The following is a 124,595-nucleotide window of genomic DNA, read 5'->3' as shown; positions in this document are numbered from 1 at the left end:
AACTACAGGATGTATTTTCTGAGCTGTTTCTCTGGAATCGGCCTTCTCCCATGGGGAAATCAAGATAGCCTTAGTTGCCTGGCCCGTGTGGCTCGGTTGGTTGGGCGTCCTCCTGTGCACCAAGAGGTCACTGATTCAATTGCTGGTCAGGACTCACACCCTGGTTGCGTTGTGGGTTGGATCCCCATAGGGCAGTGGTTCTCAACCTTGGCTGCACATTAGAATCACCTGGGAATCTTTTTAAAATCCTGATTTCTGGGCCTCGTTCAAGGTTGAGAACCACTGCCATAGGGAGTTTGCTGGCGGGGGGAGGGCGGGTGCAGCTAATCAAAGTTTCTCCCTCTCCCTTCCTCTCTCTGTAAAATCAATAAAAACATATTAAACATTTTTTAAAAAATCTTTATTGTTGAGAGTATTACAGGTGCCCCCCCTTTTTTGCCCCACTACCCCTTCACCCCATTCCTGCCCCGCCCCAGGCCTTCACCACCCTACTGTCTGTGTTCATAGATAAAATATTTGATTAATCTCTTCCCATCCCCCAACCCCCTTCCCTCTGAGATTCACCAGTCTGTTCCATGCATCCATGCCTCTGATTCTATTTTATTCACCAGTATATTTTGTTCTTTAGATTTCTTGTTCACTTATTTTGATTTTTGGATTCAATTGTTCATAGATATGTATTTGTTGCCATTTTGTTCATAGTTTTTCTCCTCCTCTCCTCCTCCTCCTCCTCCTCCTCCACCTCCTCCTCCTCCTCCCTCTTCAGCTTTTTATTGTTTGTGAAGCTCTTTATCTGACCTTCAATTCTAAATGACAGCTTTGGTTGTAGGCCCTTGCTATTCAACACTTTGAATATTTCTTGCCAATCCCTTCTGGCCTGTGGAGTTTCTGTTGCAAAATCAGCTGACAGTCATATGGGAGCTCCCTTGTAGGTAACTAACTGCTTTTTTTCTTGCTGCTTTTAAGATTCTCTCTTCACCTTAGTATTTTCATTATGATGTGTCTTGGTGTGGTCCTCTTTGGGTTCCTCTTGTATGGGGCTCTGTGTGCTTCCTGGACTTGTAAGTCTATTTCTTTCACCAGGTAGGGGAAGTTTTCTGTCAATATTTCTTCAAATAGATTTTTAATATCTTGCTCTCTTCTGGCACTCCCATAATGCAAAGGTTGGTGTACGTTCCCAAAGGCTCCTTACACAATCTTCATATTTTTTAATTCTTTTTTCTTTTTGCTCTTCTGATTGGGTGTTTTTTGCTTCCTCGTATTTCAAATCATTGATGTGATTCTCAGAATTCTCTACTGTTGAATCCCCATATATTATTCTTTATTTCAGTCAGTGTATGCTTAATTTCTGACTGGTCCTTTTCCATTTTTTTGGCATTCTCACTAAGATTCTTGAAAGTCTCACTGCGTTCCTTGGAGGTCTCAAGAAGATTCTTGAGTAACCTTATAACTGTGGTTTTGAACTCTATATCCAGTAGTTTGCTTTCTTCCATTTCTTTTATTTGTGACATGTTTCTTTGTCTCTGCATTTTGGCTGCTTCCCTGTGTTTGTTTCTATGTATTGGGTAGAGCTGCTATGTCTCCTTGAGTTAATAGAGTGGCCTTGTGTAGTAGGTGTCCTGTAGGGCCCAGTGCCTTAGCCTCCCCAGTCACCTGAGCTGGGCACTCTAGGTATGTCCCTGTGTGGGCTATGTGCACAGTCTCGTTGTAGTTGAGACTTGATTGCTGTTGGCATTACTGGGAGGAATTGAGCTCCAGGCCAATTGGTTGTGGGAACCAGCTGCGACTACAGTGGGAGAGCTGCTGTGTAGTAGACACCCCTATGGAGCAGGACTTGCTTTAGTGGGGTTTTGGTGCTCACTGAGTCTGACTTTGGAATGTATTGCTTGTGGATGTATAGAGTTGTAATCTGCTATTGGACTGAAGCTATCCACCAGGCACACTTGTTCTAGAGCCTCCAGGGAGGTGCAGTCAGCCACTGCCTGGGGCTACCCAGCAGGAGCAGCAGAGGGATTTGCAGATGTCTGCTATTTGCTATTTGTATTGGGCTTGGAGGTGCCCAGGTGAGGCCCAGATGTGAAGCAAGGCAGCTGGTGCTAGTGCTGGATCATGGGCCTTTTATTGATAGGTTCAGGCCATGCTGTCACCAAATGGAGCTTGTTTGAGAGGTTTTAGTAAAGTCTGAAACCTGAGCATGGACAGGCCATTCATATGGAAAAGCTGTTGCAAACAGCTTGGGTGGGGCTGCAAATTCGACGAGGTGGGGTCAGGGAATCCCCAGGGGGTAAAAAAGTGTGCTCCAGGATGATGGGGACTCAGATATGGCTGCCAGTCAGCCCAGCACAGGAACAATGACCCCTGGGAGCACCCCCATCTGGGAAAAAGCCACCCCCAAGTTCCTGCCCTGATGCCAGACAATCCAGTTCCTCCCCATATGTATCTAGGTTCCCTAAAGCCACTCGGTACTGGGAATCCAAGTAAGTTCGTGTGCTGGTCCTTTAAATGGAAGCTCCCTGTCACTCAGCCACAATCCATGCTGTTTTTTATAGTCCGTAGTTGCAACTCTGGAACCTCGGGCTGGGGGTCTGTTGTGGGGCTGGGACCCCTTGCTCCTCACGGGCAGCCTCCACAGAGACTCTCTCTCTCCCGATTAAAAAAAAAACAACCCGCACGTGGGGTCGAACCAGCCTGTTCTCACCTCCACTCCTTCTATCAGTTTCAGTGTACTTCTTTACTCTTTTTAGTTGTAGGACCTTCATTCAGCCAGCTTTCAGGCAGTTCTGAATGATGATGGTTCTGTATTTTGATTATAATTTTAATGTGGTTCTGGGAGGTGGCGAGTACTGGCACGTACCTACGCTGCCATCTTGGTTCTCTCAAACTTTTATTTTTTTTAAGATAGCCTTAGTCCGGTTCAAATCCGGGTACCCCCTCCAAAGGAAAAAAAATAAAATAAAGATAGCCTTAGTCTAGTCCAAGCATGTCAAACTCGCAGTCCACGGGCCGCATGCAGCCCACAACGAATATTTTTGCAGCCCAGCCAATATAACGGTATGTAAGAAAATTTTAATAAAAATTTTGTAACTTAATTTTTACAATACCCTATTATACATAATTATTAGTAACAAACCACAACATTCGCTAATGACTGATTACTATAATCGTGTTGCATTCATTTCCCTTACGTGCAGGCGCACCGTTTCTCTCCACTAATACCAGCAGTGAATATTTTAGCAGCCGATTGCCATGCCATTGGTCTTGTACTGACTTGTTTGGTGTGTGCAACAGGAAATATTTCGCTTTTGGAGAACAAGAAAAATAGGTTTATTTGCATTACACTTATGAATTTGTGCAGTTATACAGTGTCTGGTAAGTTAATGTTCAAGAAAAAATATTAATTTTTATTAAAGTGTTCTATTATTTTGTTAACGATGACTCATTTATTTCAGCTCTTTGTATTCAGCATGTCTCTATCGAAATAAACCTACGTTTCTATGAAAATTGAAGCTTTTGTTTTTTTGTGGCCCAAGAAACTTAAACCTTGTCTATTTGGCCCGTGTTAGCCTTGAGTTTGACATGCATGGTCTACTCTAGTCCATGGTCATAGTCTGCCTCCTGACCAGGGCAGTCTGACAAATGCGTACCCTGGTTATATATACTTTGAACATTTATGTACCCGCATTTACCGAGTGCCTGCAATAAACAATGTGCAATGCCCCACACTCCCCCAAAATATTGTTACTCTGGTTCATTGAGCCCAGGAAAATATATCCTAGGGAACTAATCAACAGGGGAAAAAAAGTTATGCCTAAAGATGTTTGTTGCATGCATTTTGTCATCTATTCACCTAATAAATACTGATTGAAGTAGTTTGCTAGGTGCTAGGAATACAGAGAAGACTTAGGATCTTTTTTTCCCCTCAGAAAGCTTCTAGTTTATAATAGCCCAAACCAAAACCCATCCAATACCCTGTGCTAGATCACCTCTGTGAGATACATCCTTGAATGAGACACTTACAGACTTATTTTGAAACTCCTACAATTTTCAAAAGACTGTAGGAAGACGGGGAAAATGTTGGGTAGAAGTCAAAACAACGTTGTCTGTCTACTGTGATTACAATTATATGAAAATATGCATTCAGATAGCCAAGGCCTGGAAAAGAATATCTTCTTTCACTCACCATCCCCTTTACCCGTCAGATGTGAACTCACTTGTTAAAATGGGAATATGAATGATTGTATTTTCATTTTCAATTCTTTTCTCAATGTTACAATCGAAAAGGGCCAGAAATAAAGGAGGTGCAGATCGAATTTTATAGGTCAAAGGAAGAGAAAGCTCTGCTGAGTGAGAACCAAGGAGAGACTTCATGGGAGAAGTGGCGATTGAATTTCAGTCGGAGGAGGAAGCGGCCAGGCTCCGGACGTGAGGACAGGCGAGGAGAGGCTGTCTTTGGGGAACTGCAGGGAGATAGGGTGGGAAGGAAAGGGGACCTTCGTTCTGAGTAAGAACTGCAGACTATATTTGTAGAGACACTCAAGCTTTTCAAGAGGAGAATTAAGTCAAAGCAGAGCTGAAAGAAGCTGACTGACCACAGGTGGGCAGAAGCCAGAGCAGCTGCAGGCAGGAAGGCCTGTGAGGAGAGCATTTGTGGAAGCCATGAGCACAACCTGGGAACCTGGTGCACACAAGTCCAAGATTTCGGTCCAGGTGGTTATGGAGATAGTGGCACTAATAACAGAAGTAGAGCCGGGAGGCTGAGGAGCTGGTGCAGAGCAGGAGAGAAATTGTAAACACGTGGAGTTTGAGCTGCCACTGGGACATCCAGATGGAGAAAACAACAGGTAGTTGGAAATGTAAGTCTGAGTCTTAGTAAGGGATCCCCCTTATGGCAAAACAATTTGAACGTATCCCTCTCGCTGAGTGCTCTTCCCCCAGCTGTCTGTGACAGCTCAGATAGCACCTCCTCAGGCCCTTTCTTGTCACTCTAATATAGCACCGCTGTCACTCACCATCCCCCTTACCCCACTCAGCTCTTGTTCATTGCACATGCCTGAGCTTTTACTTATCTGCTTCCCCCACCAGCATCTCCTATCCCCTTTAAAGATGGGACTCTGTTGGAAGAACTGAACATTAAAGGGTAACTATGCCCTGGCCGGTGCAGGTCAGTGGTTAGAGTATCCACCCACACACTGAAGGGTCTCCGGTCCAACTCCTGGTCCAGGGCAAGTACCTGGGTTGCAGATTCGATCCCTTCCCCATCAGGGCCCATGTGGGAAGCAACCAATAGATGTGTCTCTCCCACATGGATGTTTCTCTCTCCTTCTCTCTGTCTCTCCTCCTCCTCCTCCCTCTCTTCCACTCTAAAAAAATAATGGAAAAAAATATCCTCAGGTCAGGATTAAAATAAAAAAATTAAAGGGCAACTATGTGCCAATACACTCTTATGTAAATTTCTATTGTGAAAGAACAGATAGAATGTGTTTTTCTGACTGCTTCAGATCTTAGTCTGAAGGTTTAAAATGTCTCTGCCATACGACTCAGAAGAAAGGAGACGCACCCACTGTTTCTGAAGGCTCCTGGATGGTGGCAGACACTCCCAGGCACATCCCCGTGGCCAGCACTTAGTCGCTTGGACACATCTAGCTGCAAAGGGTTCTGGGAAAGCAGTTTTTGTTCACAATGGCCACGGCCCGCTTATTATCCTAGCACAGCCTGCCTTCCCCAGGAGAACAGCAAAGCGTGCCCATCTGACACCTCTTGCCTGCCTGCTCCCTGTGACACATTCATCTGTCCTCACCGCTGCCCCTGCTGTGCAGCACCCCACCCCCAGCTTCCTGCTCCAACCTCCACCAAGACAACTGTCCATGTGCCTGTCCCCACCCCATCCAGTGCTGTCCTGGTGAGCATGGCACCTGGAGGCAGGCCATGTGTCCTCCACACCACCCCCTAACCCCCATGGAAAAGGAGAGGGTGGATATTAGCCGTCTGTCACCACAGGAGATGTCTGGCTCCAAGGAGAATAACTGCAATGCATCTGGGACCACCATCCCCTGGAACAGTTTAACTCCCACCAAGCATTGTCTTCATTGGCTCGCCCTCTCCCCCTTCCCCAGGCACTGAAAATGAGGAAACATTCAACTTCTGTCTTCCAGGTGCCAACACCCTATAGAACAAAACATCGCAGACACGTCCACGCCGCTTCTCCTCGGCCGGCATTCCAAGCACCTTTAGCCAGCACCAGCTGCAGAACTGCGGGGCTCAGTACACAATGAAAATGCGGGCCCCTTGCTCAGTCATTTACAGACGCCACAGCAGAGCGTTACACTTCTGAGTGGAGGGTCCTGCGTGACTGTCCAGGTGGCAGGCCTGGGAGGCCACTTCCGTTTAGCCTAGTAGAACAAAGGAGCTATTTCTATTGTGAAATACCACGAACAGGCGGTGTTTGCTTTGCAGACCAGCTTTCAGGCGAGTTGTTATTTTTCCTGTCACAGCTTAGAAAGCTTAGGAGTGGTCTCGGGCACCCAGCAGCTGGATCGTCTCATGTTACAGAAGCCCAGAGGGGCCTGGGAGTGCCCAGCATCCTGCTCGGCCACCAGGGCCCTGGCTGCACTGCAGGAGGTGGTCTGCCCTCGGGCTGGCTCTGAGGTGCCAGGGCAGGGTATCTTTGACGCTCCCAGGACGTACTTGGGCTGGTCCCTTCTTCCAGCCTCTGGCCAAAGCAGAGACACAACCAGGAGCCAGGTTTTGGCTTTTGACTCCCTTTAGGGGAGATGCCACCATTCACAGAAAGGCCGAATGGTGGCCCCAAAAGGGAGTGCTTGGCCACTGCGCTCTGCTACTCCTCTCCGTGGACCTCCAGGCTGGGGGTGTGGAGGACACACACCTGCCTCCAGGTGCCAAGCTCACCTGGACAGCACTGGATGGGGTGGCGGGGAGGGGGGGGGGGGGGGGGGACTGGGAGAGGAGAGACAGACACATGGAGAGTTGTCCTGGTGGGGGTTGGAGCAGGAAGCTGGGGGTGGGGTGCTGCACAGCAGGGGCAGCAGTGAGAACAGATGAATGTGTCACAGGGAGCAGGCAGGCGAGGTGTCAGATGGGCACGCTTCGCTGTTCTCCTGGGGAAGGCAGGCTGTGTGAGATGTGAGGCGAAGGAGAGGGGAGTGATTAGCAAGCAGTGAGTGAGTCATGCATCCGGTCCCCTAGGCGGCCGCGTGCACCATGGGCTCTCCTGGGTGCAGGACCTGGTGCCAGGCTGTGCAGCTGGCATTGGAAAGGTGCCAGATTATCTGTGGGGGGCTCAGGAGCTGGGGGCTGGGGATCTAATGGCCACCTGTTCCTGGCTTGAATCCCAAGGCATCTCTGCCTCTGGGGGGATACCATGGGGGCAGTCCTGACTTAGCAGGCCTGATGCCTCCCTAGCCCCCGCCCTCCAGCCCTTACCCTCCCAGTCCCCCTCCTCCTTTCCCCCACCACACACTGAAGAATTAGAGTTTCTAAAGAGCTTCGAGCTGTGCCCTTCACTCCCTCGTCTCCCTCCCCGACCTGGTAGCCCTTAGCTAGAGGACAAAACCGGAGCCCCAGTGGGAGCAGAAGCCCAGGCAGTGCCCGTAGGGCATGCCCCGCACCCAAGGGAGGAAAGGGCACCTCCGTCCAACTTGCCCAGGTGCTCTCAGCCTCCACAGCTTCTGTTCTGGCCTCTCCATGACGCCCAGGCTGCTGACCACATCCTTCTGGTGACTTGGGGAGTTGTGGGCAAAAGACACCAACTGTTTTCATCCCCTATTGTAGGCTCAAGATCTGGGAGTAGCTCACTAAGCCGCCAAGCCCCCATCCTGCAGGCTCCTGGTCCCCAGTCCTCCTCCCCCTTGCCCCAGGGAACCTTGATGGACACCTCTCGCAGAGCTCTCTGGGTCTTAGAGAAGCATCAGAGGGGCCTGAGGGGTGGATGGCCGTGGGCAGGGGCTATAGCTGGGGTGAGAGGAAGCCTGTCGCCGGAGGGACTGTTTAACAGTCATGGCGAACCTAGGACACGCGTGTCAGAGGTGACACGCGAACTCATTTTTTTGGTTGATTTTTCTTTGTTAAATGGCATTTAAATATATAAAATAAATATCAAAAATATAAGTCTTTGTTTTGCTAGGGTTGCAAATATCAAAAAGTTTCTGTATGTGACACGGCACCAGAGTTAAGTTAGGGTTTTTCAAAATGCTGACACGCCGAGCTCAAAAGGTTCGCCATCACTGGTTTAGAAAGTGGAGGACTTCCAGGAGGAGCTTGTGTTTCTAAACTCTGCCCTCCACGAGGGCTGCTGCTGAGCTGTGTCTGTGCTGGGCAGGGAGAGGGAGGAAGGCCCCTGTGGCTATTCAAGCACCAGCTCCCCCGGCTGTTCCAAGCTTCTGTCTGGATCCAGGTTACTGGGTGCCACATCCAGATGTTAGCCTGTCCACAGCTGTGCCAATGGCTCCCAAGGATGAGGGGGGTTTTCACACCCCGCTAGTGGTCACTTATGTTTGCCCCTCTCCTGCCAGAAGCTGCTCTGCCCATCAGAGGAGGGCATGGGGGGCACCAACAAGCTGGAGGAAGCTGGAGGCCCCTCTGCTCGGCCAGCCCTGGGAGAGGAAAGGGCCAGGCCAGCCCCGCCCGGCCTCCATCCTGCCCACCTGCTCGGGGCCTCGGGAGAAGGGATCTGGCTGCAACACTTCAGTCTCATTTCCGTCCTTCCTCCTCCATCTGCGAATTTATTGAACACAATGTGCTCGGGGCCTCGCTGCTTCCACCTTTGGCTAATCACTTTCCTCCCCTGTATCTGTTTTCTCCGTCTGCAAAATGAGATCGATAAATCTCATTGCCGAGGTGAGAGGCTGTTTCGCAGCAGAGCTGCTGAAGGAACAATAGCCCGGGGCCTTCACCCGCCTGCGCAGCGAGGCCAGAGTGAGGCGATGACGCACGTCGTCCCCAACGACAGCAGCGGGCAATGGGCCATCGTCCTCACCTGCTCGCTGCCTCAGTGCCTCGCAGCGCACTTGCCTGCCTGCATCACAGATTCCAGCCGGAACCCGGCCCAGGACAGGGTGTGTGCGTGCGTGCATGTGTGTGTGCGCGTGCGGTGTGGTATGGAGGAGTGTGCGGTGTGGGGGGAGGCGTTGGGCATGGAGGGTGCTGCCTGTGGACGAGGCTTACACAGTGGAAAATCCCCGCCTTAACGTCCCCTTCCTGAGGTTTCTGGGGAAGGGCCTTGGTTTGAGCTCCTGAAAGAGTGACCCCCACGGTGCGGCCGCAGCAGCTCTTCCAACAGAACCATCCTGGGCCTTGTTTAAGAGGACGCTCTGTGCTCACCCCGGTTGCCTGAGGCAGGACCTACGTGTGGACGGGGCCTCATAAGGTGTCCTTCTCAACAAGGTCCTCTCAGCCCCCGTGTGCAGCTGGGTGCTCTGTACACTCAAGTCAGAGCCGCTGCTCCGCCGGGTGGGTGCACACCCACCCCCACCTGCAGGGAGCACTGTGGCTTCCCTCAGCACCCCCTGCCCCCCGCAGGTGCTGGGAGGCCTGGCCCATCCTGAGCTTCATAGCAAACAGCTCCCCGGGTTGCAGTTGTCCCCTGCACACTAGTGTCCTTGAACTTTCACCGTCCCCTCTGCTTCCCGCCTCTGCCCCATCTCCCGAAGCCTCGAGTTGATGCGTCGGAAATGTGCCCCGCCGGCTGGCTCCGTGCTCAGGTCATGTTGTGTAGATTTGTGTTTCCTGGCCGTCTGAGAATATCCTGTTTCTTTTGTTTCCTTTTCACTCCCCAGGGTCGAATGTGGGGTTCTGGACACAGCTGGTGCTAAACTGCCTGCGAAATGAAAAGGTGACAACTAGGAGTGAGGCTCTGAGAGGCTCCATGGGTGGTGCCGGAGGGGTGGCGGCCCCTGGCTACAAAGCCCACACCCCGCTGCCTCCTGAGCACCCACACCTGGCGCAGGTGGCTGCCTGGCCCGCCTGCCCTCCCGCACCCCCTTCACTAGACGAGGCTGAGGCAGCTCTGGCAGCCCCGGAGCAGGTGTGGGTGCAGCACAGGCAGGGCAGCAGGTGGCCATCCTGGGTCCGCTTGGCTGAGCGCTGGGTAGGCTGGGGCGGGCGCTTCCTGCCCAGCAGAACCGGAGCCTCCAGGCCCGCTGCTGTCCAGCTGCTCCAAGCTCCTCTGCAAGGAACAGGTCCTGGCCCTGCACCCCAGGACCTGGGGGACTGCCCCCTCCACCCCGCTGGAGCAGGAGGATTTGGGGGCCTTCAGGGTCAAATGTCTTAACAGGCCTCTTAGCTTCCCTACCCTCCAAGCTGGGTCCAGTTTTAACTGAAGCCATGAAGCACCGAGTCCCACAGAAGCCATTGCGAGAGTCTCTGGAAACAGTGACTGACTACACGCCCTGCGGTGAAGAGGGTGAGAGTGACTCAAGGGTCGCCAAGGCCTCTGGTCAGCGAGTCCAGGGTGCCCAGCGGGGCGGCTCCATCTCTGTTCCGGGTCCTCTCTCAATCCTGATCTCATTAAGAGGAAACCAAAAGGACTATATTATCTGGCCTCCATCTGGCCTCTTGAACTTTAAGGACTTTACTCAGTAGGATGTTAAAGAAGAAAATAACTACAGTAACTAGACAGCTGCCAGCTGGTCCTCCCGGCGGCCTTGCCAGATGCACGGGGAGTGGACATGCCACCCGGGCTTGACTCCCCCCACCCCGGGGGACAGCAAGCGAACACACCTTTGTAGGACCCAAGTTGACAACAAAATTTACTTCCCAAATTAATAAAAGTGGTGCCCCCAAACTGTTTATATCTAAGACATCTGCTTCCTGCATCCCACTGCCCCCCCAACCAGCCCACCTCTGCTCCCTATTCTGGGTCCACAATCCCAACATGGAATTTGAGAGCTCCCAGTGAAGAAAGGTGGAAAATCTAAAAGCAGGAAGTAAATTCCAGTGGTTGAAAAGTTGTGGAATTCTTCCTCCAAGGCCAAGTGCTCTCCCTGGAGCCCTCTGATCTCACGATCTCACGGGGAGAACCTAAACCTGAGTCTGTGAAGGAAAGAGGGAGGGAGGCAGACCACCCAGGGGGCCTTCCCAGGGGGAGCAGAGAAGAGAGTTGGTGGTTCATGTTGGCCTTAGAGTTTGCCAGGAGCATAAGTTCCTAGACCTGAAGGCCTCCCTGAGATTCCCTCACACCCTCCTCCGGCGAAAATGACTACCCCTGCTCGTCTGCCGTGCCCCACCTCAGACTCCTTTTCCGCAGCCCACGGAAGCCCGTAGAAGCTTCTTCCACAGCTGTGGAAACTCCACCTGTGCTGGTCACGCACCCAGAGGTCATCGGCATCTTGGCCATTGTGCCCTTTCTGAAGGAATTGGCCGTCAGCCTCCCAGGAAGCACCCCAGAGAGAGACCCGCACAAAGTCAGCAAGGGCCCGAGGGGAGAAGAGGTCTGGTGGGTGGTGCGGCTCCAGCTCCGTTGCTGGGACCAGAGCTGCTCCCAGGCTGTTGAATGTAGCATCAATGGCCCAGGGAGCAGCGAACCGGACACCTACCAATGTCCTGGCACTTTCCAGGTCACCTCGACTTTCTTCTTGTGCCTGATCCTCACAACCTTTCCAGGCCGAATTCTCATATTTTATTTAGTTAGTTTGTTCGGTGAATCCTCGCCTGAGGGCATTTTCCCATTGATTTTTAGAGAGTGAAAGGGAGGGAAGGGGAGAAGGAGGGAGGGAAGGGGAGAAGGAGGGAGGGAAGGGGAGAAGGAGGGAGGGAAGGGGAGAAGGAGGGAGGGAAGGGGAGACGGAGGGAGGGAAGCGGAGAAGGAGGGAAGGGGAGAGACAGAGAGACGTTGATGTGAGAGAGTCGCATCAATTGGTTGCCTCTGCCATGTGTCCTTAGACCGGGACTGGGGATCAACCCTGCAACCCAGGCACATGCCCTTGACAGGAATCGGACCCTAAACCCTTCACGGGCCGATTCTCTAACCTCTGTGCACACCGGCCAGGGCTGGCTTTTCTAATTTTAGAGAGAAGGCAGGCACGGCCCAGAGGCCACATTCTAACAAGAATTGCTGGGCCCCAAAGCCATGTATTGTTTAAAGCTCAGGTAACCAAGACACCTGGTCAGCTGGGGCCAGGTGCACAGGCACTGGAGCCCCCTCCACCCGCCGGCTTGCTCTCTAGGGGCAGGCTCTCCCCAAGTGGAGGAGGCCACAGGCCCCCACAGCTCCAGCTCAGAGCCTACCCAGCCAGCAACCCCAGGAGGAAAACGCTGAATCTTTTTCATTCTTTGCAAGAAAGTATTGAGAATACTCTTTCACCTACTGTGGAGAGCGGCTACAGTGTCTGGACAGGTTCAAGCCTCGGACCAATGAGCTGTAGTTGTAAGCTTGACCTTATGGTCCGAACCTGTGGTCCCACGTGGCTAAGTGATATGGGCTGTGGGAGATGCAACAAGTAAACAAAGTTTGATCAGGTGCATGTAACTGAGTAGATTTGAAACCCACGAGAACGTTGTAAACATCTTGACCACACCCTTACTTTGCCCGGTGGAATCTGGCTATAAAATAAAGACTGGGCTTGCGGGCCGTGGTGCTGTCTCTCCATCAGAGGAGCATCTCACCCAGCCCCAGCTTTATTCTCTTGCCTTTTCTAAATCCTTCACTGCCCCCACCCCCGCCTCAGGTTCACCCATGGCCGTGCTGGCTCGGCATACCTACCACCTAGCTTTGTCATATCTTTTCATTCTGTCCTGAGCCTGTGTGTGTGTTGTTGTTTTTTTAATTTTTTAAAGAGTAATATAAAAATGGGTAAGCTGTGGTACATCTGAACAATGGAATGTTATTTGGTGCTAAAAAGAAATAAACAGCCCTAACCAGTTTGGCTCAGTGCATAGAGCATCGGCCTGTGGACTCAAGGGTCCCAGGTTCGATTCCGGTCAAGAGCATACCTTGGTTGTGGGCACATCCCCTGTAGGGGGTGTGCAGGAGGCAGCTGATTGATGTTTCTCTCTCATCAATGTTTCTAACTCTCTATCCCTCTCCCTTCCTCTCTGTAAAAAATCAATAAAATATATTTTTTTAAAAAAAGAAATGAACTATGAAGCTGTGAAAGGACATGGAGGAACTTTAAATGCATATCATCACTAAGTGAAAGAAGCCAATCCGAAAAGGCGACATATTATATGATCTCAACTCAACGACTTTCTGGAAAAGGCCAAACTATGGAGACAGTAAAAAAAAAAAAATCAGTTGTTGCCAGGGTTGGAGGGAGGGGAGAAGAATAGGGAGGAAGTTTAGGGCAGTGGGAAGTCCGTATGATACTATAATGGTGGATACACGTCCCTATACATTTGTCCAAGCCCACAGAGTGTGCACCACCAAGAGTGGGCCCTAATGTGAGCCATGGACTCTGGGTGCGAATGCTGTCAGCGTAGGCTCCTCAGTTGTAACAAATGGACCCTCTGGCGCCTGATGTTGACAGTTGGGAAGGCTGTCCCTGTGTGCAGGGGGCACATGGGAAATCTCTGCACCTTCCACTCAATTTTTTTAGGAACCTAAAACTGCTCTAAAAACATTAGTCTTTTAAAAAAACAAAAAATACGGAAACATTAAAAACAATGACACCCAAGTCTCCACAATGCCTAGGTTGGCCATAAGGAAGTACCACAAACCAGGTGGCTTCAACAGAAATTTATTGTCACTGGGCCCTGGAGGCTAGAAGTCCGAGATCAAGATGTCAGCAGAGCTGGCTCCTTCCGAGGGCTCTGAGGGAGAACCTGTCCCTTCCTCTCCCCCAGCTCTGGTGGTCGGCTGGCAGGCTTTGGTGTTCCTCGGCTTGTAGAACCACCGCCCCAATCTCTGCCTTCCTGTTCGCGGGCAGTTCTGGGTGGGTGATCAAAGTTCCCCGTTTTAAAAGAACAACAGTGATACTGGATTAGGAACCAACCACCGTGATAACCTCATTTTAATTGGACTGCCTCCCTAAAGGCCCTGTCTCGGAATAAGGGCGCATTCTGAGGAACTGGGAGTGAGTGCTGCAGCAGGTCTCTTTTTGCAGGGGACACGGAGCTCCCACCGAGGACACAGCTTTGCCCCGACATGTGGCGGCTGATTGAGTGCCCTGTTGCTCTGGACCCTTCAGACTGTTTATAGCCCTGGCCCAGTTGCTTTTATTCCATCTCGGAGCTCTCACAAGTAATTTCACAAGTGGGCTGCAGCTCACACCTGGCTCTCATCAGAGCGGCCTGTCAACACGCAGTGTGGCTAGACACATTTTCCAGGTGTGGCAGGACAAGTCAACACGTGGCAGGTCAGCCTTTGTTCGGCAGGGGCCCAGGGGCCTCCACCAATCACATCCAGAGTCTGAGAGACGTGGGCACTCCCAGAGCCCCCCCCCCACCCCCCAACGTATTATTGTGCCGCAGAACCCACGCCAGACATTCCACGGGGCAACTCCAATGTGAATTCTCTCGAGATCTATTACCCAAAACATACTGTCTGACAACAGTCATTTTTATACCTTTTAGAGCCCTTTTTGCATTGCTGACTCCAAGAAAGCTAATTAATTATTTTAGACACCGCTATTAAATTGACGCAGTGATTAATCTGATAATCCTTTTTATGAAATTACCTCTGAAATGCTAACTTTCCATCTTTTGAAGCTCAGTGTGTAAATTACTATGAAGATTACATTGTACCAGCTTTTGGCTCTGCAAATCTTAATGGCAGTTTTTTGCCAAAAGCAATAAAAGCTGTCCTGAATTTATCAGGTCAATCAGGAAAGAGGCAGGCAGGCAGGAAATTGAAGGTGACTCACGCTGCAAGTGGGAGTTCTGACTGACTGACGGATTGCTAGAACCTGCTGTTGCTGATTAGCTACAGGGACCTGACGCCAATGAGAGGAACAGTGGAGCTTCATGAAGCCGGGGGTCACGCGGAGCCCCTTCTGTAGGTGTCAAGGCTCCCTCCCCACCCCCATCCTCACATCTCCTCCCAATGCACCAACTGAGTGTCTTGGTGGCAGAGACCTCCGTGTGAGTCGCCCATCCTGAGAAATCCCCCAAGTCCTCAGCATGGGGTAGGGGCAGGAGCATACAGTGGCTATTGCCCTCCAACCCTGCTGTACCCCGTGGGCAGGCTCTTGGACCTCAGGGTGACTTCGGTCACTGCAACCATGCTATCAGCGCTGTGGCAGAGAAGGCATCTCACATAGAGCCTGCTGGGGCTATCCGACCTGGTATAAACAGCAGCATCCATCTTCATTTTTTGTTTAAGCTACTTTTTTTTCTTGTTTTTGAATCTTCATCAGAGGATTTTTTTAAAAAATTGATTTATAAAGAGAGTGGAAGGGAGGGAGGGTAGGGGGGAGAGAGAAAGAGAGAAACACTGATCTGAGAGAGACACATCGATTAGTTGCCTCCTGCACCCTCTGGACCAGGACTGGGGATCAACCTACAACCCAGATACCCACCCTTACCCAGGAATTGAACCCAAGACGAACCCGAGACCCTTTAGTGCACAGGCCAACACTCTAACCACTGAGCAACATGGTCGGGGCAGGCTCTTCTTTCTAATAGTAAGTCCTGTGTGCATCTCATGTGTGCCCTGCCAGGAGAGTGTTAGATCACCCTGACAGTCTCTTCTAAGGCTGCAGTACATCTTTCACTTGTTTTGAGACTAGATAATAAAAACAAAACCCACTGAACCTGCGGCCTCATTTATTCACCCACCCATCCCTGCATCCCTCCCTGCATCCATCCATCCATCCCTGCATCCATCCATCCATCCTTGTATCCATCCATCCTTGTATCCATCCATCCGTGTATCCATCCATCCAATCAGCAATGTATACTGAGCACCTACTCTGTGCAAGGCTCTGGGGAAAACAGACAAAACAACAACATGGCAGAGACAATGCTTGCCCTCCTGGCACCTTCATTCTAACAAAGGAAGTGAGACAGTAAACAAGATAAATACTGAGATGGTGTTCCATTCTTTAGGAAGAGGATCTGCGAGTATTGGGGGAAGGTGTTGTATACAATTTATGCAGAGGGATCAGAGAAGGCCAGGCTGACTCACCTCATCCTCGCCCTGGCACTGTCTCATTGAAAAGATGACATTTGGATTAAAGGAGGGAGGGATTGAGCCATGTGGCCCTGACGCGGGAGCATGTCTGACTGATGAAGGATCAGCAAAGAGGCGCTGTGATTGGAACAGTGAGCCCAGGGGCAGGGGCAGGAGTTAAGGTCTGAGACGGTCGGAATCCATGGGCCATGACGCGGCATATCTGGGTGTTTTGCAAGGGAAACGTGGGTCTGTCTGCTCTGCTCTTGTCCCCCCCTGGCGCTCCCTCCCACCCCTCGGTTCTGTCCTGAAGGGGTCTCCCAGGCGGACCGCAGTGTGAGGGCCCATGCCGAGGGCGTGGGCTGGAGAGCACGTGGGTGTGCGTCTCCTGGGCCCTGAGCCCCTGCCAGGATTCTGTTTGGCCTGGGAAACCCCTCCACGTTCTTTGTTTTGCTGGGGCAGGAGCTTACCACCTACATCCTGCCTCTGTCCTAGGTTTCCTCCCGTCCCTGCGCACACGGGAGAGCGGAACAGCTAGGGGAGGCTCCTGGCCCATTGGTGGTGGAGCAGATGTGCGCCTTGCACCCCGAAGAGGTTTCTGATGGCCTCACTTTGCTCCTGAGAGAAGACCCCCAAGTGCGACAGGGCTCCCTCCGCGGCTGGAGAGCGCACGGTCCTCTGCTGGGGCGAGGGGGGGCCCCTCAGAGACACACACCCCTGATCCTGTGCAGAAGTGACTGTTCCCATCACACGCACCCTCCAGCCAGGAGGCCACAGGGAGGGGCCGGCCTTCCAGGGGCCTTAGGGGGAGTGGAAGGCCCGGGAGGCCTGTGAGGGGCACAGAGAAGAGGCAGCGGGGACCCCCCGGCTCGCCCGCTGCTGGGGACCAGCGTGGGCCTCCGGTTCCGACAAAACCTGCTTTGGACCCTGCGGCCCCAGGTCCCACCTCCGTGGCTGCCCCTGCGCTGAGCTGCCCGCAGGAGGACTGGGGGCAGTTTTCTGCTCCCCGAGTGTGAGGACTGAGCCCCTAGAGCGTGTCTGTGCACCCCCAGCCTTCCTGCTCGTCTGCCTTCCACTGGGGGGCCGGCCCCCCTCCCCTGCACACCCACCCCCGGCCCACCCCGCCGGGCCTGTGCAGGGGCCTCCCTCCCCCTTGTTTTCCTCGGGAGCCTGTTCTCCCCGTCACTCTGACATCCGAGAGCACCTCGGCTGCCCTCTGCGTTGCCATGGAAACGGAGCATTCTTTCCCTTCTCCCTGTTTACCTTGGTCAGGGACTGCGGCAAAACCCAGCCTGTCGGGAGGAGGGGGGCGGCGGGCGGGGGAGGGGAGGGAGGAGGGGGAGCAGCCGCTCCAAACCAGATCATTCCGGTCTAGAGCGCCTCTCCGCCGAGCGGGGTGGGCTGGGAGGCCCGGGGCCGCTTTAGTCTGGAGGCGGCTCTGCCCACCCCACCCCTCCCCCTCCCCCTCGCCCACCGGCCGGCCTCCCCCGCCGCGCTGGGCGGGAGCCAGGCCTTTGTGGCGCAGCCCCCGGCCGCTGGGCCTCCGCTCGGAGCTGGGCAGTGGCTCGCTCCCCGGGGCCCTGCAAGGGGGGGGGGGGGGTGATGGAGCTGAAACCCGCCCGCGCTGGCCCTGCACCACGCGGGTCCTGCCCGAGGGGCGCTTTGCACCCCCCCCGCCCCCGGCTCCCCGCTCCCCGAGCTCCCAGGACACAAGCCAGACTCTGCCCGCTCCCCGGGCCTCCTCCCCGCCTGCCACATGGCTCCCTCCCGCCCCAGGACACCGGGCTTCTGGAAGGCTCTGGTCCTGACGTAGGAACAGCCCCTCTCATGCGCTTTCTAGCTCCTCGTGCACGTTTCCCGGGCCCGCGGCGAGGCGCCCCTGGTTTGTGTCACGCAGCCTCCTTGCATCAGCCCCCGGTGGCCTCCCTGTGAGCTGGCGGCCCGCACCCCATCCCATGGAAGCCCCCGAGGGCAGCCTTCGGGGTGCTCAGTAACCGGCCCGGAGGGTGGGCGGCTTCCCGGGCTCCCCAGCCGCCCCCCACCCTTCCCGCCGGAGCTCGGGAACCTGGCCGCGCGGCCGCCCCCTCCTGGCGGAGTCCGATGGGCCCTGCTTCCCGCCGGGGGAGGCCGAGGAGCCCGCACCCGGCCGCCTCGCTGCGCAGGTAGACACCCACTGGGGCGCCCAGCCCCGTGTGCGGCGGGGCCGGGGAGGCAGCGAGGGCTGCGGGCGGCGGGGGTCTCGCTCCCGCAGGGAAGGCGGCGCTGGGACACCCCTTAGTCTTCGCGCCCCGAGCCCCAGCGCCACCCTCCTCCCCACCCCACCGCCGTCCGACTGGGGGGCCAGGGGGGAGGGGGAATTCGATTCTCCAGACACCCTTCGAGGTCTTCTCGTTCAGGACTGGCTGTCACCCGCCCAGAGGGTGACATTTCTTAAAAGGAAACCTCTCGGGTTTGCAGGCAGGGTCCCCCTTTCCTGAGCTCTGCGAATCTGGCCAACCCCCTTGGCAAACCACTTGTCTTGTCCTACCAACCTGTGAGATGGGCTAAGACCTCCAGGCTGACATTCCAACACCGGGTTGCTGAGGAGACAATGAACCGTGAAAATGCTTGGCTGCCATGCGGGAGGCGGAGGCTGGGCTCTGCGATCATGGTGAGACCAGGCAGGGCTGCAGTTCACCCCCATGCCCTGGGGCACCCCTCGCACATGCCCCCTGAGCGACCTCCAGGGCCTCTTACTTTCCAGGGAGTCTGGGCGGCGCAGGGGGAGCAAGAGGCAGATGTTGCCACCCTGAACCATGACCCGACCTCGGCTGTGTCAGTGCACACGCCACCTTTTCCTCTAGGCTGAGGCTTAGGGAGGAAACCGAGACCCCAGATGCCTGATGCATTTCTTTGTGGTTGGCAGAGCAAATAAGTTTGGTCCTTTAATGTGGTACCAGCGGCCCGATGCACGAAATTCGTGCAAGGGCTCAGCCCCACCTGCCAAGGTAGCTGCCTCAGCCCTGGCAACCCCGGCTTCGTCTGGAAGGATGTCCAGTCTAATTAGCATATTACGCTTTTATTATTATAGATGGAGGGGATTTTGAAAACACCCTTCGCAGTCATGGGGACAGCCACCTCAGCTCCAATAGCAAGACAGCTTTAGGTGGGAGGTTCAAGAAAGATTTGCCCAGCTGACGTGCGTGGCTCAGTGGTTGAGCGTCCACTTATGAACCAGGAGGTCATGGTGTTGGATTCCTGGTCGGAGCACATGCCCGGGTTGCGGGCACAATCCCCAGTGTGGAGCATGCAGGAGGCAGCCAATCAATGATTCTCTCTCATCGATGTTTCTGTCTCTCCTCTCCCTTCCTCTCTGAAATCAATAAAAATAAAGGATGAACTGACCAGTCTGTCCCCTCTAAGGTGACAGACTGAGCAACAGCTGCTTTCTCTTCTTTTCACAGCTGCCATGTGCAATACTGCTCTAAAGCTCCTGGCCTGGTGGGAGATCCGGAAATAAGTGGCCAGCCTCCCACCTGCCTGCCCTTGTCCGCAGCCCTGGTGTGGGCCAGGTGGTTGCTGCCCTTCCTGAGCAGGGCTTGGCATCTTCCTTCCTGCGGGAGCTGCCGAGGTCTTCCTGTGCAGCTGACTGCTGCAGAGGAGCTGGCACACACTTTGTATATGAGAATCTGAGAGAAGTATTTCACTTCTGCATTTGCAGCTTCCGGGCCAGACCCCCAAGGCCTGTGCAGGATGGATGGATTTGCTGGGTCTGCTTTGTATGTCACTCAGAAACCCTCTACCTCCTCTCTGTGTTTATGGAGTAAAAGACCGTCTGCCCTGGAATAACGTTCTTGCTTGATTTTATGAATGGATGGAATAATGAGGAATAGACTCTGGGTGACAGGATGAAACCACACTTAAACCTGGAGAGACTGTGTATTTTTTTAAAAGTCCCTCCCTCCCTGCACTTTTTTCCTAATACTAGCTTCCAAGATTGGCTTTTAAATCAAAGAATCCCCCAAACCAGTCAGGCTTCAACTGAATGAATTAAGAAATTAAAAATACTAATGCTCCAGCCTCACCCTTTGAAACACCCAATCATTTACAATCTGACCCAGATTTACAGTATCCTGAGGAACTAAATTGGAAGAGCTATGAGGGGTTCTGCTTTATAAAGGGGAGAGAGGGGGAAAAAACAAAAATAAGAACATACTTTAAAAAATAAACAGAAGTCCCTGCAGCCCTTCCCTCCCTACCCATCTCATTACTGTTTCCTCTTTGGGCTGCTTTATGGATACTGTCCTTTACATCTCTAATATGCTTTACTGGTTATTGCTTTGATTAGAGACACTCCATATACATATTGCTTTCCTGCTATGGAAGATGAGGACTTAGCTAACTTACATAATTCTACCTCCCCTGCCTCACCCTCTTATATTTAACTTCTTAACTGTAATTTGAAGTAAATATTTCACCTGTATTTCTTGTTCCATCAACTATGAGAATAATAATAAATGCCTAATAATGTTTACTACATGCCAGGCAGCTCTTTACACATACCTGCTCATTTAAGCCACATAATAATGTCAAGAGACAGGTTACTATTATGGCCCCATTTTAGGGAAAAGAAAAGTAAGGCCATCTTACTATTATTTTAGTGGTTCTCTGTGCCGCACCAGCACGGCCAAGGGTGACCCTGAGAGGGGGCGGTGACGGATTTAGAAAAGACAGACAAGAGAATGAAAGCTGGGTCTGGGTGGGACGCTGTCCTCTCTGATGGAGAGCCTCTCTGCTGGAGAGCTAGTGACAGCGCCACGGACTACAATGCCGTGTCTTTATTTTATAGCCAGATTCCACGAGGCAAAGTAAGGGCGTGGTCAAGATGTTTACAACATTCTCGTGGGTTTCAATCCTACTCTATTACATGCACCTGAACTCTATCAAGCCCACATCACTCAGGCACGTGGGGCCACGTGTTCAAACCATAGGTTCAAGCTCACAACTACAGCTGTTGGCTATAATTGTGCTGGGAGGGCCCTGCCCTCCAAGCTGGGACTTGCACGTGGCAATGAGAGGACTGTGCCCTCTTATCGGTCCAAGGCTTGAACCTGTCTGAACACTGTAGCCGCCCTCCACAGTTCTCCAAGAGGGAGAGGAGGTCAACGCAGGGGGCCAGTCCGCCATCTTTACAGAGTTTTAGCAGAACAAGGACTGGGAAGCATTCATTCTGGCCTTTACTCTAGTTCCCTGCTGGATAACTAAGAATGGCAGTGATGCCCTGGCCCAAGCACCAACAAGGTGGTGGGTTTGGTTCCTGGTCAGGGCACATACCCAGGTTTCGGGTTCGATCCCCAGTCAGGGCGTGTGTGGGAGGCAACTGATCAATGTTTCTCTCTCTCAAAAATCAATAAAAAATTTTAAAAATTAAACCAAAAAAAAGAATGACAGTGACAAGGTAGCAAGGTCTCTATCAGTCATCTCAGCCGGCACCAGGCAGTTACTCAGCTGTGGGGCTTGGATTCCCATATACCACAAACCAGCTAAATAGAAATCAACTAGGAGTTTGTTCAAATTTCACCTACTAACCCAGAATCTTTGGGATTTTGGCCCAGGAATCTGTGTTTTTAACAAGCTTGCCTCATGGTTTGGAAACCAGTGGGTCACAGGTGGGCCAGCAGCTGGGCTGGTTCCATTGCAACTCCAGTGCCAGCACCATCCCTCGGAGCCTGCACTACTGCGGCACTCACAGGACGGCCTGGCTTCTACAGTAGACCTTCCCCTGCAGTAGGACCCGTGATCTTAATCCCAAGATCAAGGTGAAGAGCTAACCCGGTCCAATCTTAGTGTTCACGTCTGACGCTCACCGTTATGCTCCAAGCCTTTGGTCATAATCACAGGACGTTAGATCTGAAAGGGACGCTACTCCGGGCATAAGGGAGTGGGGAACAGCACTGTGGGAGAAGGGATCCTCTTAGAGCAGTGGTTCTCAACCTTCCTAGTGCCGCGACGCTTTAATACAGTTCCTCATGTTGTGGTGACCCCCAACCATAAAATTATTTGCATTGCTACTTCATAACTGTAATTTTGCTACTGTAAACAATCTGTAATTATATATGTGTTTTCCGATGGTCTTAGGCGACCCCTGTGAAAGGGTCGTTCGACCCCCAAAGGGGTGGCGACCCACAAGTTGAGAACCGCTGCCTTAGAGGGTGAAGTGACGCGAAGCACAGGTTTGCAGAGGGAAACGTGTGGAAGAGCAAAGCCAGAAGTAGGAACTGGTTTCATCCCCAAAGGACCCCCATGAAGGGCTCAACTCCTCCTGGGGCTTTTTCCCTTGAATCATAAAGACGGTCGTGACTCTGTATATACAAGTTCACAATTTCCCCTTTCAATTCTCTGTGGCTCCTCCAATCATTCAGAAAAGTGTTGATGTGCCCTGACCGGTTTGGCTCAGTGGATAGAGAGTCGGACCGTGGACTGATAGGTCCCGGGTTCGATTCCTAGTCAGGGCACCAAAAAAAAAAAAAAAAAAAAGGAAGGAAGAAAAGTGTTGATTCGTCCATACAAACTTGTCTAGTGGCAGTCTGCGGAACATACGGGTGGGGAGTAAAAGGGAGTGGGACCTGCCCCACAGTCACACCCTTGCCGACGTCCTGAAGGGACTAGTGACTATTGTTGCCCAGGAGTTCCAGATGCGAAGCAGGGAGCAGCAGCCCCCAGTGAGGGGGTGGAAGGTGGATGACCCACAGAAATTAAGAGAGAAAAGTGGACCCTGGTGGGGTGATAAAGTAGGTGGTGGTGGTGACTGATGCTTAGGTTCCATAGGTGAGCTCACATACCCACAAATTACCATCAGACAATCAAGGTAGCCTTGAACCAAATAGATTTGGATGATTTATTGATCATATTATTTTTAGAAAACCAACAGCAAAACACTGACAAGGTACATAAATACAGATTGGACATTTTAGGGTAAATTCACTATATTTCCTACCTGTTTGTAGGAAACCGGGTAAGGTGGAAAAGCTGTCCTGCTCATACGGCATGCACACCAGACTGCAAAAGGACTTCCACACTATTTGACGGGACTGTGGCAATAGCTTTATAATAAGGCGAGCATCGCGTGGCCTAAGCATACCCTGTACGAAGAGCCACGCCCAGGCTCACCCTCAGAGGTTGCGTGTGGGAGAGGTTTCCCTTTCTTGCCGAGGTTCTTCCAGAAAATCCTCATTGGCAGGTGCCTTTACAGGGAGATGCTGGCGCTGTCCCTGCTCAGACTCTGTACAAGAAAGTGGCTCTAGAGAAGGTCAGTGTGTTTCTGATGCTCCTTTGTATTCTACATGTGCAACTAGTACAACAGCAATGACTAAGCTTGGTGAGACTGCCTCTGACTCACCCTGTACACTAAGCAGGGCCCTTAAGAAACTTCTAAAAAGTGGGGGGGGGAAATTAAAAACATGAAAATTATACTAAAAAGATGGCACCACTTTTGAAGCACAACTCAGAACTTCTTTTTATAACATCAGACAAGACAGGAGGTTGCTTTCCACCGAACCTAACAACCTTAGAAGGACACACCATTGCTGGGCATGATCTGGTGGCGATGAACGGAATGCAGAGGTTACAGACCTCGACTGAGTCTACCTCAGGCCTGGCCAACGCTCCGAGAGTCAGTCCTCAGTTATTTTGGGAACCAAAGCTATTTAAGCTAACGGTGACAGTTTTTGGAGCTTATGATCACGAGACCATAAACCCTCGCCCATCTTGAAGCTCAATGCCAGAACAATGAAGAATAAGGAAAATGGCATTTTGTGCTACATCAGAGTGCTGTCAGGTAGGCAATTCAGTCACCTGTGCCTCGTTCTAGATGTCTGTAAGACCACCGAAAGACGGGGGGTTTTACAGAAGACAACATAGTCTCCGAAGATAATTCAACCTTTCCTACATGCTTAGCAATATGGCTGGAAAGGAAAAACCAAGACTCCTGCATGAATAGTGGGAAAGCAAGTACATGTCAAAAGCTCAAGAAGTGTGTTGACATGATGGGCTTTCTCCTCCTCACACACTGCGTAGTCTTCCCATAGGTGCTGAGAGTTCTATGATGGTTAGACGACAGATGGTCTAGAACTCAGGGCAGGAAACGATGCTAAAGCTAAACTCAGGATTACCACCAGTGGGTCCTCATGTCAGCAGACTGCCCAAGCTGACCAGGCTGCTTTTATATCTGCTGGTTTCCAAACCCGACCAGGATTCTTCCTTTTCCATTTCTAACCACTCACAGCTCCACCCGTTGAAGAAAAGGTGCTTATGGGGAAAGGGGTAGGAAGGAAAAACTCTATATGAATCAAGTGTGATAGAAAAGTTGAAACACTGATTACCTATGGATTTCAATGATCTGTGCTTTACTCTTGCTACTCTGGGTAACCAAAGGTCACTGTTAATATACCTTTGCTTAGAAATGTTAATGTTTATTATACATCTAAATCTAGCTATGTCATAGACATGAATAGTTTAGAGGGAAGTTTCACATCATGTCACTAGGACCATGAAAAAAGAAGGTTCTGCCAGTGGAAAGGGTTTCAGTTTGGCCCCTGAAGAATAGCTAACATTTCAATCTAGTCTATATTGTGTTATAGATTTTTCCAGGATGTGGAAAACACTATTAAATTAAGAAAGCATGATTTTCTTTACTTAAAGTCTGACATTCACAGATAAATTAGTATATACATGGGAGAACTGGTAGTATTAAATATTGGGTTTTAATTCTCCACGTAGGAAACTCTCACAGATAGACTTCCTTGTTCCTGGGCAAAGAAATGTAGGCAGATATGCAAACACGAGAGAGTACAAAGATGACTGGGGGAAGTCTCAACACTAACAAACCCAAGGACTGGAGTAACAAAACACTGACTTGAAAATCCAGCTCTACCAAGAGTTGGCTTAAGCCAGCCGATCCCAACTCAAATTCTGGTTACAGTTTGACTCCAAAGTGATGAGCTGGCTTCCCCAAGGAAGTTGGCTACCTGCCTTATAGTCATATCCTACATATAATCTGTACATATCCATATGTGTTTCTTTATATTGCACTTAAACTTCAGGGCTGCAGTAAGATGGCAGGGAGCACCTCAAAGAGGTGGAGAAGCAGCAGGCATAAACTTTCCTAAATCAAGTAAGTGTCAGGAATTCAGAGTTAAAGTTCAAGAATAACTTTAAAAGCTGGTTATAGATATACTACAATGCCTGGTGGCCCTTTATATAAAATCCTAGTCATCTACATTTAAGTCATCATTCACACAGTCTCATTTGGCATCCAGAACATGTGCATAAAGTGTAGTTTACAGCACTCAGAGTTGGTCATCCTACATCATGTTCACTAGTGTTATGTTAAAAGAAGACATTTTGGACCAAAGATATGTACTTGTATGAAAACGTCACACACAGGTCTTGGATGTCAGGCCTCCAAAGAATACCTCAAAGACAACCGCCCTTAGGCGGCTTTACAAAAAGAATGCCAGCAAGTGTGGACTGAGCCAGGCTTCCTTTCTAGCTCTCTGTGTAGAAGAACTAGAGACCTACTTATACCCCAAGAACCATGAAAGGAGAAGCACAGAGGCTGAGCACTCAGTCTTTGGTCCCTATGTAAATCCATGACAAAATCCGTTCACCACCCTAGACTGCACGACTTGTTTAATCCTAGACATATTTCCCCCGATGATCCAGAGACGACACTGGAGTCATGCAGCAAAGCTTTGTTTTGAATTAATGGGGCTGCTCAGACTGACTTGCTCTGGAGAGAGCTCCTCATAGCAACAAGCCTAGCAGTGGATGGAAAGTTAATGCCAAACAGACTGGTCATGGCAAAATGAGGGTGGGGCCTCTAGAGGACTGGATCCTTTTCCTGCCTCTCTCCACACCCCTCACTCCCTGCAGAAGGACCCAAACTCAGAGATGAATGGTTATGACAAGACCTTGCCAAACACAGGCTCCATAAACTCAACCCTACATGGACGGGATGTTATAATAAGGCCTGCAAGTTAGGAGTTCAAGTCTAGAGGCCACAATTTTCTCTTCCCTAGCACTGAACATTCAATGGTAACTTTTAGGCCTAACTCAAAGGTGATTTTAAATCCACACATGAGCTAAAGATATCCCTTCTGGGATGAAGGAAAAAGAATAACTTTAAAAGCTAAGTGAAAAAGAGGCACTTAAAGGAAAATGTGTCCTAAATCTCTCACCCGAGTCTCCTATGGTGAGGCAACCAACGGGATGACCAGCACTGTGTGCCTTCAGCACCTTCATACGCCCAAGGCCTTCCAAATGCTGGACTACTTTAGCAGCGTGATGGCAGAGCACGTGAAAACTTAAGTCATTTCTTTCCTAGAATTAAAAACAACACAAAACAAACCAGAACTAAAATTTCGCACCAAAAAGCGAATGATCCTGTTTCATTCCTTCCTCATGCTAGTTTTTTTGTTTGTTTAGAGAGAGTGGAAGAGTGGAAGGGGTAGGGTAAAAGAGAGAGAGAGAGAGAGAGAGAGAACAGCTATGTATGAGAGACACATCGACTGGTTGCCTCCTGCACACACCACAACCAGGGCTTGGGATTGAATCTGCAACTGAGGTACGTGCCCTTGACAAGGAATTGAACCCGAGACCTTTAGGTCCTGGGAGGATGCTCTAACCAGGGATTCTCTTATTAGTTTTTAAAATGATGCTTACTTCTTCAGGAAAGATGACCTGTGGCTTTTTCCCCCAGGACCTTTTATCCATTTACCAGACAAGTACTCACAGCACTATGCACATTAAAGCAGATGGAGAAGGAGGCGATAAACTAAGAGAAAAATCAAGGGCCAATTGGCTTTCTAGAGATAAACCTGTCACCTAAGAAAATGGCAGGTGCATGGCCCAGAGTTAGAGAAGCAGCAAGTTCTGAAAGGAAATGGGCACCGTGACAGTCGAAGCTCTCAGCCCAGAGCAGAAGCCCTCCCGGCCCTGCTCTCCTCTGGCCTCTCATGAGCTTACATTTATGTCCCACAGCATTTGTGCCACATATTTAGGGTCTACAATTCCCCATGAAGAAGAAGCCAAAGTGATACTTGAAGCATTAATAAGCACAGGAGAATTTCAAAACTGCTCAAAGAACTTGGACCACCATTGTTTCTTGATTTGACGCATTCTTGGTGTCCTAATTTCTAAGAGCCACAACGAACAGCACCGCTATGACACACGTAAGTCTTCTGACAAGCCACCTCTAACGCGTGCTGGCACCACAGGATGAAAAAAGAAATCACTCATCAAGAGTTGCTGAGCTGCTTAAATTCCCTCCAAAGTCAAAATTTAGGTTTGGGTATCTCTGCAGCAAGATGTATGCCACTGTGGCCATCAGAACCAGCTCTTCAGATGTATCTCTGAAAGCCGTAAGTTAAACACTAGCTTTACACACAATCTGCAAGTCTCTCAAGGTTAGCCTTCTTGTTCTATCCCCCAAACGTCTTGTTGCAGGATTTAAAATTTTTTAATTTTATTTTTGTTTTCATTGATGATGTTGCTTTAATTTATAGAGCATTGGCTGACATGGTCATATGTTCAAAACTTCTTTAAAAAATTCGTTATCTTATCTTGATTCATAACATTATTAAGGTACTTTCAGACTTTCCCTCAATGCCATCAAGGAAGAGGGAGTATGTGAGTGTGTGTGTATGTATTGGGGTGGGAGGGAGAAAAGCAAAGAAAGAAACACAAGGGAAAGTGAGATTCCATAAACTTAAAACCAAAACCAATGTACAGAAAGGCATCTGATGTATTTTCTGAATAAGGCCTTGATCAGGGTAACCAATCCTCTTCGTAGCACATTCTACACTGCCCATAAATAAAGGAGTCTCTTTAATTTAACATTTCCAGTATCAATGAACAGTCCAGAAATTCTCATTTCAAGCGCTCGATGAGTCCCTGTGTGAGTCCAAGGTGCAGAAGCTGTGTTCGGGAGAGGTTGGCTAGGTTAGGGAAGGCCGCAAGCAGCTTCTCCCATGCCAGTTCCAGCAAGCTAGGTACCACCAGCCAGATCTTAAACAACGAGCCAGTCCGTTTGTTTTCGTGGATGTTCACCACTCCTCCATGAATGTACATGCAACCAGCCTATGAACAAATGGCAGTCGAAGAGGATAAATTCAAATGGGAGAGAAACAGATACTAAGACTAAAGAAAAAAAATTCAAAGTGGGCTGAATTGAGATGAGGTGAAACAAAAAATTTCTCACTGATCCCAACGTAGTGCAGTGATCGAGACTGGTTTAAATAATGAATGAGATCATAAGGGGAAAACTATAGATTGTTTTTTTACTTCAACAACTTCAACAAACATTAAGGTTTCTCTCCATTGTGCCCAATACTGGAAATATAGAGATGAAAATCAAGGTTTTTGCGTTAAAAAAAACTAGAAGAACTCTCAATAACCTGGCATCATGGGGTAAATCTATTCTGCCGTCCCAGGAAACCCCTCTGATAGCACTGTCAGGGCCTGAATGCTGCACGTAGCACTTCTTTTACATTCATGCTGCTCTCTTAAACTTGTATATGATGTTTTCTCCCCGCTTCTCAGAAGAAGCGCTAGCTTTGGAAGAATGTTTTAAAAACACATTCTTAATCCAGAATCTGCTGATATCAGAATCTTTTTTTCTTGCTAATATTCCTAAAAAGATTTCCTTATCGGCAACTATGTAAGGAAGATATGAAAATAAAAACTTACTGGTGTAACAGCTGCACAGTGAAAATAAACGGGCTCTGGCATGGTAGCTGGGAGCTTTACCCATTGAAAAGTCTGCAGATTCAATTTCCAGATATCTCCCAGGATCACTTCTCCATTATAGCCCCCACAAATAAACACATCTATCAAACAAAAAGAGAAAGCCAAGATCACACAAAGAAAAGGAACCACAGCCCTAGCACACGGCTAGTTGACCTGGGACCAGTTCAGCAGATTTCCCCAAACCACAGAGGACTTCAGCTGGGTGGGCCTCCTCATGCTGCCACCTTGTCCCTCGATGGACACTATGTTGGGATCTTTGCTAGGACAAAGGAAGCAAACCTCTGAGGAGGCTTCATGTCTGGGTTCCGATACCTATGGGTGCCAGGCATAGAAAGAAGTAAAAAGGTCCAGGGCACAAACAGGAGTGTACATGCTCCATAGGGGAGATGGCAGTGGGGCTCCAGGTGATCAATACCATGCCAGACTTAAGGCCAGGTTTGCCTTACAGAAATCTAGCCTGGGATGGTGTGGCTCAGTTGGTTGGGCGTTAGCCCATGCACCAGGAAGTTGCCGGTTCGATTCCTAGTTAAGGGTGCATGCCCAGGTTGCAGGCTTGATCCCCAGTGGGTCATGCAGGAGGCAGCCAATCGATATTCACATTGATGTTTCTCTCTTTCTCCCTCTCCCTTCCTTGCTCTCTAAAAATCTGTAAACTATTTTTTTATAATATATTTTTATTGATTTCAGAGAGGAAGGAAGAGGGAGAGAGTTATAGAAACATCCATAAGAGAGAATCATTGATCGGCTACCTCCTGCAAGTCCCCCACTGGGGATCAAGCCCACAACCTGGGCATGTGCCCTTGACTGGAATCGAACCTGGGACCTTTCAGTTCGCAGGCCGACACTCTATCCCTGAGCAAAACTATAAACTATTCTTTAAAGTAAATAAATAAAAGAGCAAAGCTTCTCAGCTAGAGGAACTACATCCCTCCACTGGACACCTCATGTAATCATGCAAGAAATCTGGTATCACACACTGGGTTCCCAGGGAAGAAAAAGAAATCTGGATTTCTTTAAAAGTGAAGCATTTTGATTTTTAAGTGTTAGTCAGTAATTCAAAAAAACTTTAATACACATATGAGTCAAATAAAACACATCTGCAGACCATCAGTTTGTAAACTCTTCTTTTAAATAACGTCCTGAAAAGAATCGACTTATCTGCACGTAGAGACAAATGCTCTTTATGTAGACATTAACCCGAGGAGAAACATTTGTTGGGCTGTTCTGATTGGGGGCACAAATGAGGCTCTTCCAAGTTTTCTTCAGCCCAAAGAGGACAGTCTGAAGACCCATTCGATGTGTATTTACATCAGAGGGAAAAAAACCTTCCCAAAATCAAAGTTTTTCTTTGCGCTTGTTTGTTTTGGCTTTATGAATTCAGTTAGTTATAACTAATTAGACAACTTGTAACAAAGGCTATGTGAGCCTTCAAATTAAATGCCCAGAACTAAGGCTGAATTTCGTCTGTATGGTGCCTGGTCTCAAAGAATCAAAATAATAGCTGTCTTATTTCAAGTCTTGATTAAGTTGAAGCCAATACTTAAACAAACGATAAAATACACAGGAAACCATTTTGACTAGGATTCAAGAAAAGTACAGCTCCATTCATAGAGAGGCAAAGCTGAACAATGCCACTATCTGTAAATCTTATCCAAAAAGCAGAAGCATAATAAAAAGAACCTCTGTATGAGAGACAGCAGCATAATCCCAGGAAAATCCAAACTAAGCTGCTGAAAGGATACAGGCTATCAAATCAGTTATATACAACTTCCTCCCAGAAACACATTTAAGGTGCTATATCAAACTATAAAATAAGCTGTAAATTAAAAGACAGAAAGGTTATCCAAAGAGGAGTCACTTATCACACTTAGATAAAGTAGCTGCAGCTGCTCTCTGAAGCCACACAATGCCTTTGTTGTAAAATGGCCCAGGAATAAGCTCCTAGTTCTGTTTGGCATCAGACAGAGAACAAAATAAACTTTACGATATAATACTCCAGAAGGAGTTATTAAGTTTTAATACAATGTTCACTGAGGTCTCTATTGTTCCCCACCATAACCACTGACATCTGCTGCAGTGGGGTGCTGAAAATCAGGGGGTACAATAAAAGCTTATTTATTTATCACCAAGTCTTGAGTTCTCTGATAACTGAAGGAACCCAAACATACGAGTTGACTTTATAAAAACTGCTGAGAGAAGCATAACTTTATGAATTTCCTCTTAAGTTGAAAGTATAAGAAACAGACTGTTCCCAGAGTTATGTGTCTTGTAAGGAGCTGCTATCATTAGGAAATAAGGCATTCTCCGTACATATAATTACAAAAATGGAACCAGGGAGTTATTTAGAACCCTTACCGTTTTTTATCTGAACACAACTGTGGCATCTTCGGGCTGCAGGGAAACCTGCCAGACACATAAGCACAGAAATTCCGTTGATCACAGAGGTAACACTGATACAACACAGTGACAGACATCCTACGAGCAACTCACCTAAAACAACCCCTTGGCTGCAGTCAACAAACACTGCCCAGCCCTCCCAGTCCTCCCTTATGGCACTAACACAAGCCATCGGAAGTCTCATCAGAGCGGCACAATGTTAAGGTGCAGGAAAACAAACTGGGGTGGCAGAGGTCAGGTTACTAATGGGTTTCCCACGCCCTCTTACCCACAAACAGGTAGACAGATCTTGATTTAAGTATCTATTTCTTATCCCACCCATAATCCCTCACTTGCACAGAATTCGGCAATTCCCTTTAAAAGTCTCTGCTCAGCCGAAACCGGTTTGGCTCAGTGGATAGAGCGTCGGCCTGCGGACTGAAAGGTCCTGGGTTCGATTCCGGTCAAGGGCATGTACCTGGGTTGCGGGCACATCCCAGTGGGAGATGTGCAGGAGGCAGCTGATCGATGTTTCTCTCTCATCGATGTTTCTAACTCTCTATCTCTCTCCCTTCCTCTCTGTAAAAAATCAATAAAATATATTTTTTTAAAAAAAGTCTCTGCTCAACTGCTGAAGAAGAAGAATTGGGCTCAGGAATACAAGTAATTTCTAATAACAGTTCAACAGATATTTTACTTGTCATATAACTCAATGAAATTAATTTTTCCCTTCCAAAACAAGTAAAGTATAAAATACATCTATTAAAGATAAACGGGTCAATACTATAAGTTTACCTATTTTTTCATGGGGTTTTGTTGCAATTTCCTCCCATGCATTTGTTTCAAGGTTGTATGCATGGATCTTGGAGAGAGAGAAAAAGAAGATACACACAGATAATGTTAGCTAGCCTGAAAACTGGATATTAAACAACAGCCTGTACAAACATATATTCTTTTTTGAAAAGTCTTTTTTCCCTGTTTTTATCTGATTTATTGCTAATTCTAAGACAAAACATTAACAGTTAAAAATTAAGCACATAGATTATCTCAATATTTTTAAAAAAGGAAATTAATGAAGAAAAAATTAGAATTTTGCAACTTCCACATTTTCTACAATAAATATGTATGATTTTATAACAGAAAAAAGCAAGTGTTGCATATAAGCCTAACCAATGGACACAGACAACAGGGGGGTGAGGGCATGAGTGGGGGGTAGGGGGGCAAAAGGGGGGATAAGGACACATATGTAATACCTTAATCAATAAAGAAATTTTAAAAAAATATGCAAACTGCTTAGGAAAAAAAAAAGAAGAAGAAAAAGAATAAAGCAAATGTTGGTAAGAAAGCACCCGAATGCAGTTTTAACCAAACTGAGAAAAGATCATTAAGGTTCCAGACAGACCAGGAGTTCTGCATCCTACTTTAGATTTCCCCTGGATACGTGCATTTAGAAATGCCACAGGGATGGAAGAACTGAAAGTCCTTCAGAGCTCAGCTTTCTCAAGTTAGTGATGCATGGCCCTAAAAACGCCTGTTCTTTTTAGATACAGAGCACTGATGAGGATAAGGATGTGACATTCTGAGAATGCTGGTTCCAATTCCAATTAGTTGCTCCATTCAAGCTACTATTTCTTCCTTTTAGTCGTTTTCCTCATCCAGAGTGAGAGGATAATTTTCATGAAGTATATTCAATGTGCGATAATGCAGCTGTCAAATGGAGAGCATATTAGGGGCACAGAGCTCAACCTTACATGATAAAGAGCATGCAACATAAAATAGATGTTAATGAAGAACCTTTTCAAAACTGAAGATATCTATAGTAACAGAATTATCTTACTTAGCATAGCACATGCCTCCCTCTATACTTCTCCCTCTTTTCTCTCTCTTTTTTAAAAAAAAAATATATATACCTTGTTTAAGGAATAAGCTGTCCAGGAAGTACCACCTCCCAAGATGTAAATCCTCTGTCCATCATGTGCAATTTCATGTCTGTATCTGAAATACACAATAAAATACGTTTATAATTAAGTGAAAAATGATCTACCTAAGATGTAGCCACTAGGCTTCTTACTGGATTATTATTTATAACAATAAATTATTAGAAATAAGCTAAGTGTTTAATAATGTGAATTGGTTAAATAAATTATAGAATATACATAAAATAGATTAGTATGTAACCAGAAGATGTTGGCATACAGAATAATTAATATGTTGAGAAGTTGTTTTTATGTCACTAACTGGGGGGGGGGGGGGGGGAGAGTTATATAAGAGCAGATAGGCTATAATTCCATTAAAAATTTATAGATAATTGCAGGCTCTCTCTGGAGCAGGCCCACGCCTTCCTTTCTTCCCTTTCCTGGCACCTTAACATTGTACCGCTCTGATGAGACTTCTAATGGCTTTGTGTTAGTGTGCAATAAGGAAGGACTGGAAGGGCTAGGCCAGTGGTCGGCAAACTGCGGCTCGCGAGCCACATGCGGCTCTTTGGCCCCTTGAGTGTAGCCACGAAGTTTCAATCGCACTGTACATGCATGCCCGCACGTGGTATTTTGTGGAAGAGCTATACTCAAGGGGCCGCAGTTTGCAGACCACTGGGCTAGGCAATGTTCGTTGAATGGATCTTTACTTCTCTCCTAAATTCTAAGGGTCCCCATGAGACTTGCAACCAGGGGAGCAATGAGCAGCGCCAGCAACCCCTGAACCTGTCTCTAAGGCCGCCTTTCCTCTGACTTTTTTTTTTTTATGTATTTGGGTGCTCCTGCATTGGGTGCATAAATGTTTATCAGGGTAATATCTTCTTGTTGTATTGATCCCTTTAGTATTATGAAGCGGCCTTCCTTATCTCTTGTTATGGCCTTCACTTTGAGGTCTATTTTGTCCGATATAAGTATTGCTACCCCAGCTTTTTTTTTTCATTTCCATTTGCCTGAAAGATATTTTTCCATCCCTTCACTTTCAGACTGTGTGAGTCCCTTCTTCTGAGGTGGGTCTCTTGTAGACAGAAAATGTATGGGTCATGTTTTTTTATCCATTCAGCCACTCGATGTCTTTTGGTTGGAGCATTTAGTCCATTTACGTTTAAAGTTATTATTGAAAGGTACTTGTTCGTAGCCATTTCTTTTTTTGTGTGGCTATTTTCTTTCTGAGTTTTTTATTTCTTCTTTTTACACCAGTCCCTTTAGCATTTCTTGCATTGCTGGCTTGGTGGTGATAAACTCCCTTAGCCTTTTTTTTGTCTGTGAAGCTTCTTATTTCCCCTTCAATTTTGAATGATAGCCTTGCTGGATAGAGTATTCTTGGATTCAGTCCTTTGCTTTGCATCACTTTGTAAATTTCTGGCCATTCTTTTCTGGCTTGATGTGTTTCTGTTGAGAAATCATTTGATAATCTAATGGGAGATCCCTTGAATGTAACTTTCCATCTCTCTCTTGCAGCCTTTAAGATTCTCTCTTTGTCCTGAACATTTGCCATGGTAATTATGATGTGTCTTGGTGTGGGTCTTTCAGGTTCACCTTGTTTGGGACTCTCTGTGCTTGTGTGATTTTTTTCTTCCCCACCTCTGGGAAGTTTTCTGATATTATTTCTTCAAATAGGTTTTCTAACCCTTGTTCCTCTTTCTGTTGTTCTGACACCCCTATTATTCGTATGTTGTTTCGTTTCATGTTGTCCCATAGCTCCCTTAGGCTCTCCTCCTGTCTTTTAATTTTTTTCTCCAATTGCTGTTCAGTTTGGGTGTGTTTTGTTTCCCTGTCTTCTAATTCGCTAATTCGGTGCTCTGCTTCTCCTAGTCTACTGTTGAAACTTTCAATGGTGTTTTTTATTGCAGCTATATCACTTTTCATTTCTTCTTGGTTCTTACATAATTTATTGATTTATTCATCTGTTTCTTCTTGCTTCTTGCATAAGTTGTTGATTTTTTCCTCCATCCGGTTTATGCACTCTAGGACCCTTAATCTGAATTCTTTTTCTGTCATGTTGCATGCCTCTGTATCACTCAGCTGTTTTCTGGCAAGTTCCCCTTTTCTTTCCTTTGGGTTTTTTTTTTTTTGTCTACCCATGTTTGATCGTACTGCCATATCTAGATGTTGAGTCGTTCAGTGGCTGCTCCTTGGGTGGCAATGGCTCCTCGGGCTGCGGTTGCTCCTTGGGCGGTTGTGGTAGCAGCTGCTCCTTAGTTGGTAGCAGCTCCTCTGGTGGGTGCTGTTCACAGTTGTGGTGGCTCCTCTGGTTGGTGGGGGGAGGCTTCACACACAGCTGCTGTTCCTCAGACAGAGGGTGTGATGATCAGGAGGCTGCTGTTCCTTGGATGGGGGCGGGTTACACAAGCAGCTGCTACTCCTTCGAATTGTTACTTTTAATCTCTTAAGCGGCCTCAGGGCAAGGTGTTTTCCAATAGGGTGTGTCAACTGTCTATCCCCCCAGGCAAGGCAGATGTCTATGTGGCTGTGTGAGGAAATGACTGAGCCGAGGAGACTTGGGGTGTCTGCCTTCTGAGCTCTGTCCCCCAAGTCCCCAGTGCTGGCTTCTGCTCTCATAGCTCCAGTCCACTTCACCCTCCCTCTGCCAGAGCACAAGGTGGGTGGCTCCACAGGGAATGTTTGTGCCTTGGCCCTTTAAGAGGGTGCCTGAACTTTCAGCTGCCACTCCCTGGCAGACAGCACCCCACTGCTTTTCACAGCTTGATGTTATGTGGATACCTTCCTCAGTTTGGTGCACTCTGCTGGGGAGCCCAGTTCCGGGATTAGATCCAAGAATTCTCAGTGGCACCTCCCCCCACTCCACCACCGGCTGAGATATCTCTCCAGGACTTCAGTTCCCCTCCGTGGGTCACGTCTCTGTGCCGACTCCACCTTCGGTCCTTGGGTATCAGGGTTCTCTCCTGTGAGTTTTCCATTGATTATTCAGGAAGCCTTCTTGGATTTCAGTTGTAATTCCAGCTTGTTCCTGGGAGCATGACCATGCAGCATCCTCCTACTCTGCCGCCATTTTTAATCTTTCTTCTGACTTTTCAGTGAGCTAGCAGCAGCCCCGCCATGGCCCACTTCTTTCCTCTACCATTTCTGGAGAGCCAATGCAGAGCACTGCCTAGGCGCTCTCCTGTTGCTTCTTGTGCCCCAAGCCCTGTGTCCCCAGTTTTAATAAATGTACTCTCAAAATAAAAATAAATGATAGATACATAAATATGCAAGGAAAATGATTATAAGGTGACATCCAAAACATTCCAAAATATTAACCCTGGTTATCTCTGAGTTTAGATTTTGTTTTATATTTTCTTCGTTTTGCTTATTTGTATCTTCTAGACTTTCTATAATCTTTTTGTGATAACTTTGCATAAGGAGGGAAACTATTATAGAGATTTAAAAAGTGATCTGCCTACATTTAATTAGAAACTCTAGACCAGCCGTGGGCAAACTACGGCCCGCGGGCCGGATCCGGCCCGTTTGAAATGAATAAAACTAAAAAAAAAAAAAGACCGTACCCTTTTATGTAATGATGTTTACTTTGAATTTATATTAGTTCACACAAACACTTCATCCATGCTTTTGTTCCGGCCCTCCGGTCCAGTTTAAGAACCCATTGTGGCCCTCGAGTCAAAAAGTTTGCCCACCCCTGCTCTAGACCATGGGCTTTCAAACTAAAATACTTATTTAATAGATACAAAGATACCAGGAAAATTATGCTATAGAGAACTGTGAATATAATGTGAAATGCCTACCAGAACTTTTATCCAAGCAGCCTAGCTACAAGCTGAAACAATTTATAATATGTCCATAAAATAATTCAAAGAAGGCAACCATATTATGCTTTGAAAACTTCATCTATTTCCTCCTTTCCATGAAGGAAATAAATGCTGATAAAATAAATTACATAAAAATTATTCCATTTCTCAAGTCCTCTCATGTTAAGTTCTGCAAGTCAGCCTACTACTATACTAAAATAAAGATAAATTCTTCCTTAGCATCTATATACCATTTTGCTTGAAGACAACAAAGAGACCTTAGATTAAACAAAATAATTAAAAAATTATTTACTATACCCTTGCTTTTAAACTAGAGGGCAAAAGATCATTCTAAGTTTTCCAGTGAGTTTAACTCTAAGAAGCAGAAACCACTATCAGGAAAGAAAAGTGAAAGATCTAGGGTCTACTAGAAGGCAACTAGAGTGAATCATGTGCTGTCTGAATGTTTAACAGAGTACTTGAAGAACCCTCCACCCCCTCCCTCTCTCTCTCCCTTCTTCTCTCCCTCCATACCACCCTTCCTCCTTCTCATCCATCCATCCATCCAATCAATTTTCATTGAGTACCACTACAGGCATGGCACTAAGCCCTATACTGGTGATACAGGTGTGAGCAAATGAACCAAAGAATCAAAATATGCAAATTAAGATGGAAAATTTAAAAAATAACTAGAAAGTAATTGTTTTGCCTGTGATATGAAATTTAGTTACATTACTACCATTGGTTTCTTCTTCAAAGTGTTACTATCTTCCTAATGCAGGAAAAGTGGAGTATAAGAGAAAATAACATGAAAAAAAATTCTAGAGCTCAGAGGGAAATATCACTCCCTTACCAGGAGATCCTTCTTTAATGATGAACTGGAATGTAACAACCAGTTAGCTATTTTAACCAGGCCAAAGGATTTTCTTCAAACTGTATTACCAATATGTGGAAAAAAGTCAAATCTTAGGAAGAAAGAATAAATGTGCTTTAATCTTAGAACCTTACCTCTCTTCTGGAAGATCACAGGATAGGTTGTTTGGTTTCAGTTGTGTCCACTCTCTGGTATTAAGATCTAATTTGTGCAGGTCTGTGCTGTAAATATAGCCAGTTGTCCCTCCAAAGACATAAAGGGAGCCATTGATGATAGCCATGGCCTGAAAAACAAGGAAAGGTGAAAAAGACTGACTCATTAGCACTTGATTAAAGAATATAAACTTATTAAATACCCCCAAATCAGGCTTTATGAAATTCTCTTGTATTTTTAAAAAATATTTTTATTGATTTCAGAGAGAGGAAGGGAGAGGAAGAAAGAGACAGAAACATCAATGATGAGAAAGAATCATGGATTGGCTGCCTCCTGCATGCCCCCTACTAGGGATTGAGCCCAAAACCTGGGCATGTGCTCTGACCAGGAACCAAACCGTGACCTCCTGGTTCATAGTTTGACACTGAATCACTGAGCCACACCAGCCGGGCCTCTTGTATTTTTTTAACCTTCTAAAACACAAGACCTTTAATGAACTAAAGATTTTAGAGAACACAGAGATTATTTTTATTTTTATTTTGAGAGAGAGTGGGGAAGGGAGAAGGTATGTATAAAAGAGGGAGAAACATTGATGTGAGAGCAAGACACTGATCAGCTGCCTCCCACATGCCTCCCAAAGTGGAGCCCAAAACCCAGGCATCGTGGGAATCAAACAGGCAACCTTTCAGTGCATGGGAGCCACACTAAGCTACACTAGTCAACTGAGCTGCACTGGCCAGGGCACAGAGATTATTTTTAGAAAGGTAAAGTTTATTCAACTGGAAAGCCAGTTCCACCTAGATTGGCAAGGGGGTCAGGTGATCATTAGGGCTTCTAGTCAACCAAAGAATTTATAGATCATGGACGTGAGCATTTTCATGAAAAACTACTTCTCGCCCAGCCAGCATGGCTCAGAGTGTCAACCTATGGACCAGGAAGTCACAGTTCAATTCCCAGTCAGGGCACATGCCCTGGTTGCAGGCTTAATCCCCAGTGTGGGGCATGCAGGAGGCAGCCAATCAATGATTCTCTCTCATCATTGATGTTTCTATCTCTCTCTCCCTCTCCTTTCCTCTCTGAAATCAATGAAAACATATATTTTAAAAAGAAAAAGAAAACTGTTTCTCTTCTTAAGCAATTTGAAGAAAAATGCTCTCAAGCAGAAGGAGCAGAAATGAAAATAAGCCACCAGAATTCCTTAGGTAAGATCTACTAGTAGAGTTGACAGTCAGTCCCCAAAACTTGACGTTTTCCACCAGACTCTTTCTTCTTCAAAGTAAGTTTGGCTATTTTTATTGTCATTTCTTACAGTTTAAAGGCCTCCTGTTGTGAAATATAGAGTTATCCAGTATGTGCCTCTACACATAGCCAGAAGCTATTATCAGTACTGATGTCAGCCAGTCAAGTAAGAAACAAAGACTGATTATTTTGAGCTTAGCCATTATTCTCAAAGGGTCTCTGATGTATGGTGAGTTGCACCCTAACTTTTTGGACATATTGTTTCAAACCTAGGTTTGAAGCACTTGAACCTAACTGGAAACTAATCTCTACATAATGTGTTTTAGCTCAGATCTTAACTAAGTGCAGGGATCACATTCTCTGCTACTTAGGTCAAAAAACTCTTCAAAGAATCCTATCACTCTAAAGATGACAAAACCCAGACCATATGGAGCCCAATCTCTTGTTGGGGATGGGAGTGAAGGTGGGGTGGGGTCCTGACATTTAAGAAACTTCCATACAGGTCTACATCATAATCCTAAATTGGATTAGAAATAAAGGAGAGAAAGCAAGATACCAGATTTACAAATTACAATTTCACATCAGAACTGAAAAAACAAATACTAACTACAGTGAATTTACTCTCCACTTAAACAATTGGTAGTGCCCTGGCCGTGTGGCTCAGTGGTTGGAGTGTTGGCCCGTGTACTGGGTTCCATTTCTGGTCAAGAGTACGTACCTGGGTTGCAGGTTTAATCCCCAGCCCTGGTCCCTGGTCCCTGGTCAGGGTGCGTGCGGGAGGCAACCAATCAATGTGTCCCTCACATCGATGTTTCTCTCTTTCTCTCTCCCTTTCCCTCCCTTCCTTCCACTTGCTCTAAAAATTAATGGGAAAAATATCTGCGGGTGAGGATTAACAAAAACAAAAATTGGCAGTAATATAAAGATTCTGACATTGTTTGTTCCCAGAACTAGAAAAATCCAAACAAATAATCCACCATGACCAGCCATAGATTGGTACCTGTCCATATATACGACTGGGTTTCTTCCCCCGACAGCTGAGTAAAGCCCATCTCTTATACTTCACATTACAGACATGGACATCATTTCCGTTGCTCTCACCAAACGGGATGCCTGTACCTCCAAACACTAACAGGTTGTTTCCATGCAGCACAACTGGGGAAGAAGCACAAATTCCGTTTATGTACTGGGTATCTAAAATGTATTCCCACACAAACGCAAAATATCTGAGAAACTCAAAAATGTCTGCTTAAATGCCCTCAGAAGATAACTCAAACCACTGACATCTAACTACTACAGAGTTTTGCAAAAAAAGATCTAATTCATGCTATATGGAATATATCATACTAGAGGCCCGGTGCACAAAATTCGTGCATGGGGAGGGGGTGTGTCCCTCAGCCCAGCCTGCACCCTCTCCAATCTGGGATCCCTCTCACAATCCAGGACTGCTGGCTCTCAACCGCTCGCCTGCCTGCCTGCCTGCCTGATTGCCCCTAACCGCTTCTGGCTGCCAGCCTGATCACTCCCTAACCACTCCCCTGCCAGCCTGATCGATGCCTAACTGCTCCCCTTCCAGCCTGGTCACCCCCAATGGCCCTCCCTTGCAGGCCTGGTCACCCCCAACTACCCTCCCATGCTGGCCTGGTCACCCCTAACTTCCCTCCCTTGCCAGCCTGGTTGCCCCTAACTGCCCTCCCCTGCAGGCCTGGTCCCTCCCAATTGCCCTCCCTTGCAAGCCTGGCCACTCCCAACTGCCCTCCCCTGCCGGCCTGGTCGCCTCCAACTGCTTTCCGCTGCTGGCCTGGTTGCCCCTAACTGCCCTACCCTGCAGGCCTGGTGCCCCCAACTGCCCTCCCCTACTGGCCTGGTCCCCCCCAACTGCCCTCCCCTGCTGGCCTGATTGTCCACAACTGCCCTCCCCTGCCGGCCATCTTGTGGTGGCCATCTTTGTCCACATGGGGTTGGCCATCTTGTGTGTTGGAGTGATGGTCAATTTGCATATTACCTCTTTATTATATAGGATAACAATATTGAATGATATGAACTATAGTACACCACTACTGCTCAGGACAATGCAAGTGTACAACGAAACAGAGGAAAATGAAGTATCATCTTTGTCCAGCAAAGACCAGTGGGACTCAGAATGAAAGGGTAAAAGAATCACTGTTTTTGCCAGGGGAATGATCTCTACATTTGATCACAGCTGGTAACTTTAGTGTTCTTCACTGTATCTCTTCTATTCCTGCCAACACACACACACACAGTCACACATACCTTCTTTCCTTCTCTGATGGCAAATACTCCCAAAATAGTTCTACCATATTATTTCAATGGCATTTTTACCACTCTTTCAATAGAGTGTAAGAGTCAACAGCATGGGCTCTAGAGCCAGCAAAAAGCTAGGTTTAAATTCCTGTGTGACCCCAGGAAAGTTACTTAATCTCTAAAATAAATCTTCACAAAAACCCTGTGAGGTAGGAACTATTATCTTCTTCATTTTATAGATAATGAAACAGAAGTGGTAAGTGGTTTAAATCACTTGTTGAAGGTTTCCTAAAAAGAACCTTGCCAAATTAGCATTCAATCCCAGCAGTTGGCTCCAGGGCCTGTATTTTTAGCCACTACCCAGAGGGCCTTGCTCAGCCTCAGCTTCTTCATTTGTACCATGGCAATATATCCAGTACCTGCAGTAGGGATGTTATGAAAATTAAATCGATACCATGTGTGAACTATTCATGAACAGGGTTTAATCATATTACAGTGTTACTATAAATTATTAACAAAGAACAAGTGACATTGAACAGGACCTCTCAGACAGTTCATGAAGTCAAAAGTTCAGAACTGCTTGCACTCACGTGACATAGATGCCAATTCCCGGGGCATGTACCCATCTGTGCCCATCTGGTGCCATACTCCTGTAGCAAAATGATACCGCCAAAGCTCCCTGAAGAGAGGATAGTCTTCATTATCTGGCCCTCCTGATTCATCATAATCTGGGTTATAACCTCCAAATACATATAGATTGGTATTATCTGCCACACAACGATGTCCACTTCGTGCAGGTGGAGGTCTGTGGCCTAGGAGAGAGGAGGACAGTTTTCCACAGATGGCCCAGCAGATTAAAAGCATAAACAAAATTTGGTAACAATCTTTTTAGCTTTAAAAGGGATCAGGGAAGATTTATAAGATGGATGTACTTTTTATTTGCTTGGGTTATTTTATTCATTCCCACACACTAAAGATTTTAGGGAGCTGGTCTCCATTTCTATTTCATATGACTACTTTCAGATTTTGGTAACTGTAAAAAGATTTTTCCCAAGGGAGGCAAAATAGCGTTATAAACTCAAGAAAATGGCTGATAACTTGAAATTTTCAAGAAAAGGAAGAGAAGGGGTTTAATAATCCAAAAGCTAAAAGGATAAATTGTCTTATTTCCTTAGAGGAGAAAAAAGCACAGGCCAACTAAATTTAACTGAAAATATTAGAAAACTACATAAATATAATCACAAATGTGAATGAGTCATGTATAAATAAAAATACACACACATAAAACCTATTATTTTTCCACAATATATAATAATTCACTTAGAAAGAAAACTGGTTTTTCAATGAGTTATAGCAAAATGTAGAATTTAAATACTCCAGATATTCTGTCAGTTAACAAAAAATATCCTTATATTTAAACTAAAAGAGCTCTTAATGAGAGTTCCACACTAGGAAAAGCTATTACTACAATTATATTTGAAAGCTTTCTGAAGTTTCAATTATGTCAACCAGTTCACTAAAAATTATTTCGGGATTATTTTAGAGTAAAAAAAAAAAATCCCAAAACTTTACATTATTTCTATTATCCTTATAATTTTTATACCAGTCTACACAAACCCTTACATAGCTGCAGAACCAAATATGCTTAAATATATATATTGGATGGTAAGAAGCTACTACTGTATAGTTGACTGTTACCCTAAAGACTTATCTACTTTCACATATTAGGAGTAAATACTAGTATGATGTTAATTAATATTTAGGACAATGCTGGATACCTATTAAGCATCTGTTATATAAATAAACATTTATTAGCAACCTAACGTAAGACTTATATATTTATTTTTTAAATTATAATTCCACTTCCTAGGGTATGCTTTTAAACAAGAACTGAACAAAAATTGTACAGATCTAGAGAAACCAGAAAACAAACAAACCACCAAGTGTTGAACACTCAAGTCCAAACTATCAGTCCTGAGTCTTTAATGGTTCCTTACTGCTCAACGTCCTCAACCAGCAATTTAGAGCCTTTCACGACCTAGTCTTGTCCTGAGCTCTTACACTCCTGCTTGTTTAAATTTGTCTCTCTGCTTGGGAAACTGAGTCCTTCCCTTAGACCTTGGCCTGGCCTGCCTACCCTTCAATGTCTAGCTGTGGAAATACCTCCAAGTACAGCCCATACACTCCTTCTCATCAAAAAACTAAACAAGCCCTAGGGCCCTTATAGTTCAGTACCCTAGTACTCAAACATTAGGGTATACAGGTACAATTAATAAGATTATTATACCATAATTATGTAAATACATGCATACATATAATATTAGGCAAACTATAATCAGAAAATTTACTCATGAGCTGTGATTTACTTCAGGTAAAGAACTCAATTTCTCTTTTTAGGAATCCTGAAACACAGAAAGTGTGGTGTGAAAGAAAGAGCAAGGGCTCCTACAAATGTCTAGATTTGAACCCAGGTTCTTTCTGTTACCTTGAGCAAGTCACCGACCCTCACTAACTCTCAGTGTCCTCATCACAGATGTATTATACCGGACTCTTTCATTCACAATTATGTCTTTGCGATTCATCCACGTTGCTGGGGGTAAAGGCCACCTGTTAATTTCCATTGCCAAATAATATTTCCTTGTATAAATATATGCCACAATTTATCCAGTCTATATTGTAGGAATGGACACTTGGGTTGTTTCAAATTAGTGGCTCTTAATGCTATAAACATTTTTTTGTACATGTTTTTAGGTGCACGGGGGCCCACACTTGTTGGCTATAAATCTAAAAATGAAATTTCTGAGTCAGATGTATGAAAATCTTTACCTTTACTAGATAAGGCCAAACTTTTGTTTACAAAATACTAAGTATTGGTATTGTAGTTTTAATTTAGCAATTCCTGTGGGTTTGTAGACCTATCTCATTGTGGTTTTAATGTGCATTTCTCTCATTACAAATGAGGTTGAGCACCTTTTCATGTTTATTGGCCAATTGAATTGTTCCTTTTGGGAAGTGCCTGCTTAACCTTTTTATACATTCTTCTATTGAGATGTCTGTCTTTTTTTTTTTTTTACTGATTTGTACAAATTTGTATGTATGCTTGAGATACATTCACTTTTCACCCTATGTATTTCCATATTATTTGAATTTTAATAAGCACATACTATATACTTATAAATTTTAAAACAAAAATTTAAAAGATCTTTAGCAGTGTTACTTTATCCCTACCCACACTTTGTTTAAATCATCTGAAATGTTACAGAATGTTAGATACATACATATACACACACATATATTAGTATTATTATTCTATATATTTAGAAATCTTTTCTCTTTTTTTAAAGTTTTTGTTGATTTCAGAGAGAGGGAGAAGGAGAGAGATAGAAACATCAATGATGAGAGAGAATCATTGACTGGCTGCCTCCTGCACTCCCCCTACTGGGAATCAAGCCCACAACCCAGTCATGTGCCCTGACTGGACTCCAACCATGACCTCCTGATTCATGGGTCCGACACTCAACCATTGAGCCATACTGGCCAGGCTAGAACTCTTTTCTTAACTTTTATACTAGGCTTCACAGTTCCTTAATTTAGATGCAACTCTAAGTTTTATTGTTTGTTCCTTTGCACAATACTGCTTCTTATATCCAAAACTTTCTCTTTCTTAGATTTTCCATTTTACCAGGAGTACCTCTTCAAGTAATTTTCTCAAAAAGAGTGTATGTCATAAACTTTCAGAGTTCTTATTTATTTTGACCCCTATTTAAACATTAGTGAGTTTGGGTATAGTTCTGCCTTCAAAATAATTTCCCCTCAGAACACTAAAAGCAACCCCTAGCTGGTTGCTCAGTGGTTAGAGCGTCAGGCTGTGGACTTAAGGGTCACAGGTTCGATTCTGGTCAAGGGAACGTACCTCAGTTGCAGGCTCGATCCCCAGCCCGGTCAGGACATGTGCAGGTGGCAACCAATTGATGTATCTTTCTCACATTGATGTTTCTCTCTCTGTGTCTCTTCCCCTCCCTTCCACTATGTAAAAATCAATGGAAAAATATCCTCGAGTGAGGATTAACAAAAAAAAACAATAACACTGAAGGCAAACTAGTTTGCAGGTAAGAAATGCAACACCAGTCTGCTTCTTAGTCTTGAGTCTTTCTCTATAATCTGAACTTTATCTCTGGAATCATAAACAGTTCAGTAATGTATAGACAGATGCTTTTGTTTGTTGTTGTTGTCTTCCAGCTTGTTCCCTAGTGGGCCCTTTATACTTGAAAACTCAGAATCTTTATTCAACGTAGAAAAATACTCTTTATTTTCTCCCTTCTTCTGTCCTTCCTTTTGTAACGCTATGAATGGATACTGGATCACACAGAACGGTCCTCAAAGTATACTTTTCCTTATGTACTTTCTTTTTTTGTCTTCTTGCTTTATGGTCTGAATATTTCCTTTGCTTTATTTTCATAAAGGTTGGCCTTAAGCCTATATATTATTTAAGCCTCCAACTGCATATTTATTTCAGCAATCAAGTTTTCAATATAGAACTAATTCTTTAGTCATTCCTTTTTCTCCACGGTATTGGTTTATTTATGGATCCAATTACTCTTGACTGAGGAAACCTCCTATGATCAGAACTTCCTAAAGTTCCAATCTGCTTCATCATTACCTCTGCTTTCAACACGGCCAACTATTTTATTTGTTCATCTTAGTCACCCTCTTTCAAGTCTCGTTTCCCTCAAATATCTGGTCATCTATTCATATTAATAAATGAAGGACTATATTGATTGACAATTGTAAGAGATATGGGTTTTCCTCAATAGTTGTGTTACTGTCTCCAAATCTCCACGAAGAGAGAGAAGTAGGGGAAATAACTGTTTTAGAGACAGTCCCTTAATTATTTGCCCTAATATTTCATCTTTCTCAAACTTCTCCTTCCTTCTACATTTGCTGACTCTAGGCTTAGAGTTTCAGAAAAGGGGCCCTACTAAGAAATTCTCCTGACTTCCAGCATGCACCGGGAGCACTCATTGAGGTTGCATTTTATTCTGTTCTTGTTTCTCAACCATTATAATTCCAACTACTTTCTATTGCCCTGAAATTCCACCAATTTTCTGGTATAATAACAATAATAAGAACGATAGCAGCCAACATGAATTGGCTAAATGGAAAAACTCTCTTAGGTGTTCTTTGCTCATACTCTCTCTCTTGAGCCTCACAACAACTCTAGGAAGTAGGTACTATTATCATTATCCTAATTATTTTTGTTGTTGTCAATCCTCACCCGAGGATATTTTTCCCCACTGATTTTTAGAGAAAGTAGAAGGTGAGAGAGAGAGAGAGAGAGAGAGAGAGAGAGAGAGAGAGAGAGAGATGGGAGCGACATATCGACTGGCTGTCTCCCACACTCACTCTGACAGGGGCCGGGGATCAAACCTCAAACCAAGTACATGCCCTTGACCGGGAATTGAACCAGAGACCCTTCGGTGAGCAAGGTTGATCACACTGGCCAACACCATCCTAATTTACAGCTGAGGAAATTGAGCCCCCCAAAATAAGAAACTTGCCCAAAGTCACACAATAGGTAAATGGCAGAGCCTGGATTCAGACCTAGGTAACCTGACTTCAAAGCTTCCCTTTTCCATTTTTCAGTACAATTATGATTTCTTTTTCAAATGTCAGTTTTGTCATTTTCAGTAATATCTGAAAAGCATGGAAAGGTAAATGGGTATGTTAGGTCCATCAAAGGAAACTCATTGTTTTCACTGTATCAGTATTGTTTTCACACCACACAATTTTAATTGGTAGAAATGTATTTTAGAGATGGCGCAAGATTGAGTGAAGGAATCTAGTGGTAGAAAACAAGCCATATGCATTAGTGTTCAATCAGTATCAACACAGGTAATGTGGAGGATTCCCAAAATGAGAGACCTAGAAGTGGAAATTTCAAAAGCATAGATAAGGTTTTTTAAATCTAAGTAAACACTAAACAGCAGCATTTTCATATTCTCAGAAACTCATTTATTTACTGTCACCACCACCAAAGACAAGTTGAAACGTACTACATTTTTAGTCCCATCCTATTCCCTGTCAGTGGCCTTACAAATAATACAATTCCACTCAAAAGCACTGTCCCTGCCCTTATAGAGCTTACAGTCTATGGCAGGCATAAACAAGTAAACAACTATAATTCAGTGTGATAAGTGCTATGATACAGGCGGGTACACAGGGTGCCATCAGAACAAAGAGATGGGCCTTCAAAGACGGTTTCCCAGGAAATAACTCCTAGACTGAGTGTTCAATCTAAGAGTTAATCTCCCCAAACCACTATTATTGGTTTGGGGAGATTAAACTAAATTTGTCATCTTTCACCTCAGTCTGCTCCTCCATCCATCTATATAACACCTTGTGACAAGCACAATGGTCCATACAGAAAGCTGGAAGCTTTCTTGACTTTTCCCTCCTCCTCTTCAATAAGTCGTCTCAACTAATTCCACTTCCTTAGATTTCAAATCAATTCCCTCCTCTCTATTCCTACTACGACTGCCTTTCTTGTAGCTGCCATCATTTCTCACCTTAATAATTAATTATAATCACCTTGTCACTGGCCTTTCAATTAAATGTCTTCACTAATTGAAAAACAAACAGATCCTGAAAACTCCCATTGGGTAGTGCCCCACTTGAGCTGGGCCCTCTCCAACTCCTCTGCACACTCTTTCCCACTAAGCTGGGCTTCCTGCAGTTCTCTGAAAGACCATGCTGTTTTGCCTGATTGCCTTTACTCCAGCTGGTTGGTCCTGTGGTTTGAGATGTTCCAACACTCCCTTCCTAACGCCCACTCAGCCTTTAAGTACATCTCTTCTGAAAAGTCATCCTAATGGCCACCCTCTCTCCATCCTCCCATGAGCTGGGCCAGGTACCTCTCTGTATGCTCCCATATCATACTACCTCATCAGGACACTTATCACAAAGAATTGCACTCAATTTATTCTGTAACTGTTTCTTTACCTGATTCTCTATTATCTAGATCACTGAGCTAGCACAGTGCCTGTTAGTTAGGAGGCAATCAAGAAATACTGAACAAATGAAAGAATGAACGAACGAACCAACGAACGAACGAAGGTAGTTAAGTCTGTGAAAGCTGATGCGATAACTAAAGGAGATAATGGAGAGGACAGAACGTGGAAGTAATACCCACCTTAGTGGGTAGGAAGAAAGAAGCTAGTGAAGGGAACAGAATGAACAATCAAAGAAGTAGGAAGAAAACATCTGGGATTGTACAGTAAACTAACCCAAAAGAAGAGAAATCTAAGAAGGTGCAGGTGGGTCAACAGCATCAAACACTACGAACAGGTCAAAGAAGGTATGAACTAAGACAAGGCCACTGATTTAGAGGTGGTCACTGGTGACCTTGCTATTGCTAATACTGAGCTTACTCCTGCCTCATTCTTAGTAGTCAGAGACCGTCTTTCTCAGCCATTGTTTGAGGCAATTTAGGGCTGACAAAATAATCAAAGGTATAAAACTTACCTGTGCTAACCTCCTCTTTTCCATGATTAAAAAATTGAAAAACAGAGAATACACAGAAGTAAATCCCACCATCCAGATATAACACTACTTCCTTTGTATTTTTTATGTTTATATTTGTACAAAATTGATATATTAAATTGTATATCCTAATTAAACAATTTCTTAATTACATTTTAAATTTAGTCAGCCTAACTTAGCTTTCCCATTGTAAATCAATAAATTAACATTCTAATTTATAACACAAAAAAGAAAAAGATGTTACAGAATTAACAGATGTTAAAGAATTAAATGTGCCTGCTTGGCCACGTGTGTGCACTATGTTCTTTTTGTCACAAAACACTAAAATTACCTCTTAATTTGTATCAATAAAATAATTTTTTGATGCTAAAGGGTAGCACCCACCCTAAGTATCTTATCTTGACCCATTTAAAATAGATTTTATTATTTTCAAGTTCTGGAATTTGGCTGTTAAAATAGGTAGGTACTAAAAACATCTATAGCAGCTGCAAGGTTTTTTTTAGTTTTTAAAAATATAATCTCCAGTTAAAATCAGATACACTGATTTATAAGTAATTTAATAAAGTCTAAATTACAACATTAAGCATGCTTATCTGACAATTTGTTAATCTAGAAATAGTGTGAACCAGAGTTTTCAATTCTCTTCTGAAATTTTCTTTTTTAACTATGGAATTATTTTTTTTTTTGTGGAAAAATATTAAAAATAGAAGGTATGTGGGGAAAATGGGGGACATCTGTAATACTGTCAATAATGAAAATTTAAAAAATTAATAAATAAAAATAGAAGTAAGGATTACAAGGTCGAAGAATGTGAACATTTTTAAGGCTTTTGATACATAGTGGCAAAGTGAATTCAAAAAGGCTGTATTAAATTTACACCTTCTTTAATATATGAGCTTCATTTTCCCATAACCTTGCCAACACTGGGTATTCTTATTGTTAGTCTTTGCAAATCTAAGAGGTGAAAATGATATCTATTATTTGAATTATCATGCTTTTAACAATAGTGAAATATTTGTTCATATTTATTGAACTTTCTTTTTTTATCAACTGATATTCTTTTACCTATTCATGTTCTTTTACCTATTTTTCTAGTGGGCATGGGCATTTGTTTTTAAACTGTTGATTTATAAAATCTCTTTATATATTCATAATATTAACCATTTGTTACAAATACTTCCCCTTATATCTTTTTATTTATTATATTTTACCATAAGAGGTTTTTAATATTTTAGTCACATAAATTATTTCTTCCTTTGAATCATATTTAGAAAACTCTTTCCCACACCCATATTTTATAAATTACTCAAAGTTATTTTTAATATGGTTACAGTGGAATAATAGTGATATCAGTGAGATCATTTATTTCTATCATCTAATACACATTAAGTGATTCTAACTCTCTAAAACTTAATTACAATTCCAACAGCGGTCAATATGAAACACAGGCTTAAATTTGCTCTAGACTTATCTTATTCCAATCTTGGCTGTTTAGACAATTTTTAAAAACCAGAGTTTTGAGTTCATACAATTCATTCCAAGTTCCCTTCAACCCATATGAAGCACAGATCTCTTGCTAGTTACACCCACCTCTCAAAAACCTGTTAGGGATCCTTATGATGGGACAGGACTGAATGAAGCGCCTCCTAACAGGGTCCCATCGTATTTTCTTCTTACCTGTTACCACAATTATCAGCAATAAGTCAGACACATACAACACATGGCAAATAATACATAGTTACTGTAGTTATAAAGACAGAAAAACAGGAAACAAAACAATACTTGAATACAGAAAGAAGTGATGTAAAGTAGCATTTAACCCTGTTTTAGGAGTCAAAACAAAATTAAATTAATATTAAAGCAGTGATGAAAGTTTTCAGCTCATCCCCAAAAGAATACAAACAATTATGTGCACCATTTTCCATTTTTCAGAATTCTGGGTCAAAAGAACATGCATTCAATAATCACCAATGCCATCTTGTGGCAAAAATTCACCACAAGCTTTACAAACAGATTAGAAACCAAGACATTTAAAAAAGTCAGTGAATGTAAAAAAAAAAAAAAGTACTGATTAAAATTAATGTAGGCTCCTGTTCTCTTCCAGGTTTGGCATCCTTTTATAAGTTTTATGGTTAAGAGGATAAAATAAGGGGCAACATTCTATAAATATGAAATAATCTCTTGGCACTTCCATTGGTCAGGAGTGAAGGGATTCATCTGCCTTCCCAGGGAGCAAATTAGCTCCATCTTAATCCAATTAAAACTTGTTTTCTTACAAAATAAAAGAAAAATGGGAAACATTATAGAACTGTGAAATGGGTCATTTTGTTTCTACCCAAAATTTTGATAGCTCCCAAAGATAGCTCTAATTAGCACTAAAAACAATTAACATTTGTATAGAATTTAAAGTTTACCAAGAGCTTTCACACATGACCTCATTTGATCCTCACAACAATCATGTACAGATTCAATGGCCATTTCATTAAGTACCTGCTATGCCTTGAGTCCTAGGCGAGGCTCTAGCATAGGGAAAGAAAGCTATGACTCCTACCCTCAGGAGCTCATGGCCTTGTGAGGAAGGCAGATGTCTAAACAAATAATTTCATTACAGTGAAGTAACTGCCAGAACTGGAGCTACAGAAACTCTTGGAGGAAGATATTATCTTATTTTACAAGTAAGGAAGCTAAAGGGAAATAGGTGGCAATGCCAGAGTCAGGATCAAACCCAGGTCCATCTGACTCAAATATCTGCCTTCTCTCCACTACACCACACTTAACCTGTCTCAAATTTCTTAAAAAGCACATAGTTTTTGGTTTGGGCAACTGGAATATATTTAAATGCTCATCAGCAAGGTCTGCTTTGTTTACTGCAGTACTTGTACAATGAGATACACAAATTCTGTGTAGTTAAAAAATGACATTACCTGCACTTGTGTACTTATTGTGAAAAAGACAGGCTTGTGGGCAAGAAGAAATTTATTTTGCAAAAAGGGTTATCTTTTAATCCTCTGTCTTTTAAATCAGTAGTTCTCAAATGCTGGTCTACAGAGCACTGATTGACTAAAGTGAAGATTCAACCGTCCAACACAAAATGAGAAAAATATGGATAAGGCAGTGAGTTTTTTTAAAAGCTAAAATGTTCCATTTAAAAACCTGTCCATTTTTCAGAGATTAGAAACATTTTGTTATTAAGCATTCTTTATTTTATGAGATGGAGGTTGTAGAAAATGGTAGTTAGTTTTGTTTTTTAATATCCTTTCTTGGAAAAATAGAAAATTTGCAAGCCTTGTGTATCCCCAAAATACATATATTTCTAAATTTACAGGTTTATGACATTCAAAAGCCTGTAAAACCACAGGTTTAAATTAATACAATATTTGTTGATTCCTCATAAATCCAACATTGTAAACCACAGACTGTCAAAGGATACGTAAGATGTATAAGAAACTTCCCTTGACCTCAAGAAGCCTATATTCTAATTAGGGAGACAAGACAGACACATAAAACAATTATATAGCAATACAAGACAGAATATAACAAGTGATTAGCTTAAAACTTGACATTTTTATGTACCAAAAGCATTAAAATGTACATACCCTTTTACCCAGCTATTCCACTTCTAGGAATTTATTCCTAAAGAAACAATCATAGATGCATGGAAACATGTAGGGACAAAGATATTCACTATAATATTATTTATGATGGTAAAAAGTTATAAATACTTTCAATGTCCAATGATAGGGAGGTGGTTAAGTATGTCAAATAAACATACTTAAATAAGTTCATATTCTATGTAACACTAAAAAGTATATACAAGAATATTTACTAACATACAAAAACATTCACAATATACTGCAAATGAAAAATGCAAAGTACAAAATAGTACTCGATTATGACACCATATTAATAATGAAAAAATTATTTGTATATATTCATAAAAAATATAGGAAGCATATACACCAAATTTCAATTGTGGTTATCTTTGGGTGGTTATTATGAGTGCCTTTTGTTTTTTTCTCCTTAGTGCTGGTCTTTATTTTCCAAGTTTTCTCATTGAGTAGGCATTACTTTTGGACTGGAAGAAAAACAATACCATATTACTTTAATTTTTTTTTAAAGCTATGGTTTAAAAAAATACTATAAAGAAATATACTGAAGTGTTTACAGTGGTTGTGACTGGGATTGAGGGTTATCACTTCTTTTATAATATCCAAAAAATCTATGACATATTATTTTATACTGGAAAAATATTTTTTAAAATTTAGAATAACAGTGAGGGAATAACAATGAAAATTTATTGAACCAAAGTTATAATAAAAATCCTTTTATGATGTTTTCTCAGAGCTCTGTTAAACATTTTTGGCCTGTTTTTCCCTTAGCAACCAACGTAAGTCTCTACAGGCATAGGCTAATGTTGCCTCTATAGAGGTTATTCAAACAATGTAGACACTGACTTCAGAACCCATGTTTTCTTCCTTTTCCCAAAGAGCAGAAAACAAGAAAACCAGCAACATCACAAATATATGCCTTTCCAATTTCATGTAAATATATTCCTGGTCTGAAGTTTTATTTACTGAAGCTTTCATTGTTATGTATTTAAACCGCCAACCTTCATTTATGATTGCATCTACTCTTCAAAACAAAAACCACAATTTATTCAATCATTTTATAAATATTTCATTTTTTGCTAGATTTAAAAATTTTTCTTTATTAGATTTATTTCACTAAAAATGATACAATCATTGACTGAATCAAGATGGTAGGCTAAGAACACTGCAAGCAAACTTCCTTTCCCCATTAACCCACAAATAACAAAAATGCCATTTTTTAAAAAGTCAATCATCAAAAGAAACCAAGAAATGTCCTTAGTGAGCTAAAACTATGAGGAATCACTGAAAGATGAAAAGCTGATAGAATCAGTTTAAAGGAGGAAAACACAATCTTATATGCAAGTGGTTGGAGTCCTCAGTATAAACTAAGCCCAGAGGTGGAAGACAGCAGGAAGAACGAAAACAATTTACAGAATTTACAGCATAACTGGCTGGAGGGTAGCACGGAAGTCACAAAGCAGGTCAACCTCTCCCATCTGTTTTACCTCTTTGGGTCAAGCATTATAGAACAGAGGTGTAAAGGTGTCACCCTGCCAGGGAAAACAGTGAGTACTAACACTTGGATGAGAGAGACAGGACAGAGCCCTGGGTGGACATTAAGCCTGAGGCAGAAGTGGAGACACATTAAAGAAGACTGGTAATTGGTACACTCCATCTCACTGCATATTTCATCACTACCCACAATCAATGGATATCGGCTGCAATACACACTATCATATTCATAGGAGGCTAACCAGGACGCTCAAATAAAGATGAATGAGCACAAAACCAAGACTCGAACATGAAAAAGAGGCATTCGTGTCACAAATAGAACTCACACTTAAAGAAAGAGTCAATACATTAAATAGAATAAGACCTTAGATTAAGTACAATTAATATCTTCAGAGATAGACAAGATAACATTTATTTAAAATAAAATCAATTGGCTGGCTGGCATGGCTGGGTTGGTTGGGTGTTGTCCCGTGCACCACAAGGTTGCTGGTTCGATCCTGGGTCAGGACACATGCCCCGGTTTGCAGGCTAGATCCCAGGTAGGGAGCATGGAGGAGGCAGCTGATAGATGTTGTGCTCTCACATCAATGCTTTTCACTTCTTCCTTCTTCTCTCTCTAAAAAGCAATAAACTATTCTTTAAAATAAATAAATGAATGAAATCAACTGGAACTCTTTGAAGTTAAGTTTTTATCACTGAACTAAAAAACTTAAATAAGGACTGAAAAAGAAGAACAAATTAAATTAGTAATCTGAAGCCAAGAAATTCACCAGAATACAGTACAGAAAGAAAAAGAAGTGAAAATCATTTTTAAATTTAATATGTAAAAGAGAATTAAGTAAGCTCTATCTATAGGTCAACTGCCTTTCTTGCAGAAATGCTAATCCTAAACCTCATATGGAAATGAAAGGAACCCAGAAAACCAAAACAATCTTAAAAAATAACTAAACTGGAAGACTCACACTTCCTGACTTCAAAACTTACTATAAAAATACATTATACAAAACAATGTAGTACTTTCATAAGGACGGACATATACAAATGGATTAGAATTGAGAGTCCACAAATAAACCCTTAAGTCTGTGGTCAATTGACTTATGACAAGGGTAACAAGACTATCCAATGGGAAAAGAATAGTCTTTCAACACGGCCCTGGGACAACTGGATATACTTTTAAACCTAGAATTATATATCTACTCAAACTCTCACTCAAGTGTGAGAGTACAATTAAGACATTTTTGAATCTACAAGGACGCAAAAATTTTGCTTCCCTCAGATTTCTGGTGAGAGAAATGCTCAAAGATACATATCTGGAATAAAAAAAATTAATCCAAAATAATAATCAAGGTACAAGAAGAGTAAAGCAGAGAAACCAGCAAAGCCTTTAAGTGTTGTTTTGAAATAAAAACCAAAACACAACAGCTTACTAATATTCAAAACTACAATATATGATATTGACAGGAGTAATTTTGAGGGTAAGAAGAGGGGTTGGGAGAAGGGAAAGCAGGTAAATTATAAAGTCCTTGTCTTATTCAGAAGAAAGAAACAGAAACTGATTAACATAAATATCAATAGAAAACATAAATTTAAATATTAAGTAAAAAAGATTAAGAATATTAGATGGCTTCACTTCGAACATTTAAGAAGATATAATGCCTACTCTACACAAACACTTTTGGAGAATACAGAAACTCATTTGTGAGACTAGAAGAACCCTGATATCAAAATCCGATACAGACATAAAAATAATTGCAGGTCAACATCCTTATAGACATAGGCACAAAAATTCTAAACAAAATACTACCAAATCAAATCAAAGTTACGTAAAAAGGAGAATACATCATGGCTAAGTGAAATTTGTTCTAAGAATGTAAGGCTGACTTAACATTCAAAAATCAGTATAATTCACCTCATTGGCAGAATAAGGAAAAGAAACATATGATCCTCTCAATAAATATAGAAAAAGCATTTTATAAAATTCAACGCCAAGTAATTGTGGAAAAAAGAAACTTATGCTCACACAAAAACTTGTGCACAAATGTTCATAGAAGGTTCATTCATAATAGCCAAAATCTGGAAACAACTTTCCAATGGATGCAAACTGCAATACATCTATAATCTATACTAAGGCATTACTACTCAGTATCAATGAACTACTGATATGTGCAACAACTTGGATGGCTCTCAAGGGAATTATGCTGAATAAAAATAGCCAATTTCAAATGTTATATATTCTATGATTCCATGTGTATAACATTCTTGAGATGATAAAATTATAGAAATGGAGAACAGATTAGTAGTTGCCAGGGGTTGGCTATAAAAGGATAACATGAGGGAGCCTTATGATGGATTTGTTCTATATCTTAACTAGGTGGTCACACAAATCTACACCTATGATAAAACTGTTTAGAACTCAATACATACACAATACACACACACACACACGCATGCACACACGCATGCACAATTGTAAAACTAATGAAATCTGTGTAAAGTCAGTGGATGGTGTACCAAAGCTGATTTACTGGTCCTGGCCAGGTGGCTCAGTTGATTGGAGCCTCGACACCAAAAAGGCTGCGGGTTTGATTCCTAGTCAGGGGATATGCCTAGGTTGAGATGAGTATGGGAGGCAACCGATTGATGTTTCTCTCACAATGTATGTCTCTCTTTCCTCTCACCCCTTCCTCTCTCTCTAAAAATCAATAAAAACATATCCTCGGGTAAGGATTAAAAACATTTTTTAAGTTGATTTTCTGGTTACGTTCATTATACAATAGTAACAAGATGTTATCATTTGAGGAAACTGGATGAAGAATATATAGATCTCTCTATTATTTCTTAAATTGCATATGAAACTACAATATCTCAAAGTAAAAACTATAAAAATTTAAATAAATAAAAATTAAAATTAAAAAATTGATGCTGCTGCCCTAACCGGTTTGGCTCAGTGGATAGAGCGTTGGCCTGCGGACTGAAGGGTCCCAGGTTCGATTCTGGTCAAGGGCATGTACCTTGGTTGCGAGCACGTCTCCAGTGGGGGGCATGCAGGAGGCGGCTGATCGGTGTTTCTCTCTCATCGATGTTTCTAACTCTCTATCCCTCTCCCTTCCTCTCTGTAAAAAAATCAATAAAATATATATTTTTAAAAATTGACGCTGATATTGGGCAGACTGCATTCAAAATGATATGTCTGAAACAATAAATACTTTAATAATGAGAACTATTGATAGAGAACACACTCTAAGAATTCTGACTTAGGTGGCTAGGGCTGTGGTATGGTCCTACCACTTTATACAAGTCAGTATCTATAAAGAATTTCAAGAGAAGCAAACTAATACTGGATTTAGAATCACTGCACAATTGTGCTGCTTGCTTATTGCACAAGAGCTCCACGCCAAGAGGCTAAGTGGGGGTGGGGGCTAAAATCCAGTCTGTACTATACTCCCCAATGCAACTATAGCATTTATATCTACCTGAAAAAGGCATTTTTTAAAATGTTGCACAATTGCCCTGACCGGTTTGGCTCAGTGGATAGAGCATCGGCCTGCAGACTGAAGGGTCCCGGGTTCGATTCCCGTCAAGAGCATGTACCTTGGTTGCAGGCACATCCCCAGTAGGGGGTGTGCAGGAGGCAGCTGATCTATGTTTCTAACTCTCTATCCTCTTCCCTTCCTCTCTGTAAAAAAAAAATCAATAAAATATATTTAATAAATAAATAAAATGTTGCACAATGGTACACTTTGGGCTAACAGTGACCCACTTGTTAAGTAAATAACTTTCTTTTAAACATAAGAGAAATAATGTTTATTGGGTGTCTATTCCTAGCACTTGTATATACTCATTTTTAAATTTCTGCCTTTCAAAACAAGGAAATCTGAGCCCATATCTTAGTTCTGTTGTGCTGCTTGGGTATAGCTTATTCCTTAGGAGGCCTCAGTTCTTTCTCAAATCTTTTTGAAACAAAGAATATAAATCAATACAAACTAAAATATGAGTTACAGTACTATATTGTTCTGTTATGGTTTAATTAGTCATGGCATTGTGTGTGTGTGTGTGTGTGTGTGTGTGTGTGTAAAAACAACTGCATTCCTTAATAATACTCTTCCAAGAACTTACTTAATCCTCACCACAACTCTATGAGATACATACTATAATGATTCACAATTTACAGATCTAGAAACTAAGACACAGAGAGGTTAAGTAATTTGCCCAAGGTCTCTTAACTAAGTGAAAGGTCTGGGATTCAAACCCATGAAGTTTGGATCCAAATCACTCTTAACCACTCTACAATAATGCTCTTAGTCACAATTCAAGTTGGCACCTGAAAAACTGTCTTTCAGAGGCATCTGATAAGATACTTGTTGAGTAAATAAATACAGAAGTAATGATTCTCAACCAAAGGTATAACCCTCCCAACCCCACAATGAAGTTGCTCTCATCTCCCAAGATTCTGTCTAGTCTTATCCCCCAATATACCATCATATTGCCACTTTATTAAGAATAAAAACTATAGTTATAAGACATTGTCACTAATGAAATAACTAATATTTCCCATCCTTTAAGTTTTTAGGAGTCAAAAAATGGTTAAGAACAACTGCTGGCAATGTGAACACGCACTCTGATTCTTTTAAGGGCCTTCGAGCTAGGGTGTGAGAAGCTGTTGACTGCTTACTGGCTTCTATGGTACTTCCCTAATGCACACACACAGGAAATGTATCTTTAGGGAGTTACATTAACCAAAGGTCTTATTTGCATAGTAGAGGCCCAATCCATGCACCTGTGGGATCCCTCTGCCTGGCCTGCGCCCTCTTGCAATCTGGGACCCCTTGGGGGATGTCGGAGAGCCAGTTTCGGCCCGATCCCGCAGGCCAGGCTGAGGGACCCCACTGGTGCACAAATTCGTACACCAGGCCTCTAGTGAATACATAAATAAGTGGAACAACAAATCGATCTCTCTCTCTCTTCCTCTTTTTCTCTTCCTCTTTTTCTCTCCCTCTAAAAAGTCAGCAAATAAAAAATTAAAATAAAATAGCATCATCATGTTCTTTTCTTTTTGTTTTCATTCACTGATTTTTTTCTTTGAGAAAAAGAGAGAGAAATATCAACTTGTTGTTCCACTTATTTATGCATTCATTGGTTAATTCTTATAGGTGCCCTGATTGGGAATCAAACCCTCAACCTTGGCATATTAGAATGATGCTCTAACCAACTGAGCTACCTGGCCAGGGTCTCATCACATTCTTAACCTTCGTGATGACTGCCAAGACTGAAATAAATTTTTAAATAAAGCCCCACCCTTTGGATCAATTGTATCTTTTGAAAGACTAACTATAAATATACCATAAATTATATGTATACCACATGGTCTCTAAAGCTCTAAAAATTATACAATTCTCAATGAAATCAGAAATTTTCCAAGCCCTAGTTGGTTTAGCTCAGTGGATAGAGCGTCGGTCTGTGGACTGAAGGGTCCTGGGTTCAATTCCAGCCAAGGGCACATGCCCGGGTTGCGGGCTCAATCTCCGATGCAGGAGGCAGCCGATCAATGATTTTCTCTCATCATTGATGTTTCTATCTCTCTCTCCCTCTCCCTTCCTCTCTGAAATCAATAAAGAAATATATTTAAACCAAGAGTAGTTCAAAACTTTGGAAAACATTTAGAGCAAAACCATCTTCTCTTAAAAAAAAAAAAAAAGAAAGAAATGTTCCAAGAATATAAGAACTCACCTAGTGCAATGGTTCCAGAGATGCTAGATTAACCAGCTCATTGCAAGCTTATTAAAAATAATAATAATTAGCCCCAGACAGTGTTGCTCAGTGGTTAAAGCATGGATCCTAGCTTTAAAAGGGTTGAAGGTCCAATTTCCAGTCAAGGGCATGTACCTAGGTTTCAGGTTCCATCCTTGGCCCCAGTCGGGATGAGTGCAGGAGGCGACCAATCAATGTGTCTCTCTCACATTGATGTTTCTCTCTCTCTGTGTCTCTCCTCCCTTCCACTCTCTAAAAATCAATGGCAAAATATCCTCAGGTGAGGATTAACAAAACAAATAAACAAAAAAAAATCAATGGAAAAAGTATCCTTGGGCAAGTAGTGACAAAATAATAATAATAACAATAATAAAAACAAAAAGCAGATTTCCAAGTCCAACCCAGTGGGTCTGGAATATTAACTTTGGTGGGGAATCAGGTTCCACTGAGACTAGTAAAAATCATTGGCTCTCTCTCCAGAAAAATGCATATATACTCACAATTTTACATATGATAAACCAGCCCCAAACTCATGAATTGCTGGACCCCGGTTAAAAAATAAAAAAAGAATTTAGACCCAGAATTTTATGGTTATTTTCAAAAGGGTAGTTAAATGGAAGAGGAATAAATTTATTCCATATTCTACCAGATGACAAAGCTGGGAGAAACTCGTAAAAGTTGCAGTTGAATTTATGGCAACTCTTTGTAATAATTAAAGCCAACAAATAATCTGACAGTTCTCTTAAATCAATAAACAGGTTGAAATAAGTAGACCTCTTTAAAATGAAGGTTTAGCCCTTGGCTCAGTTGGTTAGAGCACCGTCCTGATATACCAAGGTTATAGGTTCGATCCCAGGTCAGGACACATACAAAAATCAAACAATAAATGCATAAATAAGTAGAAAAACAAATTGATGTTTCTCCTTCCCCTCTTCTCTCTCTCTAAAATAAATTTAAAAATAAAATAAAAGTTTAAAAACAAAAAGATTAGAGCTATTATGGAAAGAACTCCCCACACTGGATAGAAGTAGGGCAAGATGACTTCCGAGATCTTTCCATTTTAACATTTTATAATCCTAAGGAGTTTTAGAAGAAGAAGAAAAAAAGGAAAAATATAAAAATTTAATTTTAAACCTTCTTTTTTTACTGCTTAAAGGTTGTTTTGTGTTGAAGATTTTTTAAAAAGACTTCCTGCATTTGTATTCTGTGTGTAGCTGTGTCAATGTGCCTGTCTTGAAATGTAAACTATTGCCAAAAGATGTTTTTAATTTAATATCACCTCCTTACTTTTTATCCCCAGCAAAACTTTATTCTTTAAAAGAATAAGTATAGAAATCATCCTACAACCCTACAAAATAACCCAATCAGTTTCCTTACTATCAACTAAAATTTGTATACTAATTATACTGAAATAAAATTTATAGTAATAACCCACTCAAGAATCAGAGTACAGCCCTGACTGGTTTGGCTCAGTGGATAGTGCATCAGCCTGCGGACTGAAGGGTCCCGGGTTCAATTCCAGTCAAGGGCATGTAACTTGGTAGTGGGCACATCCCCAGTGGGGGGTGTGCAGGAGGCAGCTGATCAATGTTTCTCTCTCAATGATGTTTCTAACTCTCTATCCCTTTCCCTTCCTCTCTCTAAAAAATCAATAAAATGTTTGGGGGAAAAAAAGAATCAGAGTACATTGTTTGGTCTTTTTGTGCTTCTTGGATTTCTTGCACTCTAACTTTAGTATTCAGAGAATAACCTCTCTTCTAAAACATCCCTGAGGGAGAGAGGAAAGGCTATGTATTGGGTAAATGTAGACGTAGGAGACTAAATATGAAAAACAGACTTTTAATCAATACATTTTAACAATGCCTGATGAACTAAAATTTTGCAACCACCCTCCTTTAAGGAGCACCAAAGATGGGTAGCTCTATAGACACAGAGCCTTCCCTATTTCTGTAAGTAAAACTAAGGAACTTAGCAGAAGGAAATCCTCAAATTCTAATGCTAAATGATTATACTGAGAAATGTCATTTATTACTTTTACTACTCATTCTGTTCCTTGATTAAAACTAGAAAAGTAATCAGTTTTGAAAGTGAAAACACAACTGTTCTTTATGAATTCACTTCCCCTTATCTCAAGTCACCACTTTCTGTTGGCAAATGCAATATCTTTCAAGGCAATACCCAGACTTAACTAAAGGTAATAAAAGCTTGTGTTAGACTAATTCTAGCAAAAGGCAACAAGGCATTCACTAAACAACAATTTTTTAAACAGTTTTTTTTGTAATTGATTTCAGAGAGGAAGGGAGAAAGAGAGAGATAGAAACATCTGTGATGAGAGAGAATCATGGATCACTGCCACTTGCACGCCCCACACTGGGGATCAAGCCCACAACCCGGGCATGTGCCCTGACCAGGAATCGAATCCGGACCTCCTGGTTCATGGGTCAACATTTTAACCACTGAGACACACTGGCCAGGCTCAACTTTGAATGCATGATATTTTAAAAACTGTTTTAAAAACTCTAATATTTAAAAACAAGCTACTCTAAAAAATTGATAATAATTCTGTTAATGTAACAAGCAGAGAGCCAATAAAAATATCTTAAATGCAAAACTAAAAAATGTCAGATACAAATACTGCCAAAGTAAACATGATGTCTAGTAAAGACATCTGTAGGAAGCATTATATTCAGAAAGAACAGCTATTCAAAGGGTAACATTTGTCAAAGGATAACATTTCACATCTATAGATGGAGAGATAAGTTTCAAACTTCAAATCACAATTGATCAGAAAAATTGATGTAGTTTTAAGAAGTTATTTCTCTTCCTGAAAGGTTTTCTCAATATGTTGTTTTGTATATGCATGTGTATTTAAAGCTAAATATATTACCTCTTTCTAAAGTACCAAGTTTAGAGTGCACTTTAGAAATTTCATATTCCTCCATCAGGCTTGTGGGGTTTTGCATGTTTTAAGGAATGTGTTTTATGTGACACCAAGATGTTTGTGGTTAGCGTTTGATCAATAACACATCTGATTTAAATTAACTGAGTTGACAGTTTGTTGAAACCATATGGCAGGAGCTACTATGGGTAAAAAGGGAAACAACTCAAAAAAAGTACCATTCAACTCCAAAGATTACTTATTTCACTTTTTTTGCTAGTTATCATACTTCTAATTTTACTATCTAGTCTTATAGACAATTCAATTATCATATCTTACATAAAGCTTGGAGCAAATTCACTAACAATATAGCAAATATAAAAGGGAAGTGCATGAGATCAGGCTGGACTCTAAATGCAACAGGAAGCCACTTTTGAGCTGGGAAGCAATAATCCTAGCTGTGCTTTCGAAGATAATTCTTTTTCAGCATAGAGGAAAAGGAAGACTGGGAATAGGAAATGAACACTGGGAATGACAGAAACATTATTAGTATATTCCAGATTAAGGCAGTGGAGGCCTGAATTACAGTAATATCAGAAAGAACTGGGAAAGACAGGCAACAAAGAAGAGCACAACACAATGGTGACGCTCGTGGAACTTAGAACTACACTGATCATGTTCAGATCCTGGCTCTGTCCCTTGCTAGCTATATGGCCCTCAGCCTCAGCTTCCTCCTCTATAAAAAAGAGACAATAACAGTCAGTTATGAGTAAAGGTTTATAGCTAGTGATATTATTATGGGGATAAAACGTAAGTACTTAATGATTAGCTGGATGGGAAAAGTTGAGTAAAAGGAATAAATATATATGTGAGTTTTTAAGTTCTATAACTTGAAGAAAGCTTTAAAAACACAAATACTAAAGAGTAAGTTGGCAATACTTATCACTATGTATTGCAGCAATGTTTTTAAATGGAAGAACAGAAACAATCTAAATAACTATCATTTGTGTGGCTGGTAAATTATTGTACATCCATACAATGCAATACTGTTAGCCATGAAGAAAAATCAGATCAATCTAATGTGCTAATAGAGATCAATCCCCAAATTATATTTTTAGTTAAAAAAAAAAGGACAGGTTCAGAAAAAATACTTTATGTTGTACTCTAATTTGTTTAAAAGTAAAGATATCATATACCTATATGCATATATGTGCACATTCTATTTCTGAAAAGATATGCCAGAAACTCTAATAGATGATACCTCTGGAGTGAGATTACAGAACCAGGATCTAGGGTATAAAGGAGATTTTGTCTTCCCGGTATACTTTTTTTTTTTTTTTTTAATATATTTTATTGATTTTTTACAGAGAGGAAGGGAGAGAGATAGATAGTGAGAAACATCAATGGGAGAGAAACATCGATCAGCTGCCTCCTGCACACCTCCCACTGGGGATGTGCCCGCAACCCAGGTACATGCCCTTGACCGGAATTGAACCTGGGACCTTTCAGTCCGCAGGCCGACGCTCTATCCACTGAGCCAAACCGGTTTCGGCCTGGTATACTTTTTTAATGAAAATATGTTTTTATTGACCTTTAGAGATAGAGGAAGGGAGAGGGAGAGAGAGAGAGAGAAACTTCAATGAGAGAGAAACATCAAATGGCTGCCTCTTGCAGGCCCCCTACTAGGATTGAGCCCACAACCCGGGCATGTGCCCTGACCAGGAATCCAACCTGCAACTTTCGGTAGACAGGACGATGCCCAACCAACTGAGTCACACCAGCCAGGTCAAGTTGTTGTTGTTTTTTTAATCTCTCCCAACCTGTCTTATTCAAAGAATTTAAGGCAACTATTTGTTGCAAATATTTCTATATAACGGATATATAAAATGAAAGAAATAAATTATAAGGTTGGAGGGGTAAAGAGTGGTAAACAAGAGATATAGGGTAAGGAGGAAAAATTGACAAGATTTTGGGACCAATTAGATAAGGAATAAGCAAAAAGAAGAAATTTGATCGCATTTTCAAGTTTCTGGCTTGAGTCACTAAATTGATGAGATAGACATTAAATCAGTCAAGATAAGAAGCACAGAAGAACAGATATGGCAAAAAAGAGGATAAATTTGTTTTTGGACATGTTGAATTTAAGGTACTCATCAGTCACTTGGGTGGCAATGTCTAGTAGCCATTGGCAAACAGGCCAGGAAAAGAGGTCTAGGTTGGAGACAGATTTGGGCATGGTCAGGATATTATGAGGTCAGAGATGGGAAATAGAGTAAGAAAAACAAACAAACAGATATACTCTCAGATACCAATATTCAGGGCAGATAAAGGAAAGCTAATGACAAGTTCAAGAAATAAAAGGATAACTAAGAGCTCTTTTAAAACAGAGACTTTGTCTAATCATTGTGTATTGCCAGGCTCTACTAAGGAGGTAGTCAAAACAAAATCTAGACAGGTTGGATAGGATGAAGACTAAGCGGTCTCTAAAGGATTTAGTAATTGGGAAGTTATTACCTTAGCAAGAGCACTTGAGTAGAACGATGGAGGCAGAGGTGAGACTACAATAGGTTGAAGAGAAAAAAGAAGAAGAAATTAAAATAAACAACAGACTATTTTTTTCTGAAAGCTTGGCTGTGAAGGCAAGAAGTAAAATCAGACACTGTCTCGGGAAAGAAACCTTACTCATGTGATAAGTTGAGAAGAAACAGATTGTACCTGATAAAATGACAGAAAATATAAACACGTGTTTATGAGTAAAGCATGTAAATATAGAAGTTTTAAGAGAATCCCGCTGCTACTAGTTATATATAGTTTTTACATAGTATTAAACAAAACATTCACTGATAAAGAACTAAAAAGAAAACAATATCAAAATGTTGATATAGTTGTCTTTACGTGGAATTACTACAGATGACTTTCCCTTGTTTCAAGTTTTCAACATTTTACAAATTTTAATGAGCTTATATTCCTTTTATAGAGGTGGTTATAGGGGTTGGAAGACAACGAGCTTTACCAAAATTAATGATGTTTCAAGGGCAGAAAAGATTTAAGATATTTTAACTCAAGGAAGACAGACAATAGTAAGAGATAACATATAAGCAGGCAGAAAGCAGAAAAGAAATAGAAGGGAAAAATAAAACCAACACAGAAGTGAAATCTCATTGCAGGTAATACAAAGGAGGACAAACACTGCTCAAAACATAGTAAGGGATATGGACGACAGGGCTAAGAAAGGCAAACGAGATATAAATGAACTCTGAAAACCATAAAACATTATTGAAAGAATGAAAGAAGACTAAATAAATGGAAAAACTTCCCATGTGCAGGTGTTGGAAGACATAACATTATTATTATACTCCTGAAAATGATGTGCATATTTAACACAATCCCTATAAGAATCCTAGCTGAGTTCTTCAAATTGGCAAGCTGATTCACAAATTTAAATGGAATTGCAAGGGACCCACGGTAGCCAAAAAAACCTGAAAAAGACTAAAGTAGGAAGACTCACACTTTCTGACTTCAAAATTTTCTACAAAGCAATGGTAATCACAATACTATACTAAAGGCAGTATAGTATTGGCACATGGATAAACATATAGAGCAATGGAATAAAATTGAGAGTCCAGAAATAAACTACTATATGTTTATGGTCAACTAATTTTTTATAAGGATGCCAATGGGAAAAGAATAGTATTTTCAACAAACAGGGCTGGGACAGCAGGTTGAGATAACCCTTACTACACAAAAGCATGAAAACTAACTCAAAATGAATCAAAGACATAAATGTAAGAGCAAACTATAAAACTGTAAAAAAAAAAACCCACAGGTAGGTCTTCATGATCTTAGATTTGGCAAAGGATTCTTAGAACAGACACCAAAAGCAAGAACCACAACCACAAAAGTAAATAAATTGGACTCCATCAAAATTTAAAACTTTTGTGCTTCAAAGGACACAATTAAGAACATGAAAAGACATGGGAAAAATATTTACAAATCATATATCTGATAAGGGACTTATATCTTGAATATATAAAGAGCCCTTACAGTTCAATAATAAAAAGACAAGTAATCCAATTAAAAAATTAGCGAAGGATCTAACAGACATTTCTCCAAAAAAGACATAGAACTAGTCAACAAGCACATGAAAAGATGCTCAATGTCAATTACATCTCAAAGAATCTGGAAAAGCCCAGCCTGATGTGGTTTAGTGGTTGAACATCGACCTATGAACCAGGAGGTCACCAGTTAAATTCCCAGTCAGGGCACATGCCTGGGTTGCAGGCTCGATCCCTAATAGGGGGCGAGCATGAGGCAGCTGGTCAATGATTCTCTCTCATCACTTATGTTTTTATCTCTCTCTCCCTCTCCCTTCCTCTCTGAAATCAATTATATATATATATATATATAGAGAGAGAGAGAGAGAGAGAGAGAGAGAGAATCTGGAAAAGAAAGAAGAAAAAAGATGTTCAACATTATCAGTCATCACGTAAATGCAAATAAAAAAACTACAATGAGATGCTACTTCATATCCACTAGGATGGTTAAAATGAAAAAGTCAAATAACAGCAAGTATTGACAAGGATGTGGAGAAATTGGAATCCTCATAACACTGCTGGTAGGAATATAAAATTCCAGCTGTTTTGAAAAACAGATTGGCAGTTCCTCAAATGGTTAAACATTGCATAGAATTACCATATGACTGAACAATTCTACTCCTAGATATATACCTGAGAAATAAAAACATATGTCCACACAGAAATCTGTACACAAATGTTAATAGCACCATAATTCATAATAGCCCAAAAGTGGAAACAATGTAAATGTCCATCAATGGATAAATGGATAAATAAAATATGGCATATCCATACAATGGAATATTATTTAGCCAAGAAAAGGAATGAAATACTGATACTTGTGATGAACTTTGAAAACATTATATAAAGTGAAAGAATGCAGTCACAAAGGATCATATAATATATGACTCCATTCATATGACAAATAGGGAAATCTATAGAGACAAAAAATAGATTACTAGTTGCTTAAAGCTGGGGAGGGAGGGAGGTAGGGGGTGGGCAGGAGGATAAGGAAGTGATAGCTAAAAGATATGGGGGTTCTTTCTGGAGTGATGAAAAATGTTTTAAAATTGCACATATCTACCCTAGCTGGTATGGCTCAGTGGATAGAGCATCGGCCTATGGACTGAAGGGTCCCAGGTTCGATTCTGGTCAAGAGCATATGCCTGGGTTGCTAGCTCAATCCCCAGTCCGGGGGGCATTCAGGAGGCAGCCAATCAATGATTCTCTTTCATCATTGATGTTTCTATCTTTCTTTCCCTCTCTCTTTCTCTCTGAAATAAATAAAAATATATTTAAAAAATAAAATAAAATTGCACATATCTAAATTGTACACTTTAAATGGTAAGTTGGATGGTATGTGAATTACATCTCAATAAATCTATTAAAATATAAATGGAAATGTTCAGAAAAAGTTTAAAAGGATTAACTACTCTTGTGCTATAGAAAACAAATCAAAAATGGAATTGCAAACCATTTATAAAATAACTACAACTATAACCCACAGGACACAACTACAGCAACATACAAAAGAAATCATAATTTAAATATCTGGAAAGAATGAAAAGAACATTAAACATCCAACATAAGAAGAGAGAAAAATAATCACAAAACAAAAAATAAAGGATTTAAAACAATGAAAGAAAAAATTAATAAATAAAAAAAGAGAACTAATTTTAAAAATCCAAGAGCTGGCTCTAAACAAGAAAAAGGGGCAAGGCCTCACATGTACAAAATAAGAAGTGATAGTGAGTAAAGTGATAATGTAATCAAAGACACAAGAATTTTTTTTAACACATAAAAGGATAGCTTGCTCAACTTCACACAAACAATTTTGAAAACTTGGATGAAACAGATTATTTTCTAGGATACTAGTAATATAAATTATCAAAGCTTCCCCCAAAAGATATAAACCTTAAGCAGTTAAAGTATCATAGAAGTAGAGATCTTGCCAAAGAGCTACTACCTCCACAAAATACTCAAGGTCATATAATTTCATGGGCAATTCAACCAAACCTTTAACTTCAATACCATTTAACCAGAGAGTGAAAGAAAAGGGAAAAAAAGCATAGAAAAAGAAAGAAAAGTTTGAAGTTATTTTTATGCAAGTGGCATAATTCAACAAAGATAAAACACAGAAAACTACAAGCAATTTAGCTTATGAGGAGAAATGCAAAATTACTGAATAAAGTTTAGCAAACAGAACCAAGCAATATATTTAAAACTAGAGGCCCAGTGCATGGATTCGTGCACCAGTGGGGTCCCTCAGCCTGGCCTGAGCCCTCTCTCAATCTGGGACCCCTTGGGGGATGTCGGACTGCTGGTTTCGGCTGATCCCTGCAGGCCAGGCCAAGGGACCACACCGGTGCACGGATTGGGCCTCTGCTATGCATATAAGATCTTTGGTTAATCTCTTCCCACCTTCCCCACTCCCCACTTCCCTCTGAGATTCATCAGTCTGTTCCATGTTTCCATGCCTTGCGTTGAGCGTCTGCCCCCTGGTGGTCAGTGCATGTCATAGCTACTGGACAAACGGTTGCTTAGGCTTTTATATATATAGAATATATAGATAATACAGAATGACAAAGTGAATGGATTAAGGAATATGAGGATGGTCCAGTAATAGTAAATCTATTAGTACAATTCACTACAATAGTAGATCAAATGAGAAAAATTACCTTAGTTCTCATAGGAGCTGAAAAGGCCTTTGACAAAATTTACTTCCATATTAAAAAATCTGAATAAAATGGTAACAGCTGACTACTTTCACATGATAAATATGTATACTTTAGTCTAAAGTCAGGCCAAAGCTTAATAGGAAAACACTAACAATATGCCACTGAAGTCAAGAATAAGACAAAGATCCACTACTATCTTATTATTTAATATGTTTGGAAAGTACTAGACAAATCAATTTGATAAAAGAAAGATATAAGTTTTAAAATTGTTAAGGAGGAGATGAAATATCTTTATTTGATAATTTTATAATTATTTAACTATAAAACCCAAGGAAAACAACTCTCTTATTTTTTCTTAAAGATTTTTTTAAAATTGATTTTTAGAAAGAGGAGAGGGAGGGGAGAAAGAAACATCTATGTGGGAGCAAAACATCTCTTGGCCACCCCTGTATGCCCCTCCTCCCAGGGATCAGTCCTGGGCATGTGCCCTGACCCGGAATTAAGTCGGCAACCTCTCGGCCCAGCTGGTGGGGTTCGCTTTTTTAATGTCGACCCAGGAACCAAGAGGCCACCTGTTTGATTCCTGGTCGGGGCACCTGCCCAGGTTGCAGGCTCAATCCCCAGTAGGGATGTGCAGGAGGCAGCTGATTGATAATGTTCCTCTCTCATCAATGTTTCTATCTCTCAATCCCTCTCCTACACTCTCTTTAAAAATCAATAAAATATATTTTTAAAAATAAATAAACTGGCAACCTCTTCATGCACAGGAGGACACCCAACCAAATGAGCCATACTGGTCAGGGCAACAACTATCCTTTTATTACTATTTACAGAAAGCATATTCCCAAAGGTATCTGTACAAATCAATACTCAGAAATTAATAGCATTCCTATATTCAAACAAGATAAAAGACATAATAGAAGTAGAAACTCCATTTACAACAACAACAAAAAGAGAGAAAATACCAAGGAATAAACAAAATAAGAAATGTGAAAGGTCCATATGAAAAAAATTTAAATTTTATTGAGGGATGCAAAAGAAAACTTGAACAATAAAAAATGAATATGTACCCTGTTCTTGAACAGAAGATTGAACCTCAAGTAGATGTCAATTATATCTAAATCAATCTATAAATATAATGCAGTACCAATAAAAATACTAACAGGATAGGGTAGGGTAGTTTGATAAACTAATTTTAAGTTTTATGGAAAAATAAACAAGAATATCCCTGGGAAGTAGAATGAGAGAGGACTATAATCAAAGAATGAAGTCATTAGGTATAAATAGGCAAACTAATCAATGAAACAATAAAAGTCCAGTAGAAACCAAAATTATATGTAGGAACTAAGTACACCTATAGACAATATTTCAGTAGTGTGATAAGTGAGTAGCCACCTGGAAGAAAAGTGAAGTTGGATTCCTATACATCTCTACACTCTACACAACTTATATTTTGTATGGATAAGTGCATTTAACTTAACAATAAAATTTATAAAAGTATCAGGGGGAAAAACAAGAATTTTAATTATAGTTAGAAATAATGTTGAAATAGGGAAGACCTATCTTATGACACAAAACTTAAAATCCAAAAGTGATTGATAATTACCACTATAAAAATTTTTTCATTTCTTTTAAAGTTATACACTATTAAACAAGTCAAAAGCCAAGTGACAAACTGTGAAAAATGTCTGCAACATGTAACAAAGACCTCAAAAACATTTCCTAAGAACAGAGTTCCCACAAACAGGATTAAACATGCCAATAGAAAAATGAACAAAAAATACATACCCAGATGAATAAAAAATATAAGCAAATGCTATAAATAAAGGAAACAAATATGGTTCTTATACCTATTGAAAAGATGAGAAAAAAAAGCATACCTATTACACTGGCAATTTAAGAAAGTATGATAACCTACTCTGATACCAAGGGTATGGGAAGTCAATACTCCAACACCAATAGTGGAACATAAACTGGTACTACCTCTGTGGAGGGCAATTTGGCAAAATCTATCAAAATTTAAATAGTACAAACAACAACAACAAAAATAGAAAAAAAAAATTTAAATAGTACATATCCTTTGACCTGCAATTGAACTTCTAGGAATATATCCTAAAGACAGACTCACTCAATGTACAAAATTATATATGCACAAGAATATTAATTGTATCATCATTTGCATTAGCACAACTGTATACATTTTAAATGCCCAGCCAAACAAAGAAATGCTACCATCCTCCCTCTTCTCCTCCCAACCCCACATCTCTCTGGCAAGGATACACAAAAAAATTTATCACTGGTTGCTTCTAGGAAGGAAGCCAATTAGCTGAAATCAAAACTAGAAGGAAAACTTGCATTTTAACACATGCTCTTTTGTATCATTTGGATTTTATATCACAAACATATATCACATTTTAAAACCTTAAGATTTCAGTATTTTTACCCAGCTTTACCAATTGTTACATTTTCCCTCCTCATTTTTAAATCCATTTTCTAATTCCTACATTACCAACGTTTTAACTGTTTCCCCAGCTAATACTGTACATGGTATTTAATCAAACTCACAATTAATCTTAACTTGGGTTCCATTATCCCCATCATTTCCTTGCTCCAGAGCTCTACCACTGCATCTCCTCTACAAAAAGCTCTGTTCCCTATTCTTTGCGTGTATGGAGATGGTGAGTTAGTAAAAATCCAGGACCAAGAAGCTATGAAATTTCTTGGCCTACGGGGCAAACAGTCACTACTCTATTTTAAGAGACAGCAAAAAGAAGAGGCTGCTCAAACAAGGTTTCACAAAATATCACTTATACTGTCACTATGGAGAGTCTAGTCCACTATTTTTATGTTTAAGAACTTGATTTTTATCCATGTGTCCAGAGTCAGTGGAGCCTATAGGGCAGGGGTGGGGAATGTCTGGCTCAAGGGCTGTAGAAGGCCCTCAAAATCATTCGGTCTGGCCCTGCCAAGGCATTAGGGGTGAGTTAATTAAATGTTTGACCACAGGCTCATTTTTAAGTTGATAATTTTGTATGGCCCTCAAATGATGTTATAAATATCAAATGGCCCTTGGCAGAAAAAAGGTTCCCCTCCCCTGCTCTAGAGGAATGGACCAAATCCATCAAATTGAATTCACAAGAAACTAATTGCTTACACATGCCAATGTGTTAATTTAGAATTTAAGAATATATATGTATGTAAGTAGTTATGTGTATACACATATATCACTTGAAGTGGGTGTATATACAGGTGTGTTCCCTAAAAAGGTATACACATTTTAACAGCTGATAGCTCAATTGATGTTTCTTTGTTTTCAGATTTAATACACTGGAATTAATAATGGTAGCCAAAGTGTGTATACATTTTTGGGACACCGTGTGTGTGTGTGTGTGTAGAGTATCAATTCATGCATATCAAGGAATCACACACAAATGGAAAGTATACCCAGGTAACCACATGGTGCTATGAGTGTGTATAGGGAGAAAAGAATAAATCAGAAGGTCTGAGAAGACTTCCCTGAAAAAAACAGTGTGATCAAGCTGAGATCCAATGGAAGAAAAGTAAAAATAGAGAGAGAAAATGGTGAGCAAGAGGGTTCCTGAATGATGGGAGAGCGGGCGCAATGGCTCCATGGCAGAAGGGAGCATGATATGTCTAAGGAGGTGGGAAAAGATCAAAGGGCAAGACCGTATGATGTAGAATTAACTAGAGAGTTAACTACAAACTGTGTAGTGCCTTTTAGGCCATATTATGGATTTCTGCCTTATCCTAAAAGCAATGAAAAGCTAGCAAAGGGGTGTAAACAGAGATGGGAACAGTTGTGTGCTAGCAGAAGATCAGCATGCTTACGAATTGCGGACAGGAGTAGAATCAGAAGACTGCTTAGAAAGCTACTGCAGGAGACCTGCGTGATAGATGACAGCAGCACGGACCGGAGTTAGGGCAGAAATACAATAAATAGGACTTTGTAACTGGTTATACCCGAAATGCAAGGGAAAGGAAAATGTTAAAGAGGATGCCGAAATTTCAAATTTGCATCTCAACATGGGTCAGGGTGCTATCACTGAAAGAGAGATGCTCCAGGAAGACCAGATGGTTCAGTATTGTTTCACTGAGAGAGAGATAGAGGGGAGATGCACAAAACGTAAGAAAGGGATCTGGGTGCTCAGAATCTGGAAATCTTTGTAGAAAAGGATGAAAAATGGAAAATGGGGTTAGATGCAAAGGAAAGAGAACATTAGCTGCAAAAACTTAAACAGCTATTTATTTGTTTATTTTTTACCTCCGGGTCAGCCATAAAACAGGCCTAGACATTTCTATCCCTCCCCATCACCTAAAATCTTTTCAAACATCTCAAAATAATGGGGGAGGGTAAGCTTAAATGCAATACTTAGGAAAAGAAAGCATTGGTGTGAAAGAATTTCAAAGTATATATTGCGATATCAGATGTTCCAATTCTGAGAATAAAGAAACGACAGAGGCTGCCTACTTGGGGAAGAAAGAATGAGAAAAAGAAAGAGGCTGATGATCCCAAGGCCTGAATTCTCACAGTTTAAACACGTTTATCTTTACCTCTGGACAAACAGCCTTTCTTGGCCTTTGGTGCTAAGGGAATACAGAAATAATAGCTCTACACTGAGGCCCCTTATCAGAAATCGTGGCTTCCACTGCCACCAAGTGGTGGCAGTGAGGAAGTGCATCAACCAGGTTCTTGAAGCCCAGAAATGTCTCTATGAAGCCCATGGCATAATTAATCTAAGATCAAAGACCTAAAGACTTCAGTAGTAAAGGGCAAGCCGGTGATAGGTTTTGGTAAGAGACTTATCTTCTAATCTGTCAACACACACAAATGTAAGTTTCTGCTATTAACTTGGGCTGTGGAAAAAAAGACTCCTGTTTTCTTTTTCATGTTAAAAAATCACATACCATTTAGTGATTGCAAAATACCCAATCTGATACTATCAACTCAAAATCAACTCCTGGTACATTACACACCTGACCATTGAATAAATAGTACTTCAATGTTCATTTCAATGGCGCATTAACAATGGGCTAACGTGTATCTCTGCCACACATCAATAACTGTATCACAGACAGAAGCAACTGTCTCATTGAATGTGCAAAATTCCCTTTGTTATCTTCAAATGAATCAAGTAACAATTTTCGACTACGTAAAAGTACAAGGCACGATAATAAACACAATTCAAAAACCATCATGTTCTCAAAATCCATCAGCTACATATATCACTGATAAAACCAACTTCAACAGCATTCACACACAAAACACGGCGCATGATTAACGCATCATCCTGAGAGTTCTCTTCGTGGTCAAAGAAAGCTTGCCCAATTCATATTTGACCTTCTGTGTGGCATTTGCTTCCCTGCCCTCCTGCTACTACACTGATCATTTACTTATAAATGTATAGTTTCACAACGGTCTGGACATACAGATCAACTGGACTTGTCTTTGTTTTTTAAGGCATCTGAACTGGATGGAGGAGATAGAATTGTGGGCCAAAACGTGAAAAATAGTCATACTGGGTACATTTTTCCAATTCTTAACCAGCTGTTTTTTATAGAGTAGACACGGCACAATTTTGTCAGTATGTTCTTGATCTTCGTTTTCTTCCCTTAAAAATCCAGTCTCACTATCCATTCTGCCTCTGGACATTCTAAAACATGAATAATGTAACTAGTTTTCCCTGATTCTCTTGGTTCTTCTGCTTCCCTCCCACCTCCCAACAACCCCTCCACTCCACGCCTTTCTTGGTTCAGAATGCCTAACTTTTTTTTTTTTTTACACACTCGAGATGGTTTTTACAAAAATCACTCTTTGGAATGCTCTTCCCTCTTCTCTCCTCAATTTAGCACCCCTTGAAAAGACAATGTCCACAGCCAGAAGCCAGTGTCTTTCTTTTACAAGATCAAACTGCGGGGAAGGACGAGACTAGGAACCGAGTGAGCGAAACATTTGGGGATGTCAGTGAGACAGCGGGCTCTCCTTTGAAAAGAAAACACAACTCTCAGCACAAAGCTTTTGAACAGAGCAAAAATACAGCCCCCCCCCCCCCCCGCCCACCTCCCCGTGTGCTCCTGTTCCCTCCCTGACCTCAGGGACACCTTTCCTTTTCTCTAAGCCCCGGCCCCTCGGAGATGTGTGGGGCCTGCCTTTCCTCCTCTCAAGGGAAAGAAAGCCAGGGAGAAAAGCAAAGGTAGCAGCCACCTGCCCGCCGCGCCCGCGAGCTGTCAGGGCCACGGGACCCCGTCCCACGACTCACCTGGCAGGTGCGGCCGTCCGGAGAGTTGCACGAAGCGGTTGAGCTGGCCAGTCCCCCGACCCCCGCTGCCCCCGCTGCCCCCGCCGGCCCCGCTACCTCCGCCGCCGCCACCATTGCCCGCGGCGCCTCCTCCCCTCCTGCGGTTCCTGTCCCAGCCCTGGGCGGCCGACATGACCCGCTAGCGATTGCCGCAGCCCGGTCCCGGCAGCCCTTGGCCCGGCAGCACTAGCCGAGCCTCCTTGCAGGGCTCCTCTAGAGACCCAGGAGACAGGGAAGGGGGAGCGCCCGGTTTCCCCAGTGACCAATGACTGGCTGACTTCGTGACAGGCAGCCAATGGCCGGCCGTCTTCTTGGCAGGTGGAGGGAGGCGGGGAGAGACGTGGTAACCATAGCTATGGTTGGAAAAAGTGGGGTCTGAGTAAGGCAGAACCAGCCGCTCCTCGCGCGCATCCACCGCGGAAGCCAATCCGCGGCGACGCCAGCCGGGGCAGGCGGGCCAATCGAAGGCCGAGTGAGCGAGGCCACGCCCGCGGGGAGAGCGGGCGACAGCTAGTCCTGGGTGTGCTGGACTCCGCAGCTCGACCGGAGGAAGATGGAGCAGCATCCAGCGGTTCTCAACCTGTGGGTCGCGACCCCTTTGGCGGTCGAACGACCCTTTCACAGGGGTCGCCTAAGACCATCCTGCATATCAGATATTTACATTACGATTCATAACAGTAGCAACATTACAGTTATGAAGTAGCAACGAAAATAATTGTATGGTTGGGTCACAACATGAGGAACTGTATTTAAAGGGCCAGAAGGTTGAGAACCACTGGATATGCACATATACACATAGGTGGAGACCGTACTCCTCCAGCTTTACCGACGGAGATCCCTTTCCCTGGCCTATGACACAGAAAGGGCTCCTTTGGAGGGGAAAATCCAGGGGCGGAGGCAAAACTTAAACGTAAGGAGGGGTTCCCGGGTTCCATTTCTCTTGTCTTTCAGTGGACCGACAACTCCCTAATTCACTATAAGCCTCGTCCCGAGCAAACCATTTTAAACCTGCTTAACAAACATGGAAAAATGTTCCAGCTCACCGGTAATTATAGTAACACGAATTAAGACGCCCGTCTCGCCTCCCCAATGAGAAACCGGCTCTGGATCATTACGTTAGTAAAGATTTTTTAAAAAAATAACACCCAGCCGAGAATAGAGTGCCAAGAAAAAGGTACTTTCATAGCTGCCGGATGGCTATGTAAACGTTTTTGTTCGATCAAACGCCTTCTGCTCGTAGAAAATGTTAATCGGCTTAAAGACAGAAACAGTTATGGAAGATGGAGATCCAAGAAAATTGTAGATGTACGGGTCAGAAGTGCCTATTGTTCGAAAATTAAACAGAAAATGTGGCTTTGAACTTACTGGGCGCAGTGCAAAGTGGGAAAATACAGATTGTTCACTGATGTCTATCAACGATGAAGGAAAGGCTTATAAATTGCGCAAAGGAAACAAAACTTTTCAAAGTTTTGTCCCTGGTGTGTGTGTGTGTGTGTGTGTGTGTGTGTGTGTGTGTGATGCTTCATATGAGAGAACCTCATGTGATGCGGAGAAAAAAGAAAATCTGCTAGAGTTGAGTTCCACCTTCTTATTCTACTTCAGTCCCTGTCGCCAGGTATTTTGCCCATTAAGCACTATAACGCACTGCTTACGAAAATATTGGAGGCCTGGAAAAAAACGTTTATGGCTCTAAAATATAAAAATCAAATTTAGTAAATGTTACTTTTCTAAAGAAACGGTACCAGTAAGTGACCAAATAACAGATAAAGTAAATTTTCTTTTTGTAGAAGTACATATTCCAAGTAATAAATAAAGAATGAATGATAGAATGTCACCATTTTGCAACCCCTAATGAATTCAGAAATCAACCCATTGAGCATAAACCATCCTAGCATCACAAAATGAAAGATGAGACTTGTGTCTCTACAACATAAAGTCGACAATGACGTGTCTTGTAGGAAAAAGTTGAATCTTAATCTCATCATACATCAATATCTAACTACCAATTTATAGAAAATACAGAGGACGGGGGAAATACTACAGTGGAACATTTTTTTAAAATGCTTCAGAGATACAAACAGCAAAATCCAGATTACTGAAATTCTACAGGATAAACAAACAAGTTTCTTCAACAAATAAATTGCAAAGGAAAACGATTTGGAGGGAAAGATGTGTAGGTTAAAAGGAAACTTGTGAAGGTTGTGTAACTGTGAATACACTAAAAATCACTGAACTGTAATGGTTGTACAACTTTGTTAATATATTTAAACCACTGAGGTGTACACTTGAAAGGGTGAATTTTATGGCATGTAAGTTATATCTCATTTTTTAAAAGTTTAATAATATAGGAAGGGAGAAGTGGATGGGGAGCTAGATGAAAGAACATTAACCATTAGCTGAAGCTGGGTGATGGATACATGAGAATTGTCATTATATTGTTCTGTCTACCTTTGTATATATTAGCAGGTCTTCATAATAAAAAGGAAAAAATAGTCTAGAAAAATAAGATTATATTAACAATCAACTGAAAATTATCTCATAGTTTTATGTATATATCAATGTTAAATTTCAGAAACAAAATGAAAGATTTATTCTTGACTAAATTTAAAGCATTACATTGTTTTAAAAGCTTTTTTAAAGGTTAGAGCCAAATTCTTTTAGCATAGAATGTGAGTACACTTTGCTGGGTATTGACATGATTTGGAGAGGGACCTTCAAAATAAGTGCACACAGGCAATATGTACCCACTAACACAATGTAATAGCAAGTACACAATTTCGCCTGTGAAGTAATAATGCCAACAATATTAACTTCAATCTAATCAAGATTTAACCTATAACATCCACTTACAGAAACTTTCAGGGGGGAGAGGAACAAGTTAAATGACATGTGAAACAATCAAATTCAGGGGGACAGTCTCCACAATATCTAGCCTAGTCTCGTCAGTATAAGTCAATATCATGAAAAACAAAATGGGAAAAACCAAGATGGCGGCATAGGTAAACACCGGAAATTGCTGCCTCCCACAACAACTTCAAAAATACAACAAGACAAAACGGACATCATCCAGAACTACAGGAAGGCTGGCTGAGTGGAAATTCTACAACTAGAAGGAAAGAGAAAAGCATACCGAGACTCAGAGGAGCTGCGGAAGTAAAGTGCAGAGGTACGGAGGCCCGAGCTCGCGCAGAAAGGGGCTGGTACCTGAGGACGCGGCTGTCTTTTTTAATCAGGAGGGAATCACAAGCTCCTGACTGCTCTGAACTCCAGTTCCGGGAAGTCTCTGGGGACCCAGGACTCATACGGGGAGAAACTGGACTGTCTGGCAGCAGGCAGAACTCGGAACTTGAGGGCGGCTTTCTCTCAGCAGTGTTTGCAGCAATTACCAGGACACTGAGATGCGGGCCCCTTAGGGCATAGCTGCTTGCTCCACCCTGTTGATTCCCTGAGACCCCGCCCCACCCAGGTTGGGCAGAGGCTTTTGCATCTGAATGCCCTGGACCTTTGCAATCTGAAAATTACCTAACAAATTGCAGCTGGGCCAGACAGACCCAGAACTTCCAAGAGAAGGCCCAAGGCCCCACAGCAGCTTGCACTGCTTCACAGCTGGGCCTCATCTGGGCACCTCCAAACCCCCAAAAAAGGAAGGGGAATCTGCAGATCTCTTCGTAGGTCCTGCTGGGTAGCCTCAGGCAGTGGCTAAATTAGCACCTCCTTAGAACCAAGAGCCAGTGTACCCAGTGGTCAGAGTGGGACCATCCAGAATACAACTCCTCAGATCCATAAGGGACACACTCAGGGGGCAGACTCAGTGAGCACCAAAGCCCCACTGAAGCAAGTCTTGTCCCAGAAGGGTGTCTTCAGCACAGAAGTTCTCCCACTGCAGACACAGCTGATTCTCACACCCAATTGGCCTGGAGGTCAATTCATCCCAGTGATAACTACAACAATCAAGGCTTAACTACAACAAGACTACAAGACTGTGCACAAAGCCCACAAAGGGGTGCACCAAGAGTGTCCACCTCAGGTAATTGGGGAGGCTGAGCCACTGGGCCCTATAGGACACCTAGCACACAAAGCCACTCTACCAACACAGGGAAGCAGCCAAAATGCGGAGACAAAGAAACAGGTCACAAATGACAGAAATGGAGGAAAGCAAACAAGTGGATATAGAGTTCAAAACCATGGTTATAAGGTTTTTCAAGAATTTTATGGAAACCGCTGATAAATTTAGTGAGACCCTGGAGGATATGAAAAAAGACCAACTAGAAATTAAGCATACACTGACTGAAATAAAGAATAATATACAGAGATCCAATAGCAGACAAGAGGATCCCAAGAATCAAGTCAAAGATTTGAAATACAAAGAAACAAAAAATACCCAACCAGAAAAGCAAAAAGAAAAAAGAATCCAAAAATATGAAGATAGTGTAAGGAGCCTCTGGGACAACTTCAAGCATACCAACATCCGAATTATAGGGTTGCCAGAAGAAGAGAGAGGGCAAGATATTGAAAACCTATTTGAAGAAATAATGACAGAAAACTTCCCCTACCTGGTGAAAGAAATAGACTTACAAGTCCAGGAAGCGCAGAGAACCCCAAACAAAAGGAATCCAAAGAGGACCACACCAAGACACGTCATAATTAAAATGCCAAGAGCAAAAGACAAAGAGAGAATCTTAGAAGCAGCAAGAGAAAAAAAGTCAGTTACCTACAAGGGATTACCCATATGACTCTCAGCTGATTTCTCAACAGAAACTTTGCAGGCCAGAAGGGAGTGGCAAGAAATATTCAAAGTGATGAATGCCAAGAACCTACAACCAAGATTACTTTATCCAGCAAAGCTATCATTCAGAATAGAAGGTCAGATAAAGAGCTTCACAGATAAGAAAAAGTTAAAGGAGTTCATCACCACCAAACCAGCATTATATGAAATGCTGAAAGGTATTCTTTAAGAAGAGGAAGAAGAAAAAGGTAAAGATAAAAATTATGAACAACAAATACATATCAACAAGTGAATCTAAAAATCAAGTGAATAAAAAATCTGATGAACAGAGTAATCTGGTGATTATAATAGAACCAGGGGCATGGAAAGGGAGTGGACTGACAATTCTTGGGCGGGGGGGAGGAAGAGGTGTGGGGGTGCAGGAAGAGTCTGGACAAAAATCGTATACCTATGGATGAAGACAATGGGAGGGGTAAGGGCAGAGGGTGGGGTGGGAACTGGGTGGAGGAGAGCTATGGGGGGGAAAAAAGAGGAACAACTGTAATAATCTGAACAATAAAAATTCAATTTAAATAAATAAATAAATAAATAAATGAAAAACAAAATGAAATAACACAAAAACAAAATGGGATGGTGGTAACCCCTAATGAAATAATAGATCTAGGCAATGATAATCAATAGCTCCTAGCATAACAAAAAGAAACAACTAGACATTATGTGTCTGCTGACAGAAGTACACATAATCGTCTTTGAAGGAGTCTTACAAAAAAAAATCTGAATAATATCGAACCATTATTGATAACTACCAGTTTACAAGAAATAAAGGGGACAGGAAATATGTTCAATGGTATCTGGAGGATGTAACCTCCCAAATATATAGTGTGGAAAGTTGTAAAACAAGCAGCCTATTTTCTTCAACATTATATTTCGAGGAAAAGAGAATCAACAGATTAATAGTTTTAAGAGCTATAGCAATCAAATGTAGTGTTTGGTCTTGTTTGCCTTTTGATTAGAATGAGCCAACTGTTTTTTTAATGGGAAAATTTGGTTGGATATTGGATTATATTCAGGAATCATTGTTAATTTTTTTTTAGGTATTGTGGATATATTTTTTTAAAAGAGCTATTTTAATATAAATACCAATTTTAATGGAACCAGTTAAATAAAAAATAAAATAGAAAAACAGCCAGGCTGGTTTGGCTCAGTGAATGAGCGCTGATCTATGAACCAGAAGGTCAGAGTTCAAGTCCCAGTCAGAGCACATGCATACTGAAATATTTACAGGTAAAATGCTATGATGTCTAGGATTTTCTTCAAAATAATCCAGGAAAGGGGGGAGGGGCAGGGAGACAAAATGAGAATGTAAATCGTCCTGGCTAGTGTGGCTTAGTTGGTTGGAGCATCACTTCATACATCAAAAAGTGGTGGGTTTGATTCCTGGTCAGACTCCTGGTTGATATTTCTTTCTCTTTCTCTCTCCCTTCCTCTCTCTGGAATCAATTTTAAATATATATATTTATTTATATAAAAATATATATTTAAATATATTTAAATACATTTAAATATATAAATATATTTTATATATTTAATTATATAAATATATAAATATATTTATTTATTTTTATTTATTTATTTATTTATTTATATATAATTAGAATGTAGATTAAACAAGGATGGCCAAGAGTTGATGCTTAGTATAACTGGGTGATGGGGTACTTGGAGTTAATTGCACTACTTTCTTTTATAGTTTAAATTTTTCCTTTATAAAAAGTGTTTTTAATAGTTCTTTTAAAAGCAATTCCAGATTAAAGGGAATTTACAACAAATTGTATGTAGTTCTCTTGAACAAGTAAACATAAAAGATAATTTCAGGACAATTGGAAAATATTTGAATTTGGAAAGGTCATTAGAAACTATTAGGAAATTAATGTTATATTTATTAGGTGTGATAATGATATCAAGGATAGATAATACAATCTCTTTACTTTTTAAATGCATAATAAAATGATTAAGAATGGGCTATCATGCCCTGGTGAGTATGGCTCAGTTGGTTGAGTATCGTCCCATGCACCAAGGTCACCTGTTGATTCCCAGTCAGGGCACACGCCTGGCTTTCCAGCTCAATCCCCAGTAGGGGGCGTGCAGGAAACCGAGAATCCATCTAGCTCTCTCACCCTCGCCCTTCCTCTCTCTGAAGTCAATAAAAACGTATTTCATTAAAAAAAAAAAAAAGAATGGACAATGATAATGCCTTAAGACAGCAGGACCATCTCTACTCTCCTGGTGCTTACCCAAGAACATAGCGTGACGAGCAGTAAGAACTCTCAGTTCACACTAACTCAGGGGGAAAAAGTCAGTCGGAATTAGCAAGAAGTCTGTATTGAGAATATTTCTAGGGAATTATATTTTATAAATGTTGAGTACATACAGTGATTCAAATGAATTTCCAGAATTGTTTTCCCACAGAGATTCTATCATATCATAACAACTTGCAATGTAGTGGGGAAGTAGAGGATTGGGGGAGTGGTAAAAAGCACTTACTAGCCCTGACCGGTTTGGCTCAGTGGATAGAGCGTTGGCCTGCGGACTGAAAGGTCCCAGGTTCGATTCCGGTCAAGGGCATGTACCTTGGTTGCGGGCGCATCCCCAGTAGCAGGTGTGCAGGAGGCAACTGATTGGTGTTTCTCTCTCATCGATGTTTCTAACTCTCTATCCCTCTCCCTCCCTCTCTGTAAAAAATCAATAAAGTATATATATTTTTTAAAAAGCACTTACTGTATTATGAAATCTAGTTTTATTTGTCAAATTGGCATCTTAAACTCTGCACTTTGTGACCCAATGGCTTTCAACTCTCCCTGCACATTGGACTAACCTGAGGACATTTTGGGAAATACTGATGTTCAGCTCCATCCAGACCATTTAGATCAGAATCTCTGGAGCTTGCGCATTGGCCATATTTTCAAAGTTCCCTGCGTTATTCCTATGCATAGCCAGGGTGAGAACACAAGTTTAACTCTCTGTACCCCAGTTTCATCAAGTGCAAAATGTGAGTAATATCTTCTGTTTTAGCCGCAACTGAGAATTATTGTGAGAGGTCAATGAAGTAGCATATGCAAAAATACATGGAAAAGTATAATGTTTTATGTAAATGTAGGGTCATGTTCCCATGTTAGCAATCAATGTATAGCAATCCTTTAAAAATGTTTACTTCTTGGACTGTTGGTTAGTTTGTTGTAGATTAAATATGACTCAGGATCATATAAATTCCTTGGTGAAGAGTCAAATGTGACTAACTGCTTATCACCAGCCCAGATCAAATTAGCATTGATATGGAGAAGCCCAAAATAATGAGTCTTTAGTTTACTTAATTATGAAAAGCATAAGCATTTATACATGTAAGCATTACACACGTAAGCATTACACATATAGATGTCATAGAAATGCAAAATATAAATTGTAGCTCAAGTTAAGTTTGGCTGCCCAAGGAAAAGAAAAAGAAAAATGAGGGCTCCTCTGTTATGAACTAGACACTTTCATGTGTATTGGCTCTTTAAATGGGCAGAATAGCCCTGGCCAGGTGGCTCAGCTGGTTAGAGCATCATTCCAATATTCCAAGCTTGGGGGTTTGATCCCAAATTAGAGCACATATAAGAATCAACCAATGAATGTATAAATAATGTACAAATTGATCTTTCTCTCTCTCTCTCCCCCTCTCCCTTCCTCTCTCTCTGAATTCAATTTAAAAATATATTTTTAAATAAAAATAAAATGGGCAGATTAACCTACCATAGTACTTTTTTAGTAATTTTTTAAAAAATATTTTTACTGATTTCTGAGAGAAAGGGAGAGGGAGAGAGAGAGATAGAAGCATCAATGATAAGAGAGAATCATTGATTGGCTGCCCCCTGCATGACCCCTACTTGGGATCAAGCCCGAAACCTGGGCATGTGCCCTTGACCAGACTGGGACCCTTCAGTCTGCAGGCTGACTCTCTATACACTGAGCTAAACCGGCTAGGGACCTACCATCATATTTTTGAAAAATTAAGTCATGAAATCAGTTTAGTGCGTATAACTAGTCACGTTAAAATGAAATACAGTGGGAAAATAAAAATATGAGTACAAGAAAAAATGAGGATTACAAAGGGATCAGAAAAGTTTAAAATACCTTGCCTCTAGGTATGCAAGTTGGAAGGAGGACTGGATGAGCTATAGAAACTTTAAGCTCCCCTCTCACAATGTTCAAGCAGGCATTTGATCAACATTAGGGCAGGTAACACAGGCCACAGATTGAAAGAAAATATTTACAAAAGACTTATCTGAGGAAGGACTTTTAACCAAGATATAAAAACGATGTCTTAAAACTCAACAATAAGAAAACAATAACTCAATTTTAAAATAGGCCAAAAAGCTAACACCTCACCAAAAAAGATATTTAGGTAGTGAAAAGATGTTCAGCAGCATGTGTCATTAGGGAATTGAAAGCTAAAACAATAATAAAATACCACTACATATCTATTAAAATGGTTAAAATCCAAAACACAGACAACACCAAGTGCTGACAAGGATGTAGAGCAACAGGAGTATCATTCATTGCTGGTGGGAATGCAAAATGGTGCAACCATTTTGGAAGACAGTTTGGCAGTTTCTTGCAATACTAAACATACACTTACCATACAATAAAGAAGTCATGCTCCTTAGTATTTATCCAAAGGAGTTAAAAACTTGTGTCCACACAAAAACCTGTACACAAATATTTATAGCAGCTTTATTCATAATTGCCAAAACTTGGAAGCAATTAAAATGCTCTACAGTACATGAATAGATAAACTGTGGTATATCCATACAATGGAATATTATTCAATGCTAAAAAGAAATGAGCTATCAAATCATTGAAAAGCATGGAAGAAACTTACAATCATACTAGAGGCCTGGTGCATGGATTTGTGCACCGGTGGGGTCCCTCAGCCTGGCCTGTGCCCTCTCTCAATCCAGGACCCCTTGGGGGATGTCGGAGGCCCAGTGCACAGATTTGGCCCTATCCCTGAAGGCCAGGCTGAGAGACCCCTCATGCACCAGGCCTCTAGTATGCATATGAAATCTTTGGTTAATCTCTTCTTGCCTTCCCCCTTCCCTCTGAGATTCATCAGTCTGTTCCATGTTTCCATGCCTGTGCATTGAGCGTCTGCCCTCTGATGGTCAGTGTGCATCATAGCTACTGGTCAAACAGTCGAATGATCGAAAGTTTGGACAGTTGCTTAGGCATATATATATATATATATATATATATATATATATATATAATTGAATGAAAGAAGCCACTCTTAAAAGGCAACATACTGTATAATTCCAACTATATGACATTCTGGAAAAGGCAAAACTATGGAGATAGTAATAAGATCAGTGGTTGCCAGGAGTTTGGGGGAAGGAAGGGATAAATTATTAAAGCATGGGGGATTTTTGGGACAGTGAAACTATTCCGTATGAAACTGTAAAGATGGATAATATCATTATGTTTTCCAAACCCATAGAATGTACAACCCTAAGAATGACACCTAATGAACTTTGGTACATGATGTATTAAAGTTGGTTTAGCTGTTGTAATAAAGGTACAACTCTGTTGCAGGATATTGATGGTGGGGGAGACTGGCTAGATGGGAACTCTGTACTTTCCAATCACTTTTGCTGTGAACCTAAAACTGCTCTAAAAAATAATATTTTTTATTTTATTTTTAGAGTTTAAAGTGAAAGGAGTTTATTAGTGAAGCAGTGAGACAGAGGAGGCCATAGACAGAGCAACCTAAAGTCTTTTAATATAAAAGTCTTTTAATGTAAAAAAGTGGGGCCCTAGCTGGTTTGGCTCAGTGAATAGAGCATCAGCCTGCAGACTGAAGGGTCCTGAGTTTGATTCCAGTCAGGGGCCCATGCCTGGGTAGCGGGCTCAATCCCCAATAGGGAGCATGCAGGAGGCAGCCAATCAATGGTTCCCTCTCATCATTGATGTTTCTATCTCTCTCCCTTCCTCTCTGAAATTAATAAAAATATATATTTCTTTAAAAGTGGGTGGGGGGGTGCAAAGGGACCAGGATTATCTTGAAACACCTTGCCTGTAGGTGTTCAAGTTAAAAGGCCCTGTTCTGGAGGACTGCTTGAACTAGAGAGCATTTAAACTCTCTCATGATTCTCAGGCAGGCATTTGATTTGCATTAGAGCAGGCAACTAATGTGTTTAGCAAAGGGTTAGGATCCCAGAAGTCTGGTAACTTGAACCTTGTCTAAGAAATGGATATGGAAATTTTGAAGGCAATTCTTTTACCCTCTCACACCCCCACTTAAATAAAATAAACTAAGTTCAAAGCTTCCACGTTTCTTTGTGTAACTCTGGACTTGAAGGCCTGGCTTTGCCTTTGATATTTAGAAAAAAGACCTTGGCCCTGTCTGGTGTGGCTCAGTTGGTTGAGTGTCATCCTTTGCACCAGAAGGTCACCCGTTCAATTCCAGTCAGGCCACATGCCCAGGCTTCAGGTTCTATCCTGGGTCAGGGTGTGTATGAGAGGCAACCCATGATGTTTTTCTCTCACATCAATGTCTCTCTCTCTCTCTCTCTCTCTTTCTCTCTCTCCCCCCACCTCCACTTCGTTCCTTTTCTCTGAAAATCAATAAAAACATTTTTTTAAAAGACCTTGGGCCTTGCAAAGGTAAAACCAAGATTTCATTCCAGAGTGGGGAAGGAATTAAACAACTCTGAGATGACATTGTGAAGGTAAGCCTCATCGAGGAGCTTAGGTTGAATCCTAATGGATTGAGGAGCCATGGAAGTCTTGAAGCAGAGAGGTGACATGATCAGATTTGTTTTCAAAGATCACAGCAGTGATTGGGTTGAGGATCTGTACTGGAGGCTGCCCGATCCCATGGGTGAACCTGCTATAGACAGCAGCTTCAGCGAAAAGAACTCTCCTCCCAAATATTTTCTACCTGCCACATAAACATCTTTCATGCCACAGTATGCACATTTAAGAGCCATACAATGAAAGATTGATATTCTTGTTTAGGCTATGATTTAAATGTAGAACTGCCCCAGCACTAAGCGGCATAATCTTATAACCATCAATTATAATAACAATGCTCTTGTAGTGGTGTTTTATAGCTGAAAGATTAAAACAGAAGTCAACTGTAGTTTATTGTTATTTAATAAGTTTTCTTTTATACTTGACATTAGGAAAATGACATGATGTGACACAGTGATATATTACATTAGTTTTGCAGGCTAATGAGAAGAGGACAAAGGCTCCATATAACATGTAACCATGCACTCATACCAAATGAAGGCTGCATGATGTCACAGCAGGAAATCCCAATCAAGTTTCATAGTGGTCCAAATGTGCCAAGTTCAATGAAAAGTGGAAGTTTATTTTTTAAAACTGAATAATGGTCCCACATTTTAATTTTTTTAAAATATATTTTATTGATTTTTTACAGAGAGGAAGGGAGAGGGACAGAGAGTCAGAAACATCGATGAGAGAGAAACATCGATCAGCTGCCTCCTTACTGGGGATGTGCCTGCAACCAAGGTACATGCCCCTGACCAGAATCGAACCTGGGACCGTTCAGTCCACAAGCAGACGCTCTATCCACTGAGCCAAACCTGTTAGGGCTGGTCCCACATTTTTAAAGTTATGTGAATGAGTCATTTGTTTATTTATTTCCTCCAATAATCTAATAGAAAGTTCTGGGTTAAAACTAGACACTTTTTTTTTCAACATCTGCAATATTGAACTTGAAGTTCAGATTTTTTTTTCCTGTTCCCAATTCCAATAATAATTGGCTTATATACTCATTTGATGCAGCTTTATGTAACACTAACTTAACTACAAGGGAACAAGACAGTTTTATGAAAGTATCAAGTGACATCTCGTTAAATTGACGTTAGAGGAATGCTCTCTGGCAAACATTTGTGAAGTATAACATCCAATTATCCCAAACAAGTAAACAGAGCCTTGAAATTATTAATATCATTTTGCATTTTTGGTCTAACAAGCTTAAATGAACAGGCACTCTCTGCATGCGTTAATATTATTAAAACTGAATTGCACAAGCAGATTAAATAGAGAAACTAAATGGGGACTCATTTTTCTATTTTTCCCCAACATTGGTAATTGTAGTTTAGCAAAGCAACATCATTCATCAGAGTAAATTAATGTCACTAATGTGATGTTTTGAGTTTATAGTTATTTAACTTATAAGTTTATTTTATTTTATGTTTTATAAGCACTGTAAGCATAATAAGCTTATAAATAATTTATGCATTTAAATAACATTTTGATAAAAATAACTTGTCAACACTGAGGAGCCTCTTTTTCTGTTTAAAACAAGATGAACAAAATTAAAAGGTGAAATGAACATTATTCAATTTTAAGAAATACGGTTCTACCAAATTTTCCATCTTGCTTAAGTTAAATTAGTTTTCTTACGTGAAGCCAATAACATTCTAATTAATATACTACCTATAGAGTTGTAAGATATAGATGCAAACCATAAAGTAAAATTCTAATGTAATATTTACTATACAAAGTAGATTCTTAAGAAATGCTTTTTTTAAAAAAAAAAATTGATTTCAGAGAGGCAGGGAGAAAGCTAGAAACATCAAGGATGAGAGAGAATCATTGATTGGCTGCCTCCTGCACGTCCCCCACTGGGGGAGGGGGTCGAGCCCACAACCCGGGCATGTGCCCCTGGCTGGAATCGAACCTGGGACCCTTTATTCCACAGGCCAATGCTCTATCCACTGAGTCAAACCAGCTAGGGCAGAAATGCTTTTTAATTACTCAGCTGGGAGAGGTAAAATAATATAATAAAATATAATCTTGTTCCCTAGCAGTTTGGCTCAGTGGATAAAGCGTCGGCCTACAGACTGAAGGGTCCGAGGTTTGATTCCAGTCAAGGGCACATGCCTGAGTTGCGGACTCGATCCCCAGTAGGGGGCGTGTAGGATACAGCCAATCAATGATTCTCTCTCATCATTGATGTTTCTATCTCTCTCTCCCTCTCCTTTCCTCTCTGAAATCAATAAAAATATATTTAAAAATAATAATATATAAAGTGGTAATAGTCCCAAGATTAGTCCAATAGCCATATGGGTAACTACACCACTATGTCTTTAAATTCAATTTTAATTTTTAAAATGATGACTATGTCTGTATTATGTAATCATCCATAAATCCTACATAATAAAGACGTAATATGCAAATTAACCCTCACACCTTCACAAGATGGCTGCCTATGACCAGGCCGGCCGAGGGGTTAGTGAGGGACGACCAAACGACTGAACAAGCAGGCTGCATGGGGTGACCAGGCCAGCAGGGGGGTTAGTGAGGGACAGCCAAATGACTGAACAGCAGGCTGCGCGGGCGACCAGGCTGGCAGGGGGGGCAGTTGGGGGCAACCAGGTCAGCAGCGGGGGGCAGTAAGGGGTGACCAGGCCAGCAGGGGGGGCAATTGGGGGAGACCTAGCAGGCAACGGGGGGCAGTTAGGGGCAACCAGGCCAGCAGGGGGGTCAGTTAGGGGTTATCAGGCTGGCATGCAGAGGCAGTGAGGGGCGATCAGGCTGGTGTGGGGGGGACAGTTAGGGGTGACCAGGCAGGCAAGCAGGCAGGTGAGCGATTAGGAGCCAGCAGTCCAGGATTTTTTTTACAGAGAGGAAGGAAGAGGGATAGAGAGTTAGAAACATCGATGAGAGAGAAACATCGATCAGCTGCCTCCAGCACACCTTCTACTAGGGATGTGCCCACAACCAAGGTACATGCCCTTGACTGGAATCGAACCTGGGACCCTTCAGTCTGCAGACCAATGCTCTATTCACTGAGCCAAACCGGTTAGGGCAAGGTTTTTGTTTTGTTTCTAAGATGGCAGAAATAATATCTTGATGCTGATGGGAACATTCAGTAGAGGGGAGAACTTGGTCAATGTCCTTGAGTAGGCAAGAGGGGATTGTTAGGTGTAGTGTATAAGGTTGGCCTTAGAGAGAAACACAGGGTATAGCAGGGTTTCTCAATTTCTACACTTTTGACATTTTGGGAGAGGTACTTCTTTGTTGGGGAGAGAGGACTATCCTGTGCATTGTGTTAAAATGTTTTGCAGCATCACTGACCTCTACCATCACCCCAGATACCAAGAATGTCTCCGAAATTGCCAATAGCCCCTGGGAGGCAAAATTGTGCCCACTTGAGAACTACTGATCTATAGTAACAGGAGGGAAGGTAAAGTACTATCAGAGAATGATAAGACAACTACTCAATAGCCTATCTAATAAAGATGGAATATGCTAATTGACCCTCATGCCATTGCAAAGATGGCAGTGCCCACAGCCAATAAGGAGGGGATATGCTAATTGACTGCCCCACCCTTAAAGATGGTGGCGCCCACAGCCACAAGATGGCTGGCAGGGGAGGGCAGTTGTGGGTGATCAGGCCAGGAGAAGAGGGCAGTTGAGGGCAACCAGGCCTGCAGGGGAGGGCAGTTAGGGGTGACCAGGCCAGCAGGGGAGGGTGGTTGGGGGTGACCAGGCTGGCAGGGGAGGGCAGTTGGGGACAATCAGGCTGACAGATGAGCAGTTAGGCATCAATCAGGCTGGCAGGGGAGTGGTTAGGGAGTGATCAGGCTGGCAGACAGAAGCAGTTAGGGGCAATCAGGCAGGCAGGCAGGCAGGCGAGCGGTTGGGTCCCAGATTCTGAGAGGGATGTCCGACTGCCGGTTTAGACCTGATCCCACAGGGGTCCCATATTGGAGAGGGTGCAGGCTGGGCTGAGGGACACGCCCCCCCCCCCCCCAGTGCCCAAATTTCGTGCACTGGGCCTCTAGTATGAAATAAAAAGACAAAGCTGAATTTATTGCTTATACAGAGATAGTCATAGCCATGTGGGTCAGGCATGGCTTCAAGCAGACCAACCAGACTGCTAATCTCATACTGATTTTGAGAAAGTGGGTGATTCAGGGATTGGTGAACTTTCAGGAGTCTAATTGTGTTGATAACTTGGGTGAAACTATTGCTGACTGGCTGGCACTCAGGGGCATGTTTACTGAAGTGAGTCTTTCTGATTGGCTTATTTTCAGAATCAACAGGTAGTTGTTGGCTTGCAAAAGCATGTTCAATTGATCAATTGAACTTAAAACTGGCTCTGATTTCTGTTTGTTCCCATGGGAATGTGGGGAGTTAAGAAATTCTCTGTACTCTGTATGCTAGTGGATAGATGTGGTGGTGGAAATTTGTGGAAGTTTTCTTCTGCTTTAATTTTTTTTAAAGTGAAATAGGAAGTATGCCCTCAGCAGACAGGGAGAATAGTTAGGTGTAGGTGTTGAAGGTTTAAGAAAAGAGATATAAAATAGATATGAAAGCAGGAGAGGAAGTGGACTAGGCAGTGGTCGCCAACCAGTGGACCGTGGACCACTGGTTGTCCGTGAGGTCCAAAAAGTTGGCAACCACTGGACTAGAGAACTGTAGTATGATTACTGTGCAGAATTAAGGACCCACTGAGGTCAAAAATCCTATATAATAAAAGCTAATATGCAAATTGACCAAACGGTGAAACGACCAGTTGCTATGACCTGCATTGACCTCCTGAGGGCAGACGCTCAAAGCAAGAGCTGCCCCCGGGTGGTCAATGAGCTTCCACAGGGGGAGCACTGCTTAGCCAGAAACCAGGCTCAAGATTGGCGAGTGCTACGGCAGTGGCGGGAGCCTCTCCCACCTCCGCGGCAGCACTAAGGATATCCGACTGATGGCTTAGGCCTGCTCCCCAGGGCCTAAGGGCTCCTGGACAGCGAGAGTGTGCAGGCTGGGCTGAGGGACCCCCGCCTCGAGTGCATGAATTTCATGCACCAGTCCTCTAGTATAGAAATAAATTAGCATGTCATGCATTTTTCTTTCATATTCAGTTGACTGGGTGCAGGAGACATGAACTTAACTGTGACTGAGGTTTTGCCAAATAAGTACTATAAAGCAAGAAAGGTTCCAGGAACTTGAGAGGGTATTCAAGATAATGTATTATTTTTGAGCTTATTTTGCTTTTTATTATGAAATTGTCAAACATCTCAATAGTAGAAAGAATAATATAATGAATCCTCATGAGCCTGTCACCCAAATCCAACAAATAAAACATTTTGCAATCTTCTTTCTTTTTTTTAAAATTGATTTCGGAGAGGAAGGGAGAGGGAGAGAGAGATAGAAACATCAATGAGAGAGAATCATTGATTAAGTGCCTCCTGCATACCCCCCACAGGGGGATTGAGACCAAAACCCAGGCATGTGCCCTAACTGGGAATCGAATCATGATCTCTTGGTTCACAGGTCAATGCTCAACCACTGAGCCAAGCCAACTGGGCTGCAATCTTCTTTCATCTATTCTGCCAGACATTTTCTTTTCCTCAAGCATTTTAAAGCAGCCCGGTTCTTTAAAAAAAATTTTTTTTAATAATAAAAGAAAGAATTTTAAAGCAAATCCCAGACTGGTTCACTCATTAATACCTCAAGATGTATTTGTTACAAATAAGAACTTAAAAAAAACAAACCATAATCACAATGCCATTATCACATGTAACAAAACTAACAATAATTATTTAATACTAGAGGCCCGGTGCATGAATTCGTGCAGAGGTGGGGTCTGTCCAGTCTGGCCTGATAGGGGCTGATTGGCCAGGCAGGCCAGGAGAGGGGGAGCGGGAGGCTGGCTGGCCCCCACAACCCTGATCGGGGCGAGGCCAGCCTGCCAACCACCTGTGGACCCTCCCCCCAGCCAGCCCACCCCCTGATGGAACTGCTGTAGAACTCCCGGTGGAGGGGACAATTTGCATATTACCCTTTTATCATATAGGAAGATTAACTAATTCTCAGCTCATATTCAAATTTTGCAAAGTGATGATAATGTTTGCCGACAAACTTAAGCTACCTAAGGAGAGAAGAAATAAGAAAGCTGATGAGGTTTGGTACAATGGAAGGTGGTTAGATCAACAGGTTAAAGGTCCTGGTGGGTGGGAAGATAATTGAAGTTAGGAGCCCACAGGGAGTTAGCTGAAGGGGTGGGGTGGGGTGGTCCCATTTTCACCTGCCCACTGCTCAGTCACAACAGTCCTCTTTTTCAGTTTATTATATGAGACAAACTCCCTCCAATCACTATCTCATCCATTTTTTAAAAATATATTTTTATTGATTTCAGAGAGGAAAGGAGAGGGAGAGAGAGATAGAAACATCAATGATGAGAGAGAGTCAATCATTGATCAGCTGCCTCCTGCATGTCCCTCACTGGGGAATGAGCCTGCAACCTGGGCATGTGGCCTTGACCGGAATCAAACCTGGGACCCTTCAGTCCAGCGGTGGCCAACGTTTCGGACCTCAGGGACCACCAGTGGTCCACAGGCCTGAGCTCTAGCCACTGAGCCAGACCAGCTCGGGCTAACTCATCTATTTTAGCTCCAGCACCAGATACTCTCAGGAGACTCTGCAAACTAAATTAGGTCCTCCTTTTATACCTTTCTTCTTTGGAGCACTTACAATTTCAAAACTATAGAAAAACGTGTTTGTGAAGTCGAAGTCCACTAAGAACTATGTCTCCTTTGTTCACTACGGTCATTGCAAGCTCGTAGGGCAGCGTCAGTAGGACACACCCAGTAAATGTATTTGCTGGGCAAAGGAGGAAGTGTTCAATAATGCCAAATGCCACAGACTTCTAAACCCACCTGTCATACGGTTTCTAAGAAGGATTCTAAATTATCTATTCTCAGGTGACAGTCGCCAATTCCTCACTTGTAGGAAGATAGAATTTAGGCGGCCCATTTAAGTTCATTACTTGAAGACTACATTGGGCCCTTGTTCCTGCTTAACTTGAAGAGACAGAGCTCTAAACTCCCCTTTATCAGCCCCAAAATGCTCTTGCATAAAGGAAACAATTACTTAAGGTTCAATCGAAACACCCGAGCCCCCGCCCCGTGGTGTACCAAGCCCTAAAACGGCCAAGGAGGGGTGGGTGCCGTGGGCATGCGCGGAAGGGTACCTGCAGAGGGGATCTGAACCTCCCCAGAACGGAAGTCCCCGAGCCTTCAAAGCCGCGGGGAAGTAACTCGGCAACGGACCAAGATGGCGGCGCCCAGCGAGGGGACAGCGTTTGCTGCGGGGATTGAAAAGACTTGGGGTGCAGTTGTTCGCTCCCCAGAAGGGACTCCCCAGAAAATCCGGCAGCTGATAGATGAGGGGATTGCCCCGGAAGAAGGAGGCACTGAAGCGTGAGTTCGCGAGTCCACCCTGGTCCAGCTCCGGCTGATTGGAGAGGGTTGTCCGGCCTGTGGGGATCCCCTGGGTGGGCGACTCCGGCGGCGAGGATGGCTTCGTCCCGGGATCTGAAAGAGACTGGGGTCACTATCGGCTTTAATCTCCTCGGGGTGTGCGGGATTGCCGTGGTCAGGTTTTGGGGAGAAGGAAGAAAGAAGACCGCTATGTGCACCTGACTGCTCTCAGTTGGGCTTCTTAACCGGTTTTGAGCTGTAGACAGCTGTGGCAGCCCGCTAAAGCTTACGAACCCCTTCTCGGCATCTTATTAGTAAGTGTACAAAGTAAATTGCATAGGATGATGCCCGGCCGGTGTGGTTCAGGGGGGCAGCATGGAACCATGACCCGGAGGTGGCCAGTGCGGTTCCGGTCGGGGCACAGCCCGGGGTGCGGGCTCCCTCCCCGGCGGGGCTGCGGGAGGCAGCCCGTGTGTTTCTGCCGCCCGCCCTCTCCCTGCCCCTGTCTGAAGTAAATGAGTAAATAATGACCTAGGATGCGAAAGGAAGTCGATTCTGTTGGAATTCAGTCATGAAGGTAGTAGAAAAAGGGGATGCAGTCGCGTACTTCATTCCTAACGCGATAGATACTCTCCAGCCATCCGTCTTGTAGCTGCCACAGTGTTGAAGTAGTGATATCAGCATCAATGATATTTCAAAGCACGTGCAGCCACCATAATGTGACAAAATGTCTGTAGTTTCCATTCGTCACAAATTCGCAGGGATTGCCGATGCTGCCATGGTTTTATTACCTTCATTCGTAATGGAAAGAATGCTGAATTTCAGTTAGAGGTTAGTAAAATAAGTGTCATTTTTTCCCCCCTTCCAAGTTTATGAATCCTCAGGTTTTCCCAAGAACCGCACCTCCCTGAGGCTCTCTGAGTCTCCTGGAAGAATTCTGACCATAAATTCCTTTCGGTTACAATAGTGGGTGGAATCCTGTTTCTATTAAAATGACTTTTGTCTTCAGCAGTTCTGCCCAGTACCTCTCCCCCCGGCGCTGTTGACATACCTTTGCCTGCAAATAAAATAATGGTTTTTGCTGGGTTTTTTTCTCCCTGAAATTTTTTTTCATGAAATTGCCTAAAGATCTTTACTTTGATTTGACATTTCAAATGAGTACGTTGATGGGAGGAGTGGGTATCACTGCCTGATCTAGGTAGGAATGCCAGGATTGTTTTCTTCTGTTAAACGAATTAAATGTCTAAGATGGCCCAATTACATAATGCACAGAAGCCCAGGGTCTTATTTTGTGTTTACTAAAGTTGTGCAAAATATGAACAGGGAGCACGAGTGAACTAGGGGAACAGTTAGCCACCGCAGAGGTAGGGATTGCTTGGAACGTAGGTGTGGCCACACAGAAGAGACGGAAGGATTGGGATTCTATTTAGCAAGTGCTATCATCCAAGACCGCCTTCGGGTACCCAGACCCTCAGGCACCCAAGTCCTTTATAGAAAACCAGAGGCCCGATGCACGAATTTGTGCACAGGTGGGGTCCGGCTGGCCCTGATTGCCCCTATGGGGCCGGGGGTAGGGGCCAAGGGTGGTGGGCTGGAACAATTTGCATATTAGCCTTTTATGTAGGATGACATAGTTTTTGCATATAACCTGTGCATGTCCCCCATATACTTTAAATCATCTCTAGATTACTTATCATGCCTAATATAATGTAAATAGTTGTTTACTGAGTCGTTAGGAAATAATGACAAGAAAAATGTCTGTACATGTTCAGTGTAGACACAACCATCATAGGCCTAACTACATAGTTCACATCAGCAAAAACATTTTCCCCCAAAATATTTTATATCTGCAGTGGAATGAATCTGCAGATGTGGAACCTGTGGATACAGAGGGCTGACTGTATTGTGAAACCACTGAAAATGTTATCAGAAGAATTACATAGCTGAAATGGTTTTTAGCAAGGTTAAAATCCAGTGTGGTGTGGTTGAGAATGTGGAGTGCAGAGAAGCTAGATACAAAATGTTTAAGCAAAGTGATCCTTTGTGATGCCATGAAAGGATTACTAATAGTTCTGCCATTTTATTTTAGGAAAGAGTCATCAGCCACATTCCAGTCAGTTAATGGATCACCCCAAACAGAACAGCCACCATTGGAATCTACAAGCAAAGAAGCATTCTTTAGCAGAGTGGAAACATTTTCTATATCCTTTTTGTAGTTCATGCAAATTGTACTTCTGCCTGCTCCTGGAATTATTACTCCCAAGGAATAACACTACTTGCTCTGATGTTTTTTGTTTTGTTTTGTTTTTGTTTTTGTTTTTTTTAAAAATATATATATTTTATTGATTTTTTACAGAGAGGAAGGGAGAGAGACAGAGAGTTAGAAACACCGATGAGAGAGAAACATCGATCAGCTGCCTCCTGCACATCTCCCACTGGGGATGTGCCCGCAACCCAGGTATATGCCCTCGACCGGAATCGAACCCGGGACCCTTCAGTCCGCAGGCCGACGCTCTATCCACTGAGCCAAACCGGTTTCGGCTGCTCTGATGTTTTAAATTTAAGAATTAAACTTGAACCCTAGCTGGTTTGGCTCAGTGGATAGAGCGTCGGCTGCGGTCTGGGGGGTCCTGGGTTTGATTCCGGTCAAGGACACATGCCCAAGTTGCGGGCTCGATCCCCAGTAGTCAGGAGGCAGCCGATCAATGATTCTCTCTCATCATTGGTGTTTCTATCTATCTCTCCCCTCTCTCCCTTCTTCTCTGAAATCAATAAAAATATATTTTAAAAAATTAAACTTGGTAAGAAATCTTTAAAAATATGTTTTTACTAGAGACCCAGTGCACAAAAATCATGCACTCCGGGTGGGGGTGTGTGTCTCTCAGCCCAACCTGCGCCCTCTTGCAGTCTGGGAGCCCTAAGGGGATGTCCGACTGATGGCTGACATCCTTAGCGCTGCAGTGGAGGTGGGAGAGGCTCCCACCGCCACTGCTGCTGTGCTCGCCAGCCGTGAGCCTGGCTTCTGGCTGAGTGGCGCCCCCCCTGTGGGAGCGCACTGACCACCAAGGGGCAGCTCCTGCGTTGAGCGTCTGCCCTCTGGTGGTCAGTGCACATCATGGTGACCAGTTGTGCCCCCATTTAGTCGATTTGCATATTAGCCTTTTATTATATAGGATTGGTTTCGGAGAGGGAGAGAGAGAAACACCATGATGAGAGAATCATTGATAGGCTGCCTCCTGCAAGCCCACTACTGGGGTTGGAGCCCACAGGCTAGGCATGTGCCCTGACTAGGAATCGAACTGTGACCCCTGAGCCACACCAGCTGGGCTTGGTAAGAAATCTTGTAGGAAAATTAGTATCATGAAATGTCATCTCTCAAAGGAACATTTTAGATCAGCGGTTCTCAACCTGTGGGTCGCGACCCCTTTGGGGGTCGAACGACCCTTTCACTGGGGTCGCCTAAGACCATCGGAAAACACATATATAATTACATATTGTTTTTGTGATTAATCACTATGCTTTAATTATGTTCAATTTGTAACAATGAAATTGGGGGTCACCACAACATGAAGAATTGTATTAAAGGGTCGCGGGATTAGAAGGTTGAGAACCACTGTTTTAGATGATCCAACATTTTACAAAAAAAAAACAAAAACGAAGAGCCAGGGAGGAGAAGCAGCAATAATTAACATTTTTATATGTGTTCTCACATATATTGTCATATTTGATCTTTACCTTAAACCAATGAAAATAAGGTATTATTATTATTATACTCATTTTACCGAAGAGGAAGCAGTTCAGGTAGGTTATGTGACTTGCCAAAAGTCAACCTGCTAGCAAGTGGCAGAGGCAGGACTATAGTGTAAGGCTCTTGGCAACCAAATCTAATATTTTTTGAGACTACTATACTTTTTGTCCTTTTCTAGATTTTCCTCTGTATATTCTCTATTGTTGCATAACAAATTACCCTAAAACTCAGTGGCTTAAAACAACGAATGCTTATTATCTCACAATTTCTGTGGATCAAGAATCCAGGCACAGCTTAGCCAAGTCCTCTGATTGAAGGTCCCTCACAGATAGCAGTGAAGGTATAGGGTGGGGCCTGCAGTCATCTTAGGGGTGGCTAGGAAAGGATCTACTTTCCATCTGATGTGGTTGTTGATAGGGTTCATTTCCTTGTAGCTATTGGATTGAGGGCTTCAGTTATATACTAGCTGTTGGCTGAAGACCTTCATGTTTCTTGCTTCATAGGCCTTTCCATGGTAGCTGGCTTCTATCAGAGTGAGCAAGCCAGAGAGAGCAAGACAGAAGCTGGACTCCTTGTAACCTAATATCAGAAGATATTCCATTACTTTTGCTAGGTTCTATTCACTAGAGTGATTTTTTTTTTAATTTAAATAGTTGTAGACTTACAGAAAGGTTGCACAGGTTACAAAGAACTTTCTTTCTGAGATACTTGAAAATAAGTTGCCAAAGTGATACCTCATTGTCCCCCAAGTATTTCCTACAAACAAGAACTTTCTCCTACATACTCACAATGCAGCCATCAAAAAATAATCATATAACTATCAACTAACCCTCTGACCCAAATTATTTCATCTATTGTCCTAATAATGTGTTTTTTTGTTTTTTACTTTATTGATTTGAGAGAGAGAAACATCGATTTGTTGTTCCACTTGATCAAACCTGAATGCTTGCCCTAGCTCGTTTTGCTCAGTGGATAGAGCATTGGCCTGTGGACTGAAGGGTCCTGGGTTCGATTCTGGTCAAGGGCACATGCCCCAGTTGTGGGCTCAATCCCCAGTAGAGGGTGTGCAGGAGGCAGCGAATCAATGAGTCTCTCTCATCGTTGATGTTTCTCTTTCTCTCTCTCTCTCCCTCTCCCGTCCTCTCTGAAATCAGTAAAAATATATTAAAATAAAAACAAAAACAAAACCTGAAAGCTTGGTGTATGGAAACAACACTCTAACCAACTGAGCTACCCAGCAGGGTCCAGTAATGTTCTTTATAGCAAAAGGATACAGTTGAGAATTCTCAGTTTTTCCTTGAATTTCATGATCTTGATACTTTTGAAGATTGCAGGCCAGTTATTTTGTAGTATCTCAGTTCATATTTGTGTGCTATTTCCTTGTGATTAGATTCAGGTAATGCAAGAGCATCACAGAAGTGGTGCTGTGTTCTCATTGCATCCTGCCAAGTGGCACACGATTTTGATTTATCCCTTTACTGGCAGTGATCGCTTTGATACTTGATAAAAGGGAGGGTCTGTCAGTCTTCTCCATTATAAAGTAATTAAAAAGTGTTTTGTGGCTGGCCTGCATAACTCAGTGGTTAAGTGTTGACCTGTGAACCAGGAAGTCACGGATGATTCCAGTTCAGGGCACATGCCCAGGGCGTAGGCTCGATCCCCAGTGGGGGCATGCAGGAGGCATCCAATCAATGATTCTCTCTCATCATTGATGTTTCTCTCTCTCCCTCTCCCTTCTTCTCTGAAATCAATAAAAATACATATTTTTTTAAAAGTGTTTTGTGGGGAGGTACTTTGAAATTGGGTAAATAACATCATCAAACTTTATATAATTTATTTGTAGCAGCATGGGCTCATGATTTCTTTTAGTTAATAGGTTATAATCCATTACTATCATTATATATTTGGGTATTTCAATTGTCCCTGGACTAATTTTTTATTTTAATATAGTATTTTTTATTTTATTTATTGATTTGAGAGAGAGAAGAAGAGATTGAGAGAGAGAGAGATAGAGGGAGATTGAGAGAGAAACATAGATTTGTTATTTTACTTATTTATGCATTCTTTGGTTGATTCTTGTATGTGCCCTGACCTGGGATTGAACCTGTAACCTTGACATATTGGGACAACGCTCTAACCAACGGAGCTACTCAGTTAGGGTCTGAGTTTAAGAAAGTATTTAGAACCATTTCCTTTTATTCTCTTTTGTTCTCATTGGCTATAAATTGATTACTACTTTGGATATGATAATTTATTTAACTTAAGCTAGTTAAGTGATTCTGTTACTTTTATTCTAGACTAGAGGCCTGGTGCACGACATTCGTGCACTGGGATGGGGTTGGGGGCCCTCAGCCTGGCCTGTGCCTTCTCGCAGTCTGGGACCCCTCAAGGGATGTCCGCCACCACCGCTGCGCTCACCAGCCATGAGCCAGCTTCTGGCTGAGCGGCGCTCCCCCTGTGGGAGCACACTGACCACCAGGGGGCAGCTCTTGCATTGAGTGTCTGCCCCCTGGTGGTCAGTGCACGTCATAGCAACCGATCGTTCTGCTGTTTGGTCGATTTGCATATTAGCCTTTTATTATACAGGATAATCCCAGCTCCTTTAACATTTACATCTAAATTCTGTTTTCTAGCCTTTAGTCCTCCTTTTGCTGATACGGGAATGTTTTCAAATTTTCATATTCCTTATAAAAATATAGAACTTTCCTACATCTTCTTTCATGTTTTATCCCTTTTTCCCCATGTGCTGTGAAAAAAGAGCTCTTTAGGTAAAATATAAAAAGCTGAATGTTGAGTATTAAAGATAAATAAGTGTTTCAGGACATTTTCCCAAGCACATACCTATAGATGTTCTTGATGCTCTCAACCTATTGAAAACACATAGACTAGGCCACACACAGTACATAACAATCAAATTTGGGGCAAAGGGTCCCTGGCCGGTATGACTCAGTTCGTTGAAGCATCATCCCGTATATGCAAAAGTCAAGGGTTTGATTCCTGGTCAGGGCACATACCCATGTTTTGGGTTCAATCCCCAGTCAGGGCATGTGCAGGAGGCAACTGATCGATGTTTCTTTCCTGCATTGATCTCTCTCCCCCACTCTCTTCTTCTCTCCCATTCTCTTCCTCTCCCTTCCTCTCTCTCTAAGATCAATTTTTTACAAAAAGCATGTCCTCGGGTGAGGATTTTAAAAAATTGGGGGGCAGGGAGAATAATGAAGAATATTAATTTTACTGAATATTCTTTGGAAGGTAAAAGTGGATGTGGTACAATAGGAGAGCATAGGTGAGTGGTGAAAAATATTTCTGCTTGCTTGGTTTTCACTATGCCTTATTGCTTAGGCACATCCCAGTGCTTTTGCTAGTGTTTATAAATCCCTAGCAGGTGCGTGTGAATGGCTTCTGTATGCCACCCCACACCAGTAATAAAGTAGACATTTTATTTTATTTTACTTTGTAATCCTCACTGGAGGATATTTTTCCATTGATTTTTAGAGAGAGTGGAAGAGAGAGGGAAAGACAGAGAGAAATACCAATGTGAGAGAAACACATCGATTGGTTGCCTCCTGCACAAGCCCCAACCAGGGCCCAAGCTGGGGAGGAGCCTGCAACTGAAGTACATGCCCTTGACTGGAATCGAACCCAGGACCCTTGAGTCCGCAAGCCAGTGCTCTACCCACTGAGCAAAACCAGCTCAGGCTAAAATAGACATTTTATTATTTAAAGTATTACACATTTTTATTTATTTATTTTTTTTAATATATTTTATTGATTTTTTACAGAGAGGAAGGGAGAGAGATAGAGAGTTAGAAACATTGATGAGAGAGAAACATCGATCAACTGCCTCCTGCACATCTCCCACTGGGGATGTGCCCGCAACCCAGGTACATGCCCCTGACCGGAATCGAACCTGGGACCCTTCAATCCGCAGGCTGACGCTCCATCCATTGAGCCAAACCGGCTTCGGCGTATTACACATTTTTAAAATCCTCACCTGAGGATATGATTTTTATTAATTTTTTAGAGAGGGAGAGTGAGAGAGCGAAACATCAGTGTGAGAGAGAAACATTGATTGGTTGCTTCTCGTACATGCCTTTTCTGGGGATTGAACCTAGAACCTAGATATATGCCCTGACCAGGAACCAAACCTACAACCCTTCAGTGTACGGGACAACGTTGCAACCAACTGAGACACACCAGCCAGGGTTAAAATAGACATTTTAAACAAATGAAATACATAGGGCTTCCTAGAGAAAAAGTTAATAACTTTTTTCTCTGCTTATTACTTAAATGACCTGTATGTGTCTGTTCTTTAAAAATAGTTGTTTTTGTTAATCCTCACTCAAAGATATTTTTTCTATTGATTTTTTTTTTGAGAGAGTGGGAAGGAGGGAGGGAAGGGGGAGGGGGAGAGAGAAACATTGATATGAAAGAGACATATCGATTGGTTGTTCACAAACATACCCCAACTGGAGCCAGGGATCGAACCTGGAACTCTGGTATGAAAATCAATGCTTTAACCACAGAGAAACACCAGCCAGGGTTAAAAATAGTTTTAAGCCCTGACCCGTGTGGCTCTGTTGGAGCATTGTCCTGTACACTGGAAGGTCAAGGGTTTGATTCCTGGTCAGGGCAAATACCTAGGTTGCAGGTTCAGTCCCCAGTTGGGGTGTGTACGAGAGGCAACCAGTCAGTTTCTCTCTCACATCCATGTTTCTCTCCCTTCCTCTCTAAAATCAATTAACATATCCTTGAGTGAAGTTTAAACCCTGACCTTGAAGCTCAGTTGCTTATAGTATCATCTTAATACAATACACCAAGGTTACAGGTTGGATCCCCAGTCAGGACACATACTAGTACAAGAATCAACCAATAAGAACAAAAATAAATGGAACAATAAATTGATATATCTCTCTTTCTCTCCCTCTCCCTTCCCCTTCCTCTCTCTCTCAAATGAATAAATAAAAAATTTTAAATAAATAAAAATTGTTTTAACACTTTTTTTTACTGTGTTTTCCCTCAGTTTAATATATTTATTTCTATATACATAAAGAATAAGTGAAAGGTTTAATTTCTGACTTACTCAATTTAATGTACTTGCAGTGTTGTTTTTCTTAACATGAATACTCTTTGAAATGGGCAGGTAAGCCCCCTGAGCTGTCTCCACTTGTCTGTGCAAAATATGGCTGGGTCACAGTTGAATGTGATATGCTCAAGTGCTCCAGCTGTCAAGCTTTTCTCTGTGCCAGTTTACAACCAGCTTTTGATTTTGACAGATGTAAGTATAAAATACAAATTACATTTTTCTCTATATTCAAAGATAGACTCTGCTACTTTTTCAGAAAAGACTGGCCACTTGTTTGATTAAAGAATGTATACTGCTGTGTATAACAAGGTGAATTTGTGTTCGTCTTCACTGTATGAGCGTCAGTCATTCCTTTTTTTTCTTCAGTCATTCCTTTTTAAAAAAACTAAACTAGAATGAACTTGATTTTATGTATTCTGGGAAACTAACAGTAAGTATGTTTACTTTATGGTTCCAAAATTTATACTTAGGCAAAGAGACAAGACTTGGTGAGGGCTCACACTTTGGAATGCCTGCCTTATAAGATACATGATACGCTCTTTGTTATTGATCTTAGGATCTGGATTTAAAACTTGTTTTGTAGAAAATATTAAGATGATGCAGTTGCTAATATTTCATATATTTTGTAATTTTCTTAGTTATTTTTATGTTTGAGTCTATACTCTTAAGACTTTGAATCTCTATAGTGTTTTTAAAGCTTAGTTTCCTCTGTGGGTTTTAGATAAGGAGCGATGTGCTGAGCTGAAGAAAGCCTTGTGTACTGCCCATGAGAAGTTCTGTTTCTGGCCAGATAGCCCCTCTCCAGGTACTTAATTCCACGTTTCCCATTTACCATCTCTTCTTGGTCATTGCATTTCTAATATTGTATATTTATTTATGAAAATCTAATTGAAGTTCTTGGTCTTTATCAAGAACTGACTTACATTCATTCACTTATTATGTTACTGCTTAACTTTATTAAGTGCGTTTGACATGCCAAAGGCTTAGCCATGCATACATTATCCCATTTAATCCTCATAGGGGCCCTGGAATATAAACATTATCAACCCAGTTTATTTTTATATATATACACACACACACACACACACACACACACACACACACACACACTAGAGGCCCGTTGCATGAAGAGATTCGTGCTACAGGCCTTCCCTTCCCCTGGCTGCCGGCACCGGTTTTTCTTTGGTACCCTGGACCCAGGCCTTTGCTCCGGCCGGAGCCTTCAGTCTTTGCTCCGCCGCTTTGCGCCTACGTATGCAAATTAACCGCCATCTTTATTGGGTTAATTTGCATGCTCTCCTGATTGGCTGGTGAGCGTAGCAGAGGGATGGTCAATTTACATGTTTGTCTATTATTAGGATATATACACACACACACACACACACACACACACACACACACACACACTAGAGGCCCGGTGCATAAAATTCGTGCATGGGGAGGGGGTGTGTCCCTCAGCCCAGCCTGCACCCTCTCCAATCTGGGATCCCTCTCACAATCCAGGACTGCTGGCTCCAAACCGCTCACCTGCCTGCCTGGTTGCCCCTAACCGCTTCTGCCTGTTAGCCTGATCACCCCCTAACCACTTCCCTGCCAGTCTGATCGATGCCTAACTGCTCCCCTGCTGGCCCGATTGCCCCCAACTGCCCTCCCCTGCCAGCTTGGTCCCTCCCAACTGCCCTCCCTCCCCTGCAGGCCCGGTCACCCCCAACTGCCCTTCCCTGAAGGCCCAGTTGCCCCCAACTGCCCTCCCCTGCAGGCCTGGTCGCCCCTAACTGCCCTCCCTCCCCTGCAGGCCCAGTCACCCCCAACTGCCCTCCCCTGCCAGCCATCTTGTGACCACATGGGAGCGGCCATCTTTGTGCGAGGGTGTGATGGTCAATTTGCATATTACCTCTTTATTATATAGGATATGTTTTATTGTTGAGAATATTGTAGCTATATCCCATTTCCTCTCCCCTTTCCCCCCCTCTTTCCAGATCTTACCACCCCCCAGGTTCAACCCAGTTTTTAGGTGAGGAAACTGAGAATCAGAAGTCTTAAAACCAACTAGTGAGGAGCCATAACTAGGGTTATCTACTTTCAAACCCTCTGCCCTTCCTGTGATAACCAGGAGCCCCGTGTTCTACCTTGGCTTCCTTTGGTGCACTAACAGCCCTAATGATGGTAGTTTGGTTGCTAAAGAAGACTCACAGAACCCCAAATAAGAGTGATTGCAAATCTACAGTTTATTACAGTAAAATGGCACAATCTAACAACAGCATTGAAGTAAGAATGTCATCACAGCCAAAGACTGCCCACAGTGGTCTGGACCACTGTTCTCGCTGTATAAGGGCCATGGTAGGATACACTCTTTCGAATCAGAAACCACTGATATGGGTGCAAAACACTGTAGAACAAGAGAGCCCAAAATGAGATCTCAAGTGTAATTTTTTTACATATATGTATTCTGCTGGTTATATAAACAGCCTTAGCTGCAGAGCCCTCTGGGTACAAAACTCTTTGGACCAATGGTTACAGAGCAACACTGTTAATCCATATATTTCATCCTTGACCAGAAATCAGTGAAATGTAGATATATTTTTTAATTTTAGTAGGATAGCTGAGGCTCATTTCAGGGTCACTGATGACTAGGAATATTCCACAAGTGACCACAAAGAAAAAAAAATATATAGAAGGTGACTAGGGTGCCATCTGCTGATAAATGGAGAGGTGATAGGAAATAAATTATTAAGAAATAATATTTTAAAGTGAAAATGACAACACTTTGTAAAGTATATGATTGTTTAACCATATGCTGTACACCTGAAACTAATACAAAATAATATGGAATATTAACTGTAATTGAAAAATTAAATTTTTGCATCATTTTAAAGTGATGTAATGTGTTTAGACATATTTGGTTACTTGCAACAACTTTAAATAATTTAATAATATTAGAGACCAAAATTTGGTTGCTATTGATAGACTAACTGGTGGACAAAAATGCTACCGTTACTATTTTTGGGGCCCCTTTTAATAACAAAACTGAAAAAGATTTTTTTTTTAAACAGCATGTTGTGGTATAATTGACATAAAACTGCCCATATTTAGGTATACAATTTGATAAGTTTTGACAAGTTTGTACACTCATGAAACTGTTGCTTCTAGAATTCTACTTAACATCATGAGTTTATGTTCATTTTCCCAATTTAATGCTATATATTATTGTACCCACAATAATGAGGTTTTCAATTATTTTTTAAATGAGGTTTCATCATTTAGAGTTTTAAAATACTGATTCTCTTTTCTCTACCCTTATGCCACTGGTATCTTACAGGAATTATTACTTTATATCACTTTGATGTCTGCTAAGCTTATTTCTTTGCATCCAAAGGCCCCTTACAATCTCTACTCCAAACTAATGCGTGTTATCTATAACATCACTTTCTTCTTTAAAAAAATCTTTCAGTAATTTCTTATTCTTTTAATTTTTCTTGATTTTAGAGAGAGAGAAACATCGATTTGTTTGACCACTTATTTATGCATTCATTGGTTGATTCTTGTATGTGCCCTGACTGGGAATCGAACCTGCAACCTTGGCGTGTTGGACCAATGCTCTAACCAACTGAGTTACCAGGCCAGGGATTCAGTAATTTCTCATCACATACATTAATGAAGTCATGGTCTGGCCGCTGTCTACATGAACTTTATCTCCTGCTACTCTCCCCATAGGCATACTGTGTTCCAACACTGTGAAACTACTTAGGATTCCCCAAATGTACCATTCTTGATCCGTTGCTTTAACACACTATTGTTGGTCTTTCAAATTCAGCTTAAACTTGACTGCTTCTGAGAAACCTTTCCTGAGACTCTACTTTTTAAACATACTCACAGAAGTATCGTCACCACCCCATAAAAAAAAAAAAATCAATAGCCCTGGCTGGTGTGGCTCAGATGGTTGAGCGTCTTCCCGTGCACCCAAAGGTCGTCGGTTCGATTCCTGGTCAGAGTTGTGGGCTCAATCCAGTAGCGGGTGTGTGGGAGGCAGCCAGGTGTTTCTCCCCCTCTTTCTAAAATCAATAAGGACATATTTTTTTAAAAATCAATAATTGTTATATCATAAAATATCTTATCAGTTTTACATATCCCATGTGGTTTTTTTGTCTGTTTGTTTTTAATCCTCACCCAAGGATATGTTTTTATTGATTTAAGAGAGGAAAGGGGAGAGGGAGTGAGAGAAACATGGATCAGTTGCCTCCTGTAACCGCCCTGACCAGGAATCGAATTTGCAACCTAGATAAGTGCCCCAACCGGGAATCGAACCCACAATTTTTTTGGTTTACAAGTCGATGCTCTAGCCAACTGAGCCACCCAGCTGGGGCTCCTCACAGTGTTATACTTCTTTTTTTTCTTTTACAATTTGCACCAATATAATCCTCCAATTTACTTTTCCCGCAGATCGATTTGGGATGTTGCCATTGGATGAGCCTGCTGTTCTTGTTAGTGAATTCCTAGATCGGTTTCAAAGCCTTTGTCACTTGGACCTTCAGCTACCTTCCCTGAAGCCAGAGGACTTGAAAACTATGGTGAGTTTTTCTTGACTAGCCTTCGGTGGCCTCAGTTGTCACCAGCATGTATATATGAATCATTTCTTTTAATGACAAGAGGACGCAGATTGCTTTGAAGAGAACCACTGGCTTGTCGCTCAATTGTCCTTTTTCATTTTTCATCAGAAAGGTGACTGTTGAGCCTGGCCGGTGTTTCTCAGTGGTTGTCAACCCATGAACTAAGAGGTCACAGGTTCGATTCCTGGTCAGGGCACATGTACGGGCTGCGGGCTCAATTCCCAGTGTGGGGCGTGCCACCGGCAGCCGATTACTCTTTCTCTTTCACACATGTTTCTATCTCTCTATCCTTCTCCCTTCCTCTCTCTCAAATCAACTAAAAATATTTTTTTAAAAAAGAAATAAAGGTGACTATTAAGTGTTTAAGTAAATGGGTTCCATTTAAACTTTTAGATATGATTCTTTAAGTGGCATAAATTCAATTTTATCCTAATTTGTTACTTAAACTGTTTAACAGAAGATACTGAAATGTTATTTCATATGGTTTATTGACTATCATTTCCCAAAGAAAGTGATAGAGGAGAAAGTTATAAACTCCCTCCTCTCTTGTGAATAGAAATCTTGAAATGTCTGGCCCGTCTGTACTTTGAATGTTTACTATCTCATTTCCTCACTTGGTAAGTACTTTGAAAACAAGCTTCATTGTAGGAACTAGAAGCTATTATTTTGCTTCTTCACAATGAGGTAGTTACGGATTTTAGCATCAAACCTCTGATGCCTATTACAAATTTCACCTTGTCCCTAGCCAAGGTAATTTTTTTTAATCCTCATCCGAGGATATGGATTTTTTTAAAAATTGATTTTGAGAGAGAGGAAGGGAGAGAGAGAAATTGACGTGAGAGAGAACTATCAATTGGTTGCCTCCCGCATGTGCCCTGACCAGGGATCAAATCCACAACCTATATATGTGCCCTGACTGGGATTCAAACCTGCAACCTTTTGGTGTATGGGACGATACTCCAGTCAACTGAGCCACCCAGCCAGGGCCCACGGCAATTTTTTTCCACCCTGTCATCATTCTTTAAAAACTGTGGCAAGGTCTGTTGTTCTGTCAAAAAGTAAATCCATTGTCAGGCCAAGATATAAACAGTGACCTTTTTTCATTATTTGGGTTTGAAGTTTACAGGTTTCAGAGAAAATGTGCAGTTGGTAAACTGAAAACAAATTGGTAGTATGAAAAGATTTGGTGGTTCCAGGAAAACTGCCACCTTCTCAATCAGCAGATCTGGGGCAATTCAGAAGCTTCTGTGTGCTGCCGTCAGGTAGCGCGGTCCCAGGACAGCCTCTCCAATGAAGAGAACTGTCTTGCCGAAACCGGTTTGGCTCAGTGGATAGAGTGTCGGCCTGCGGACTGAAAGGTCCCAGGTTCGATTCCGGTCAAGGGCATGTACCTGGGTTGCAGGCATGTCCCCAGTAGGGGATGTGCAGGAGGCAGCTGATCGATGTTTCTCTCTCATCGATATTTCTGGCTCTCTATCTCTCTCCCTTCCTCTCTGTGGTAAATCAATAAAATATATTTAAAAAAAAAAAGAGAGAGAGAACTGTCTTGTGTTTGTCATTTCTGTCATGACTTCTGCCTTGAATTATCTAGGTGTATTATGTATAATTTTCTTTTCATGGTGACTAAAACTTGAACCTTTTTTTGGTTCCTTTGTAGTGCTTTACAGAAGACAAGATCAGTCTTCTCCTGCACCTACTTGAAGATGAACTTGACCACGGGACTGATGAGAGGAAAACTGCCACCAAATTAGGCTCAGATATCCAAGTCCACGTCACTGCCTGTATTCTCTCTCTGTGTGGCTGGGTAGCATGTAGGTTAGTCAGCAGATTTGGCCGGGGGGCATCATACACCCATATACTTCAGTTACTAATAGTATTTGGAGATCACATGGTGTTTCCTATAAGGAAAGTAGAGACAGAGAGAAACTGAAGAGGTGGGGGTATGGGGGGACAGTAAGAATTAGTAACATAACCAGAATTAGAACTCAGAAATTTTTGAACATACCTGAACTTTGTTTCTTTCACTGTCACTTCCCAGCTGGGAATTTGTGTTCCTATAAACAATGAAGCTCCTTTCTACTTTCAGAAAGGAAGAAAAATGAGTTCAGTTGATAAAAACTAGCAAAGGAAACACCAGCTGGAGTCTCCTAGGCCCCCATGTTGGTGTTTCCATTCTAGCTGCTCAATTTGGCGTAGACTCCCTCTGAGGTAGAAGACTGTCAGAACCAATCTTGATTTATTTTAATATGCTTTCTTTGGTAGATGAAGGAATAATTTTCATTTAAAAGAAAAAAGTTTTAAAAGGGATAGAGAAGTTTATAAAACATAACTTTTAAAAGTCTTGCCATAGAAGAGCACACCAAGACTAGGTATTTTTATAGGAAATAAATGACAGATGATGACCTTGGGGGTCCTGAGATAGAGGATTGGGGCCCTGGAGAAGATGTGTCCCCAGTCACTGGACTGTTTCGGAGATTTGTTGGATGAGATGAAGCATTACTTGCAAATATTACGCCTAGTCCCTTGGAAATATTACCCTTTGAGAAAACTCTCTTTTCTGTTCCTACATAGTTCTTCCTTGGAACCCATGCAGCTCTCCCTGATAACGTGTTCACATTGTATGAGGAAAGTGGGGCTCTGGGGCTTCCAGCAGATTGAGTCATCCGTGATCGACCTGGACACATCCTTTGTCCTGACCAGCTCCCCCATCCCTGGCCCTGAGGGGCGGCCGGAGCGCTTCCTCTTGGTGCCCGAGTCTCCCCGGAGGATGATGACTCGGAGCCAGGATGCCTCGTCTTCCCCAAGTTCAGAGCAGGTATAGACTTAATTGGCTTGTTTGGGGTGAACTTTTTAAAAACAGCATTCTTGGCCCTGGCCAGATAGCTCAGTTGATTAGAGCGTCGTCCTGATACACCAAGGTTACAGGTTCAATCTCCAGTTAGGGCATATGCAAAAATGAACCAATGAATGCATAAATAAATGAAACAACAAATCAGGGTGTCTCTCAACCCCCCCCCCCCCCCCGCCTCTTTCTCTCTCTCCCACTCTCCCTATCTCTCTCTCCCTTCCCCCTTCCCTCCACTTCCCTTCTCTCCCTTCCCCTCTCTCAAATCAATAAATAAAATTTAAAAAATAAAAACAGCATTCTTGCCAAAAATGTTGTTAGTGGGAAAGTTGGGAGTTCACTTAGGAGTCAGTTCTAACCACATTGATACCACATAGTGTTTTATTTACCAGTTACAATGGAAAAGCTAGATTCATTGTTTTGTATAGAAATCTAATATTCTCAGAAACTAAATTCTTATCATTTAAACTCTAAAGTACTTTCACATGCTTCTAGAAGGATTTCTCCTGACCATAGTCACTAAAAACATTGGTGTATTTCCATTATCATCTCCCCTTCCTCAGGCTGAAAGGAGCCCAGGACCCATCTTCTCTCGAACTCGGAGCTGGGACTCTTCCAGTCCTGTTGACCGCCCTGAGCCAGAAGCCGCTAGCCCCACCACCAGGACCCGCCCAGTGACCCGGAGCATGGGAACAGGAGACACCTCTGGCCTGGAAGTGCCATCCAGTCCTCTTCGGAGAGCCAAACGAGCCCGCTTCTGCTCGTCCAGCAGCTCGGTGAGTCCACCTGTGCATACGGAAACCACTGAGCACAAAGAGCATGCCACACCCTTACCCACTGCACAGAGAAGCAGGTGTGCGCTCATCCTGTAGCTAAAGGTTAACCGTGTGAATAAGTTTAAAGATGGGTGACCAAAGGGAAAACATTGAAGGGTTTTGTCATTTGTTTCTTTGGGATGGATTCTGGAGAGGTAATAAATATGTCAGGGGTAGGACAGCAGTGAGGTAGAGGAACAGACCAGACAACTAATAGTGCCTCTGAATTTACGTAGCACTACCCTTCATTAACACTGTTCTCCTTGTCCTCCGTCAGGACACGTCTTCACGAAGCTTCTTTGATCCCACCTCTCAACATAGAGACTGGTGCCCTTGGGTGAAGATCACACCTGGCAAGGAAACCAGGGAGAATGGTGGAACTGAGGACGATGCCAGCGCCCTGGCAGAGCCAGGCTGGAAGGCAGTGCTGAACATCCTCCTGGCCCATAAGCAGTCTAACCAGCCAACTGAAACAGATGCCCTGGTGAGATGAGCCGTTGTCTGGAGTGTGTGAGGCACTCGCCATTTATGGGTTGAGGAGCAGAGCTAGTCCTATAATTAGCACCCTGCCTGCCCTCAGCTTTCGTAAGTCCAGTTAGACTCCGTCTGGTTTCATCCTGGAGAATAGGCATGGAACCGGTTCGATCTTTCTGCACTTTAGAATATGGCATTCTAGCAGGTTCTGAGAAGTTCTTTTTGTCTTCTCAACTAAAATGTCTCAAAGGGAAGAGGAGTAGAGAAATAGGAATAGATGACTAGGCAGCTGCTCCAGCCTCATGTTGCAGAACAGCTGCTTTTTCCATCCGTTGCTGTCACTGGCATTTGGAGCCTGGCCCATTAACTTAGCTGCCTAGAGCACTGTGCTCTGGCACCAAGACTGCAGTTTCATTCCTCTTAGTGGGAAGGTTACTTTGGTTACTTTGCCCTGATACACGGCCCCAGACTTGTGCACTGAACCTCAGCTAGCTATCGCAGTCATGACTGCTGCCAGTCACAAGGACGGGGAAGCGCCAGTCCGTCATGACAGCTGAGAAGACAAGGCAGGTGTTTGCTCTGTGCAAAGGCTGGAAGTGGTAAGAGGTGGGCATTAAGGAACCATGACAACTGGGTTCTCTTTTCTTTGCTGGCTCATTCCCTAAGTTGCCTTGTAGCCTGCCTGGTATAAATAGGATAATTTCTGACCTCTGTTCCCTCCAAAGACAAAGTAAAATAATACTCGACAGATGTTTGCAAAGAAGTATTTCCAGACATGGTTCTGTAGGGTCACAGGATTCCACTGGAAGGAACTATAGTGATGCTAAAAGCCCAAGGATGTACATTTGTACCCTTAGTAAATGTACAGATGAAGGTTTTTCAAGTCTTTGCAGGAAAAAAAAAATCTGCATTTTTCCAACTTAAAAATTTGAAAATATATAAAGTTATCTGAAGAATAAATATTTGACCTACCTCTCAAATTGGAAAGATTAGATCTATCTTTGCACATAAATTCTCTCTGCCTAGAACTTCATGAAATAATGTACTGCCAGTTTTTATTAACTTCCTCCCTCACTTCAGACTAACAAGAAATCCCACAGGACCCTTTTTTCTTTTTTTTTTTTTTTTTTTTTTTTTTGGTAGTGGGAAAAGTTGGCCTCATAATTGGCTCTGGGTTCCAGGACTTTTGAAATCCTTTTTGGCAGCTTGTCTTTTAACCTCCCCACAGCTGCTGTGGCTGGGAAATACAAAGCTTAATGAGGCTGTGGTAAGGGATCTTGATGTTGGAAAAAAGTTTACACTGTTCTTCAACTTGCTTGTTTCAACTTTGTCACTTTATTAACTAAATTGCTCTCGGTCTCTAGTAAGACCTCAAACTTTTCCCTCCTGCGACTTTCTTTTATTGAGACACTCATGCACAAAGAGATAAGAAAACAGTGAGCGTGTCATTATGTCAGAAATCAGGGGGTGACTTTATGGATTATCTTGTTAGATATTGTTTGTGCTCTCACTGCTTGTGACTCAAAGGCAGAGAGAACCAAGTGTTCCAAATCACTGAGAACTTTTTTATCTTTTAGGGAATTGTTTTGTCTCCCTGTAACACCATTTCTCAGAATCTCAGATCACTTCATAGGCAGGATCAAGTGGCAATGAGACTCTTCCTATTATTAGCTCTGCTGGCTAAAACATGAAGCTGAGAAGACCAAGGTTATAGTTTAAACTCTTAATGGTCATTTACCTTTGTTTTATTCCTTGGCCTTGGATTATATTATTAACTCCAGCTGGGCATCACGTACATGTGAGTCTTTGTTCACAAGAAATAATGAACTAGGACCAATTCAGCATCACAGATAAGAAACCAGAGCAAAATGTGTGCTGCACTCTGGTGGGTCAGAAGTGTCATCCTCACATAGAAAGATTAGGACAAATACAGATATTTGGAGAGAAAACTTGAGCCGTATTTTAAAATCTTAGAGTGTGATAGCAAGAATTGAACAATAGAACACAAGCTTCTTGACTTTTATTCTGGCTTTAGGTATATATTATGTATTGCACTATATAAAGTTAACTTGTTTTACTCAATCTTGGCTATGTCTAAATCAGCCGTGGGCAAACTGAAATGAATAAAACTAAAAAGAAAAAAGACCGTGCCCTTTTATGTAATGATGTTTACTTTGAATTTATATTAGTTCACACAAACACTCCATCCATGCTTTCGTTCCGGCCCTCCGGTCCAGTTTAAGAACCCATTGTGGCCCTCAAGTCAAAATGTTTGCCCACCCCTGGTCTAGATCATTGTTGGAGAAATGTACAGACCAAGCCTAATGCTGTTATGTATCCTTCATCTCTGTGAAAAAAGTTTAGTCTCTAATAATGAGCTTTTCTACCAATAGAGTCTGTCTGAGAAATCAAGGAAAGTATTCCGAATATTCCGGCAGTGGGAATCTTTATGCTCATCCTGAGGCTATCCCAGCCCTTCCTGGAGAGAAGTGGAATGAGTGACGTTGAAAAATAAAGCCTGCATCTCCTTGGATCAGCGGGTGCCAAGTCTGTCTCCGTTTGGTTTAATCGGAAGGAGCTCCTGCCCTTTCAGAGGCACTGAGTGTCACCGTCTGCATCGGACTGAGGGGAACCCGCTCCCACACGGGGATGTGGACCTGATGGGCACAGCAAACCTGGCTCCATGGAACCAGACGGAGGGCCAAGTACATGAGCACTTTCAGTGTCTTTAGTGTGAGGCAGTGTTTTAAGGACTCATATATCCCAAGAATATGACTGTGTGTTAATAAATTTTTGGTAAAATTTTTATGCTGGACAATTGTTTTCCTCCTTGCCTTCTGGGCTGGTGTAAAGGAAGCAGAAACAGAAAATTTCAGTAAACAAAGTCAAATTTTTAGTTTTCAGATTAGCTGCAAAGCCTAAAATTTATTTGTGGTTCTAGTCAAAGAAGGTATTCCTAAACCAGAGCCAAGATGATGTTCATTATGTCACCAGGAATATCTCCTGATGTCTTCAGTGAGTAGTAAGCCGATCCTTCTCTCTTCCCTTTAATAACAACAATAGGAGAGGAAGGCCCTTCAGAAGAGACCCCTCTCCATGTGCCTTCTAATGCCTGGCTCCCCTGAGTGGGGCTCCCAAGGCTTTCATGCTGGTGGGAGCATCAGTCACTATGGTGAAGACTGACCCGCCCCATCTAAATAAGACTGTCCACTGATAAAGTAGCCATGAAGACTAGAAAGTAGTTATTCTCTGAAATGTCATATTTTCTTTCAGTAACTGGTTGGTTGGCTTTATAACCCAGACCATTTATACTGAAGTATTTTATTTATTTTTTAATTTTTTATTTTATTTTATTGATTTCAGAGAGGAAGGAAGAGGGAGAAAGTGTTAGAAACATCAATAATGAGAGAATCATTGGTTGCCTCCTGTATGTCCCCCAATGGGGATCAAGCCTGAAACCCAGGCATGTGCCCTGACCAGGAATTAAACCATGATCTCCTGGTTCATAGGTTGATGCTCAACCACTGAGCCACACTGCCAAGGCTATACTAAAGTATTTTAAAGAAAATAATAGACATTATAATATTTCACCCATGCTAAACTTTATGAAAAATAGAACATTTTTCTATGTACTGTACCCAAGAAAAATTAATAATCCCCTAGTATCATCTCATATCCAGTCCATATTCAAAATTTTTATTTGTTCCCATGATGTTCTTTCTTTTTTTTGTTGTTTTTGTTTTAAAAATATATTTTATTGATTTTTTTACAGAGAGGAGGGGAGAGGGATAGAGAGTTAGAAACATCGATGAGAGAGAAACATCGATCAGCTGCCTCCTGCACACCTCCTACTGGGGATGTGCCCGCAACCCAGGTACATGCCCTTGACCGGAATCGAACCTGGGACCTTTCAGTCCGCAGGCCGACGCTCTATCCACCGAGCCAAACCGGTTTCGGCTCCCATGATGTTCTTTACATTTGATTTGTCCAAACCTGGATTCAGTTCAAGGTCATGGTTTGCATAAATGTCTTTAAAGAGATCTTTTTCCCATGCATAATTTGATTTTTTTCCCTCTCTCCCCTTCCCCCCTTTGGAGAGAAAGAGACATTGAATTGTTGTTCCACTTATTTATGCATTCATTGGTTGATTTTTGTATGTGCCCTGACCAGGGATTGAACCCAAACCCTGGCACTTCAGGATGATGCTCCAACCAACTGAGCCACCTGGCCAGGGCCATGCATATCAGATTTTAAATCTGTCATTTCTAATCCTGACTTTTAAAGTGGTAACTAGTGTTGCTCTCTCCTCTATCAGTGGGAGAGGCCATTAGAAGCTGCTTCCAGGTTATTTTTCGGGAGGTGCTCTTCTGCCTTTGGCAGTGCTGATTGGCGTGACTCTTCATCATCATCTCCATGGTCCCTTTAGAGCAGCTGTTCTCAACCTGTGGGTCGCGACCCCTTTGGGGGTCGAATGACCTTTTCACAGGGCTCGCCTAAGACCATCGGAAAACACATATATAATTACATATTGTTTTTGCGATTAATCACTATGCTTTAATTATGTTCAATTTGTAACAATGAAATTGGGGGTCACCACAACATGAGGAACTGTATTAAAGGGTCTCGGCATTAGGAAGGTTGAGAACCACTGCTTAGAGGTTGACTAATGGCAGTGCTAATGTTTACAGAAATGAGACCTTTGCTCCAAGGTGGGAAGCCATCTGGTGACTGAGCTTGAAGTCTGCCCTCTAGAAGCCATAGCTTCCAGGTGACAATTTCTTAAGGAGTGCTTACATTTTCCCACAATAATTTTAAATCTATACCTCCCTCCAAAAAAAGGACTCACATTTCTTTAAAGTTGGCAAAGCTCCACCATTTTTTGTTTGTTTGTTTGTGTGGGTTTGTTGTTGTTTTTTAACTATAAATGGAAACGGGTTGGGATAGACATGGTAAAATTCAAGAAACATTAAGTCTCCTCCACGTGTGAGGCTCTGTATAGAATGCAAAAATAAATGACTACTTGGTTCCTACTTCGAAAAGTTTATAGTCCAGGCTGAAAGACACATTTGTACACAGATGTTGCACAAGATAAAGAGTGTTAAATACTCTAGGAGAATTATACAAGAACTTAATTCTCATGTATGGAATTGGAGAGAATTTCAGTCAAGGTATAGGTTTGAGACAGATGAGTAGGAGGTGTAGGCACCATGAGAACAGGGACCTTGACTGTTTTATAATCTCAACACTTAAAAACTGCCTGCACATGGTAGACACTTAATAAAAGAAGAGCATTTGAGGCTGAAGGGACATTGTGAGTAAATAAGCAGAGTGTCACATGTTCCTGAAAGAGCAGGTATTCTGCTATGGCAGGACCTTCGCATTCTAGAGTAGAAGAGAGAGGCTAAGAGAATAGAGATTGGGCCAGACTGGAGTCTTGTATGTTATACTGAGAAGGAGTTTGGTCTTGATTCTGTGGTAAGAGAAGCTGTTAAATTTTTGAGCAGGGCACTAACATCTGTGCTTAGGAAGATCATTCTGGTGTCTGTGTATAGTGTGCATTGGGGAGACAAGCAGGCTCTGAGAGGTATGATGGCAGGGGAAATGGATAATTGAAAGGAATGTCAACAGTGACTTCAACATGATCATTTTGGGTGTGAGGAAGAGGGGAGGAATCAAGGACGACATTGAGGTTTGTGGCCTAACTAATCAGGATAGGGAACTCAGGTGGAGCGGGAAGATAATAGTTAGGTTTCTAACATTTTGAGTTCAGTATCTGTCTTGAAATGATGTGCTAGAGACTGGCCGGCATGGCTCAGTAGTTGAGCATCGACCTATGAACCAAGAGGTCAAGGTTTGATTCCCAGTCAGGCCACATGCCCGGGATTCGGCTTGATCCCCAGTGTGGGGCGTGCAGGAGGCAGCCGATGAATGATTCTCTCTCATCATTGAGTTTCTATCTCTCCCTCTCCCTTCCTCTCTGAAATTGATAAAAATATATTTTTAAAAAATAAAAATTAAAAAGAAATGATGTGCTTGAGGTCAGGAGAGGAGGATTCAGTGTGTTGAAATTGAATCCTCAGCATCTATAGAACCATGTAAAGTGAACCCATCAGCCTTATTGTCTTCTCACAGGATCTTAATACCAGCCTGTTTAACTGTGTATCTGAGGGCTCAAGGCTACCTGTCAGAATTTCTGGCAAATACACTACAAGGCTGGACTGAGTATATTTTCAAACAATGATGGGTGTTCTCAGATGGGGTGATGGTTCGTTTTCTGTGGGATGCCCGGATAGCTGTTAAAACATTATTTCTGGATGTGTCTGTGAAGATGTTTCAGGAGGAGATTAGCATTTGAATTCGTGAACTGAGTGAAGAAGCTTGCCCTCACCAATGCCAGTGGGCATCATCCAACCCATTGATAGCCCAAATAGAACAAAAAGACAGAGGAGGAACCAATCTGCTCTTTGTTTGAGATGGCACATCCATCTTCTGTCCTTAGACATCGGAACTCCTGGTTCTCAGGCCTTCAGACTCAGACCAGGACTTACACCGCTGGCTCTCCTGGTTTTCCGGCCTTCAGTCTGGGGCTGGAACTATACCACCAGCTTTCCTTGGCTCAAGCTCAAAAAAGGCTTCTTAGCCTCTATAATCATGTGAGCCAATTCCCATCATAAATCTCCTTCTACATATCCTATTGGTTCTATTTCTCTGGGGAATTCTTACCAATACAGATGGAATTGAGCTCATGAACTTTGTCCCCAGAGCATCTGTGGTCTTCCACACACTAGGACATCACTTCACCCCAGGCTGTTCATTCTTCTTGTGGCTTGTTCCAAAGTTTTGATTTGGCCTTTCTAGGATCCCACTTTTCCTAATTTGGTTCTTTATTTGAAAAATGTTTGGGTTTTTTGGCAGATCCTTTTAAAGTAAATAATGGCCTAAAATATCATTTTTGCTTCTTTAATATCTACAAAGGGAGCATTATATCATCATCCTAAGGACTTTCTCCACGTGTACTAGCCACACTGGGCAGCTTATGGGGATGCTTTACAACGCCTGTGCTCACTGTCTCCTGCTGTAAAGAGAACGTTCAAAGCCTTCCTCTCTGCCTCGCACATCACAGCCTTTTGCCATCTTGATCCCAGCGTCAGGGCAGGTGGCGGCAGCTCAGAGACCCCCTGCTATTCAAGGCTAGTCAGACTCCCTAGCGTGGCCAGTCCTCCCAGCCTTCAGACTCTTCTTTTATTGTTTTTCTCCACTAAGGCCTCCAGGATTCTGTGTTTTATTTAAACAAAGGTTGCATTTCCCATCTAGGTTGATTGCGTTTTCACAGAGGGAAAGACCGAAGCTCAAAGACATTCAGTAACAAGCTCTGCCATCTCGGTAGAATGTGGCAGAGCCGCACTCACTCCATCTCCCAGCCTTCTGTTCTTTTCATTATAATACAGCTGGGATCCCTTCCAGCACGGCAGTCCTCTGATCCTCCTGCCCAAGTACAAAGTCAAAATCTGCCTCTCACCGCAGCAGGGAATGCCTTGCATCTGCTCATGGGACACGGCTGTCCAGAAGTGAGTCCTTCGCCTGGCCCTTTAAAACTTTAGCCAACTTCAATACACTCGGCGGCTGGAACATTCCCTCGGGGGCTTTTCTCATTTACCCATCAAACGCAGAGATCGGTTGTGGCTGCCCTCAGAGCCAGCTTTTACATCCGTCCGCGGCCTTCCATTTTAGCAACCAAAACAGCTGCATGTACAGCTTGACCAACAGCAGAAGTTACAAACACTTCCTCCTCCTCCTCGGTTTCCCTGCTATTTTTAGTCTTACGCCTGTTCTGGGTTTTCCTTGGCGTTCGTTCGTGGCTGTTCTCTGGGTCCGCTGACCCATGCTCTCAGCAGCGGAGGCTGCACCTCAGCCCTTTAATTAGCACCCATCCATCCCGCCTTTATCCCGGCTTTTTCTCTCGTGGCTCCTTGGCTAAGGTGGTGGTGGTGATAGTCTTTCTCTCCAGCACGCCTCTCTAGTCCAATCAGCATCACGTAGCTGAAGCCAATTAGTAAGAAAGGGAAACGGGAACAAAGTTTGTAGGAAGGGCTCTGGGGAGGGCTGGTGGTTTACCCAGAGCTTACCCAAAGACTCAGGCCGTGTGGATCATGTGCTTCTCAGCCTTCTGTCCTCCCTCCTGTCAGCTCCCTGTCACTCTCCCGGTGCGTAGGTCCAGAATAAAGTGGGCTGTTTGCCACAGCCCTCAAGAGGGTGGAAATAGGAACATGAAATGTCAGACCTGGCGGGAATTCCAGATTTACCACGAGGCCTCACTGGTCTCATGAGGAAACCAAGGTCCCGGAGATAAGAAAAGCATTTTTAGCCTCCACGTCCATTTCCCAGCCAGTCCTGCCCAGCCGTAACTAGACCCAAAGGGGGAGAAGGAAACCGCATGAGAGAACCAGAGAGGCCGGTGGGGTTCAAGCCACTTTGAAGTGACAGTGAAGCAAAGACTGCGGCGGGGGTCAGCCTCTGGGACACGAGAGAGAGGAAGATGCTTGAACGGGAGAACCCTGAACATTGATATCCTCACTACTGCAAATAGCTACCACAGCAAGTATACACTACGTATTCTACACGCTACATAGTTCACCTCGCGCAAGGTCACACGGCCCGTAAGTAGAAAGGCCAGCATTCAAACTCAATCCTGTGCTCCTAACTATACTGTCTGCCTTCTAACCAAAAATAGAGTTCAAAGGAGAAGTTGTATACCTGAAGATGTTCAGTACATGGTTACTTATAATAAGTTGAAAATAACCTGTAAGTTGAAAACAGCCCTGGCTGGTGTGGCTCGGTTGGGCATCACCCGTGCACTGAAAGGTGCCAGTTTGATTCATCATGGTCAGGGCACATGCCTGGATTGTGGCCTTGATCCCAGCAGGGGTCGTAGAGGAGGCAGCTGATCGCTGTTGGTGTTTCTCTCTCATCTATGTTTCTATCTCTCTCTCCCTCACCCTCCCTCTCTCTCTGAAGTCAATAAAAACACATTCTTTAAAAAGTTTTTCTGTTTAATTGTTTTTCTGATTCTTTTTGTATGCCTTTGGTATAAAGCAGGTGAGAAACCATCCAAGTAATAGCAATAAGTGACAACATTAAAATATAATAATAATAAAGTTGTATGTTTTTTGTTCTTTTTGTTGTTAATCCTCACCCGAGGATACCTTTTCCCTTGATTTTTAGAGAGAGTGGAAGTGAGGGGAAGAGACAGAGAGAGAAACATCGATGTGAGAGAGACACATCGATTGGTTGCCTCCCACATGCTCCCCAGCTGGGCCCGGGATCAAGCCTACAACTGAGGAAGGTGACCTTAACCAGTGTCAAACCCATGTCCCTTCAGTCCGTGGCCAATAATCAACCACTGAGCCAAAACAGCCAGGGCAATAATAGTTTTATCTTGAGAGTTGCCAAATAATATATTGCCTCCTTTGGTAAATATTTTATATGCAAACAAATATGTCAAACACAGTCTTTGTAGCTTGCTAGCTCAGACTGGCTATCATTTTTCACAGTTTATAGACGGGGCAGGAAGGCTACCTGTTCTAAACATATAGCAAGAATAGAAGGAGCTCTGCCCTCCTCTCCACCCTTCCTTCCATTCACCTCCAATCCACCTTCACTCCAGCGTAGAATCTAGTTCATCCTTTTCCGGACTGGGCCTCTTCATAGCTGTTAAAAAGAAATGGCTGCAGCCCAGCTGGCTCAGTGGATAGAGTGTCAGCCTGTGGACTGAAGAGTCCCGGATTCTATTCCGGTCAAGGGCACATGCCCGGATTGAGGCTCGAATCCTGGTATGGGATGTGCAGGCGGCAGCAGATCAGTGATTCTCTCTCATCATTGATGTTTTTATCTCTCTCTCCCTCTCCCTCTCTGAAATCAATTTTAAAAATATTTTTTAAAAAAGAAATGACTGCACATCCACATTCACAGCAGCATTATTCACAATAGTCAAGAGGTGGAAGCAACCTAAGTGCCCATGGGCAGATGAATGGATGAAGAAAACGTGGTATATGCATACAATGAAATGTGATTCAGCCTTAAAAAGGAAGTAAATCCTGCCCTAGCTGGTTTGGCTCAGTGGATGGAGCGAAGACCTGCGGACTAAAGGGTCCCGGGTTCGGTTCTGGTCAAGGGCACATACCGGGGTTTCCGGCTGACTCCCCAGTGGGGAGTGCGCAGGAGATGGCTGATCAATGATTCTCTCTCATCACTGATGTTTCTATCTCTCTCTCCCTCTCCCTTCCTCTCTGAAATCAATAAAAATATATTTAAAAAATAAAAAGGAAGTAAATCCTGTCATATGCTACAACATGGGTAAACCTTGAGGACATTCTGCCAAGTGAAATAAACCAGTCACAACAAGGACAGATACTGCATGAGTCCACCCATATCTAAAGGAGTCAGACTCGGAACCAAAATGGCGGCATAGGTGACCGCCTGTACTCACCGCCTCCCACAACCACATCAAAATTACAACTAAAACACAGAACAACCCTCATCCAGAACTGCCTGAAAGCTGGCTGAATGGAAGTCCTACAACCAGAAAGCACACTGAGACAACCTTGCTCCTCATGGGCGGCCTCAGCAGGGACAATCTCCCTCCAGATGAAAAAAGCAGCCCCGCACCAGACCCTCCACCCAGGGCCCCAGAGCTGGGAAGAGAAGTTCCCATAACTTCAGGCTGTAAAAACCAGCGGGGATTGTGGCCGAGGGACACAGAGGCTGCCGGAGACCCAGGTGTCCCTCTTTTTAATATATATACTAGTATATATTTATTTCAGAGAGGAAGGGAGAGGGAGAGAGAGTTAGAAACATCAATGATGAGAGAGAACCATCAATTGGCCGTCTCCTGCATGCCCCCCAGTGGGGATTGAGCCCGCCATCCGGGCATGTGCCCTTGACCAGAATGGAACCTGGGATCCTTCAGTCTGCAAGCCAACACTCTATCCACTGAGCCAAGCCAGCCAGGGCCAGGAGTTCCTCTTAAAGGGCCAGGCACAAATTTACTCAGACTTGCTTCCTCTGAGCTCCAGTGCCAGGTGGCGTTGGGGGACCCAAACACATACAGGAAGGAACTGGATTGTCTGGCACTGGGGCAGGAACTTGGGGGCAGCTTTCTACCAGACGAAGGTGCTCACAGGGGTCATTGTTCCTATGATGAGACCTCCCCTGTCGCAGGGCTGACTGGCAGCCATATCTGAGTCCCCATCACCCTGGAGCACACTGTTTGCTCCGCCCTAGGGGTTCCCTGAGATCCCACCCATCCAATTTGCAGCCTCACTCAGGCTGTTTGCAGCAGCTTTTCCATATAAATGGCCTGTCCATGAACAGGCTTCAGACTTTGCTAAAACCTCTCAATCAAGCTGCAGCTGGGTCAGGGAGCCCCAAACCTATCAATAAAAGGCTCAAAACCTGGCACTAAAACCAGCCTGCCTTGCTTCACAGCTGGGCCTTGCCTGGGCACTTCCAAACCTGAAACAAATAGGAAGAATCTGCAGATCTTTCTGTAGCTCCTGCCAGGTGGCCCCAGGCAGTGGCCAACTTTGCATCTCCCTGGAGACCCAAAAGCCAGTGCACCCAGTGGTCAGCATCAGACCATACCATCCATAAGCGACACACTCAAAACTCTACACATCCATTAGCGACACACTCAAAAGTCAGACTCAGTGAGCACCAAAGCCCCACTGAAGCAAGTCCTGCTCCAAGTCTCCTGCACAGCAGCTCTCCCACTGTAGTCGCAGCTGGTCCCCACAACCAATTAGCCTAGAAGTCAATTCCTCCCAGTGATGCCAACAGCAATCAAGTCTCAACTACAACAAGACTGTGCACACAGCCCACACAGGGACATACCTAGAGTGCCCAGCTCAGGTGACTGGGGAAGCTAAGCCACTGGGCCCTACAGGACACCTACTACACAAGGCCACTCTACTAACTCAAAGAGACATAGCAGCTCTACCCAATACATAGAAACAAACACAAGGAAGCAGCCAAAATGCAGAGACAAAGAAACATGTCACAAATGAAAGAAATGGAAGAAAGCAAATTACTGGATATAGAATTCAAAACCACAGTTATAAGGTTACTCAAGAATCTTCTTGAGACCTCCAAGGAACTCAGTGAGACTTTCAAGGATCTTAGTGAGAATGCCAAAAAAATGGAAAAGGACCAATCAGAAATT

At 42.6% G+C, this 124,595-nt stretch overlaps 2 protein-coding genes across 3 annotated transcripts; one reads left to right on the top strand and one right to left on the bottom strand.

Annotated features, from left to right (window-relative positions):
- Positions 1-22,908: 22,908 nt before the first annotated feature.
- KLHDC10 (kelch domain containing 10) lies at positions 22,909-76,026 on the bottom strand. Of its 2 annotated transcripts, none has more exons than XM_070423892.1 (10): positions 75,769-76,026; positions 50,602-50,688; positions 42,063-42,284; positions 40,208-40,362; positions 37,950-38,098; positions 33,133-33,217; positions 32,018-32,084; positions 31,202-31,249; positions 28,787-28,926; positions 22,909-28,177 (listed from the first exon to the last, which is right to left on the bottom strand). In XM_070423892.1, exons 1-10 carry the CDS (start codon positions 75,938-75,940, stop codon positions 27,968-27,970), a joined length of 1,335 nt encoding a protein of 444 aa, XP_070279993.1. In that variant the 5' UTR covers positions 75,941-76,026; the 3' UTR covers positions 22,909-27,967. The 2 variants fall into 2 exon arrangements, with proteins under 2 accessions (XP_070279993.1, XP_070279994.1); XM_070423893.1 differs by having other exon boundaries at positions 75,865-76,026.
- Positions 76,027-94,644: 18,618 nt separating this feature from the next.
- Positions 94,645-115,184, top strand: ZC3HC1 (zinc finger C3HC-type containing 1). Its single transcript, XM_070423891.1, has 10 exons — positions 94,645-94,803; positions 96,893-97,004; positions 103,679-103,829; positions 104,359-104,442; positions 108,078-108,205; positions 109,902-110,059; positions 110,816-111,059; positions 111,653-111,865; positions 112,182-112,388; positions 114,772-115,184. The coding sequence occupies exons 1-10, from the start codon at positions 94,658-94,660 to the stop codon at positions 114,838-114,840; spliced, it is 1,512 nt and encodes a 503-aa protein (XP_070279992.1). The 5' UTR covers positions 94,645-94,657; the 3' UTR covers positions 114,841-115,184.
- The last annotated feature ends 9,411 nt before the right edge of the window (positions 115,185-124,595 follow it).

The sequence above is a fragment of the Myotis yumanensis genome, unplaced genomic scaffold (genome assembly GCF_028538775.1).
Source record: "Myotis yumanensis isolate MYYU_CA2020_CCGP unplaced genomic scaffold, mMyoYum1.0.hap1 SCAF_9, whole genome shotgun sequence".
In the NCBI taxonomy this organism is placed as follows: Eukaryota; Metazoa; Chordata; class Mammalia; order Chiroptera; family Vespertilionidae; genus Myotis; species Myotis yumanensis.
The sequence above is the reverse complement of the archived record's forward strand: the minus strand, read 5'-3'. Positions and strand labels throughout refer to the sequence as shown.

What these genes read in the sequence shown, in the direction of transcription:
- KLHDC10 (XM_070423892.1), bottom strand. Translation starts at nt 75,940, where the DNA reads ATGTCGGCCGCCCAGGGCTGGGACAGGAACCGCAGGAGGGGAGGAGGC. An exon ending in CGGACGGCCGCACCTGCCAG is followed by an intron (nt 50,689 to 75,768) that starts GTGAGTCGTGGG and finishes TTGTGGTAACAG; the next exon opens with GTAAGAAGAAAATACGATGG. An exon ending in TTGTGTTCAGATAAAAAACG is followed by an intron (nt 28,927 to 31,201) that starts GTAAGGGTTCTA and finishes TTTGTTTGATAG; the next exon opens with ATGTGTTTATTTGTGGGGGC.
- ZC3HC1 (XM_070423891.1), top strand. Translation starts at nt 94,658, where the DNA reads ATGGCGGCGCCCAGCGAGGGGACAGCGTTTGCTGCGGGGATTGAAAAG. An exon ending in TGTGGCTGGGTAGCATGTAG is followed by an intron (nt 110,060 to 110,815) that starts GTTAGTCAGCAG and finishes GTTCCTACATAG; the next exon opens with TTCTTCCTTGGAACCCATGC. An exon ending in CTTCCCCAAGTTCAGAGCAG is followed by an intron (nt 111,060 to 111,652) that starts GTATAGACTTAA and finishes CCCCTTCCTCAG; the next exon opens with GCTGAAAGGAGCCCAGGACC.